Genomic DNA, 121,896 nt, shown 5'->3' with positions numbered 1-121,896 from the left:
CTCTCCTTTTAGGACAATCCCCCCCCCCCCCCCAATCCCAGGTATCAGTCTGGTGGACCTTTGCTGGTTTGAGGAAGGACACAGGCTCCCACCCCAGTTTGTGCCGAGTGAGTCGATTTCAGCAAGGATGGTGGTGACAATGCTGCAATTGTCCTCAGCACCCTTAAGTGAGTGAGAGAAATTTTTATCAATCATAATGTCATTTGCAGCTCACCATGCTTAGAAACAAACACAGAAAGAAAAGGAGGGAAAGAACTTGCATTTAAGTAATTTTCATGACTTCAGGATATCCCACTTCACAGCCAACCAAGTGCTTTTTTAACCTGTCCTAATATCTCCGTCTGTGGCTCAGGGTTCATTTTTGTCTGATTACATTGCTGTGAATTGCCTTGGGATGTTTTATTACATTAAAGGCGCCATATAAATGTAAATTTATGTTGTTTTTAAAAGTGTGTTAGCCAGGGAAACTTAGCAGCCAGTTTGTGCACAGCAAGGTCCCACAAACAACAATGAGATAAATGGCCAGTTCATGTGTTTTCATTACGGTGGTTGAGGAATAAATATTGGCCAAGGCACCAGTAGAATTTCCCTGCTCTTCAAACAGTGCCATGGGATCTTTTATGTCTACCTTAAGAGGGTAGGCGGGGCCTCAGTTTAATATCTCATTCCAAAGGCAGCATCGCTGACAGTGTAGCACTCCTTTAGTACTGCACTGAAGTGTCAGTCTAGATTTTGCACTCAAGTCTCTGGACTTGAGCTTGAACCTACAACCTTGAAACTTGGAGACACGTGTTCCCCACTGAGCCAAGGTAGCCACCCTTGCATCATCATATTTCAGGGTTTGGACAAATTGGCATTGTGCGGAGATAAAAAGCCCTCGCATAATACCAACTGCTGCAAAGGTTGTAATAGACAAATGTGAAAATGCTGCGAACACGAGTTAAAAAACACATCCATGCAGAAATTAGCACAATTTATAATGAAATCCAGTAATAAAAAGTTATACAGATTGGATAAAACACTGAACAGAGCCAAAGCATGACAGTAGACATAAAAACAGTACAAGTGTGTTACTTTTATTGAACACATTATATCTTGGCCAAGTCTAGAAACAGTCCCAGAATTTAACAGTCATCTTGCTGGAGGAACAGTCCCAACAGCGCCATTTTCAGTAAGGCAGCTCTACCTATACAATCTTTCATAGAACTCAAAAGGTGCAGATGTGTTGAAATGGCTCAGACGATTTTACAGCGTCATTTAAAAATAAAAACTCACATTTTTACGAACCTGCAGTGGGTCAGGCTAATCTCAACAAATTCTCCTTTTTGCATACTGAACACCTTTTCCGGCTTTAGTCAGAGAGAAGGGGACACAATCATTGAACATTCCTTCAATCCTGATAGTTTGTTGACGACAAGTTTGAGGCCTTAAGTCGCAGTTTGTCGCAGTTTAAGCCATATGTTTGCGTTTGGTTGGTCTGCTTTACAGACTTCAAAAAGGCAGGGGGAACAAAAAGAAAAAGAACATTAGTGCCTTGAGTATTTTGCAAGACACGGACACATTTCCATTGAAACTGAATACTCTTCCTTGTTGTAGCCTCTTTCCACCCAGCCACCATCCACCCCTCCCCCCGCCCAAAAAAACGATTTGCATTTCTATAGCACCTTTCACAACTTCAAGGCATCCTAAAGCACTTTACAGCCAAAGTACTGTTGGAAGTGTAGTCGGCCATGGTTTAATGTCTCATCCGAAAGACGGCAACACCGGCAGTGCAGCACTCCCCCAGTACTGGCACTGGAGTGCCAAGGGTGACAGGCGGTCTTAGCCTCGCGTGCTACCAAGCCTTTACATTTTTAGACTAACTGATCTCCTGTGGCGTTGCTCGGTGAGTCAGAGATCACACTGCTGTGGGGCGAGAACACAGGGCCACTCAAAGGTGCTGGAAATAAGTTTGTGCAGGATGCGCTCAGACAGTGAAGTGTGTTTTAGATTCCTGAAAAAAATGAAGCTAATTAAGTCTGTTGATGTGATGAACACACATTCCAATATAGATGTATCACTAGGGGCCTGTAGTACAGTTCTGATTACATGAGCCAGTCCATTATTGAGTGTTTCCAAATCAAACTCATTTGGATTATAGAGAATGACGGGAGCACAAGGATATACAATTTCTGGGTTTGCGGGAAGCAGCTATTACAATAAATGTACTGCTTTGGTTGGGATATGGTGTGACAGGCTTTTGTGTTGAAACACTTCAGCTTCATATCAAACCAAATAAAGCCGAGCCTGGAAATGGCCATTTTGTTTTCTCCTTCCTTCACAACCTTCAAGCGTTTTACAAGATCATGAAGCTCCTAAGTCTTTTCCTTTAAAGACGCACCATGGCTTGCTTTCTAAAAACTTTTGCCGTTAGGCAAGGCAGTTTCTCCCCTTGCTCATGGTGGGACACTGAACCACAGAGGTGAGGAAGGTTTGATGCTCGGGTCTGTGCTCAGTTGGCTGATCCCAGCCATGATGTCTGAGTTGACTTCAGTGCCTCCCCCGAGTGAGGCAAGGGGGGGGGGATAAATCAGCGAAGATGCCCACTGCCAATCACAGTCCAGCAATGCCTGGCCTAAATGGATGGACTCCGGATGGGAACAAGGATCTGGCCGAGGCTTTGGATGCCCATGTTGGCCAGCATTCAATATGCAGGCTCATACATAAAAAGTGGCTACCTCGGTAAGGTACCGAATCGTTAAGATACTAAAGGAATCGTACTCTAGCAAGGGTAAGCTGCCTGGAGTGGCTGGATGAGGGGAAGGAAATTAGAGAATGATTCAACAGCAAACCAACCAAACGTTATAAAGTCTTAAACTGTAAGTGCTTGCATTCACAGTGTTTCTTGTGCTAACCATACCAGGTCCTGGTTATTCAGCAGGTCTAGAGATTTCTTCATTTTGTCCCTCTCTCGCAAGTTTCCCTGTTCAGGTGGATTTGAAAACTGGGTCTCGAGCAGATTCAGGGATACAATTTCAAGCTTCCATACCAAGATGATGCAACTCTTGGAACAGTTTTAACAAACCCCTTCATTCCAGCACTACAGACAAGGAACACCAATTACTGTCTCAGATCTACAGTACTTTCAAAATACAAAACTTTCAAAATCAGTAACATGTGATTCTCAATCCAGAAGTCAAAAGCATTTCTATCTTGTACTTTTAAAGTAATAAAATGGCAGAACAATCATCACTGCACAAAAAAAAAGTTTTAAGAGAAGAGCGTTTCACACATTAGAGATCAGTGTTGAAGAGCGAAATGCAGAGGCCGCTGCCTACAAGCATCCACAGTAAGGGATTCCAACAGTTAGGAACCAGGCCAAACCAGGAAACCAAAATCAGTGGGTCAGTTAGAGTTTTGAGGGAGTTAGGGAAGATAATTACAAGTCCTTATATAAAAAAGGATATCATTAAGAGTCCCTTAAAGTCGCGTTAAACGTCATCACGTGTGCGCATTCCCCAACGAGGCCCTTAGTTCCCACCAGCTTGTAGGAATGCAACCGGTTGCCAGTCGGAAATTGCTGATGAACACATTGGAGGCAACAGACCCCAGATTTTACTGGTTATCACCCAGAATTTCTGACCTGCAAAGTGAGGAAATTCTTAGAAGACACGGGGGCTTTTAAGGTGACTACAGGAGTTAACGTCTTCACATGTACATAGTGACTTCATTAACAATTAGTCGTCTTTTGTGATTTTAACTTTTTAAAAATCTAAACCACACATTAGATTAAAAATTGGGAGTATCTGGCATCGGTCTTGACATAGCGCAAAAAAGCCTAAAAATAATGTGCACAGGTTGGCAACTCTTCAGACAAACAAGCCTGCGAGATTTGATTTAAAATATTAGTCAGATCACATGACTCAACTGCATGCAGCATCTGTGAAAATGATTCTCTACCACTGAATCATCAGAGTCGTGAAATGATGGTAAAGAAATCAGAAAAAGGAGAAACAGACAACTTTCTGATCCTGTGCATACTAAAACCAGCAAACCTCAGAGTAAGATCTTGTGAGCAGCTTCAATGGTCTAGTGGTGGTATTGTTAGAATACACTAACAATTCAGGTGATCCATCCCCCCAGACTCACCAACTCCTTGTTAATCCTTCTGCAAAGTCCATAGGACTTGTCAAGATGCCCCACCCCCACACCCCCACCCTTGTGTCAGGAATTTCTTTAAACTTTGAAGCTGCTCACTTTACTTTACTTCCCTGGTTCCTGTAATTTCTTTAACTAGTGCAATTTCACCGACGCTCTACACTGAACTTTGCTAAGAATTTTTTTGTTACTTTTTTTTTAAATGGTTAGGGATTCAAGCGTTTTTTAAACCCTCATGTCAAAACTCAATGTTAAATTTAGAGTCACTGCTACTACATTTCAAATGGTTGCTTTTCAAAGTCAATATTTCAATGTTGATACTGTTCCCGTAAATCAGCTATGAGAAATGCTTCGCGCGCAGGGGTTAACATTCTTACCAAACTATTCCAGCACGACAGCCAGGACTATTTCAATGCTAGAAATTGTACTTTGCATTTTTTTTTTTTTTAAATTAAACTTTTGCCGTCCCGCACCACAATTCATAATTCAAGCTCGCCAAGTTCCGCATATTTTTTCTGGCTTGGCTTTGACATTTTAAAGTGATAGAATGTACTGATCGTTTATGGATCAATTGGTCACACCCGTTCAGGTCTATCATGGGGAAGAGGCACCATTTGACTTCAAAGCTTCTGGCACAGGGAGTTTCCTGCAGACAGGGAGTGTTTGCACACCAGTGGGTAGTTTAACAACCCCCCCTCCCCCCACCCACCCGCCCGCCCCTCCAATCTCCTCAATCAGATGCCCATGTCTCAACATAACGCAGGAGAAAGATCCATAAACAAGGAGCAATCTTTTCCGCCCCCCCAAAAAAAACATGTTTCTTCACAACTTAACTGAATGTTTCTCGAACTGCATCTGGGATTATTAAGCCGGACAGGAGCAACTATGGGGCCAAAACAGCCTCATTACCAAGATAGCCACAACTCACTAAGCACAAATCTCTTCTACAAGAGTTTGTATTTTTCTGAACTACGTCCGACTGAGGTTAATACTTTTCTGTTATCACTGCTCTTTTCAGGACAGTGCAAAATCAAGTTTTTTGAACCAAAGCTGTTAAAACAAGAAAAAAAAACGGTCGATTAACAATTTCTACAAATTATGCCCTAAAAATATTAAAGCCGCTCGGTTGGTCCAAAGGCTGGACCAATTAACATCTTAGTGTTCTAAAGGACACCACATTAGGAAGTTTATAGTGTTGTGGTGTTTATGGAAAGACGCTACTCAGATCTGTGGTTCCCATGGTCACCAGGGAGCACGTACCGCAAACAGACTAATTTGTAGTTACTGAATCTTGCACTGGAGACATTCCAGTTGAAACAGTTATTCCTTTATCATCAAACTGGATGTTTATGGTTTACTGTAAGGACTAAGCATTAAAGCATCACAATGTTTTTTTAAATTTCAGTGTCTACACTTGTGGCAACTTTGATGGAAAATAACCATATCTGGTCCGAATTTTTTTTAAATTTTTTTTTTAAAGTTTCACATTTATTCTCGACAACAAATTGCAGCTTCTGACAATATGCTGGGTGGTTTCATGGGGGATTAGGCTTCCGTCAGCGATTTCACTGTCTGAAACATGCCTTTGCCATGCTGGGATCACGGTGTGTGTTTTGCAAGCTGGTGAGCAGAATGTACATACAGGAGGAAGGGGGAGAACTCAGAAGGAACAGAATTATTGCAACGCTGAACAACTAGGACTGTAAGAAGTGTGTTAGTACACAATGAAAGGAACATGTCACCATTCCGTTACTTAAATCACTGGATTGTTGGGGGGTTGGGGGTGGGGGAAAGGAAGAATAGGTCAAACAAGCAGAGTTAAAAAAAAAAGGAAGAGTTAAATAAATATAGATAGCAAAAATTTTACTCTGTAGTTTAGAGGCTGTTCTCAGTTGCGAGAGTGTTTAGTATTCTCGTGGCTGACAACTCCACTGCATGAAAGGGAACTGCGCCACTCTAGCCTATCTGATAGAAATGTTATAGGGAGTGCCGAATAAGCTCTTCACTTCCCTGCCACTCATTCACAACATTGGGGCTACACTGTGAACCCTCAGCACACAATTCAGGACTACCCATCATATACCTCCAACCATCTTTGGAGGTACTGCAAAATAATTGGAATACAAGTCAAGCTTTTATGTATTCTTTAAATAAAGGCAAGACATACATACACAACTTTGCTGAGGGCTTTTAGCCAAAATGTCACATTAAATTAAGAATTACACAATGGGGTTGGTTCAGTCCGGCAAAAACTGCACCAGTCTTGATCCCTGGAAAGAGGGTGTTCAGCTACATAGAGTGGCGCACACGCACAGTTCTGTCTGGCTCCTCCTCCCCTCTTTCCCCCACTCCCCCAAAAAAGGGTGTGTGGAGCACAGCATTGAAAATAATGAAAGTAGATAACCACTGATTTTCCAATGGAACCTTTTAGACTTCCAAACAGTGCGTTCAGTACAGACCCTCTTCACAATCACCAAATGGACAGTGCTCAGACCAAATGGTGCTGCGGTGATTGAAAAGATGAATGGCAACTTGCTTTTAAAAATAAATAGAAGCAAAGCACTGGGGGGGGGGTGGGGGCAGCACAGTCGCCCTGAGGATCGGAGCAACCGTGACGAGTGCAACAGGGCGGGAGGGCGCAAACTCGTTCTCCAGTCTCCTTGGCTCCAAGTCCGAGGACACCAAGGAGAAAGCTGCAGCAGCTTCCGACAGGGAGGATCAAATGTAAAACTTTATTTAATGCTGGATGGCAGTTCCTGCCTCCTAAACGAGGCCAGCAAAGTGATAGATCAGTAGCTGACTTCTCCTCTGAACACAAATGCAAGTTAAGGTCGATTGAACAAGAGGGATAGGTTGCCTCAGAGCAAAAGGTGTAGCTTTTAAGAACAAAAAAAAAGCATTGCTTATACGCATGAAACAGTTTAATAGATCTTTTACAGGAAGGCAAGGGAGAGGGGAACGAACGAGAATTTTACACTGGACTGGCTCCATGATTTTACTCAGTAACCGAATCACATGAATTCGGAGGAGGAAGAAAGGATGTTAATCATGTGTTAGTGGAGCAATGACAGGAGAATCAACAGTCTGAAGGCGCAGTTCAGGCAATGACATCACTTTTACTCACCCTTGTGGGGAAATGGTTACACATGTTCCTGTTTTAGTAATGCAAATAGAAGTCCAGCTACTGCAGATAGAAGTCTTAATCAACTTGGCAATTCCTCTTCAAAAATAAAAGTAGGCGAGGCTAGGAAAATATTAACTATATTAGAGGACGCATGATTGACGAGGATTTTTTGATAACCTTCTAGCATGTACGATAAAGTGCATCGGTACAGTGTATCTCAAAATGTTCAAGTTGCAAGGGATATATGGCCAAGCTTTCGAATGGCACATGACTTCTATTTAAAAATGACTTAATCTTCTGTTAAGGGAATGATCAGTTTGGTCAGAAGAAAAACAAAAATATTTCCCGCGAAGTGCATTTAGCTAACAGTCTTATTAACAGCATGGTTTGCACCAGCGCCACTTAAACAAAGTGAGCAACTATTTGGAAAATTCACATACTGGTGAACAAATCTGTATTATACATAAATACTGTTAAGTCACTTAAATACTATGGGTGCTCTTTTACACATTCACAAAATAATCAGCTCAAATAGAAGGGGAACTTTCTTTGCAGGGAGGAGGGAATAAATCAAATATCTAAGGCACATGGTTCTGCGTGTTTACAATCTATGGAACGTTTTATGATAATCTACATCTTAAGCATGATCAACAATGCTCAGTCTTGTCACAGCATGCAAACACCCTCAGTCACTCAAGTCTTAAGCTCATTTTAAGATTCTGTTTGGACTTTTTTCCCCCACACACAGCAAGTACTTTCTCACTTTAAGGAAGTGAAGGATTTGAAGCCAACCTGCGTTCCTGAAACCGCTACCCTCTGACCCGTAAAATGCCCAAAACATTACCAGCAAACATCAGCGGAATACTTTCAAGACTCCTTACCGGCTAAATAAGCAAATATTTGCTTCATAGTCACTCTTCCTTATGACTTCACTTTATCATATATATATATATTTATATGTCTGAAAAAAATATAATCAGTCAGATTACGCTAAATATTAAACTCTAGCTAGATAAGCTAGCACACACTGTAGTAGTGAACATGGCCATGGCGGTATGGGAGGAGGAGAGTAGATGTTCCGATCGATGCAAGGATGAGGACATAATTATTTTTTTAATTATACTTTGCAATCCCATATTCCATCACAGTTAGTGTGTTTTACGTGCAGGTCAGTTCCATTTTAAGAGCTTGTTAATGGACCAACAGTGCTAAAATGATCTGGACACATATACCAACATGAAAGGCAACTTTCAAATCACCCCAGTCGTTCCTCGACGGGGAGAGAGACTGCAAACTCTGTTGTTGCCTCGGCAAGACAAGTTGAACTGGAAAGGTCTGTTTCAGTGTTATATAAAGGCGTCTTCGTTCCTTCATGGCATATTGTATACAGGTGGGATAAAAGTCATATCTTCAGGCAACGGGTACAGGTCAGTGGCTTAAATAACACTGCCAAATGTTGAGGGTTAGTATGCATGCAAGCCATTTCAATTAACATGATGCGCTTCCTTCTGACCCCAGCGGAAATCTTCACAAGGTCCCTGCATACGTTCCATCCAATTTTCGCATGGGTGTTTCAGATCGATTGTTTGAGGAAGCTTCCTCTTGATCAAAAGTGTGGCCCGTGTTGGGCGTGTCGGGGGCCAAAGCATTCGTGCCAGCAGCTTCTCTTATTACCGACTCCACCATTTCGTTCTGTTCACTCGACTGGTTGGAGTTGGGGGACTCCACGTCTATGCTTACGGGGTTTGTTCGTTCTCCGAGTACAGTCCCAGGGTCGCTCCTCTTCTCGGCTTGACTACATTGCTCAAAAGCTGGCCCAGTTCGGTAGAGCTCTGGGTCCAAGCTGCCTCCGCCACCCGCGTCGCCGATAACGGTGCGGTACACTTCCATCCCGTCGGGCAGCATCGATTTGATCTTGGGAAGCCAGCGCTTGCGAACCCGTCGAGCGTTGGTGCACATGTCGGCAGCAATCACATTCATCTCACTTTCTTTGAAGTTGGGAGCAAAATTCTGACAATATACTGTGAAGACAGATTAAAGCAAAAATTAACCATTGAGCAAAACATTACCATCTATTAAAGGATTCCGCCTGCAGAAAACCAGTAGCATTTAATACAATGTTGAGTACTGATGCTTGCAGGGACCAAAAGTTATGATTAAGTAACCAATTTAATAAGTGGATAGGATTCACTTTGAAAAGATGAAAATTGCTTCAATTCTTGGAGAAAAAAAACATGCACTTTTTACAACCTCATGATGTCCCAAAGCAACTTACAACCAATGAAGTACTGATTGAAGGGTAGTCACTGTTGTAATATAGGAAATGCAGCAGTCAATTTGCGCACAGCAAGCTCCCACAGATAGCAATGCGGCAGCTACCAGATAATCTGTTTGTGATGTTCGTTAAGGGATAAATATTGTTGAGGACACTGGGGAGAACTTCCCTGCTCTTCAAAATAGTACCATGGGATCTCTTGCGTCTACCTGACAGGGCAGGTGAGGCCTCGATTTAGTGCCTCATCCAAAAGACAGCACCTCAGACAGTGCAGGACTCCCTCAGTATGGCACTGAAGTGTCGGCCTCGTTTATGTGCTCAAATCTGTGGAGCGGGCTTGTACTCACAACTTACTGACTTAGAGGCGAACGTGCTACCAACTGAGCCAATGTGATTGGCGGGTACAGTAGCTTCAGTCTAAAATACTTCTCTATAAAGACCAGAAACAAATGCATTTCTTCAAACTCTTCGAAGATCTTCACATCTTTGAACAGGCACAAGGCGCTCTGATGCGAAACAACTGGAACCTTGATGTACACAACCCGTCAAGTTAGCAAGAAATCCTCCGTTTGTTAGCTGCACTTTCAAGTGTCAACAAGCTAAAGTTCGGGGAGTTAACTTATGAAAATCTGGGTCTATAAATATGCCGTTGGCTTAAAAAAATATATACATTGATGTGATAATTCGAGCAGCCAGTCCCATACGTTTGCATTCCACGTCGCTGTATAGCACAGCAGAATTCAACAAACCTACAGGGACCAGCTTGTGCGAGCAATAATAAAGGAACGTGGCACACAGAAGCCAAACCTCCAAAACAGGATTCTAAAACCTGATGCTGAAGAGCTAAAGTAGAAGTGCTTTCTAATCCTCCCTGGGATGGGGGGGATTGTTCTATGAGGAGATTGAGTAGACTAGGCCTATATTCTCTAGAGTTTAGAAGAATGAGAGGTGATCTCATTGAAACATACAAAATTCTTACAGGGCTTGACAGGGTAGATGCAGGGAGGATGTTTCCCCTGGCTGCGGAGTCTAGAACCAGAGGTCACAGTCTCAGAATAAGGGGGTCGGCCATTTAGGACTGAGCTGAGGAGAAATTTCTTCACTCGGAGGTTGGTGAATCTCTGGAATTCTCTACCCCAGAGGATTGTGGAGGCTCAGTCTTTGAATATATTCAAGACAGAGATCAATAGATTTTTGGATATTAAGGGAATCAAGCAATTATGGGGACAGTGCAGGAAAGTGGAGTTGAGGTAGAAGATCAGCCATGATCGCATTGAATGGCGGAGCAGGCTCGAGGAGCCAAATGGCCTCCACCTGCTCCTAATTCTTATGTAATAGTTGCCAGGAAGTACCAGAGTGACTACTTTATTTCTTGCTCTCTTCTGGTTGAGAAAGCACTCAAGTCTTCCTCGAGATCATTTTGTATCAAACTTGAACTTGGCTTTCTCCATTTCGTCAATCTGTCACTTTCAATCACCTGACTTTGGACAGTGATAACTTGCCACAATAAACAAGGTTATAAAGGGGCTTTCCCCCCTCATATGGATTTTGGCTTCATTGATGGAATGAGTCTCTTGGTCACTTTCCAATCACTTCTAATTTTGTGCCTTTAATCTTCACTGACCTACATTGGTTCCCAGTTCCCAAACAGGGATTTACTCATGTTTAAATCCCTCCCAGGCTTCACCCTTTCCCACCTTTACAACCTTCTTCAGACCTGCAGTCCGTTCCCCAAATTCTTCGTTCCTCTGACTCTGGCTCATGCCTCCTCCACTTGCCCCATCAATGGCAATTGTGCCTTCAGCAACCCAAATCAACTAACTGGAATTCCCTCCCTAAACTCCTTCACCTCTTCATCGCCCTCTCCTCATTCAAGTCTCTCCTTAAAGCCCATCTCTTTGGCAAACCTGCCGAATTTCGCTTTTTTTGCCTTCCAATTGTGCTCACACAGCTGTGAAGTACTTGGGACAGTTTTCTACATTAAAGGATGCTATTTAAATGCAAGTTATTATTGTATGTTTTCATGTTCATGGTGCCAAAGATCATTTAGCTGTGCTGTGGACATGTCGAGCATGCTGAGGGGGGGAAAAAACAAAAACATTACATTTTCTCAGCCAATAGTACTTCTGCCCATGGAAAAGAGTTATTGGCACCAATTATGTCAGGTTGCTAGGCTCCTTTGAATTGTCATTCTGAAGTCATAAGAACATAAGAAAAAGGAGGAGTCGGCCAGACGACCCCTCGAGCCTACTCCGCCATTTAATAAGATCATGGCTGATCAGATCATGGACTCAGCTCCACTTCCCTGCCCGCTCCCCATAACCCCTTATCGGTTAAGAAACGGTCTATTTCTGTCTTAAATTTATTCAATGTCCCAGCTTCCACAGCTCTCTGAGGCAGCGACTTCCACAGATTTACAACCCTAAGAAATTTCTCCTCATCTGTTTTAAATGGGCAGCTCCTTATTCTAAGATCATGCCCTCTAGTTCTAGTCTCCCCCATCAGTGGAAACACTCTCTCTGCATCCACCTTGTCAAGCCCTCTCAAAAATCTTATACGTTTCGATAAGATCACCTCTCATTCTTCTGAATTCCAATGAGCAGAGACCCAACCTACTCAACCTTTCCTCATTAAGTCAACCCCCTTATCCTTTGGAGAAGGTATTAAATAGTGGTCGAGTTCGCAACAATAGGGGATGGGAGAGGGGAACCACAATATCCTGAAAAGCTACCCAATATGACATTTTTCTCCAAGATCCTAATGCATTCTCATTGATTATCCTACAACTTCAGACACGTACAGCATTTGTACTCCATCTATGATAAGAATGAATCATTTACAACTCACATTTTACTGCATTCAAGACCCGGCTATCAAGAGGCTTTCTACTGGGGTCACTCGTGGAAGAACGAATCCCAGTGCCGCAGCTATTTGCCAAAGTGTTGCTGAAAAGATAATGAAAAGCATCATTATTCTTGATGGACACAGAGTACGTTAAGCTGAGCAAAAGAGGCGATTGAAACCCGACTAGCACACTGCATGATCAAGCATCTGCCACTCACCGGTCAAAGAACGAGGCAAGCAGGCGGCGGAGGAGGACCTTGTGTTTGACCCCTGCACACAGGTGACAGTTCATCAGCTGGCCTCGTGTGATATAAACTCCAGAACCTGCAAAAGGACAAAGGCACTAAACGTCTGTGCACTATAGCTTTGCTTGTGCTATATTGGTTTCAGAAATGGACAGTAAAAAGTCATCTAATAGACATGTGGAAACAAGTCATCCTCGACTCCAAGGGACTGCCCAAGAGGAGAGATTGGATGGTAGAGTATCGTTGGGTGTTTCATATGGCTTTTCTTGAGAAATAATGACCATCTCCTTCATTTAAAAAAAAAAATGAGGAGCTGGTGTACATATTAATAACTGGAAAATGTTTGTATGGTGGAGTACTCTCTAAATTCCTGCCAGGGCCCGATGACCTGTCATACTTGGGTGTAGCCAGAAATGGGGTAGCAGGCCCACTTACATTTAAAGCTAGCCACCAAGTCAGGTTACAAGGTTTGCCAGACTAACAGCTACAAACTCTTCTTAAGATAGGAAATAATGTGTTTATTTTTAAATTACAATCCAAAACGTTATACAAGAACAGAAGAAATAGGAACATGAGGAGGCCATTTGGCCCTGCAATAAGATCATGGCTGATCTTCTACCTCAACTCCACTTCCCTCACTATTCCCATAGCATCCAAAAATCTAGCGATCTCGGTCTTGAATATACTCAACGATTGAGCCTCCACAGCCCTCTGGGGTAGAGAATTCCAAAGATTCCCAACCCCAAGTGAAGAAATTTCTTCTCATCTCAGTCCTAAATGGCCGACCCCTTATCCTGAGACTGTGACCCCTAGTTCTAGACGCCCCAGCCTGGAGGAAACATCCTCCTTGCATCTACCCTTGTCAAGCCTCTGAAGAATTTTATACATTTCAATGAGATCACACCTCATTCTTCTAAACTCCAGTGAATATACACGTAGTCTACTCAATCTCTCAGGACAATCCCTTCATCCCAGGAATCAGTCTAGTAAGTGGATAGTAGAATCGCAGATTTTTCATTTTTAACTGCTTACCAGAAAATCCTCTAACATTTGCTAATCTATGTGCACTGCATGTGCAGGTGTCTATGACATTTGCTAATCCCAATTCAAATGCTCAGATGTATAATTTTATTGCCACCTCTCCATCCATCCAGATTCAAAAAGTATTAACTTTATTTGAAGTATCATGACTATATAAGTACTCAAAGTCTGATTTTTTTTTTTAAATAACTAAACTTCGGTACATCTCTTTCTCCCCCCCCCACCAGCAAATGTGCTTTACACTGTCTAATCGCTTGCTTGACGCAGAATCCATCAATCTATCACGATCGCTGAAGGGATTAGTTGAGCACTGAAATCTTAAAAGGTTTGAATAATTAGAGCATACAACTAGCCATGAATACATTTAATCTACATACATACAATGTTCTATTCATTAGAAAACCTCTCATTTGTTCCATTCAGAAGCTTTAGATCAACAATAGTTGTGCAAGGTTGCGACAGAAAGGGGACACTGCAAAAATGCAACATATTTTCAACTTTGCACATTGGTGCACTGATACAAAATCTTGTCATGAAAAAAGATTATTCAATAGTAATTGATGCTGATGTTCATGTGCAGAGTTTATGAATATTTAAGTAGATCCATCAGCTAACAACATACTTAGAAAATGTGCGATACAGCACAGAATTTCTTGTTAACAATCTGGTACCAATACATTCCATCTACTGGTTCTTAATTTATTTTATGTCAGCATCATAATGGTTCCATAATCTCCTTATTTTGTGCGAATTGAACCACTCGAAGCTAGGAGTTTAGGTGCAAGATGGGAACCTAAGATTCAAATATCAATGAGAATCCATTTTTTTCTGTGGAGGGTTGAGAGTCACCCTCGAGTGGTTCAATTCGCACAAAATAAGGAGATTATGGAACCATTATGATGCTGGCATAAAATAAATTAAGAACCAGTAGATGGAATGTATTGGTACCAGATTGTTAACAAGAAATTCTGTGCTGTATCGCACATTTTCTAAGTATGTTGTTAGCTGATGGATCTACTTAAATATTCATAAACTCTGCACATGAACATCATAAAATTACATTCAGAATTGCTCAATATTATATCAACAGCTCATTTAAAAAAAAAATCACTCAGGATGTGGGCATCGCTGCCAAGGCCAACAATCGCCCATCCCTAGTTACTCGAGAAGGTGGTGGTGGAGAGACTTTTTCTCGGACTGCTTCAGTCTCTTTGGTGAAGGTTCTCCTAACAGTGCTGTTGAATTCCAGGATTTGGAATGAGCAACGTGAAGGAAGGGTGGCAATATATCACCAAGTCAGGATGGTGTGTGATTTGGAGAGTGCAATGTATGCACATGTGAGTATGCTCACAGGTTGGCTGAGCTGTTGAGTTGGGAGTGGCTTAGCCAGTCACGTGATGTTCACAAGACTCAATAAAACTGCAGCCAATTGGGTTCAGGGGGTCCACGATGAGGCAGGTGGTTATGAGCCTGGTGGATGAACTGGTAATGTGCAGTGTGATTGTCAAACCGCTGCTAATAAACTAACTAGTTCTTAATAGCAATGTGTTGCTATGAATTCTTATGCAAAGAGCCCATGAAGCAAATACATTACAGAGGGGAACTTGGAAGTGGTGGTGTTTCCATGCACCTGCTGTGCTTGTCCTGCTAGATGGTGGAGGTCGTGGGTTTTGGAAGAGCTATCTAAGAAGCCTTGGTGAGTTGTTGCAGTGCATTGTGTAGACTGTACACGCTGCAGTCAAGGTGCGCCAATGGTGTAGGGAGTGGATGTTTAAGATAGTAGATGAGCTGCAGAACAAGTGGACGGTTTTGTCCTGGATGGTGTTGAGCTTCGAGTGTTGTTTCTGCTGCACCCGTCCAAACAAGTGGAGAGTATTCCATCACCCTTATAACTTGTGTCTTGTAGGTGGTGGAGAGTCAAGTGGTGAGCCACGAGTTAATGGCCCGGAATTTGCGGTTGTAATGACGGCGGAATGGTCAGCGTTTGCCGTCATTACGACTGTGAAACTGACAGCAACTTCTGGCGTTTGCACATGTGCAGTTAAATGCGGAAATCCAGAATTGAAATCACTGAACAAGAACTTCAGCTTTTATGCTGTAATATTGCTGTTAACAAACCCCGAAAAAGTTAAGTCTTGTTCAATGAGGTGTAACTGGATTTTTAATGGCATACTGAGTCATAACTACAGCAACCGCTCTGGCCCTGAAAAACTAATTTAATATTTGTGGAATGTCCAATTTTTTCATGATAAAAAATTCCATGGTTTTTAATTTTTAAAAATTAAGTTTGTTTAGGATATTTCAGTTTCTACCATCATTCTGTGTGCATGTCTAACACTATGATTAAAATCTGTAAAATGATTAAAAAGTGAAGGTTAACCATTGCATTTTACTTCCTGGTTTGCTGTCTGTGAGAATTCTTCAATGTGATTGGTTGCTTAGCTAGCTGATGACATCACTGTTGCTGGATGCTGGAGATCCCCTGGACATGGCACCAAAATTAAATTAACGTCGGGAGAGGTGAAATTGCCACAGAGCTTGCTAGATCTTTGTGGTCAGCTTTCATCGAGATCGGGGCGAGCGCCATCACTTCACCGCTGACCGCAAAATCCGAGCCAATATAAGTGACATTTGCATACGGACGGATGTTAAATGTATCACTATGATTTGGTCCATATGTTAAACGTTATCATTTTTTTTTTTAAACTGCTCAAAGACCTCTCTCTTTAGGTCTTAAAAACAAAGCGCAAGTTTTGCTTCATTGATTTTGTGGATTTGCAGTGAGTCACTGGTGCATTTCCTCTTTATGTAAACTATCAGTGTATTCTCAATAGCCAACAGGTCACAAATATGATTGTTTTTTATTCTCCCAACACCAATCATTGCTGAAATAACAGCCCCCTTTTAAAAAGTGAAAAATGTTGGCATTGAACATTTGCGCCCATGCTGCAAGTGAGGCAGACAACAGGGTCATGGGATAGTCAAGAGGGACCCGGTTACTACCAAACTGTAACTGAAAACTGCAGAGCAAACTCCAAACCTCGGAACCAATGCACGTCGCTCCTGCATGCATTAAACCCTAGAATGGCAAGAGTTTGTCGACCCTCCCTTCTATCCCAAAAACAAATTGCAAAATGCTGCTGGCCAGCCTGGTTTATGTTGCTTGCTCAGCATTATTCTATTTTGTTGTGTTCTCGCTTCTGCTTTTTGTTTCTCTCTGAAGGAATTCAATGATAACAAATGGAAGGGGTTTGATCTAATAAATGCCGCAGCATTACCACCTGAAAGGGCATGGCACAGGTCTAGTCTAGCTGGTGTTAAACGTTACCCAATTTTCACTAATAATCTGTAGACTATTACACTTCTAAATTACCAAAATGCACGGAGATCTAAAACTAATGTTGTGCTCAAGATATTGGGCCCAAGTTTCCACATGATTCGCGCTTGATTTTTTAGGAGCAACTGGTGGAGAACGGACTATTTTAGAAATCGCAATTCTCCACATTTTTTTTTCTGCAGTTCTAGTCAGGTAGAACAGTTCTACTTTAGAACAGAATTTTTTCTTCAAAAGGGGGCGTGTCCGGCCACTGACGCCTGATTTGAAAGTTTCCACAGTGAAAATGTACTCCAAACTAAAGTAGAATGGAGCCAGTGAAGATTTTTGTAGAACTCTACACATTAAAAAATCAGGCGCAGGTTACAAATTAGGCGTCCAGAACGAGGTGGGGGGGAGGGGAAGGGAACTCATTAAATTCGACAATAAATCCTTATTTATACTTCTACAAATAAATCCAACCTGAATAAACATTTATAAGCCAAGAAAAGATTAAATAAACCATCTTCCTACCTGTGTGAAAGTGCTTCAGCCAGGGAGAATTCTGCAGCCGTTCGAGCTGCTGAGCGGGAGGGGGAGAGAGAGAGAGAGGGAGGGAGGGAGGGGAGCAGGAGGGGGGGGGGGGGGGGGGGGAGGGTCGGGGGAAGCGGGCCTCGGGTCGGGGCGGGGGGAGCGGGTCTCGGGAGCGGGTGTCGGGGGAGCGGGTGTCGGGTCTGGTCGGCGGGTCTGGTCGGCGGGGGGGGGGGGGAGCGGGTGTCGGGTCTTGTCGGGGGCGGGGAGCAGGAGCTGGCCGTGGGAGGAGCCTCATTCACGCAGCCCCAGTGAGGCCATTCAGCCAGGGCTAGGGGCTGCATGCTTCGGGCCCCTCCCACACAGTTCAGCACCTGGAGCTACTGCACTTGCGTGCCGACTGTAGCGCGCATGTGCAGAGGTCCCGGCGCTGTGCCGGGACCTGGCTCCGCCCCCCCCACAGCTCGTGCTGGCTGCGCCGAGTGCCACAGGACCTGTAAGTAGGTGGAGAATACCGAGGATTTTTTTTAGGCGCGAAAAACGGGCGCCCAGCTCGGAGGGGCGCCCGTTTTTTTTCTTGTGGAAACTTGGGCCCATTGATCCTAAAGTGACAGCTGGGTGCCATAAAATGCTTTAGTATCTAGCTGTCACTTTAAACAACATCTTGAACAAACAATATTACATGCTACAGCATGAATTTGAAATGTGTCATTATCAAACCCGATTTTTGTGCAATACCCTCCAGACTCAAATACTGAGATGCACTAAACCAAATCTATAACGGGTGAACACCATCACGCAGCACTGTGGAATCAAGGAGGCACAAAAGATTGCGGTAACTCTGGCTTCAAGATGCACATTGTGTCCATTAAACCGTAATAGATGAATACAAACTACTATGAAAAGGCAAGAGCTGTGAAGTATAAATGACTGCACATCTTTGCAACATTCAATTCACTGGAGGAAACTATCATTTTTTTTTTTTAAGAAAGACCTTTTGGTGTTCTCATTTGGGACGGAACTCAATTTCAAACTAAAACATTTTCACATGCTTTTTGAACACTTGATAGAGCCCAGAAACAAAATCGAAAGGAATAAGCATTTGCAACTGACAACTGAGGCACAGCATATGGTGTATGTATTGCACTCGTGTGGTACATGGTCGTCTAACTCAGCTCAGACAGACTCTGGGAGAAATAGGGACTGGAGGTTATGCGCTTCCCACCGGGAGGGAAGATAAATCTCTCGAGCCATTCGTTGGCCAAAACGGCAGAATTACGAAGATAAAACTAAAACAGTTAGAGACAATTAAAGTCAAAGATTATTTATAACTTTGCAATATTTGTACTTGGATGCCATCAGTTGTTGATTTAGTTGTAGGAACCTTACACTGAAACAACAGTGACGGGATTTGTTAAGATGGACACTTCAATGCACATTGCAGATATTTTAGAAAAAGCCAAGTGTCTGGAAAGAGGTTTGAAACAACAACTTGCATTTATACAGAATCTTTAATATAGTAAAAGCATCCCAAGGCACTTCACAAGAGTAGACAAAATTCAACACCGAGCCACATAAGGAGATATTTGGGCAGGTGACCAAAAGCTTGGTCAAAGAGGTAGATTTTAAGGAACGTCTTACAAGAAGAGAGAAAGACAGAGAGGCGGTGAGGTTTCGAGAGGGAATTCTAGAGTTTGGGGCCTTGGCGGCTGGAGGCACGGCTGCCAATGGAAGAGCGATTAAAATCAGGGAATGGCAAGAGGCCAGAATTGAAGGAGCGAAGAGATCTCAGAGCTGGAGGAGTTTACAGAGATAGGGAGGGGTGAGGCCATGGAGGGATTTGAATACAAGGATGAGAATATTTAAATCAAGGCATTGCCAGTCCAGAATGTCTCTGTCTACAAGTAGAAAAACCAAGTGAAAGTTCTATATGGATAAGTTGGCAGGTAATGCTGGAGTGCAGCTGGCTAAGGAGCACAGAGATCAACGTTGCAGGATTATGACGTGTACAGAGGTGGGCCAATAAGTTACAACTTCAAAGAACCAATTGTTTGAGAAAGTCAATTTTGTCCTGCTGGGCACAAAAATGTAGAAAGTCTGCATTTAAAATGCCAGAAGTCTAATTAGTTAATAAAACGGTTAACTGAAAGACTGATCACCCACGGCTCCAGATCGGACTACTCGAATGGATGTTGGCTTGGCATGTTTATTCTTAGGGCTACATTATCTCCACTGACGTAGCGCACATAGCAGAGGCTAGTAGCACCAAAACTTAATTATTGTTCATCAGGTGATATAGCAGTCTACTGAATGCAAACGAGCCAAAGGTGGGCAGAGGAAACCTTACAAGGAAACCCTCAAAGCCTCCCTGAAAAAGTGCAACATCCCCACTGACACCTGGGAGTCCCTGACCAAAGACCGCCTTAAGTGGAGGAATTGCATCTGGGAGGGTGCTGAGCACCGAGTCTCATCGCCGAGAGCATGCAGAAATCAAGTGCAGGCAGCGGAAAGGGCGTGCGGCAAACCAGTCCCACCCACCCTTTCCCTCAACGACTATCTGTCCCACCTGTGACAGAGTCTGTGGTTCTCATATTGGACTGTTCAGCCACTTAAGGACTCATTTTAAAGAGTGGAAGCAAGTTTTCCTCGATTCCGGGGGACTGCCTATGATTGATGATTCTCCTGAAGTGCCCGAGAGCCCCAAGTGTTCTAAAATTACTGGTGTTTCTCAGGCTACTGCTCTTCCCCATCATTAAAAAAGGTATTGAATACCTGCTTAAAAGCTACGAGCTAAAGGCAGCATGGGAGCAAACATTTTGCCTACAATCAAAACTTCCTCTCGATGTGACATACATATGAACATACAGAAAAGGACAGGAAAAGACCAGCTGGTCCATCAAGCCTGTCCCAAACAGTCGTGATGCAACAAAGCATCACGACTCTGTGTACTCTTCCACTCATCATGTAATCTGGGAGAAGAAAAACAAAGAAAAAACCCTAGTCCAATTAATGGGGAAAAATATCTAGAGAAATTCCTCTCCGATCCCCAAAAGGGCATCAAAATGAGTTCCCGGAGACCATGAAGTACATACCCCAACGTCCCACCTACTTAGTGTACAGTGATATTAGCCACAATAAGAAACTTGTCTAGAATTGTAGAATAGTACAGCACAGGAGGCCATTCGGCCCATCGAGTCTGTGCCGGCTCTTTCGAAGAGTAATTCAGTTAGTCCCACTCCTCCGCTCTTTTCCCATATCCCTGCAATTTCTTTCCTCCTTCAAGTATTAATCCAATTCCTTTTGAAGGCTACTGAATCTGCATCCACCACCCTATTAGAAATCTTAACCACTCATTGCGTAAAAAAGTTTTTCGTCATGTCGCCTCTGGTTCTTTTACCAATCACCTTAAATCTGCGCCCTTTGGTTACTGACCCTTCAGCCACTGGAAACAGTTTCTTTATTTACGCTATCGAAACCCTGCACGATTTTAAAGATCTCTATCAAATCTCCTCTTAGCCTTCTCTGCTCTAAGGAGAATAACCTCACCTTCTCCAGTCTATCCACGTAACTGCAATCCCTCATCCCTGAAACCATTCTAGTAAATATCTTCTGTACTCTCTCCAAAGCCTTCACGCCCTTCCTAAAGTGCGGTGCCCAGAATCGGACACAATACTCCAGCTGGGACCGAACCAGTGTTTTATATAGGTTTAGCATAACTTCCTGGCTTTTGTGCTCTATGCCTTCTATTTATAAAGCCCAGGATCTCATGCGCTTTATTAACTGCTTTGTTAACCTGTCCCGTCACCTTCAAAGGTTTGTGCACAAACACTCCCAGGTGTCTCTCTTCCTGCACCTGCTTTAAAATTGTAACATTTACCTTGTACTGTCTCTCCTCAACCTGCCTACCAAAATGCATCACCTCTCACTTTTCTGTGTTGAATTTCATCGGCCATGTGTTCGCCCATTCCATCAGCCTGCATGTCCTCCTGAAGTCTTCACCGTTTACTACACTTCCAAGTTTCGTGCCATCTGCAAATTTGGAAATTGTGCCCTGCACCTCCAGGCCATTAATGTATATCGAGAAACAGCAATGTCCCTAGTACTGGTTTATATCCTTTTTGAATCGTTGCAGGGAATCTGCACTCTCTACACGAGCAAGTAACTTGCTCCAAGTGACGACCACCCTCCGAGTAAATAAAAACCTGCCGAAGTCTACCCCAGTCCTATGCTTACAGCTCACAGGCTGCTTAGGTGGATAGCAAGACTCAGGGGCCATATATAAAGTTTGAATCAATGTTCTCATAAATTTGCATATATCCCAAGCTCCTGGTATGAACAGATCTGTGTGTTCTCAGCCAATAGCACCAAGAAAAGCATTTTCCCAACTTCCAGACCTATAAAATTCAAACAAGGTAATTCCAGAAAATAACAGAAATGCAAGAAAGACGGAATTGTTTGGGCTTCGTGAGCCACATCATCAGGATTCGGGGCAGCACATCACGGGTCCTGGTTTGGACAGCTTCCCCGATTAGAGGAACACAGCTAGGGCGATGGTGATAGCAGCATTCTAACTGGGTGCAATGACAGTCAATTGAGCCAAGGTAGGAGGAGAAAAAGAGGGCAGAAAAGCAAAAAGGGGAGCAAGATAAAGATTAGTCAAGGTTCCTTGCTTCTCAATTGCCATCCCTGCTGAATAATATGTGGACATTGTCACAGCTGAGCCTAATCCTATCTGTGCTCAATCATTGGTTGCCAAGTAAGGGAATCAAGGGATATGGAGACAGTGCAGGAAAGTGGATTTGAGGTAGATGATCAGCCATGATCTTATTGAATGGCGGAGCAGGCTCGAATGGCTGAATGGCCTACTCCTAATTCTTATGTTCTTAACTCACTTCATGAATTGGGCTAAATATTTTATTGCACTTCAGAAATGTTCTACAGTACAGCATTTAAAACCAAGTTAACTAAGGTGCAGAAAAAGGAGCCAAAAACTTGACCACCACTAACCCAGAGCTATAATTTTATAGCACATATATATCACATCAGTGGCTTATTCTAGAATTGGGCTGCTTTTAATCATTAGGGAATGATCACCATTTCCCCCCCCCCCTCCTAAAACGGGATTTGCCCCCACTGCACTGCACTTGGATTGAACAAAAAAAAATATGAAACGGTTTTCGATTCAGCTCAGACCTATCCTGGCTGCCCTTGCAACCATTCTCCAGGGTTTCCATTTCTCAGCTCTTCTGCCCAATTGGACCACGCTGAAGTTCCATGCATCATCGGCAAGGAGTAAATGCACTCAATAATCAAAATCAAGGAACTCAAAAGGTGGCATCAATAAAGCATGCAGGAGGCTCAGTGATTTACTAAAACAAGTAACTGAGGCGTAAAGAACCTCTCTGCAGTCAGGAGACTCAGTCCTTTGCTACTGTTTATTTTGCAGTAATTCATTGAGCCTTGTACCTCTATCACAAGTGACTGATCTCAAAGATTTTAAATGATGTTTACCTGAGACAAGTTCTAGTTTCTCGCCAGGATCACCCTCCGAGTACAGCTTTGGATGACATCGGTAGCCAATCTGACTGATGAGACTAGCGGGAAGTGCGACCAGATCACGGCGAACTAGCACACAGGAGCGATTTTCTACTGTCATGTGGCTTGCCAACTGCCCAACTTTCTCTTGTGCTAAAAATACAAAAAGAAGCAAGCAGAAACAATTAAAAGTACAGTAATGTACAATAATACTGCAGACATGACATTCAAATGACCCAAAAATTGGAGTGGCTGGAGGGGGGGGAAATCTGGGTTTACGCTTAGTCATCTTAGGATTCAAGAAAATGTGGGCAATTTTTAACAACTCAATAAAACAAAGCAGCTGTTTCTCTTCAACTAAATCCTGTGTGAAAATATCTGTGGTTAAATCTACACTGTGTAAATTGTGACTGACGTTCAGTCGGAAGTCTTTTTAGTCTTAGTTTGATGTTGGCACGCGTTACACAGCTTCATGAACTGTGTTCACCTCCTGTGATTCACAAGGAACATCCTTACAATTATGAAGCTGAAAGTTTAGTAAAATTCAGTCTGTCCAAATTTTGCTCAAAAGTATTTCAAAACTTAGCATTGGCAGAAAATGTCAGTTTTAAGAAAAATAGATTTAAAACAAGTGTGTCAGGAACAGAGACAGTTCCTTTTAAGTCAATAATCTATTTGACAATATTCACCGACCAGGAATTCACCAAAGCTTTCACATTGTGCCAATCTTGTGTGGAATTACTCTAGAATTAAAGATTTTTGAAAATGTTGAATTATTCCAAAGCAATTATTTGGAAAATTTTGAAAAAGCGCCGACAGAAGTCATATGTACTGTGTAAAGCTATCTGATGGTGATAAGATCAATAGATGTTTACAACACAGAAGGCCGCCAGTCGGTCAAATATTTCTATGCCAACTCTTTGCAAGAACAATCCAAAACGAATCCCACTGCCCTGCGCTCTTCCCGTAGCCTGTATCTTCCTCTGCTTCAAATACTTATTCCTTAAAAGATGCAATGGTCACTCTCAAACACTCCAGCATTCCTTGCTTCAACAATCCTCTGCATAAAGAAATTTATCCTAACTTCAACTCCCCAACCAGAGGAAATACTTTCCCTACTAACAACTTGCATTTACATAGTGCCTTTAATGCAGTAAAATGTCCCCAGGTGCCTCACAGTAGTGTTAACAGACAGAATTTGACACCGAGCCACAGAGACATTAGGACAGGTGACCAAAGAGGCAGGTATTAAAGGGGAGAGAGGGGGAGAGAGGCGGCGAGGTTTAGGGAGGGAATTCCAGAGCTTAGGGCCTTAGCAGTTGAAGGCTGCTAATGTTCGGGCGAAGAAAATCGGGGATGTACAAGAATTGGAGGAACGCAGAGTTCTCGGAGGGTTGTAGACCTGCAGTAGGTTAGAGAGATAGGGAGGGGCAAGGTCATGAAGGGATTTGAACACAAGACTGAGAATTTTAAATTCAAGGTGTTGCTGGATCGGGCTGCCAATGTAAGTCAGCAGGCACAGGGGTGATGGGTGAACGAGACTTATTGCGAGTTAGGACAAGGGCAGCCGAGTTTTATGGAGGCCGGCCAGGAAAGCATTTGAAGAGTCGAGTCTGGCGGTAGCAAAAGCATGGATGAGAGTTTCAGCAGATGAGCTGAGATAGGGGCAGAGACGGGCGATATGGAATCGGAGCTGGGCCTTGGTGATGGAGAATATATGGGGTCGGAATCTCAGCTCAGGGTCAAATAGAACGTAAAGGTTGCCAACAGTCTGACTCTTAAGTGCCCTCTGAAGTGGTCTAGCAAGCTACTCTATCAGGGTAACTAGGGATGGGTAATAAATGCCAGACTTGTCAGCAACATCCACAACAGGAGAATGAATCAAAAATCAGGTGATAATGAATGAACATTTTTGCCTTAATATTTCTTCAAGTTCTGATAATGCTCAAACTTGAAATATATTCACAAAGCGTATCTTCTTTAGTGTTCCTTTGCTTTTAAAATTCGATACCAAAAGGGGTTCAGATAATACACATAAACCACTTTAACTTTACACGCAAGGTTTATATGGTCATATAAACCTCTTCAAAAGATTACTTTCCTGTAAATGACCAATCTGTATTGTCACCTAGATGGACAGACAAGGACAGCAGGTACATGGGAACACCCATCACCTCCACGTTCCCCTCCAAGTCACACACCATCCTGACTTGGAAATATATCGGCCGTTGCTTCATTGTCGCTGGGTCAAAATCCTGGAACTCCCTCACTAACAGCACTGTGGGAGCACCTTCACCACACAAACTGCAGCGGTTCAAGGCGGCAGCTCAGCGCCACCTTCTCAAGGGCAATAAATGCTGGTTTTGCAAGCGGCGCCCGCATCCCATGAATGAATCTTTTAAAAATGATCCTCCCCATTCACAGCAAGCCACACAGTATTTCTTTGGAACAGCGATGAGTAAATGTGGACAAGCAGTGTGATCTTCAATTGAAATGTGAGGAGAGATTGAGTGAAAACACTGATGGAAATACTGCAGGCGAGAGCTGGCATTCAGTGCTACAGCATGTTGATGGGACTGCTGTATCATTAGAGGAGTACAAAATACCTTTGCGATAATGATCCCCAACACCACTAAGATCCTGACTGGGTCATTGGTGGACATGTTGAGCAGTGGTTAGATACTTGCCTGAGCAGTGAAGGTCATTCTTCACAACTTGTGTGCTCCTCCCAAACGCTGGTTATGAGACACCAGCAGAGATCGGAGTGAGGCTTGCCTGCCTGCTCACCTTAATCTCAAAAGAACATTTGTCGAGAATGGAGGACGACAATCAAATTGAGAATAATCTATGTGAAGGTATACAATACTGGACAAACTAAACTAAAAACGGAAATGAGTACTTTGTTCAATATCAGAAGAACAATTTTCCATTGCAAGTCTGGTGCTTTACCTTGTAAACATTATGCCTTTCATTTTCAGTGCTTAAATGAAAGCAAATTGATTTGAATAAAATTTTTATACAAAAAGAAATTGAGACAATAGCCAGAGGACTAAAATATTGAAACTGTAATGTAGCACCTTTTACAGAAATCAACAAGACATGTCCTACAGGTATTGTTCCTAGTTTTTATAGCAACAGAGTGGAGATGGGAATAAGTAATGCAGATCAAAATGACCTCCTTCTGAGTAACCTCCCTAGGTTCTCAAGGTTCTGACCAATGCAAGATACTTTTGAACATATATCTCTCATTTGGCCTTCTATTTCACTTAAGGGCTCCTGGGGGTGACCTAATAGAGGTATTTAAAATTATGAAAGTGTTCAATAAGGCAGATGTACAGAAAATGCTTCTGCTTGTAGGGAATCCAAAGCTAGAGATCATAAATATAAGATAGTCACTAATACATCCATTAAGAAAGTCAGGATAAACTTCTTTACCCAGAGAATGGTTATAATTTGGAACTTGCTACCACAAGGAGTAGTTGAGGCAAATAGGATTACACCAGTCCTTGCCAACATTTATGCTCCACTCCAGCCTCCTCCAGTCTTTCCTCATCTAAATCTATCAGCATAACCCTCCATTCCCTTCTCCCCCATATGCTTGTCTAGCCGCCCCTTAAATGCATCTATACTATTCGCTTCAATCACTCCTTGGTAGCGAGTTCCACGGTCTCACCACTCTTTGGGTAAATGTTTCTTCTGAATTCCCTATTGGATTTCTTGGTGACTATCTTATATTGATGTCCTCTAGTTATGTTCTTCCCCACAAGTGGAAACATTCCCTCTGTAACCACTATCAAAACCTTTCATAACTTTAAAGATCTCTACTGGAGAGCAGGCCATCCTAGACTGGGTCTTGTGTAATGAGAGAAGAGTGACCATAATATGGTAGAATTCTTCATTAAGATGGAGTGTGACAGTTAATTCAGAGACTCGGGTGCTGAACTTAAAGAAAGGTAACTTCGATGGTATGAGACGTGAATTGGCTAGGATAGACTGATGAATGATACTTAAAGGGTTGACGGTAGATAGGCAATGGCAGACATTTAAAGATCACATGGATGAATTACAACAATTGTACATCCCTGTCTGGCATAAAAATAAAACGGGGAAGGTGGCCCAACCGTGACTAACAAGGGAAATTAGGAATAGTGTTAAATCCAAGGAAGAGGCATATAAATGGGCCAGAAAAAGCAGCAAACCTGCGAACTGGGAGAAATGTAGAATTCAGCAGAGGAGAACTCACTAAGGAAGACACGAATAACCTCCCGAAAATACTAGGGGACCGAGGGTCTAGCAAGAAGGAGGAACTGAGGGAAATCTTTGTCAGTCAGGAAATGGTGTTAGGGAAATTGATGGGATTGAAGGCCGATACATCCCCAGGGCCTGATAGTCTACATCCCAGAGTACTTAAGGAAGTGGCCCTAGAAACAGTAGATGCATTGGTGGTCATTTTCCAACATTCCATGAACTCTGGATCAGTTCCTATGGATTGGAGGGTAGCTAATGTAACACCACTTTTTAAAAAAGGAGGGAGAGAGAAAACAGGGAATTATAGACCGGTTAGCCTGACATCGGTACTGAAATCAATTATTAAAGATGTAATAGCAGCGCATTTGGAAAGCAGTGACAGGATCGGTCCAAGTCAGCATGGATTTATGAAAGGGAAATCACAATTGACAAATCTTCTAGAATTTTTTGAGTATGTAACTAGTGGAGTGGATAAGGGAGAACCAGTGGATGTGGTGTATTTGGACTTTCAAAAGGCTTTTGACAAGGTCCCACACAAGCAATTAGTGTGCAAAATTAAAGCAAATGGGATTGGGGGTAATGTATTGACGTGGATAGTGTACTCTTAAGTGTGGCCTCACCAAGGTTCGATACAGGTTTAGTATAATTTCCCTACTTTTCAATTCTATACCTCTAGAAATAAAGCCTAGTGCTTTTTTACGATAACTATCTGTTTGTCCTTATGGCACAACACCTTTTTCTAACGAATTATTAAATATGTGCAGTAACGCCTCTGCTATCTCTTCCCTATATTCTTTTAAAATGCATTGATGCAATCCAGCTGGACCAGGGGTTTTATCCTCCGAGTTTGATTAGTTTTTTAATATATCTCTTCTTTTTATTTTAAATACACTTATCTCATCATCTAATGTCATGTCCGCCTGTTCTATCGCCCTGGTAAATAGGGAAGCAAAATAATTATTTAATATTTCTGCCATCTCTCTATTGTTACCTGTGGTATTATCCTGTCTATCTCCTAATGGCCTTATTCCTATCCCAATCTTCCTTTTTTATTGATGTGGCTGTAAAATATTTTACTATTTTGTTTTATGTTCCTTGGTAATTTAATTTCATAGTTCCTCTTTGCCTTCCTAATAGGTTTTTGACCTCTCCTAATTTCTTTGTTTTCTCCCTTACCATGCGGTCTATGCACTTAATGTATGCTTCTTTCCTTACCCACAATTGTTCCCTTATGGCTTTATTCATCCATGGAGTCTTGTTAGTGCTTAGTTTGTTTTTGCCTTTTAGTGGAATATATTGTTCCTGCACTCTGTTGAACACTCTTTTAAATGTTTCCCATTGCCGTTGTACATCGTTGTTTGCCAATATCGTTGCCCATTTTATTTTCCCAAGTTCTATTCTCAGCCTCTTAAAACCAGTTTTTCTCCAATCTATTACCCTGGTTTTCATCATACATATGTCCTTCTCAATTATCATCTTAAAGTGTATTATATTATGGTCACTATTGCCTAGATGTTCCCTTGCTTTTACTTCTCTTATCTGCTCTGGTTCATTCCCCATATTCTTATGATATTGAACAAAGTACTCATTTCCATTTTTAGTTTTGTTCATCCAGTATTGTATACCTTCACAGATTGTTCTCAATTTGATTTTCCTCCTTCATTCACTAAATATATTCAAAAGGGAGTTAGATGAAGTCCTTACTACTAGGGGGATCAAGGGGTATGGCGAGAAAGCAGGAAGGGGGTACTGAAGTTGCATGTTCAGCCATGAACTCATTGAATGGCGGTGCAGGCTAGAAGGGCCGAATGGCCTACTCCTGCACCTATTTTTCTATGTTTCTATGTTTCTATTCTCGACAAATGCCATTTTGAGATTAAGGTGAGCAGGCAGGCAAGCCTCACTCCGATCTATGCTGATGTTTCATAATCAGCATTTGGGAGGAACACACAAGTTGTGAAGAGTGATGTCCACCCCTCCAGAAAATATCTAACCACTGCTCAACATGTCCACCAATGACCCAATCAGGATCTTAGTGGCGTTGGGGATCATTATCACAAAGTTTTTTTTTTGTACTCCTCTAATGATACAACAGTCCATCAACATGCTCTACTACCAAACTGCTGTCATTTTATTCCTCTCAACGATCCCAGTGCTAGGTCATTTGATCTTTACATGAATTTAGGGTTGAAAATAGGAATTTTAGCAAAAACAATTGTATTCTTTGGTGCTCAATGTAAGACATGCGAATATTGAAGAATTGTGTCATCTAGTGTCAGAACCAAATATTACCAAGTGGGGCTTTGCAAAGACCAGATGTGGAATAAAGCAATTTATCACAGCAATCATCATAGTCTTACTGTGGACCTCACTTGTCCGCTTACTACATCACCCATAATTATGGCCTCTCTGAACAAGTTGAGACAAACTCAATTCATACATATAAAATGCAAGCACCATTAGCCATTCTTACACTAAGACCAGCCCTATATGAAAGTACAAATCATTCTGCAAGAGTACACTCCTTTGAGTGTTCATGGCAGTTACAAACGCATTCCTGGGTAGGGAAAACAGACCTTCTCGATTTGTTCCCCCTTGCACAGATCGAGACGATCTACATTAAAGCAGACTACAGTGTCATCAAAATAAATGAGGCAAAGCAGGAGTTTTCAGAAAACTGCACACACATACAGATTCTGCATAATTCCAATTTGAATACAAGCTCATGACTATTTCGAACTGTAGAGTGGAAAGAAAATTGGTTTATGAATGAGCAACGAGGAATTAATGCAGTTTTTTGAACTGAGACTTATCTAATGACAGAAGGTTTATCATAAATCAGAGTACAATCAGATAAGAGTTGAAGAACCATTAAAATCCTTCCAGCAAGAATCCCTGAGCACCTACAGTTTGATACAAATAAATTTGACATGTATATAAATCTATTTGAAAGGATGCACCACGAAGCCCAGAAATGAGCTTTTTTCATTTTTAAGAAAAATATTTTTGTGCCCTGAATTTAGGCTCTTCGAATATCAGCTCATTTAGAAATTCCTTTGTCCACTAAAAATAACAGAGAAATGAATTTCATACAATGGTTATACACCAACATTCGAATAGTCCAATTTTAAGACAGAGGTGTTAAGGTCAGGGATGTGAATATTGCAGAATCAACATTTTTCCACTTCTGGCACTAACAGAGCATATTTGTGCTGTTTGTGTACTCTATACGGTAACAATCCATCTACAGCGAGTCTTGCGTACAAAACATGAAATACAGAGGTGAGCATTTCACAAACTGCTTATTTGCAGTTTCTCTGAAGAAACCTCCAGAGGTTTTGACTGTAACAGAAAGAAAATAAACCTTTACTGGTGTTTAATGGGTAAGTATTACTCCATTTAATTAAACCAATGGGTGTAGAGGGTACCCATGGTGACACATGAAACCTTGAATTCCTCAACATAATTATTAACAAAACAAGGCTTTTCATTCTGTTAATTAACCTTGTCAGATTAGAAACTTTAAAAATGTGGCTTTGCAATCACTGAAGTGACTAAGTTCAAAAGTTCCCAGGATATAGGAACCTACACTGGAATTTGGAAATTTAATAACCACTGACTCAAGTCAACATTTTAAACCTCAAGTTAGGAAAAAACTCAAAACTGGTTACACTGAAGCGAATAGAAGTGGTTTGACAAGCTTCTTTGTCCTTTAACCAAGGGATAAGGAGATAGTATGGGAAAGTGAGGTCGAAGATCAGCCATGATCTTATTGAATGGCGGAGCAGGCTCAAAGAGTTGAATGGCCTACTCCTGCTCCTATTTCTTATGTTCGTAAAAGGAGTAGATCTGAAGTGGTCCCATTGCATTTTGGGCTTTCAAAGCTATTCTCCATTCTGTACAATAATTACCATACAATTATAAATCAATGTATAACTTTTATTCAAATACAGTGGTCCACTGACATTTTAGAGGTATTTTGAAGCCTCCATTGGGCTCCCTTGGCGGATAATGGAAACAGATGGTCAAGATTTGCCAAAATGTGTTCTTTTGCATGGCATACAATATCTTGGGGAGATGGGAGGGGGAAGACGAGCATAATATTCAACCGGGGGGGGGGGGAAAGAGACAAAGCCCAAACAAAAGAAACAACTTGTATTTATATAATGCCTTTAACGTAGTGAAACATTCCAAGGAGCTTCACAGGAGTTTTATAACACAAACAATTTGACACCAAGCCACATAACGAGAAATTAGGGCAGGTGACTAAAAGCTTGTTCAAAGAGGTAGGTTTTAAGAAGCGTCTTAAAGGAGGAAAGAGAGGTAGAGAGGTGGATAGGTTTAGGAAGGGAATTCCAGAGCTTGGGGCCTAGGCAACTGAAGGCATGGTCGCCAATGCTAGAGCGATTATAATCAGCAGACTGTGCAGTGAGGTAACAGCTTATACAAGACTTTGACCAATGATCATTCCGGCATTTCAGTTAGAAGGCAACTAATTGAAGTGTGAATAATGGCGGTTCTATTGTGTAACACCCACTCTTTGTCCAGTAAGGCAGAGCTATTCTTTTCTCACTGCTGCCATCTTTTTCCGTATTACTGCCAACTGTAGCATTGCTGTTAAAATAATCAGTGATTCCGGTGCGGACACAATGGGCCGAAATAGCCTCCTTCCGTGCTGTAAATTTCTGATTCTATGATGGCATTGGCATTACAAAGGAAAAGGCAATGCAGCAACACCCATTTGTTGCCTCCAATGAGTTGGCAAGTAGTAAGGCAGGTGATTATAAATGGAAAACATAGGAGGAGAACCAATTAAGACGAATGATGTGACATTAAGAGAGGATTGCGGCATAAACATAGGTGTAACTAACGATATGAAACCAAGTTAAATAGATCAGAACATTTCATTTACTGGATCATTGGGCACCGTGGGGAAGGGATAAAAAAAAAAAACGAGGTCAAGTAGAAACATCAGCTTACTGACCTTTAAACGGAGCAATTGACCTGAAGTTAGTTCTAATACAGAAATGCCAGTTATTGTGCCCATAGTAAAAACACAGCGTGAAGAAATGTGGCCCAAAAGTACACACAAGAATAGATTTATTATTAAATTATTGTACCAGCCAGGTACTAAAGCATACTTCAACTTAAAAAAAGCAGAATGAGACTGATGCTCGTATACAGTCAGCCATGCAACCCACTAATGAGGTGATATTTGTGCAGAGCTATGCTATTAATTGCTCAACAGAAAGAAAAACAATGGTTTGATCATTAAATCTGTTGGAATAAAGTAGGCACGTTATAGTTTAATGATAAACATCAGAATGTACGAGGCAAATAAACAGCTCACAGGTGATAAAACAAAAATGCAGAGGCCAAAGATGAACGATTTTGATCAGCAAAAGTTGTTAATGCCAAGTACATGCCACCTAAGGTTTAGAAATCTGTTAAACTACCAAGTATTGTTAATACAGCAATACCGGTTGCAATTCTTCCTAACGTCAGATTCCAATATTGTACCAGGCCGACTCCCTTGTGGTTTAAATGTTTTGACAAAAGTGCCCTAAATTCTATGACGACGGAACAATGGATTAATCAAAGGCCCATTGAATCCACTCTTAACAAGAGCGCAGAAGTTGCTGGGAAAATGAGAGGGAGAGAGAGAGGGGGAGCGAGAGTTTAACGCACATATGCTCTAGTTAGCGTGTTAAAAAAAACAGCAATGTGCAACGAGGAAAATAAATCTCTGAATTGGGAATCACCATGAATTATTGAGATGATTTGTGCTGCTCCGCCTTGGCCTCACGAAAATGGGAGCTTGCCCTCAACCTCCACAAGTTTCAAGAAATTACTGCATTTTCGCCGTCAATATAAAATTAAACTCACTGCAGAATGTTAGGGCTGCTATTTCACAGCATCAGGACCCCCATTAATGGGGTGATTTATGGTCCTGACGTGCCACTCAATCATGGAGGCCCAGAAAAGGAACTGAAACTGTGCAGTCTCACTTCTGCAGGTAGTAAACTGTTCCTATATTTTTTTTTAATTTTAAAAATGTGTTCTTACTTTTCTTTTGTCTCTTTTTCCCTCACGCTCAATCCAATCTTTCTATCCCCCTCTATTTCTCTTTCTGTATCTAATTTGACTGTCACCCTATATCCTTCTCCGCCATTCGCTCGGTTTCTTTCTCTATCCTACGTCTTTCGATGAGACAATAAACCGAGGTCCCGTCTGTTCCTTCAGCTGGACATAAAAGGTCCCGCGGCACTATTTAGAAGAGGAGCAGGGGAGTTATCCTCGTGTCCTGGCTAATATTTATCCCTCAATCAACATCACTAAAATATATTATCTGATCATTATCACATTGTTGTTTGTGGGAGCTTGCTGTGCGCAAATTGGCTGCCACTTTTCCCACATTACAACAGTAACTCCACTCCAAAACTACTTCATTGACGTAAAGCGCTTTGAGATGTCCGGTGGTCGTAATGGCGCTATATAAATGCAAGACTTCCTTCCTTCCTTAAATCTCATTGGTTAAGGAGATAAAGACGGTTGGTCCCATTATTCACCAAGGTGTCAGATGCTCTCTTGGCCTCTCAACTCACACTTCCAGCTCAAGAGGGAGGGTGCTACGCTCCATCAAATTCTGGGCCAGTATATAAAAAAAATCAATTTAAAAAGGGTTACTAAAAATGGCTCATAAAAATCTTCTCGTTTGAATCATTTTTCCACATATAGTTGCTTTTGATATTAACTCTAACCTGGACATGGCTATCCAAATTTGCTGGGATTACAGCCGCAGCACTATGGAGATGAAAAATGTATGCCCGACAACATGGGACTTTTAGCCGTCATATCCAATACCCAATTCTCAGCACTGAGCATTGCATCAAAGTGAAATAAAAAAATGTTTGAATGGTATATTTTCCTCCCAGCACATCATCTGCATTAATTTCCATCTCATTCCAGTAATGTAGAAATGCAAATTCTAGAACAACAGGTAAGATTTAAACTTTTGTTTTCAAATCAGAAACAAACAAATAAGGCTCCCAAATACAACACAAGAGTCAACTGAGAGGTGTGAACAACCACAAGTTAAATTTCCAGGAGGAAAAAAATCCTTACTGTTCTAATCTTGCAGACATTAACCTAACCACGATCAGGCTGCCCTGTAGGGTATTGATTGGCTACTCTCATTTCACAAAGTAAAAACAGTGCCTTATATTCGAGAGATTATAGTGGTAAACATGTTTCACTATTGGGATTATTTTGTAATGTACAACACTCATTTTCCACACTGCATTCTGGCTCAGTGTTTCCAGCAATTTCTGCTCTACTTCCACCTATTTCAAAGTTTTCAGGAGGAACAAGACCTGTCGTTTTAAAGAAATGGTCAGACTGTGCGTTCAAACAACATAGAATTAAGTGGTGCCTTGCTTAAAAAACAGGGACTGTTTCTACTAGAAGAGATTATGAAGTGATTTGATAGAGGTGTTTAGAGTTATGAAGGGTAAATAGAAGCAGACAGGTTTCAGGGGTTGAGCGATCAGGAGGACAAAGATTAGATGTAAAAGCTTTAGGCTAGAGAGGAGTTTTTTCCCTACATAAACAGTTGTGGGGTTGTGGAATGCACTACCAGAGTTACTGGTTGAAGCAGAGATCATATCATCTTTTAAGAATAGGTTAAATAAGTGGTTGAAGCAAAGGGGAATATGGATTGAACACAGTTCCATGTTATGATCTATGCAATTTCTATATAACTGAAAGGGAAAAAGCCGCAATATATTTATAGTTTGTTTTATTAGGCTGGGCAACTTGTATATTGGCCAAAAATGTAATCCAAATAATGAGGTTGTCTGTATTTTAAGAAGCGGAACTTGCATTTAGCCAGGAAGTAGCACAGATGACTTAGATATTAGAATATTCAATTAACTTTTGTTTCAATAATTGATAGTAAACTTCAGGTGCTGATTTTATAAACAGCTTTACACAAATGATTTCTGTTCATAGAAATTTATAAATAACTCCAAAATTCACAGCACACTGGTAATTCCTATTACATTAACTTTGCTATAGAGAGCTGTTGGCCACACTCTTTAAACCTGAAAAGTCATCGTATTTAACTACTTGCCTCACTAACTCAGGCTTTTCTAAGCTTTCACTTGACTGTTTAGTTCAATCATAAAGAATTCCCAACAGTATGGCACTACACAGGAAACTGACAAAATTGCATATAGTTCATATTTAGTGTTTGTTAAAGGCTACTGGTATAATTTAATGTTTGTAAATGGATAAAAAATTGGCTTTAGGGTGAGGTGCAGCTGGTATTTATGAGGGATGCAATATCGGGATGGGGAGGCTGAATGGAACAGCTCAGGGATTGGTGTTGGAATCCTTACTATTCCTAATTTACATTAGAACCTTGAGTTTAGAAGCTTAATACAAACTGGTCAGATTTGCAGACAATTTTGAACTATGAGTGGGGTAGGTGGGAAGAGTTGTATCTGAGAAGGCAGTGGGAGACCTATAATTGTTACCTATGAATGAAAAATGGACACATGTACGCTCTAAATTATGTTCAGATAGCCATGGGTGACAGAGAGATCCAAGAGTGTTAGTAGACCATGAGCTCAACATGTACAATCACTGCAAAACAGCCACTAAGAAATAAAACTGTTTGCTGAATTTTTTTTTACACAAAGCAGTAGTGTGTAGGTTCAAGGAAGTTATGCTTATACATAGATAGTATAGGCCACAACTTGAGTATTATGTCACTGAAAGAAAAGAAAGACTTGCAATTATATGGCGTCTTTCAAGACCACTGGATCTCTCAAAGCGTTTTACAGCCAATGAAGCACTTTTGGAATGCAGTCACTGTTGTAATGTAGGAAATGCGGCAGCCAATTTGCGCACAGCAAGCTCCCACAAATAGCAATGTGATAATGACCAGATAATCTGTTTATTTGTTATGTTGATTGAGGGATAAATATTGGCCAGGACACTGGGGATAACTCTCCTGCTTGTCTTCGAAATAGTGCCATGGGATCTTTGACGTCCATCTGAGGGCAGACGGGGCCTCGGTTTAACATCTCATCTGAGACACAAGTCGAGTCCTGGAAGTGGTAGAGAAGATTCACAACACTGATCCCAATTAGCAGAGAGCTGAGTTATAAGGAATGGTTGGAAAACCTTAGGCTTTCAGCCTTGGAGAATGACAGGCGACCGTGAAGATAATAAACAGCAAAAAGTTGAAAGCCACAACACTACTTCAAATTAAATTGTGACAGCCGGCTTAAATGATTGAAAGGCAAATTTAAGATTGATATCAGGAAATTCCTGAGTGATTGACATGTGGAATGGACTTCTGCATATAACTGTGAAGGCAAAATCCTGGAATCATTCAAGGAATAGCTGGATGATGATAATGGTAGAGTAGAAAACTGGAAAGATAATCTAGGATGGGCCAAATGCCCTTCCTCATCTGTATGCATCATATGATCATGAGAATTTCAACCAATGTAGAAGACAATAAAAGGCTTATCAAAGCATTTTGTTCCAATGCTTTAATTCCGTCACTATATCCAAACAAATCTTGTCATCTCCTCCCCCCCCCCCCCCCACCCACACACATTCCCAATGTTTTGCCCTTCATTGCCTACTCTGTAAACCACTCCAAATAAATCACTGAATAAAAGGGATTTGTCCTTCAAATTTACCTTTCCATTTTCATCCTACTTTTCTGGCTTGGGTTCATTTGTATACTTCAATGAGGTTTTCCACTGCATAACTGTTGTCTTTCTGGACTGAAAAACTGAGTTTTCTAATGTTTCACAGCTCTTTCCCTTACACTTGGGTTCAGTCTTGTCCTTCTCTACCCTTTTCCAATACATATGTTGCATTTTTATAATATTGTTGTCTGGTGTTATGGCCAAAATTGAAAAATTATTCCAAGTGTGGTCTGACCAAGTGCACTGTAAAACCTCAGCATAACCTCTGTAGACTTTAACTGCTTTGGCCCATCAGATTAACAATAAAAGCAACATATCTATTACTCCCACATCCCTTTCCAAGTCTCACTTTCCAAATTGAATTTCATCAATAGTATGTTTTTAAACACCGATCAATGTTAAATTCAATTCTGCTCAGTTACATATTACATAGAATTTACAGGACAGAAACAGGCCCTTCGGCCCAACTGGTCCATGCCGGTGTTTATGCTCCACACAAGCCTCCTCCCACCCTACTTCATCGAACCCTATCAACATATCCTTCAAGGATTTTTTTTGTAAATGTTTAGCTGTATCCTCTGTCTCTATTGCTCTCCCTATTTTAGTGTTGCCACCAACTTAGTTAGTTTTAGTGATTTATGTAGATTAACACTAGAGGTTAAAAGCACTGACTCTAGTTAACACTCCTGCTGCAGTCATATTCCAGCTGCTTTTTAAAATTAAATTAGCTTCTTGTCCAGTTGCACATTCTACCCTAGATTTCTATGGCTTTCAGTTTAATTGTGTCTTTCATGTCGAATGGCTTTCTAAAAGTCCAAAGAAATATATTAGTGAGTACTATCTATCTGTAATGTTCTCAAGGAAGTTGAGGTGGTCTGTCAATCAGAATCTTCCCCTTTGAAATCCATGTTGACAAGTTATTGGATTGTGTAGGCCCCCAGAATGGATCCAATTACATTACTGATACTAAACTAATGGTGCTGCAGTTGTTTGGGTTAGATATGATGTCGTTTTAAAAACACACACTGTTTTCCTGCTTTCAGTCATGTAAACGATTCTATATTCAATCTGGGAGTTTCCACAATTGCAACGACACTGCCTGAATTGCTGAAGACCATATTCCATACTCTGCGCACAGCCATCTTTTTCAATGGACTCTTGTTGCAGCAGTGGTATTCGTAGTAGGGCTCAGGGATCACTTTCAGCTCTCTTCCCTCTCACCTGTAGCTCCATGTGTTCCTAGAACTCCATTCTCAGCCCACCAATTTAGGAAGTTGCTGAAGCCAAATTCAGGGAAGGAAGGAAGGCAGGAGATAGTGTGAATGAACAAGTGTCCAGGAAAAAAAAAAGCACAGTTAGCAGTGGATCGACACAAGTCAGCATCTCTTACCAGGGTATCCTGTTGATGTCTTGATATACATCTGTCCATACTGATCTTCTGCCATAGTCTCATATGCTTCATCCTCATCATCTTCCTCCTCGTTATGGTATGAAGTTGGACTGTCTGTGGTCTGATTACTGCTTCCGCCTGGGCTTGTGCGCTCTGCCTGAGCGTAGGTTACCGGCTGCACAAAAGTCGTGGCACCCCAGGATCCAGGATAGGAAACTCTGGGTAACTTCAGAGGAGTTGCACAGTTTAGGGTACCGACACTCTCGCGCTGGCCAGCCTCCAATGAGCGCTTGCTTGCCAGGGCGTGAATGCCAGGCGCAGTCAGATCTTGCTCGCAGTGTTCACTCTTCACTCGAGAGAGCAGTGGAATGGGTAACGCCGGAGACACAACCGTCAGGGCGGCGGGCGGCTGCAGGGGGCACGGACTCTGCGGCTCCGAGCCCGTGTCTTCAATGGAGGTGGTTTGAGAGTCGCAGTGCGGGGAACTCACTTTGAACATCAGTTCAGTACCTTTCTCGACAATGCGCTGTATTTGCAGGAAGCCTGCTGTGTACATCACCACCAGCTGCTCGCTGGCTGCCATGGTGAGCTTGCCGGTGTAACAAAAGGAAAGGATCTGCTGAAAGCAGGCAGGCGGCACCGTGGCGGGCAGCTCAAATGCATTTTTGCTGTTGCCACTGAACAAGTCCCGGAAATAGAGGCTGTTGGCAGCCAGCACGGCACGGTGCGCCTTGAAGGCTTGACCTTTGACCACGATGGAGACATCACAAAATAACCCCATTAACCGCTGCTCGTTCAGGCATCCCAGGACATTGTTCCCAAAATTCGGAATCTCAAGATGGAGGATCTGAGCCATGGTTAAGGTGAAGTGCTGGTCCTTGCAAGAGTCACAGTGACAACATCGAAGCACAGCTGCAAATAACAATAAAAAGGGGGGATAAAAATCAACAGGTCAGTGCTGGCTCTACTCCATATCTTAATGACAAGCAACCACAACTACAAAAAAACCATCAAAAATCTTGCACATTTGTTTCCAAACTAAACCAACTGAAAAATGTGCCAGCACAAATTACCTGTTTTATTTAAAATAAACAGGACCAAATCCCCGCTTTAGCCAGCTCAGTCTGTACAAGTCAAGTCCCTGTACTGCTGTGCACTGAATGTAAATGAACAGGAGGGACAGCGATTAACATTCAGGCTACACACTTGAATGAATGGAGCTTTTGACTGACGGCCCTAAATGCCTACCAGATTAGAAACGAGACTTCCAAACACAGTACTGTGATCCTGTTGCTAAAGTGAAGTTTTGCATTGGTACAAGCGGTAGTTTGATGACTCACTGCAAAGATGGCAGTAAGCACTGTGTGCTTTGTCTCACCGTTTAGCAATGCCTGGGAAACGGAGATTGTTTTGAATTATGTATGTATCGAAGAGCTCCCACTGCAGTTTAGTCAATAGAGCCATTCACAATGCTAAAACATTTCAATCATTCCAAGTATTCGGCCCAGTTAGAGCTACAGGTTGTTGCATTAAATGCTGTTAAAACTTACAGCCGTTACAGTAGCTGATGTACCCACCTATCAACGAGGATTAATGCCAATACTGAGCCTTTTCTGTAGTAATGCAGATACAGTATGGGGCCGGACTAAATATTCCAAAACACGCAAGTCTACAGCAGTCATGTGTCATAATAGACAGCAAGCTCTGTGCAGGAAATGTGCCAATAATTCAAACTATTCAGTGACTATGCAGTACTGTAAAGGTAATGAAATCATTTAGACTGTTTTAAAGTGGTGAAAGCAACACTGGAATTTAGAGATTACAAATATTAATTTTACTTTTAAATAAATGATTCATAGAATCTTACAGCACAGAGGGAGGCCATTCAGCCTTCGTGTCTGTGCTTTGAGAGCTAGCCAATTAGACGGACTCTCTCTCCTGCTCTTTCCCCGTAGTCCTGCATTTTTTTCCCTTTTCAAGTATATATCCAAGTTACTATTGAATCTGCTTCCACCACCTTTTCTGGCAGTGCATTACAGATCAGAACAAGTCAGTGCGTAAAACAAAATTCATCATCTCCCCTCTGGTTCATTTGTCGGCTATCTTAAATCGGTGTTCTCTGGTTACCGAGCAGTGGAAACAGTTTCTCCTTATTTACTCTATCAAAACCGGTCATAATTTTGAACAACTCTGTTAAGTCCGAACTCGCACCAAGTCCCATTCACCCATCACCAATGTAATTTATTTTGCCGCCACCCAGCCCATTCAAAATATGTGGTTTTGGTATAGAAAAGCCGGCAAGCCAGCTGCACAGGATCACTGGAGCGCTGTGCAGCTTACAGCGAACATTGCCCATCACCCCTGTGCTCGCTGACCTACATTGGCTCCCAGTTAAACAACACCTCCATTTTAAAATTCTCATCCTTATTTTCAAATCCCTCCATGGCCTCGCCCTTCCCTATCGTTGTAATCTCCGTCAGCCTCACAACACGCCGAGATATCTGCACTCCTCTAATTCTGGCCTCTTGAGCATCCCTGATTTCAATCACTCCACCAATGGTGGCCATAGTTTAAGCCTGGGTCCTAAGCTCTGGAATTCCCTGCCTAAACCTCTCTACCTCTCTCTCTTCCTTTAAGACGCTCCTTAAAACCTATCTCTTTGACCAAGCTTTTGGTCATCTGCGCTAATTTCTATTTGTGCAGCTCAGTGTCAAATTTTTTATCTCAATACTCCTCTCGATTTTACTAATAAAACAAAAAAATAGGTTTAAAGCATCAACACTACACATATTAATACCAGAAATGGATGTAAAAACAGCTATTAGCATTGTAACCATATCAATGTGCATAGCGCAATAAGGAGCACTCATCACCTTGTGCACTAACATTAAGTTGGGGTGAAACATTGCAGATTTAATTGTAATATTGGAGGGAGGGGAACTAAGCAACCATGAAACAGAGCCCAGAGTGTAAATTCAGTGGTCTACAGCTGCAAGAACCTGGGAAAGAATGATTTTGAACAGGAAAGATAGATTTGCATTTAAACAGCACCTTTCATAACCTCAGGACGTTCCAAAGCGCCTTACAGCAAATGACGTACTTTTGAAGTGTAGTCACTGTTGTAATGTAGGAAATGAAGCAGCCAATTTGCACACAGCAAACTCCCACAAACAGCAATGTGATAATGACCAGATAATCTGTTTTCATAATGTTGCTTGAGTGATGCATGTTAGCCAGGATATCAGGAGAAGTCTTTTGCTCTTCTTCGAGATCTTTTATTTGCACCCGAGAGAGCAGACGGGGCTTCGGTTTAATGTGTCATCCGAAAGCCAGCATCGCTGACAGTGTAGCACTCCCTCAGTGCCGCACTGTAGCGTCAGTCTAGATTTTCATGCTCATGTCCCTGGAGTGGGACTTGAACCCTCAATCTTCTGACTCAGAAGTGAGTGTGCTACCGACTGAGCCAAGTGGGTGGGGCGCTTGATTTGTCGTACATTCCTTCTGCTGTTTGCGTTTTGCTTCCCTGTGCTCCCGGCGAAAAGACTCGAGATGTTTGGTGCCTTCTCGGATGTTTCTCCTCCACTTTGAGCGGTCTTGGGCGAGGGATTCCCAAGAGTCGGTGGGGATGCTATATTTTTTTCAAGGAGGCTTTGAGGGTGTCCTTGAAGTGTTTTCTCTGCCCTCCTGGGGCTCACCTACCATGACGTAGCTCAGAGTAGAGTGCTCGTTTCGGGAGTCTAGTATCGGGCATGCGGACAATGCAGATACTCAATGCGGACAACATTAAGTGGCGGAGCTTTCAAAGCTTAGCAGCAGGTGGTATTATCTAGTAATCAGCCAAATGATACGCAGACATCCATTCAGAGAGGTCAGAAATAGGGTGGCCTCCCTTTTCTATTAGTTTACTTACACATTAAATTGCTTTCCCTTCCATTATCCAAAGGAGTGATCGAACAAGCCATTTCTACACATCTATGCCTTGTAACCAACTGCTAAGTGCTGTGTAAAAGCAGTCTGTGAAGACTCAATCTTATGGTTTTCTTCCACTTTCAGGAGAGAAGTACAGGCCTCTCCTCAGTTTGTCTCCAGCAAAAGGTAAAGAACTCAGATGCTGGGGAATGGAGGTTGCAAACTAGCATTCTCTATGCTGGCACAATGCATGCATTCAACCAGCAAGCTCAGTTGTTAAGAAATAAATTGTGCCTTATCCAAAGCATCAAACGTAATTTGCGATAGGAAACCCGGAACAGTAGCACTATAAAAAAACAAGAGGAATTTTTAATTCCTGGTTAGATTTGTACGGGTATGGAGAACAATTTTACATAACTAAAAATGGGTTGAATTGAAAACCAAACCATTTCACTAAGGAACTTTGGGACTGGGTAAAGCAGGTTGTAGATGGGAAGGCGAGAAACACTATCAGGTCACAAGACAAAAATTATCCCAATGATGGAGAGTCGAAAGGGTGCCTTGGTCATCTAAAACCAATATCATGCAGTCCAAATCTTAAAGGTTTTACAATTATGGTTCTGTAATGGTCCATAAAACAGAGTTTTATACAATAGTTCTCCAGATCCTAATTATGTTTGCCTTTACATTAACTTTAGCTTCTTTTACTTCCAAATAGCCAACTCTTTTTAACCTAGAGCAAGTTGAGGTCACCTGATCTTCACACAGCAACAAAACAGATCTGTATTATATTATAGTTAATTTTTAATGAGATGGAAACCAGTGATACTTGTCGACATGAATAATCAAGAGATGAAACTAACGAGACCACATGACAAAGCTTCAGATTCAAATTTAGCCTCAATAAAACCAAATCTGTGAAGCATTTGCAGTTAGTTATTTTGGTCTCGTTTCTTAATGATTTCTGCCTCTACCACATAAGAATCCAGTACAAAAATAAAATGAATGTCTTCACACAATTTTAATAAGCACTGCAAAGAAAAAAAAAATGATTGCCTGCTTTCAGTACAACTGAATGAAAAATTAGTCATCCTGAATATTTCTAGCAGGATAATTATCATACTGTATGATCATAATCACACACTTGACAGCGACCAAGGCGATCTATCGCAGTTTCGTTTAAAAGCCAATGAACTCGGTGAACATGCTGTCCACTCACCTTCGCCTGCTCTTCTGTCACATTCTTCTCCCCTCCTCACCCCACCCCAAACCTAAACAGCCTCTACCCATGTACTGTCTGGTTCATTCGACCAGTATGGTATGAAATTTTGCAACAAAAAAAAAATCCCATTATTGCTTGTTCATCAATAAAAAAAAAAATCAATTCTTTCTTAACCTAATCCAGTACATCTTGCATGACTCATGAGACTGGTTTCCTAAAGTTAGCTCGAAAATGAGTCAATACCATAAAAAGTCAATTAGTGACTAGCTTCAGTGAATCAGATTCTGTCACTTTCATTGCTTCATTACCATTTATGGTGGCACAGCTTGGTATTTTATACGCAAATCAGTCCCTGAGTCAGCATTACTCGACATGAGAATATCAGGACAGAGTGCCCATTTATTCTGCATTGAATGTTGTGAAAACAGAGTTTAGCTGGGACATGTGCCATGTACTCATTTCCCCCTTTGTGCTCCATTGCAGATTACTTTTTTTCTGCCAGTTTGCAGATTTACTACTGAAGACATGTTACAAATACCATTTCCCCTTCAATGCCTTTTCTTTTCTCAAACTATGCAGTGGTCAGCAATGCTGGGAACAAGACTCACATGAGCTGGCTGAACTAAGGTTCAGTTCTAATCTACATTAAGAGCATCACCAAGTAGAACACAGAACAGCCCAAAAAAAAAAAACACCTCAGCATGCTGAATTAATAAAAAAATTACAAGCTTTCCAGCTGTGCTAATTATATTCATTATACTGACGCAGAAATTTATAATCATGGCGTTAATGATTAGTGAATGATGATTTAAATTATAGAAACATAGAAATTTACAGCGCAGAAGGAGGCCATTTCGGCCCATCGTGTCCGCGCTGGCTGACAAAGAGCCGCAGCAGCCCTAAAGGTTACATATAAACCTATGAATAATGACGGAAAGGCAAAGAGCACCCAGCCCAACCAGTCCGCCTCATACAACTGCGACACCCCTTATACTGAAACATTCTACACTCCACCCCAACTGGAGCCATGTGATCTCCTGGGAGAGGCAAAAACCAGATAAAAACCCAGGCCAATTTAGGGAGAAAAAAAATCTGGGAAAATTCCTCTCTGACCCATCCAGGCGATCAAAAATAGTCCAGGAGATCACCCTGGCCGTATTCTATTCCCTGCAGTACTTACCATTATATCTGTGCCATCCAACAAAAGGTCATCCAGTTTAATCCCAATTACCAGCTCTAGGTCCGTAACCCTGCAGGCTACGGCACTTCAAGTGCCCATCCAACCATCTCTTAAAACTGGCGAGGGTTTCTGCATCCACCACTCTTCCAGGCAGCGAGTTCCAGATCCCCACAACCCTCTGCGTAAAGAAGCCCCCCCTCAAATCCCCTCTAAACCTTCCACCAACCACCTTAAAACTATGCCGCCTCATAATAGACCCCTCCACCAATGGCAATAGACTCTTACTATCCACTATGTCCAGGCCCCTCAATATTTTGTGCACCTCAATGAGGTCTCCTCTCAACCTCCTCTGTTCCAATGAGAACAAACCCAGCCAATGCAATCTATCCTCATAACTAAGATTCTCCATTCCAGGCAGCATCCTAGTAAATCTCCTCTGCACCCTCTCTAGTGCAATCACATCCTTCCTATAATACGGCAACCAGAACTGCACACAGCTGTGGCCTAACCAAAGTATTATACAATTTAAGCATAACCTCCCTGCTCTTATATTCTATGCCTAGGCCAATAAAGGCAAGCATTCCGTATGCCTTCTTAACCACCTTATCCAGCTGGCCTGCTACTTTCAGGGATCTGTGGACAAGCACTCGAAGGTCCCTTTGTTCATCTACACTATTAAATGGCCTACCGCTTAATGTGTATACCCTTTCCTTATTAGCCCTCCCAAAGTGCATCACCTCACACTTCTCTGAATTAAATTCCATTTGGAATTCGCTGCCTCAGAGAGCTGTGGAAGCTGGGACATTGAATAAATTTAAGACAGAAATAGATAGTTTCTTAAACGATAAGGGATTAAGGGGTTATGAGGAGCGGGCAGGGAAGTAGACCGGAGTCCATGATCGGATCAGCCATGATCTTATTGAATGGCGGAGCAGACTCGAGGGGCCGTATGGCCTACTCCTGCTCCTATTTCTTATGTCCTTATGTCATGTTCATTGCATTTCTTTGTCACTGATTCTGGACAACCTTTACCTTGGCAAGAAGAAAACGCAGCAGACTAATAGGAATCTAACTGGGTACCACACACACTTTCACTCTGGTGCCAGCCTCCATTCAATAGGTGCATGTTGCCTTTTAATCGCCTCTCCTTTCAGCACAACACCCTTGCATCAGGCGGTAAGGGCATGGAGGCAGATCATTGCAAGGTGTAGCTGTTTTATACTGTTTTATAAAAGCCATCATGCACTAGATTTGATGCCATTCCATTGTCACACAGATGGAACTTGCCAAGACTCCATGAAGTAAGTGTATAAATAAAAAGCTACTGGGGAGGGGGTGAAGAATTCACACCATTATTTGAACTTTAAGTATAGATCAGTAATTGTACTCCATGCTACTCAAGCTGTGGAGGAGCCAGAACTTCTTCCAGTTAAACAATCGTGAAGACCAAAAAGGTAGAAAAATATTTCTAGACAATAGAACCAGCCAGGCCACAATGTTTTTTCTCTGCCCCTTAATTAGGATGTAGTTACAGCACTGTGCGGGGTTCTGGACACTCCACTGGAGGAAGGACAGAAAATCAATGTGAATGGTGCAGCACAGACCCAGTAAGAGTTACCAGGGATGAGGAGTCACAATTATGAACCTTGAAGAAAAAAAACTGGAGAAGTTTGGGATATTTTCACTGAAGTTGAAAAGGTTTAAAGGATGGGCTGAGAGGGGTCTTCAAGATTATGAAGGATTATAGAATCATATAGAATGGTTACAGCACTGAAGGCGGTCATTCGGGCCCATCAAGCCCATGCTGACTCTCAGCTACTCCCACTCCCCCCACCCTTTCCCTGTAGCCATGCAATTTTTTTTTCTTTCAGATACTTATCCAACTCCCTTTTGAAAGAGAAAACTGAGTCTGCCTCCACCACCCTTACCGGCTGTGCATTCCCGACCTTAACCATTTACAACCAAAAAAAAGTTTTTTCTTGCGTAGCCTTGTCCTTCTGCCAATCACCTTAAATCTGTGTCCTTTGGTTCTCGGCCCTTCTGCCAATGGGAACAGTTTCTCTCTATCCAGACCCTTAATGATTTTGAACACCTCTATCAAATCTCCTCTCAATCTTCTCTGCTCCAAGGAGAACAACCCCAGCTTCTCCAGTCTATCTACACAACTGATGTCTCTTATCCCTGGAATCATCCTCATAAATCTTTTCTGCACCTTCTTGAAGGCCTTCGCATCCTTCCTAAAGTGCGGTGCCCAGAATTGGACACAGTACTCCAGTTGAGCATGGACCTGCGAGGAAGCAGCAAGAATGTAAACCGGAAGCGAGAGGCTGAGCACTGCACGAACCTACAAGGAGACGCCGAGGAGCAACGAGAATAATAGGAGACAGCAGCATAGAGAGAAAAAACCCAGGAGTGATGTCACAGGATTGCTAGTAACTGATTGGTTGGTAAAGGTCACGCCGTGGTTTTTTTTTCCTTCAAGTTAGGATCTGGGATTAAATAGCTGGTTAAGGATAAAGCCAGAGCTAGCAGAGTAGTAACTGTTAATATGATAATAAATTAGCAACTGTTAATATATATTAATAACTTGAATTAGATACATCTTGGTCTTAAGTTTCTGAAGAGTAGTTAATAATCTATTAAATAAGAGGCATGACAAGGCAGCTCAGTCTCGTAGATCCACATCCTGCGTCATGTGGGAAATCTAAGATGCTTCTTCCCGTGTCCTGGACAAACACATGTGCAAGAAGTGTGATCAGCTGGAGGAACTCGAGCTCCAGGTTTCGGAGCTTAAGCGGTAGCTGTCGTCACCACAAGTAGTGCAGGAGTCCCCTTAATGCATGTCGCTCCCCAATCAGTATTCGGTTAAGAATACTAGTGAGGGCGATGGTTCCTCTGGGGAGTACAGCCAGAGCCAAATCCATGGCACCACGGGTGGCTCAGTTGTACAGGAGGGAGGAGGAAGAAAGAGTGGGAGAGCAATAGTGGTAGGGGATTCGATAGTCAGGGGAGCAGACAGGCGTTTCTGTGGCCGCAGACATGACTCTACGATGGTATATTGCCTTCTTGGTGCCAGGGTCAAGGGTGTCACTGAGCAGCTGCAAAGCATTCTGAGGGGGGAGGGTGAACAGCCAGAAGTCGTGGTCCGTATTGGTACCAACGACGTAGGCAGAAAGAGGCACGAGGTCCTGCAGGCAGATTTGAGTGAGTGAGGAAAGAGATTAAAAAGCAGGACCTCAAAAAGGTAGAAATCTCCGGATTACTCCCGGTGCCACGCGCAAGTGAGTATTGTTGTGTATCTGTAAAGCATGCACTCCCATGTTCCTCCATCAGGGAGTGCATCCCCTGAAGTCCCAATGGATCCCAGCATCCCTTGGGAGCACTGTATATAAGCCAGTCCCCAAGGCCTGTTCCTCACTCTGGAGTGTCTTAATAAAGACTGAGGTCACTGTTACTTTAACCTCCCTGTGTGCTGTCTCATCTGTGTTCGGAACACAATAACTGGCGACGAGTATACAAATCCAACGCAAAGATGCAGCAAACTGTGGGCATCCTGGAGAAGTTCTCAGAGGGTGAGGACTGGGAAGCCTATGTCGAACAGCTAGACCAGTACTTTGTAGCCAACGAGCTGGATGGAGAAGGAAGCGCTGCAAAAAGGAGAGCGGTCCTCCTCACAGTCTGCGGGGCACCGACCTACAGCCTCATGAAGAATCTTCTGGCTCTGGTGAAACCCACAGATAAGTCGGATGAGGAGCTGTGTACATTCGTTCGGGAGCATCTTAACCCGAGGGAGAGCTTGCTGACGGCGAGGTATCAGTTCTACACGTGCCAGCGATCTGAAGATCAGGAAGTAGCGAGCTACATCGCCGAGCTAAGGCGACTTGCAGGACAATGTGAGTTTGATGGCTACCTGGAGCAAATGTTCAGATAATCTTTTGTACTGGACATTGGCCACGAGACCAACCTACGAAAACTTTTGACTATAGAGACACCGACCCTCAGCAAGGTCATTGTGACAGCACAGGCGATTATGTCCACCAGTGATAACACCAAACAAATCTCAGCACACAAGTGCTAGCAATGTTCATAAATTAACTGGAACAGTGTGTGCGAGCAGAAATGTACAGGGCAGAAACCACGAGACTGCAACTGCCAGCAGGCCTCAGGTGACCCAGATGACTCAGAGTCCGTAACAAAGGATATTGCAAGGCAATTCACACCTTGTTGGCGCTGTGGAGACTTCCATTCAGCCTATTCATGCCGCTTCAAAGGGTATGTTTGCAAGAGCTGCGGAACAATGGGGCACCTCCAACGAGCTTGCAGACGAGTTGCAAGCTCTGCAAAACCTGCTAACCACCACATGGCAGAGGAAGATCGGTCCATGGTGGATCAAAGCAATTTCGAGCTTGAGAGAGAGGAGGCAGATGCTGAAGTACACAGGGTGCACACATTTTCAACGAAATGTCCACCTATAATGCTAAATGTAAAATTGAATGGCTTACCCATAAGCCATGGAACTGGACACTGGCGCTAGCCAATCCATCATGAGTAAAAAGATGTTTGAGAGACTGTGGGGCAACAAGGCATTCAAACCAGCACTGAGCCCCATCCACGCAAAACTGAGAACATACACCAAAGAGCTCATCACTGCCCTGGGCAGCGCCATGGTCAAGGTCACCTACGAGGGCACAGTGCACGAACTGCCACTCTGGATTGTCCCGGGCGATGGCCCCACACTGCTTGGAAGGAGCTGGCTGGGCAAAATCCGCTGGAACTGGGATGACATCCGAGCGCTATCACATGACGATAAGGCCTCATGTACCCAGATTCTTAACAAATTTCCTTCCCTTTTTGAGCCTGGCATTGGAAACTTTTCCGGGGTGAAGGTGCGGATCCACTTGGTCCCAGAGACATGACCCATTCACCACAAGGCGCGAGCGGTACCTCACATGAGGGAGAGTGGAAATCGAGCTGGACAGGCTGCAACACGAGAGCATCATCTCCCCAGTGGAATTCAGCGAGTGGGCCTGCCCGATTGTTCCAGCACTCAAAAGTGATGGCACGGTCAGGATTTGCGGCGATTATAAAGTAACTATTAATCGTTTCTCGCTACATGACCAATACCCGCTACTAAGGCAGACGACCTATTTGCGACGCTGGCAGGAGGCAAGACGTTCACCAAGCTCGGCCTGACTTCGGCCTACATGATGCAGGAACTGGAGGAGTCTTCCAGAGAAACATGGAGAGCCTACTCAAGTCGGTACCACGCTTGGTGGTTTTTCAGGACGACATATTGGTCACAGGTCAGGACACCATTGAGCACCTACAAAACCTGGAGGAGGTCCTCCATCGACTGGATCTCGTAGGGCTGCGGCTGAAGAGGTCGAAATGCGTCTTAATGGCAACAGAAGGGGAGTTTTTGGGGAGAAAGATTGCGGCTGACGGCATTCATAGAAACATAGAAAATAGGTGCAGAAGTAGGCCATTCAGCCCTTCGAGCCTGCACCGCCATTCAATGAGTTCATGGCTGAACATGCAACTTCAGTACCCCATTCCTGCTTTCTCGCCATACCCCTTGATCCCCCTAGTAGTAAGGACTTCATCTAACTCCTTTTTGAATATATTTAGTGAATTGGCCTCAACAACTTTCTGTGGTAGAGAATTCCACAGGTTCACCACTCTCTGGGTGAAGAAGTTTCTCCTCATCTCGGTCCTAAATGGCTTACCCCTTATCCTTAGACTGTGACCCCTCGTTCTGGACTTCCAACATTGTGAACATTCTTCCTGCATCTAACCTGTCTGAACCCATCAGAATTTTAAACGTTTCTATTAGATCCCCTCTCATTCTTCTAAACTCCAGTGTATACAAGCCCAGTTGATCGTCTTTCTTGATATGTCAGTCCCGCCATCCCGGGAATCAGTCTGGTGAACCTTCACTGCACTCCCTCAATAGCAAGAATGTCCTTCCTCAAGTTAGGAGACCAAAACTGTACACAATACTTCAGGTGGAGCCTCACCAAGGCCCTGTACAACTGTAGTAACACATCCCTGCCCCTGTACTCAAATTCCCTCGCTATGAAGGCCAACATGCCATTTGCCTTCTTAACCGCCTGCTGCACCTGCATGCCAACCTTCAATGACTGATGTACCATGACACCCAGGTCTCGTTGCACCTCACCTTTTCCTAATCTGTCACCATTCAGATAATAGTCTGTCTCTCTGTTTTTACAACCAAAGTGGATAACCTTACATTTATCCACATTATACTGCATCTGCCATGCATTTGTCCACTCACCTAACCTATCCAAGTCACTCTGCAGTCTCATAGCATCCTCCTCGCAGCTCACACTGCCACCCAACTTAGTGTCATCCGCAAATTTGGACATACAACATTTAATCCCCTCGTCTAAATCATTAATGTAAACAGCTGGGGCCCCAGCACAGAACCTTGCGGTACCCCACTAGTCACTGCCTGCCATTCTGAAAAGTACCCATTTACTCCTACTCTTTGCTTCCTGTCTGCCAACCAGTTCTCAATCCACGTCAGCACACTACCCCCAATCCCATGTGCTTTAACTTTGCACATTAATCTCTTGTGTGGGACCTTGTCGAAAGCCTTTTGAAAGTCCAAATACACTACATCAACTGGTTCTCCCTTGTCCACTCTACTGGAAACATCCTCAAAAAATTCCAGAAGATTTGTCAAGCATGATTTCCCTTTCACAAATCCATGCTGACTTGGACCTATCATGTCACCTCTTTCCAAATGCGCTGCTATGACATCCTTAATAATTGATTCTATCATTTTACCCACCACCGATGTCAGGCTGACCGGTCTATAATTCCCCGTTTTCTCTCTTCCCTCCTTTTTTAAAAAGTGGGGTTACATTGGCTACCCTCCACTCCATAGGAACTGATCTAGAGTATATGGAATGTTGGAAAATGACTGTCAATGCATCCACTATTTCCAAGGCCACCTCCTTAAGTACTCTGGGATGCAGATCATCAGGCCCTGGGGATTTATCGGCCTTCAATCCCATCAATTTCCCCAACACAATTTCCTGACTAATAAGGACTTCCCCAAGTTCCTCCTTCTTACTAGACCCTCTGACCCCTTTTATATCCGGAAGTTTGTTTATGTCCTCCTTAGTGAATACCGAACCAAAGTACTTGTTCAATTGGTCTGCCATTTTTTTGTTCCCAGTTATGACTTCCCCTGATTCTGACTGCAGGGGACCTACGTTTGTCTTTACTAACCTTTTTCTCTTTACATATCTATAGAAGCTTTTGCAGTCCATTTTATTGTTCCCTGCAAGCTTCCTCTCGTACTCTATTTTCCCTGCCCTAATCAAACCCTTTGTCCCCCTCTGCTGAGTTCTAAATTTCTCCCAATCCCCGGGTTCGCTGCTATTTCTGGCCAATTTGTATGCCACTTCCTTGGCTTTAATCCTATCCCTGATTTCCCTTGATAGCCACGGTTGAGCCATCTTCCCTTTTTTATTTTTACGCCAGACAGGGATGTACAATTGTTGTAGTTCATCCATGCAATCTCTAAATGTCTGCCATTGCCCATCCACTGTCAACCCCTTAAGTATCATTCGCCAATCTATCCTAGCCAATTCACGCCTCATACTTTCAAAGTTACCCTTCTTTAAGTTCTGGACCATGGTCTCTGAATTAACTGTTTCCTTCTCTATCCTAATGTAGAATTCCACCATATTATGGTCACTGCACTCTTCCCCAAGAGGCCTCGCACAACGAGATTGCTAATTAATCCCCTCTCATTACACAACACCCAATCTAAGATGGCCTCCCCCCTAGTTGGTTCCTCGACATATTGGGCTAATAAACCATCCCTTATGCACTCCAGGAAATCCTCCTCCACCGTATTTTTTCCAGTTTGGTTAGCCCAATCTATATGCATATTAAAGTCACCCATGATAACTGCTGCACCTTTATTGCATGCACCGCTAATTTCCTGTTTGATGCCCTCCCCAACATCACTACTACTGTTTGGAGGTCTGTACACAACTCCCACTAGCATTTTCTGCGCTTTGGTATTCCGTAGCTCCACACATACCGATTCCACATCATCCAAGCTAATGTCTTTCCTTACAATTGCATTAATTTCCTCACTCCCATATTCCACCATCAGGGAGTGCATCCCCTGAAGTTCCAAGGGATCCCAGCATCCCTTGGAAGCACTGTATATAAGCCAGCCCCTGAGGCCTGTTCCTCACTCTGGAATGTCTTCATAAAGACTGAGGTCACTGTTACTTTAACTTCCCTGTGTGCAGTCTCATCGGTGTTAGGAACACAATAAGTATAGAAATAAGAGAATATACCAGATGAATGTGTGGCTGGAGAGATGGTGCAGGAGGGAGAGTTTCAGATGCCTGGGACATTAGAACCGGTTCTGGGAGAAATGGGATCTGTACAGGCCGGACGGGTTGCACCTCAACAGGGCCAGAATCAATATCCTCACAGGGAGGTTTGATAGTGCTGTTGAGGAGGCTTTAACCTAATTTGCCAGGGGGATGGGCACCAGAATGCAATATTAGAAAGGGAAAATAAAGTGCTCAAGGGATTGAGAGGGGAAGAGAGCACGAAAGGAAGAAATAGTAAGGTATTAGGTAGGGTCCAACTAAGAATATAGGATGGTCTAAGATGGGTTTACAGTGTATGTATGTGAACGCATGAAGGTAAGTGAGCTGCAGGCACAAATAGCCACATGGCAATATGATGTTGTGGGCAATAACGAAGCCCTGGCTCAAAGGGCAGGAGTGGGTATTAAATATTCCTGGTTAGATGGTGTTCTGGAAATATTAGAAAGGGTAAGATAGAGATGGTGTGACAATATTGGTTAGGGAGAATGTTAGTGCTGGAGAGGGAGGATGTCCTCGAGGGGTCAAGGACAAAATCTATATGGCTAGAGTTAAGAAATAATAGGTGTCATTACACTACTAGGTGTATTCTATAGATCACCAAATAGTGGAAAAGATATGAGGAGCATATGTGCAGAGAAATTACAGAGAAGTGCAAGAACTAGAGGGTAGTAATAATGGGGGACTTCAACTATCCTAATATAGACTGGGATCGTAATAGTGTAAAGGGCAGAGAAGGGGAAAAATTCCTGGAGTGTGTTCAGGAAAACTTTCTTGATCAGTATGTTTTGGCATGACGAGAGAGGAGGCGTGGTGGATCTGGTTCTAGGGAAAGAGGTGGGTCAAGTGTCAGTAGGTGAACATTTAGGGAACAGTGATCATAGCATCATAAGGTTTAGATCAGCTATGGAAAAGGACGGAGCAATCTAGAGTAAAAACGGGAGGTAAGCTAATTTTAGTGGGATGAGAATAGATCTGGCCCAGGTAAATTGGAATCAAAGATTGGCAAGCAAAACTGTAGTGGAATACTGAGCTGCCTTTAAAGAGGAAATAGCTTGGGTACATTCCCACAAGGGGGAAAGATAGGGCAACTAAAGCCAGAACTCCCCAGATGACGAAACAGATAGAGAATATGAAGCAGAAAAAGAGTACGTATGACAGATGTCAAGTTGCAAATACATCTAAGAATCAGGCTATATATAAAGGTCAGAGAAGTGAAAAAGAAAATAAGAGGGGCAAAGAGAGGGTAGGGTGTGAAAATAGATTGGCAACCAACATAAAAGGTAGTCCAAAAGTCTTCTGTAGGTATATAAATAATAAAAGGGTAAGTAAGGGGAGGAGTGGGGCCGATTAGGAACCAAAAAGGAGACCAATGTATGGAGGCAGAGGGTATAACTGAATTACTAAATGAGTACTTTGCATCTGTCTTCACCAAGGAAGAGGATGCTGCCATAGACAGTGAAGGAGGAAGTAGTTGAGACACTTGATAGGATAAAAATTGATGGAGGTATCAGAAAGGCTGGCTGTACTTAAAAGTAGATAAATCACCAGGAGCGGATGGGATGCATCCTAGGATGCTGAGAGAATTGAGGGTGAAAATCGCAGAGGTACTGGCCATAATATTCCAACCCTCCATAGATACCATCATAGGCAGTCCCTTGAAATCGAGGAAGACTTGCTTCCACTCTAAAAGTGAGCTCTTGGGTGACTGAACAGTCCAATACGGGAATTACAGTCTGTCATAGGTGGAACAGACAGTCGTTGAAGGAAAGGGTGGGTGGAACTGGTTTGCCACACACTCCTTCCGCTGCCTGCGCTTGGTTTCTGCATACTCTCGGCGATGAGACTCGAGGTGCTCAGTGCCCTCCCGGATGCACTTCCTCCACTTAGGGCAGTCTTTGGCCAGGGACTCCCAGGTGTCAGTGGGGATGTTGCATTTTATCAAGGAGGCTTTGAGGGTATCCTTGAAACGTTTCCTCCACCCACCTTGGGCTCGCTTGCCGTGTAGGAGTTCCAAGTAGAGCGCTTGCTTTGGGAGTCTTGTGTCAGGCATGCGAACAATGTGGCTAACGTTGGTGCGTCTGTCCTCCCAGGGGATTTGCAGGATCTTGCAGACAGCGTTGGTGGTATTTCTCCAACGATTTGAGGTGTTTACTGTATATGGTCCACGTCTCTGTGCCATACAGGAGGGCCGGTATCACTACAGCCCTGTAAACCAAGAGCTTGGTGGCAGATTTGAGGGCCTGATCTTCGAACACTCTTTCCTCAGGCTGGCGCACTGGATACATAGATACAGTGTGGTGCCAGAAGACTGGAGAACTGCAAATGCTGCACTATTGTTCAAAATAGGGCGTAAATATAAACCCAGCAACTACAGGCCAGTCAGTTTAACCTCGGTAGTGGGGAAGCTTTTAGAAACAGTAATCAGGGACAAAATTAACAGTCACTTCGATAGGGGTGGATTAGTTAATGAAAGCCAGCATGAATTTGTTAAAGGCAAATTGTGTTTAATCAACTTTATCGAGTTTTTTGATGAGGCAAAAGAGAGGGTTGATGAGGGCAATGCGGTTGACATAGTGTACATGGATTTCCAAAAGGCGTTCGACAAAGTGCCACTAATAGGCTTGCCAGCAATTGATTACGATGGGCTAACTAGTGTTAGATTGTTTTCATTAGTTGTTGATGAGATGGTAGAGAAGTCACAAATCTAAGAAGAAGGGGAGGATATCAGGTTTTGGATTTCTGTGTCATTTTCCCACGGAAAGGTTTTGAAAAAAAAAAGTTTTAAAATATTGAGTTTAACAAAAAAGGTCCAAGACAAAAGGTGAAAAAATATGCTAATAGCACTCATTTTCCCCTCCCCATCTCCACCCAAAAATGTGCAAACAATAAGCAATTCATTAGCTTGTCTTGGTAATTGAAAAACATCTCTCACACATTGCGCTGGGAAGTCTCTGGTCCCACCTGTCTTATGAACGGAGGGTGATTTTTTAAAAAAACAGAAAGAGAGAAATGGGCAGTCAGCCAGATCCAGCAAATAATGCAAAGTGAATCAGGCTTTTAACAGAAACAACCCACTGATGTGAGGAAGCAGTTCATTTTTTTCGATTATTACGCAAAAACAAGTAGTATTCATTAAGTTAAGCGAGTCCAATCATCACTGCTGCTCTGTACATTAACCTAATAAAATAACACAACTTAAACTATTTATATATGGCCTCGCCTCACCGGGTATTCTCTTAATTTTGCCTTTGAAAAGATTAGAAGGACCTGCAGGGGCAAACATGAAAGGCTCGAATATCCGGTTCCATTATTCTACTATTCTATCACACCCATGGATTATGCTATTGTATAATTAGATATCAGGCAGTGCAGATGCTCAGCGCCACTATACCTGACAGAATATCTACGGCAAGACCCTAGCTTGCAGAAGGAGGCTAGAAAAAAATAATCCTTTACTCTCAGGATGGTTGAAATGCAGAATCCTCCATCAGGAAACATTGTTAAAGCAGAGTTCAGAAGTATTTTCAAAAGAGAATGAGATAGTTGCGTCAGATAGAGGAATATTAAAGAGTACAGGGAGTGACCAGGTGAGTGGGATTAGACCAGCTAATGTGGAGAAAAATATCAGTGTTTCTGTGCTGGAACATTCAGATTCCGTTACTGCTTGCCATCTGTTCCTTCTCCGTGAAGCGCCTTAGGATGTTTTACTACACTAAAGGGACTATTTATTGGAGTGGTTGTTGTTACACGATGTTACAGCTTTGGAAGGTTTTTTTTACTGTGAAAGTACAAAATGGTGCAAAATTCCTTGCAAATGTGGTCTCAAAGCTCTACTTTGCCAAAGGCTTAAAACATGCACAGCGAGAACTTGCCTAACCATAAATTAGCAAAATGACTGTTGATAATCCCATGACTGAACATGGTTAAGAGGTATGACACATTGAAGTGTTCTAATCCACTGTTCTCCCACTGCTGGGGCCTGGGTTGAATCCAGCTCAGAGAAGAAATGTTCCTCTCTCCAAGAGTTCTGAATGAGCAGTTTCAACATATTTCCCAATGGGTGCCATTCCAAAGCACTAAACTGACAACAATTCAGTGCAAAATGAGCGCTTTGACAGAAAGGATGGCAAGTATAGGAAATGCAGTGACCTAATGTTACCGCATACGTGGTTAGGATGGAGGCACACTGACAATAGAATAGAAGCAGCTCTTCCTGCATCTAGTCTTAATATCCCTGGGTCTTCCAGTACTTTAACAAAGAAGAAAGACTCGCATTTATATAGCGTCTTTCACGACCACCGGACATCCCAAAGCGCTTTATAGCCAAAGAAGTTCTTTTGAAGTGTTGCCATTGTTGTAATGTGGGAAGCATTTAAGCTGAGGCAGGGCACACAGTGCAAATGTTTCATTCCACAGCACAGAATTCACCCTACAGTGTCCAATTCTACTCACTTAAAAAATAAAATTCCACAAAAAAGTAATATACAAGGGTTTTCATCTGTTTTTACTGCACAAGTTTAAGATCCAGATGAGAAATGCTTATAAGTAGGCAGGAACATTAACAGGATTCTGGAGAAACTTCTAACCTTTGCAACCACAGCAGTGAACATGTTTAATGGGATCATTAATAAGTCGGAAACTATTGCTGGATAATTTACTTCCAGTTGTCACAAGGCTGTAACGATTTGAAATAACACGAGTGTACATGTGTAAATATGCCAATGCTTATTTAAACCTTGTTGTAAGCTTCCCACAAGCTTAGTTTCCCCACAGACAATCCAACTAAAATGGTTTGTCAGCTGAAAAACCTGTTCCTTGGTCATTTTTTTTTGCGGTAAGCACGAGCCAAAAGACTTGCACAATGACAGATTTGATCAAAATCTGCAACAACTGTAATTTATAAATTCTGCAAGACTGCCCTTCAGAAAAGGTAATTCTTTTTCCAAGAGTGCTGGGCATGACCAGATTATTTTCTTTTTAAAAAGTTCACTCAAAGCCAAAAGAAGCTCAGGGGTAAAAATAAATATTATTGGAATAACAATGATCCTCTTTAGAAGCACAAGGGGAGTTTCATTATGTTCCATTTCCAAAGCTATGTCATGAAGCAGCACTGTAATAGAATTCGCGATTGAAATATACTAGTTGGTCTCAATTTTCTTTAAAACATATACTTAATATATTTTATATATTACTAATAGATCTCCAGTGACATTCCTTGCAGTGAGACATAGAATTTGCTGTTTTTTAACAACAGAGGTGTTTAATCAATGTCGGACATAACACTGATTTACAGGCACTGAATAAGTTAAACTCCATTTTTATTAAATCGTATTTGAAGATTTTTTTTTCAAAACAGTGCTTTGGGGATTGAATTCCATAAATCAGTCCATTATTCAGTGAAAATTAGAAATGCCTTTATTTTTTATATATGTATTCCATCATTTATGTATTTAACTTTTATTCTATAGCATTTTTAAAGCTGACAATGCATTGCAAGTGTGCTTGCAGGATATACCAATAGGAGGTAAATATTTTAGCAGTATGGGAGGCGGGTGGGGGGGGCAGGGGAAAGAGTGAAGAGGGAATGGGGTTTAGCTGAACTAGCGGGTAGTCCTGCACTTTGGCAGCACTGGGGAATAATCCTGAGGTTTAGCAGAAGTAGGATGTGGGTTGTGGGGGTTGACATACTGCAGTGGGCCTAGTGGCATTTGGCAGCAAACCTGAGGTTCGGCACAACTGGTAAATTCCTGGTGTATGGTAGCATTGGGCTTCTCGAAGTAGGGCACTGGGTTGTGGGGGGGGGGGGGGGGTGGTCTGAATCCCATGTCTGCCAACACTGCTGTGAGATTTTCTAAAGGGATTGCCATAAACACTCAATATGAATTTTCAACGCTTTAATCATCGCCTGTGCTTTGTTGAAAGTTGGTCATGAGAATGTTTATATTTTCCTGTAGCTGAGGGGGAGAAAGACAGACACAGAAATGCTCGCCCAGGAGCCAATCATAAAAGACCAAATTCAGGTTTGGCATAACTGGACGTTGAACGAGAGGTTTGGTGTACGGAAAAATATTCTACCAGTACTGAATAGTATTGATAGATCCTGGAAAATGATACTCAACATATGCTCAGACTAACAACCCAAATTCAGCTCACAGATCTGGGTAAAGATATCAAGTCCAAGCCCATGCATTTTGGAGAGGTTAAGACCTTCAAGTAAAAACTTTAATGAAGACAGAAACACATCATAAAAGGATAGTTCAATGGATAAATATAATCATTGCAAAATAAGTCATATGTTTGAATCCTTACGTTGGACATTAGAAATTTATTTTGCTGAGAAGAGAATAAAAAGTTTTCAGACTAAAAATTTTCAAAAGCATTTTCAATAATGTGTGGAAAAGACTATGCAACACCACCAGTGGTCAGGTTGTGCAATTAAAGATTTATTGAGGGGATTTCCATTATAAAGGTGGACATATGAATGTATAATAGATGTTGACACAAAAGTGACAAAACTTGCATTTATATGGCGCCTTTCACGACCACCGGACTTCCCAAAGCAGTTTACAGCCAATGAAGTACTTTTGAAGTGTGGGAAACGCAGCAGCCAATTTGCACACAGCAAGATCCCACAAACAGCACTGTGATGATCTGTTTTAGTGATGTTAATTGAGGGATAAATATTGGCCAGAACACCAGGGTAACTCCCCTGCTCTTCTTCGAAATAGTGCCATAGGATCTTTTACATCTGCCTGAGGGGGGTGCAGATGGGACCTCGGTTTAACATCTCATCCGAAAGGTGGCTATTCCAACAGTGCAGCACTCCCTCAGTACTGCACCGGAGTGTCAATCTAGATTTTTGCACTTGTCCCAGGGTGCTACCAACTGAGTCAACAGCAAGTAATATTTTAGACACAGGAAGTGCATGTAGAAGCAGGATTTTTAATAAAAATACCAGTCAATACCCTGTGGCATTGCACATGGAGTGAAAAACAGGTGGTTTGGAGTATAACTAGAAGAGTTTAGACCAAACGAAGTGCTACAGCGCTACCACTGGTCGGAGGGTGCAACTGCAGGTTTATCTAGGAAGTTTCCATTAGAAATGTGGACATAGGAATTTCATAATGGAAAAAGTTGACACAGGAAGTACGGATACACAAGATTTAAAAAATAATATAGATGCTATATATATTTCCTGTGATTCCACTATGTGAACAATGTTTATCACGTTCATTATGTCATTCCTGGTTAAACAAGACCAGTAACGGGAGATTTTTCAGTCACCCTGTTTCCACAGACTAATCTTGGGGTAGAAATCCAATGAGCAGCAGTTACCATGGAAAAAAGTCATGTCAATTACCAGGAACAAAACAACCATTATCGAATAAATTGAAATCTACCAAATCCCCACACCTGCAATTTACTGTAACTGGCCCAGAGTCCTGTCAAAGAGCTACTCAGGTCAGTCACATGCTTACCAGAAACTCCGTGAAAATGGCTAAAAACTGGCATGTAACTACTACTGACCAGTGAGATTGCTACAAAGTTGCCAACATTTGATCACCATTGCCCACTAAGATTCCGAAAAGAATGAGACTAATTGGAAAGATCACGATTCCCATTGAGACACAGCATCATTTTTAAAACTATTATAGATAATGGCCTGGAGTTTCCGCTCGGTTGCGCTGTTTTTTTCGGCGCAATTCACCCAAAATCGGCCAAACCAGTGCGAAAAGTTATGGAATTTTAAGCGCAAATTACGTTCAGCGCAACCCGCGTTGCCACGATCCTTTGCGCTAGATTTTTTAAATTGCATTAGAAGTCAGCACCACCCACAAAATGATCAATGCCCTCAGTTCAAATTAGTCACCATTACAAGTTTCCGCTAACTGCGTTCATTTGCGGGCTTGCAAGACTCAAAAAAATAAGCTTTTTTTGGTGCAAGGACACCAATAGGTAAGTTTTAAAACCTTTTGAAATTAACTTTTTTTTAAAAAAAGTTTACTAAGAAACTGACCACTGTTCACCAATATAACTAGCAAATGGTTCTGTATAATTTTTTGTGTCATTTCCAGTTATTTAAAATTGGTTTACTCACAGATGATGGACTAGACAGATTAAAATGCGATAAACCCATTTTCAGCTGTATTAATCCAAACTGCACCAAGTTACCACTCTTAAATATATTGAGGTATATTTTTTAAAGCAAAATCTTTATAAAAAAAATTACCTTCTAAAATGCTGCCCGATTGCACTGGTTCATGGCAGACTTTACATTCAACGATATGCAAATGAGTTTGAGCTGAAACACAAGAAAAAACACTTCTGAAAATGAGCACAGTTTGGGGCGTAATTTGCCCCTCGATCACCGAATGCACCCAGAGTGGAAACTCTACCCCAATACGTTCTACATCCACAGACGAGACACACACTAATAAAGCCTAGCTGTATGATGCAGCCTTCTATTGAATCATCCAGAAGCTGGAATCTGACACGACTCATTTCTAGGAAGAGGAAAAGTAGATGCCAAAAGGCACAAACCTCCCAGTGTGCTTCTGCTTTTCATTCTCGACGATTCACACGACGTTGAAGCTTCAATGAGGGCAGGATATTTTTCAACAGCGCTGTTAGTCAGTCCTCTTCAACCTCCCTGCATCTTTACCTTGAAACTTTTGCTTCTCACTACCCCTCTCAACACCCCACCCCCCAGCAAAACACACTAATGAATCGTGGTTTTAGATACCAACTCAAAAATGCAAGCATGTGCAATCAAAATGAATACTAAAAATCAAGTCTTAGCAGCACGGATAGCAGGTGAAGACAGTTCTATAAAAATATCCTACTAATAATTCATCACTAAGCAGATACAAATAGCCAAAATGCGGAAAATACTCCATACACTTCAGTTCTGGTCATCATGTTACAGGCTATCTGCTAAGCCTCAGTTTACACCTCTGTCACACTTACCTGGGCCGTGTAGGTAAGCTGCAATACCATCACTTCACTACAGCAAACACTGGCCAGAAACAGATGCATAGCACCTTAATACAGCCCATGCATGCACTGTGACTTTGCACTTCAAAAGACATTTGAATGGCGAGAGTGCAGAGTAAAAGTAACCTGTTCGCACATATTAAATTTTACTATACAGATGTACAGGGCTGAGGGCTCTGGTAACTAGTTTTACAGCAGCATCAATGTGCATCTCAACATGCACTGATTGTGGTCAATGGTTGGCTCCTGCTGTCAGATTCAATACTCTACTAATGGAAATGCCTATTCAGTGGGTCTCTTTAAAAGCTCTGCAGCCGAAGCAGAATGCAATTCAGCCATTTTCACGCTGAATTTGCACCACCACAGACACAAATCTGGCATGAAAAATCATAGGATGACAACAGGATTAACTGTCATTTTGGTCATCAGTGTGCCGACATTCTTTGATGAGGTCCGTGCTCTGACCACCCTGCCCCAACCTCAAGGGTGCAATTCTGCTTTTTCCATTCCCCATACCAGCTATCCTGTGCCCCATGTGCACTTGTGTCAATCCAGACAGCATTTGGGACCCATGCCCACTTGAAATTAATCGAGACTGGCCTTGCTCATTTAGGTAGGGCCCTTAAACAACAGATAACATTGACCACAGTCCCATCAGTCCGAGCTGGAATCTAAAAACGCAGGTGCTCGAGGTGAAAGGACCTTGTGATAACTGACACTGCATTTTGGATTATAACTTTCAACTAACCAGGTACAAATACTGCAACCAACACAAGCTCAGTCATCTATTTTGTGTGTCATTGTTGTTAAGTATGTTACAAAATGTGCACTTGGCAAAAAAAATTTCACACATACAGTGTGATAATTAAATTAAGTGTAAACTCACTGCTACTAAAATAATTTAGACTGCAATGATTTGACAGCACTGTTACAAAACATCTCAAATGAGGAGAAAAGGGAAAATGAACCAATTTACTCTATTGATATTCATATTTGGGAGTCTAATCGACAATGAAAGCATCGCATTTTGATCAATGTTCCAGTCAAGGAGCTTCTCCAGCAACCAGATAAAACAAACATTCCCAGTAACAAGTGCAAAAATATTTATGTCTGCTGCAAGGCGTCAATGAGATTTAACCGTACTGTGTTGTTTGCAGCAGGAAACCCAATGGTGCAAGAGAGAGAAAAAGTTTCCACATTCAGGTATTCTGCAAACCAACAATTCCAACACACACGGTGAAACACACAACCACAAAACCCAGAATTTCCTCCAACATTTATTGCGACATCAAAAGATTTTTTTATGTGCTGTAAATCCTGCTGATTCAGAAAAGAAAAATGACGGTCATTCATGAAGCACAAAGAGACTGTAAATTAACTGTACGGTATTAAACAGGCACATTTCGATTTGCTCAGCAGTGTCACATTTGGATGGTTTTGAGCCAAGGATGAAATTAAGCTCGATAATCCTTCTCTGCTTTTAAGTGCTCCATATTTCTTACCAGGGGAAGGCCTGATTCAGTGGGTGAGACTTAAATTTCACTGGCTGTCAGATTAATATTTCTAACATGTGACAGTCAAATACAATAACTCTCGCGTGTGAATCAATTAATGATCAGCAGCAGCACAAAATGATCCTGAATTCATTTAAAAATGTGTGCCAGGTTCTATCAAGACACACACACACACTCCAGCGCAGACTGATGGGCTGAAAATTTCCCGTGCCTGCAAAAATTTTACACAAAATTAATGTGGGTAAAGGTTGTGGTTCACAACACAAAACCAGCAGCCTCACTCAGAGAAAAGAGTCTCGGCCCATTGTAGATGTTTTGTTTCCAACCAGAAGATAAGGATTTCATCACAAATATTTCACTGCCCCAGTGTCCACTATACCTCAGAGGCCTGAAGTTCCACGTATTAAGATTTGTGGAAAGACTACCATAACTCAGTCACCAAATGAGATGAGTTGCAGAGCTCTCTCCACTCTTTATTTCAGATGTGCAGATGTCCAGTGGCGATGCATGCTTTATGAACTATCAAAGCCGATATGGTAATGCAAATAGAGAGGAATAGGTAAGTGCCCAGAATTTATGGAAACAGTACGTATGCAAATCAGCTTTTATTAAAATTCCACTGACATGAACTGCCCATCCTGCCAGGATGGGTCACCAGCCAATGTCTCCGCCCACCTCCCAACAGGCCACAGGAACCAAGAGCAAATTAACTTGACCTTAAACACACCGACTCCAATACATACACAGCCTCACCAACCCAAAGTAGCTGCCTGCAATCAGAATATACAATAGCTTCATAAAACATGCACATTAATATAAAATTCTGGAAAAGCAATTTTTTTTTAAAAACGGGCATCAAAAGCATTTGATGAAAACACTGCCTTAGCATAGAACTCAGCCCTACAGACAAAAGTGGTCAGAGGTCCAGTGCCGGGTCTATGCTGAATCAGTGGATCCCGCTGGATCAGCAACAGAGGTACTGCAATTGTTCTCTTAGCTTGAGTTACGTGGGTGGGCAGGAAGAATAATGAACAGGAAAAATAAAAACAGCAAGGCTCCTGTTCCGAAAGGCTACCCAGTGATAACTGGTGCAAAGGAGTGTGTTCATTCCCATGTATGCAAGGCAAAGACATAACTGAGCTCTGCTGTGACACCCCACGTCCAAATCGCCTGCTGACAACTATTTAGCCAAGGTATTGGGCAGCCAGCAATACACCAACGAGAGTCAGTGTCTTCAGGGTTGGAAAGAGGAGAGATTTCCCTGGATCTCTACCCAGGATTGGCATGGCGCAGCAAAAAAATTGCAGCGCACGGCTATAATGGAACCCACATAAGAACATAAGAAATAGGAACAGGAATAGGCCAAAGAGTCCCTCAAGCCTGCTCCGCCATTCAATAAGATCATGGCTGATCTGATCATGGACTTCCCCGCCCGCTCCCCATAACCCCATATCCCCTTATCATTTAAGAAACTGTCTATTTCAGTCTTAAATTTATTCAATGTCCCAGCTTCTACAGCTCTCTGAGGCAGCGAATTCCACAGATTTACAATCCTCAGAAGAAATTTCTCTGCATCTCTTTTAAATGGGCGGCCCCTTATTCTAAGATCATGCACTCTAGTTCTAGTCTCCCCCATCAGTGGAAACATCCTCTCTGCATCCACCTTGTCAAGCCCCCTCACAATCTTATATGTTTCAATAAGATCACCTCTCATTCTTCTGAATTTCAATGAGTAGAGGCCCAACCTACTCTACCTTTCCTCATAAGTCAATCCCCTCATCCCTGGAATCAACCTTGTGAACCTTTTCTAAACTACCTCCAAAGCAAGTATATCCTTTCATAAATATGGAAACCAAAACTGCACGCAGTGTTCCAGGTGTGGCCTCACCAATACCCTGTATAACTGTAGCAAGACTTCCCTGCTTTTATACGCCATCCCCTTTGCAATAAAGGCCAAGATACCATTGGCCTTCCTGATCACTTGCTGTACCTGCATACTATCCTTTTGCGTTTCATGCACAAGTATTCCCAGGTCCTGCTGTACTGTGGCACTTTGCAATCTTTCTCCATTTAAATAATAACTTGCTCTTTCATTTTTTTTTGCCAAAGTGCATGACCTCACACTTTGACATTCAACTCCATCTACCAAATTTTTGCCCACTCATTTAGCCTATGTCCTTTTGCAGATTTTGTGTGTCCTCCTCACAGATTGCTTTTCCTTCCATCTTTGTATCAGCAAACTTGGCTACGTTACACTTAGTCCCTTCTTCCAAGTCGTTAATATAGATTTTAAATAGTTGGGGTCCCAGCACTCATTCCTGCGGCACCCCACTAGTTACTGGTTGCCAACCAGAGAATGAACCATTTATCCCGACTCTCTGTTTTCTGTTAGTTAGCCAATCCTCTATCCATGCTAATATATTACCCCCAACCCCGTGAACTTTTATCTTGTGCAGTAACCTTTTATTTGGTACCTTGTCAAATGTCTTCTGGAAGACCAAATACATCATATCTACTGGTTCCCCTTTATCCACCTTGTTCATTACATCCTCGAAGAACTCCAGTAAATTTGTCAAACATGACTTCCCCTTCATAAATCCATGCTGACTCTGCCTGACCGAATTTTGCTTTTCCAAATGTCCTGCTAATGCTTCTTTAATAATGGACTCCAACATTTTCCCAACCACAGATGTTAGGCTAACGGGTCTATAATTTCCTGCTTTTTGTCTGCCTCCTTTGAGTCAATGCAGGTTCCTTTACAGGCAGGCTGGCCCAATTTTCTGCATCCTGGAGCATAGCAGGAAAATCTGCCTCAACATCTTCAGAATATATCAGTTGATTTGTGACAGACAAAAATGCTTTTAACTTAGACCAACCAGCAGATGCATACCTCTGCCACTTAGGATTTATCTAGCCTAATTTCACTAAACGATTTTCCATAATCCATTGCTCATGTATTCCTCCATTATACATGCATACTGTACCCAAAACTATCCATTTCACAGCACCACACTAAAATGAGATCTCAATTTTTTTTAAAAGCCTTCAAGTGACAGTGGATTTATCAGTTTGACAGGAGAGTGATCATTTCAACGCTCCAACCTCCAGTAATGCTGAACATTACAAATCTTTCTTTTACCCAGACTGAACTATGGAAATTTCTGCAAGAGATCTGGAGGGATGCCAACTTTATTATGCCAGGCAAGTCACAGAGAACCCCATACCAGACTAAAGTGGAGGGGGAAGTGGGTAAACAAAGCAGATACATTAGATAGTAGGTGCAGGCAAATTGTGAACACCGTGGTAATTATAACGGCAGCAAGTGAAATTCAAAAGAAAAATAATGCAAAGTTAAACGAATTTAAAATCAGTAAATAAAGATGATATTCCAATGGGTGGCAGGTTTCTTCATCCAGCAACTGGAAGCCTAAAGGTTGAAAACAGTGTAAACAAGTAGGGTCCCGAGGACGGGTCTTGAACATATGTCAATTGACTGACTTCTGTTTCTCAAAAGATTCTGCTTGAGCAACCTGCTCAGTATTTCCAGCTTTTTCTGCTTTAGGATTGTATGAAAATTCAGCTAAAGGCATCTGAAGGATCTAAGTACAGAATAATATACAGAACATTGTTCCATTGTGTTTATGGGGCTGTTGGTGGAAAATCCATCTGTTTAGCAGTATATAATTTGCAGCTCAGATTTTTCAACACTCACTCCCAAACAGGTGAGGAGTTAGAGTCTGAACATCACTATACGGAGGTGAATTTTATCAGTACCTGGGGGGGGGGGGGGGGGCTTTATAAACTCTTTCATTTGGAGCAGGGAGAAGAGGAAAAAGGACACATGATGCAGCAAGCACCTTGAACAAAGTGGAAAAAGGTTGCAGCCAGTTACTCGGTGATGAAGGATCTTTACATTAAACGGGTTGATCTCCTATGGTGCAACGAGCAGGAAGGGACTGAGGGTCAAAATCTGAGGGCTGCTAAACTGCGTTGAAAGTCGGGAAAGATGAACGGGCAAGTCCAGGTCCTACAATAGGGCAAAAGGAAAAGGAGCAATGAAGACCAGGGCTCCGCGGATAATAGCAGGAAGGGAGGGACATGGTCTGGTTTTATTCTGCGGCGCATTGATTTCTGCAGTCCTCAGCTGACAGAGGGGATAACGAAGGACTGAAGATAGTTAGGAGGCCATGGGGAGGCATGTCAGGGTTGACGGGACGAGAGGGAGGGGCTGGGAATAGAGGCTATTTGATGTAGACATTGGATGGGTTAAGTACATTTTCTCTGGACTGTTTAATTTTTAATGTGAGTTAAATTTTATTTTTATGAGCGAGTGAAAAACAGCCATAGAATTACAACTGGAAATAGGCCATTCGGCCCATGTTGGTGTTTCTCCTGCACACAAGCAATCATCCTAATCCCATGTCCCCATATCCCTTTAATTCCCCTTTCACTCAACCACATATCTAACCTATTCTCCAATGCTCACATGATTTCTGTTTCCATTATCAACTCCAGTAATGCATTCCACAGCTTCTCAAAAAAAAAGTTTCCCCTGCACTCGGTCTTAAATCTTGAGCATTTGATCTATGCCGCCGTTGGAGGGGGCCCAGTCGCCGTTGGAGGGGGCCCGATTGCTGTGGGAGGCTCACCTGGCTCGCAGGGCGTCGTCGAGGATCGGGTGGGGCAGCTGAGCCGACATCGAAGGAGCAGATCGCCAGAGAAGGTCGCTGAAGGAGGGAAGAGGTCCGGGTCCAGTTCACTGCTGCAGCAGGAGGCTCGGTCGTCGTCGTCAAAGAGTGATGTGGGATTTAGGAGGAACATTCGCAAACGAGGTAGGCCCGAATTTGTGGATTATAGGAATAATTATAGGAATAAGGATTTAAGGTAAAATTTAAGAGAATGTACCCCCGATTAGGGTCTATTAAGGTTAGGGAAGGTTTAGACAGTGGGAGGGGAGGAGGCAGGCAGCGGAAGGAGCGTGTGGTAAATCAGTGCCACCCCCCCCTTCCCCCGACGAATACCTGTCCCACTTGTAACAGGGTCTGTGGCTCTCGTGTTGCACTGTTCAGCCACCAAAGAACTCACTTTAGGAGCGGAAGCAAGTCTTCCTCGATTTCGAGGGACTGCATATGATGATGATGATGATGATGATGTTGTTGTTGTTGCCTTGTTCTAGACCATTCAACCGCAGTCTGTTCCATCCCCTCAATTGAATTTGTAATACAGATTGAGGGCGAGGAAGTAGTGTCACAAACGAGTGTACTATGCTTAAACAAAGGGGACTACAGTGGGATGAGGGCAGAGTTGGCTAAAGTAGACTGGGAACACAGACTAAACGGTGGCACAATTGAGGAACAGTGGAAGACTTTTAAGGAGCTCTTTCATAGTGCTCAACAAAAATATATTCCAGTGAAAAAGAAGAGCGGTAAGAGAAGGGATAACCACCCGTGGATAACCAAGGAAATAAAGGAGAGTATCAAATTAAAACCCAATGCGTATAAGGTGGCCAAGGTTAGTGGGAAACTAGAAGATTGGGAAAATTTAAACGACAGCAAAGAATGACTAAGAAAGCAATAAAGAAAGGAAAGATAGATTACAAAAGTAAACTTATGCAAAACATAAAAACGGATAGTAAAAGCTTTTACCGATATATAAAACGGAAAAGAGTGACTAAAGTAAATGTTGGTCCCTTAGAAGATGAGAAGGGGGATTTAATAATGGGAAATGTGGAAATGGCTGAGACCATAAACAATTATTTTGCTTCGGTCTTCACAGTGGAAGACACAAAAACCATGCCAAATATTGCTGGTCGTGGGAATGTGGGAAGGGAGGACCTTGAGATAATCACTATTACTAGCGGGGTAGTGCTGGACAGGCGAATGGGACTCAAGGTAGACAAGTCCCCTGGTCCTGATGAAATGCATCCCAGGGTATTAAAAGAGATGGCGGAAGTTATAGCAGATGCATGTGTTATGATCTACCAAAATTCTCTGGACTCTGGGGAGGTACCAGCGGATTGGAGAGCAGCTAATGTAACACCTCTGTTTAAAAAAGGGGGCAGACAAAAGGCAGGTAACTATAGGCCGGTTAGTTTAACATCTGTAGTGGGGAAATGCTTGAAGCTATCATTAAGGAAGAAATAGCGGGACATCTAGATAGGAATAGTGCAATCAAGCAGATGCAACATGGATTCATGAAGGGGAAATCTTTAACTAATTTACTGGGATTCTTTGAGGATATAATGAGCATGGTGGATAGAGGTGTACCGATGGATGTGGTGTATTTAGATTTCCAAAAGGCATTCGATAAGGTGCCACACAAAAGGTTACTGCAGAAGATAAAGGTACGCAGAGTCAGAGGAAATGTATTAGCATGGAACGAGAATTGGCTGGCTAACAGAAAGCAGAGAGTCAGGTAAATGGGTCCTTTTCGGGTTGGAAATCGGTGGTTAGTGGTGTGCCACAGGGATCGGTGCTGGGACCACAACTGTTTACAATATACATAGATGACCTGGAAGAGGGGACAGAGTATAGTGTAACAAAATTTGCAGATGACACAAAGATTAGTGGGAAAGTGGGTTGTGTAGATCACACAGAGAGGCTGCAAAGAGATTTAGATAGGTTAAGCAAATGGGCTACGGTTTGGCAGATGGAATACAATGTCAGAAAATGTGAGGTCATCCACCTTGGAAAAAAAAACAGTAAAAGGGAATATTATTGGAATGGGGAGAAATTACAACATGCTGCAGTGCAGAGGGACCCGAGGGTCCTTGTGCATGAAACTCTTTTTGGATCCCAAAAAGTTAGTTTGCAGGTGCAGCAGGTAATCAGGAAGGCGAATGGAATGTTGGCCTTCATTGCGAGAGGGATGGAGTACAACAGCACGGAGGTCCTGCTGCAACTGTACAAGGTATTGGTGAGGCCGCACCTGTAGTACTGCGTGCAGTTTTGGTCACCTTACTTAAGGAAGGATATACTAGCTTTGGAGGGGGTACAGAGACGATTCACTAGGCCGATTCCGAAGATGAGGGGGTTACCTTATGATGATAGATTGAGTAGACTGGGTCTTTACTCGTTGGAGTTCAGAAGGATGAGGGGTAATCTTATAGAAACATTTAAAATAATGAAAGGGATAGACAAGATGGAGGCAGAGAGGTTGTTTCCACTGGTCGGGGAGACTCGAACTAGGGGGCACAGCCTCAAAATACGGGGAGCCAATTTAAAACCAAGTTGAGAAGGAATTTCTTCTCCCAGAGGGTTGTGAATCTGTGGAATTCTCTGCTGAAAGAAGCAGTTGAGGCTAGCTCATTGAATGTATTCAAATCACAGATAGATAGATTTTTAACCAATAAGGGAATTAAGGGTTATGGGGAGCGGACAGGTAAGTGGAGCCGAGTCCACGGACAGATCAACCATGATCTTTTTGAATGTCGGAGCAGGCTCGAGGGGCTAGATGGCCTACTCCTGTTCCTAATTCTTATGTTCTTATGTAATTTTAAACAGCTCTATTAAATCACTCCGTCATCTCCTGTTCCAACAAAAGATAACCATGACAGCTGTGTCTAAATTTTTTTTTGCTGCAATATGATTGCGCAGAAATTTTGGAGGATGCAGAAAGAATTTGTGCAATATGATTATCTGTTTTTATATTCTGTCTTAACTAATGTGGGAGAAGAAAGCTGAGAACTTCGCAACAGACACTACAGTTATGATCATGGCAAAAAACGGCTTATATAAATCGGAGTGCTCTGCTCAGAGACCAGAAACCTCCATGTAGAATCATAGAATCTTACAGCACAGAAGCAGGCCATTTGGCCCATCACATCTGTGCTAACTCTTTGGAAGAACTGTCCAATTTAGTCCCACAATCCAGCTTATTCCCCATAACCCTGAAAATTAGTCCTCTTCAAGTACATGTCCAACTGCTTTTTGAAAGTTCCTATGGAATCCGATTCCACCACTCTTTCAGATAGTGCATTCCAGATCAGAACAACCTTCTGTGTGAAGAAATTTCTCATTTCCCCTCTTAGTTCTTTTGCCAATGATTTTAAATCTATGACCTCTAGTTACCGACCCACTTGCCAGAGTAAATAGTTTCTCCCTACCTGCCCTATCAAAATTCCTTATAATTTTGAATACCCCTATTCGGGGAGAGTGATGCCATTTATTAATGCCTCCGCTCCTGAAACAAAATTCTCAATATTAAGGAGGTAAGTGGAAGCTGGCGACAGCTCAAGGAACCTGCAAAATTGCACGTCTACGATGATACTCGTGGCTTTCTAGAGGTTGCTAGTTTTATGCTAGAGTGCCACTGACAGTGGGACAATCTCACACCTTAAAGTGCCTACAATCCATCCCAGACTAACGAGGCGCAAGTTCCCTTCTCATGCTGCTGTAGTCAGTCAATTAAATGATTCCGGTTCTCAATGCAGTGCCAGTGGCCACAAGTCCATAGCACAGAGCTGCCGATGAATTGCCAATTTTACAGTCCGTAAAGACAGCTGCTGTGGGAAATGAAGATGTCAGTGCTGCAGGAGGGGGCCGTCTTCCGAGGTTGGGGTTATTCATTGTTTTGGGGGGGGGGGGGGGGGGGAGGGGTGGTGTCAGTGCAGAATGCGCTTTTTATTGTGCTTGATACATATACTAGGAATTTATCTTAATGGACAATACTAAGCTTGATGAGGATAAAGAACACTAAATCTTTCAGGCAGTAAGCTCATAATAAACTGATCAAATTACCTATGCAATGAAATCACAGAGCGGTTTAATACCTTCCGAGAATGCTAAATTCTACTACTTCCAGCTGCCAGTTTACTTTATAAAAGTAGAGCAGGCTAATGACGTGACAAAGCACTGAAAAATTACAAACTATAATTGCGTCCCAGTCTATATTTAAAAAAATAATTTCACGCCGACAGTGAGCCTTATATATAGCAACAGCCACTCAATTACATTACTGCCTTTTAATTCACTATTCTATCCATCATTTATTTGCCAGTTTGGAAGCATTAAAAAATTGCTCGGCAATTTGATAAACTTATTTTAGAAAAATAGCAAAGGCACACAGTGGCCATTGGCTAGTTGAGTCTGAAGCTGTAAAAAAAAAGGCCCACATAAAAAAGGGTTAATGTGGTTATGTTAATTAGATATGCACAAACATCACCCAGAGCAACCGTGGCCAGTTCCAAAGATTTCCCTTTGTAGAAAGTGAAGTTTGCGAAACAGAATTTTCATATCACCTCTGGTTTCCTTCAATTGTCCTGTACATTAGGAAGGCAAACAGTTTTATTTATACAGCTCATCACATCTCAAAAAGTTTCATAATGTATTCACTTGAAGTGCAGTGGCTGCCAGGTAGCAGCCATTTTGTGATCTTACAAACAGCAGCGAGATGAATGTTATTTTTGCAATTGATTAAGAGTGTGTTGGCCAGAGCACTGTCTGTTGTTCTTCAAATAATGCCATAGGATTTTTTTTAAATATAATCATTCATCTGAAACAGTAAAACAAGCAGAGGAAACTTCTTTTCATTGAGACGGTGTCTACTTAGTCAACAAAGCACTCCTCCAGTATTTCACAGCAGTATCAGCCCAGATTGTGTGCTCAATTCCTGGTGCGAGGCTTCAACTAGGGTTGATAAAAGAAATGACACATATTTCAATTAAGTAATGCCAGTGCATTTCTTGGGCCACCATTTTGTGTTAGTGCTCAGCAAGGTCCTTCTGCCACAAGCTTTTACCAAAGCAATCTTTTAGGTATGTCAGTTTTGGGCATCTTTACTGCAAATCCCAACCATTGCAACAGCTTCTTTCAAACAACAACATAAACTGTCCTTATATCCTGTCCAGCTTCTGCATTAGTAATTCTGTCCCCAATAGGACGTGCCAACATCAATGCTCAAAAGGTATCCAGTATTCTCCCAGTAATTTCTATCAAGTTCTGGCTTCTAGACGCAAACATTCTCAGGCAGGGTTTTCCCAGGAATTTTATATTGGTGGTAACAGAAACTCCATTCCAAATTTTGGGGATGGGGTAACCAATCTACACCCCGCAGTTGATGGCTAGCCAGTAATTTTGCTACTTGTACTCATTTTGTACATTTGATTTCTCCTGCGTGAATTTTGCAGGTCTGTAGATTTACATAAGATATATGGTACAGAAACAGGCCATTCTGCAAAACCAGTCCATGCCAGCGTTTATACTCCACTCGAGCCTCCTCCGGTCTTTCCTCATCTAAATCTATCTGCATAACTCTCTATTCCCTTCTCCCCCCCATATGCTTGTCCAGCCTCCCCTTAAATGCATCGATACTATTCACTTCAACCACTCCCTATGATAGCGAGTTCTACATTCTCACCACTCTCTGGGTAAAGAAGTTCCTTCGGAATTCCCTATTGAATTTCTTGGTGACTATCTAGTTATGCTCTTCCCCACAAGTGGAAATATTGTCTCTCTATTCACTCGATCAAAACCTTTCATAATTTTAAAGACCTCTCTTAGGTCACCCCTCAGACTTCATTAAGGAGAAGAGAGACCAGCCTGTTCATCCTTTCCTGATAGAAATGCGAGGGTATACCTGTTATCATCCTTGTAAATCTTCTCTGCATCCTCTCCAGTGCCTCTATCATTTTTATAATATTACAACCAGAACTGTACGAAGTACGTCAAGTGTGGTCTAACCAAGGTTCGATACAGATTTAGCATAACTTCCCTACTTTTCAATTCTATACTTCTAGAAATAAACCCTAGTGCTTGGTTTGCTTTTTTTTTTAAAAATGGCCTTGCTAACCTGTGTTACAACTTTTAGCGATGTGTATTTGTACTCCAAGATGCCTTTGTTGCTCTACCCCACTTAAGACTCTCATCCTCCAAGTAATAAGTGACCTCCCTATTCTTCCTACCAAAATGCAATACCTCATATTTATATCGGTGTTGCACTTCATTTGCCAATTAAATGCCCGTTCTGCAAGTTTATTAATGTCCTCCTGTAATTTGTTGCTGTCCTCCTCAGTATTGGGTGTTATCCACAAATTTAGAAATAGTGTTTTTGATTCCAAAGTCTAAATCATTAATATAAATTGTGAACAACAGTAGTCCCAGCACTGATCCTTGTGGGATACCACTGTGAATAGTTACCTTTTACCCCTACTCTCTGCTTTAATAAGGTTTGATAAGGTGTTCTCTGCACTACTCAGTCAATGGTAGATCTTGGTGATTATCTGTGAATCAGGGCGCAGCATTAAGATTTACTTTGTTTTTCTCACAATTGTTGGTAAGATTCAACCAGTGTGGGACTGGGTCACAAGTAGGTCAGATCAGTAGAGTTGGCAGAAGAACATTAGTGAACTAATTGAGTTTATTATGACAATCCGGCAGTTTTCATGCTAGCCCACAAATTACCACATTTATTAAATTGCTAGTCCAGTGCCGTAACCACAACGCCAAGGTGCTCTTGGGTACTAATGAAGATGTGGAACACAAGGGATGAGTTGAAGGTTGAAGATTACGTAGTGATGCACAGGAGGAGGAGGATGCACAAGTAGGTGAACAAAATTCATTTTAAAGGCTTACAGAAAAAAGACTTAGAATCATAGAAAGACATGCATTTATACATATAAAGATGTTCAAAATTGAGGAGTTTGCCACTGCTCGGTAACCAGAGGACACAGAATTAAAGTAATTGGTAAAGGAATCAGAGGGGAGATGAAGATAATTTTTTTTTATGCAGCGAGTTATGATGATCTGGAGTACACTTCCTGAAAGGGCAGTGGAAGCAGATTCAATAGTGACTTTCAAAAGGGAATTGGATATATACCAGACAAGGAAACATTTGCAGGTCTAATGGTGGGGGGGGGGGGGGGGGGGGGGGGCGGGACTAATTAGATAGCTCTTTGAAAAGAGTCGGCACAGACCTGATGGGCTCCCTCTGTGCTGTACGGTTTTATATAGCACCTTTTGAGACATCAGGATGTCCCAAGCACTTAACAAGTGATATTGGGACAGCTTAACTGCTTGAAATAGTGTGATAATGTCTTGGTTAGGCACAGCACTTGTGTGGCATGTCAAAACATGGGTTGCATCAACTCCACAAATTTATGCAAGAATCTAAGTGTCTGCCCTAAACATTTTACCCGACATCCACACGGAAATCTCTTTTTTTAAATTGCTAATGCTCTGCTTTCTGATTGGTTGGAGAACACTGGAGATTACCCACATCCTAATGAAAAACTGGAACCAAATCTAGCAATGCATCATACAAAGCAGTGTATATGGTGTGCAATTTGGAAAATGTAAGTAAGGTTCCATAGCCCCTCCCTGCCATTACAGGGACACGCTTCCACGCCAAGATCCTGAAGTTCCACTCAACTGATTAAATCTGGCCTAGGCAGGATGCCCATGCCAAACGTCTGATGGCTGAAAAATTCTACAAATCTTATTCAGGACGTCAAAGTTTAAAAAATGAAGCACACAGCTCAACCCAACACTGCCAAGCAGGTCTATAGTTAAAATCACAACATAAACTGCTACAAGATGCAGAACTGATTTCAATAATTGAGATGCACCATCATGAGAAATTCCAGAAGCCAAGCATCTTAAAACTTAATGGCCTAGAAATCCCGGTCTGCTGCTTCTTGCGGGCGATCAGCAAAAGTTTTAAAAAGGTGCGCACTTACCTGAACCTGCTGCGCCCATGAGGGTTCCCGGTCCCGAGACCTCCACTCACTGCGCATCGCAGCATGTGCACGTCAAGACATCCGCAGGGCTGGAGCTGCAGTCACATGGCTCTGGGCAGCCAATCCAGGTAAAGCATTTTCTGATTCATAATAATGGGAACTCCGTAAGTTGGAGTTCCCATTATGTGAATGAGAAACCCCCAACACCCAAAACACAAAAAAAAACACATTTTTATTAATTTAAATTTAAATTATTTCTGTATTATAAAAAATATCTATTTTCCGATTTTTGGGGGGTTTAAAATGAACTTACCATAGTGGGGAGGGTTTTTAAAACAATAAAATGTGTTTTTAAATTTTATTTCATTATGTTTGTGTATTTTAAAACTCTTACACCTGTAAAAGCAGGCTATGTGCAAGAGTTTTCAGGACATCCGCTCGGCAAGATATGGGTAAATACCGCAATCTTGCCCATGGGAATGTCCTGGAAGAAGAGATATGGAGGATCTGTCAAGCTCCAGCTTGGAAAAGCCGGTTTTCAGCGCATGCGCATTGTGCGCTGAAAACCGGCTTTTGCAATGCCTTCCCTGGTCCGTACACATTCCATACGGACCCGGGGGGCCGGAATTTCTGGGCCCATATATTCACAGAAACTTACAGCACAGAAGGCCCGTTGTGCCTGTACTGGCTCTTTGAAGAAGCAGTGGTGCTCAATCCCACATCCTCGCTTTTTGTCCGTAACCCTGTAAGTTGCTCATCCTCGAGTACCTGTCCAACTCCGTTTAAAATTATTTATGGAATCAGCTTCCACCACTTTTTCAGGTAGAGTGTCCCAGATCCCGACAACTCAAGTGAAAAATTTCTTCTCATCTCCCCTCTAGATCTTTTTCCAGTGATTTTGAATCCACGACCTCTAGTTATTGACCCACTCGTCACAGGGAATAGTTTTTTTCTTATTTATTCGAACAAAACCGATCAACTTGAAAATCTCCATCAGGTCGCCTCTTAACCTCTTAAGAGTCCTAACTTTTCCAATCTCTCCTCCCAACTGGAATTGTTTTGCTAATTTGCCGTGAGAAAACAAAAAAAACAGAAGTGCATTCAGAGAATCTCAGTATAAAGCCAATGAAAAGGTAGAATACTTGGCAAGCTTTCACCTTTGAAATAGCACAGGGGCAGGCCAAAACACATCCAGCTTTAAATCCAATATAAATGCAGAGCCGCCTACTTTAAACAATTTAAAATTAATGGATGGCATTGTACCAACAGCAGATAAATGTAGCAATGTGGAATTGAGTTCCTGATATCCACAACCTCTCTCACCCTTCCTGCCCCCCACCCACCCAAAATTAAATGTGGCAAGATTCTGATCAGAGGGAAGCAAGGAGTAGAGGAAGGCAGGGCCGAAAAGAAAGACGTGCATTTATATAGCGCCTTTCACGATCACTGGATGTCTCAAAGCGCTTTACAGCCAATGAAGTACTTTTTGGAGTGCTGCCACTGTTGTAATGTGGGAAACGCGGCAGCCAATTTGCGCACAAGCAAGCTCCCACACACAGCAATGTGATAATGACCAGATAACTCCCCTGCTCTTCTTCAAAATAGTGCCATGGGATCTCTTACGTCCACGAGGGCAGATGGGGCCTCGGTTTAACATCTCATCTGAAAGACGGCATCTCCGACAGTGCAGCACTCCCTCAGCCCTGCATTGGAGTGTCAGCCTAGGTTTGTAAGTTCAAGTCTCTGGAGTGGGACTTGAATGCATAACCTTCTGGCTCAGAGGCAAGTGCGCTACCCACTGGCTGACACTGAAAAGGGAAAAGAGACGACGAGACAAGCCAACCCGATTTATCCTTGCAGATATATCTCCAATGATCTAGTGGAATCACCTAGTTGATACCATCTCCAGTCATCTGCTCTCGAATCTGACACTTAAGAGCACCAAGAAGCAATTATATACAGGTTAAAGTTAGCAAATCATTACTAATTGAGATCAGGGAGGAACTCGAAAGTTAGTCATCTGTGATGGCACACAGCTATAAAAGTAGCTGACCTTTCAAAACAGACTTCTCTGAAAGATATTTGGTGGAATCCACTGACTCCCATATTCATTAAAGGTCAGGTGGGATTACGAGACAACGATAAGCCTGTCTCATTTTCCTCTATACACCATGCAAACAGGGATAAGACGACATGTTGCAGGAGCACAGCTGTACCTTCCTGTAATTGGAGCCCAGCCAAAATGCCAGACCCAAGAGGAGCGGGCATATTCTTCCACCTTTTGTTCATTAAAGCCTTTTAATTTGTAAAACAAGCCACAGTTGTGTATATGGAATAAACAATAGGGTACATTAAGTTGACAGAGACTAGTGACACTGTGGTACAATGCTGACGGACTGCTTCATTGTTCGAGGACCCAGCTCCGTTCCGTTCGCAGGTGACCCTGAGCTTCATAGAATCACAGAAATTTACAGCACAGGAGGCGGCCATTCGGCCCATTGTGTCATTGCCGGCTGACAAAAAGCCAACCAGCCTAATGCCACTTTCCAGCTCTTAGCCTTGTAAGTTACGGCACTTCAAGTGCACATCCAAGTACTTTTTAAAATGTGGTGAGTGTTTCTGCCTCGACTACCCTTTCAGGCAGTGAGTTCCAGACCCCCACCACCCTCTGGGTGAAAACATTTCCTCTCAAATCGTTCCTACCGATTACTTTAAATCTATGTCCCCTGGCTATTGACCCCCCTAAGGGAAATGGGTCTTTCCTATCCACTCTATCCAGGCCCCTCAATTTTATACACCTCAATAAGGTCTCCCCTTAGCCTCCTCTGTTCCAAAGAAAGCAGACCCAGCCTCTCCAATCTTTCCTCATAGCCAAGATTCTCCAGTCCAAGCAACATCTTCACAAATCTCCTCTGTACCCTCACATCTTTCCAGTAACGTGGTGACCAAAACATAACCTCCCTGCTCTTATATTCTATGCATCAGCTAATAAAGGCAAGTACCTCGAATGCCTACTTAACCACTTTATCTATCTGTTCTGCTACCTTTAGGGATCTGTGGACCTGCACTCCAAGATCCCTTTGTTTCTCTACACTTCAGCATCCTATCATTTATTGTGTTTTCCCTTGACTTGTTAGCCCCCTCCCCAAAGGCATTACCTCACACCTCTCCAGAGTGAATTTCATTTGCCACTGTTCTGCCCACCTGACCAGTTCATTGAACTTCCGTCACATGCCATTTTAATTCTCCGTCCCACTCCCACTCTGTCCTCGGCCTCCTACACTGTTCCAATGAAACTCAACGGAAGCTCGAGGAACAGCACCTCATCTTTCGATTAGGCACTTTACACCCATCTGGACTCCACATCAAGATGAACATCATCAAATGATAACTACTGCTCCCATTTATTTGGACAGCAGGTACTGGTAATGATTCTGCTGCTCATTTAATCTCTCCTGCCTTCCACCCGATCACAGACCTTCCCTTTTGTTCTTTCCCCCACCCCCCACCCCCTCTCTTTCCCTGTAACTGCTTAAAACATCTGTAATATTTACCAGTTCTGACGAAGGGTCACAGACACGTTAACTGGTTTTCTCTTCACAGATGCTGCCTGGCCAGCTGAGTGTTTCCAGCATATTTTTAAAAAATATTTTAGATTTACAGCATCCCCGCAGTATTTTGCCTTTTATAAAGCAATGAAATTGTGTGGAGATGACCCCATAAGAGACTCATGAAGAAAAGTACTGAAACCTAATCTCATACCAAAACAAAGTAATGAAACTCTTACAAACTATTGAGATTGAAGGATAGAATATTCTGAACATCTTCTATTACTATCTGTAGGTGATCGGGCCAACACGCAATGTTACAGCAAGATTCAGACACCTGATCCCCACCTTGGTGGTCAACTGAGCAAAACTCAAATCATTTAAATTACCATTCATCTCTCGCTGTCTCTGTATTTGGTTGGACACCGTGTAATTGGGGCTATTTAACTGAAACCATAACATGAAATCTATAACCCAAGGCAGTATTTGTCAATCCCCTTTGTGCCTCACCTAGCAGATCCCTGCCATTTTAACAGGAGGCAAGTCAATCAAATGGAAAAATTGGCATGATAAAGGGATTATTCTTATTCATAACCAATTTCACTGGGAAATGTTATACTCCTTTATTCAGCAGCTACCACATCAAGCAAAAAGCTTCCACTTTCTGCAATTATATCTGTAATTTAGATCCAATTCGAAACTAATAATCCTCAATACATTTTGAAATGTTTGTGGACACTGCAGTCACAAGTCACGTAGCTCCGAGATCTGGAAAAAAAACTCTGTTCCCAAATATCAGCATATTGGGCTCAGAGAAGCTGCATTGCTGCGTTAATAATCTGGCAACGAATTTCAAGCTTGCTCCATGTTCATAGCAGTACATCAATAGCAACATTTAATATATACACACCTCCCAGTGGTGTTCCTCAAGTGTATGCGGTTTTAGAACGACAGGGACATTATTTGCTGCTCCACCTGCCCAGTATAACAAGAGTGGAATAGAGAGATCCAAAGAGATTAGGCTGACAAGTGGCAGATGTTGTTTAATGTGAACCAACATGAGGTGGTGAGACTGGATAGAAGAGATGAGCAGCAGGATTACAAGGTGGTAAGAACACAAGAACATAAGAAATAGAAAAGTCTAAATGTATTTAATTCACAAATATAACCTGAGTAATTGAGTAACCTTATCTATGAAAGTTGTGCACCGAGCACACATCTATCATAGAAACATAGAAAATAGGTGCAGGAGTAGGCCATTCGGCCCTTTGAGCCTGCACCGCCATTCAATAAGATCATGGCTGATCATTCCCTCAGTACCCCTTTCCTGCTTTCTCTCTATACCCCTTGATCCCCTTAGCCGTAAGGGCCATATCTAACTCCCTCTTGAATATATCCAATGAACTGGCATCAACAACACTCTGCGGTAGGGAATTCCACAGGCTAACAACTCTCAGAGTGAAAAAGTTTCTCCTCATCTCAGTCCTAAATGGCCTAAGCCCTTAACCTAAAACTATGTCCCCTGGTTCTGGACTTCCAACATCAGGAACATTCTTCCCGCATCTAAACTGTCCAGTCCCGTCAGAATCTTATACGTTTCTATGAGATCCCCTCTCATCCTTCTAAACTCCAGTGAATAAAGGCCCAGTTGATCCAGCCTCTCCTCATATGACAGTCCAGAAATCTCTGGAATTAGTCTGGTGAACCTTCGCTGCACTCCCTCAATAGCAAGAACATCCTTCCTCAGATTACGAGACAAAAACTGAACACAATATTCCAGGTGAGGCCTCACTAAGGCCCTGTACAACTGCAGTAAGACCTCCCTGCTCCTATACTCAAATCCCCTAGCTATGAAGGCCAACATACCATTTGCCTTCTTCACCGCCTGTTGTACCTGCATGCCAACCTTCAATGACTGATGAACCATGACACCCAGGTCTCGTTGCACCTCTCCTTTTCCTAATCTGCCACCATTCAGATAATATTCTGCCTTCGTGTTTTTGCCCCCAAAATGGATAACCTCACAATTATCCACATTATACTGCATCTGCCATGCATTTGCCCACTCACCTAACCTGTCCAAGTCACCTTGCAGCCTCTTAGCGTCTCCCTCACAGCTCACACCGCCACCCAGTTTAGTGTCATCTGCAAACTTGGAGATACTATACTCAATTCCTTCATCCAAATCGTTAATGCATATTGTAAAGAGCTGGGGTCCCAGCACTGAGCCCTGCGGCACTCCACTAGTTACTGCCTGCCATTCTGAAAAGGACCAATTTATCCCAACTCTCTGCTTCCTGTCTGCCGACCAGTTCTCTATCCATATCAGTACATTACCCCCAATACCATGCGCTTTGACTTTGCACACCAATCTCTTGTGCGGGACCTTGTCAAAAGACTTTTGAAAGTCCAAATACACCACATCCACTGGTTCTCCCTTGTCCACTCTACTAGTTACATCCTCAAAAAATTCCAGAAGATTCGTCAAGCATGATTTCCCTTTCATAAATCCATGCTGACTTGGACCAATCCTGTCCCTGCTTTCCAAATGCACTGCTATTTCATCCTTAATGATTGATTCCAACATTTTCCCCACTACTGATGTCAGGCTAACCGGTCTATAATTACCCGTTTTCTCTCTCCCTCCTTTTTTTAAAAAAAGTGGTGGTACATTAGCTACCCTCCAATCCATGGGAACTGATCCAGAGTCGATAAACTGTTGGAAAATGATCACCAATGCATCCACTATTTCCAGGGCCACTTCCTTAAGTACTCTGGGATGCAGACTATCAGGCCCCAGGGATCTATCAGCCTTCAATCCCATCAATTTCCCTAACACAATTTCTTGCCTAATAAGGATATCCTTCAGTTCCTCCTTCTCACTAGACCCACTGTCCCCTAGTACATTCGGAAGGTTATTAGTGTCTTCCTTCGTGAAGACAGAACCGAAGTATTTGTTCAATTGGTCTGCCATTTCTTTGTTCCCCATTATAAATTCACCTGAATCCGACTGCAAGAGACCTACATTTGTCTTCACTAATCTTTTTCTCTTCACATATTTATAGAAGCTTTTGCAGTCAGTTTTTATGTTCCCTGCAAGCTTCCTTTCGTACTCTATTTTCCCCCTCTTAATTAAACCCTTTGTCCTCCTCTGCTGAATTCTAAATTTCTCAGTCCTCAGGTTTGTTACTTTTTCTAGCCAATTTATATGCCTCTTCCTTGGTTTTAACACGATCCTTAATTTCCCTTGTTAGCCACGGTTGAGCCACCTTCCCAGTTTTATTTTTACTCCAGACAGACAGGGATGTACAATTGCTGAAGTTCATCCATGTGATCTTTAAATGTTTGCCATTGCTTATCCACCATCAACCCTTTAAGTATCACTCACCAGTCTATTCTAGCCAATTCACGCCTCATACCATCGAGGTTACCTTTCCTTAAGTTCAGGACCCTAGTTTCCGAATTAACCATGTCACTCTCCATCTTAATAAAGAATTCTACCATATTATGGTCACTCTTCCCCAAGGGGCCTCGCACAAGATTGCTAATTGGTCCCTTCTCATTACACATCACACCCAGTCTAGGATGGCCAGCTCTCTCGTTGGTTCCTCGACATATTGGTCAAAAAAACCATTCCTAATACACTCCAGGAAATCCTCCTCCACCACATTACTACCAGTTTGGTTAGCCCAATCAATATGTAGATTAAAGTCGCCCATGATAACTGTTGTACCTACCTTTATTGCACACATCCCTTATTTCTTGTTTGATGCTGTCCCCAACCTCACTACTACTGTTTGGTGGTCTGTTCACAACTCCCACTAGTGTTTTCTGCCCTTTGGTATTCTGCAGCTCCACCCATACCGATTCCACATCATCCAGGCTAATGTCCCTCCTTACTATTGCATTAATTTCCTCTTTAACCAGTAACGCCACCCCGCCTCATTTTCCTCTGTGCCTATCCTTCCTAAATGTTGAATACCCCTGGATGTTGAGTTCCCAGCCTTGGTCACCCTGGAGCCATGTCTCGGTCACCCTGGAGCCATGTCTCCGTGATGCCATAAAAAGATTGTTTTGTATATAAGAAAAGGCATTGGTCTGAAGCCTGACATTTACATAACATAAGAAATAGGAGCAGGAGTAGGCCATTCGGCTCCTCGAGCCTGCTCCGCCGTTCAAGACGACCATGGCTGATTTTCTACTACCTCAACTCCACTTTCCTGCACTATCCCCATATCCCTGGATCCCATCAATATCCAAAAATCTATTGATCTCTGCCTTGAATATACTCAACGACTGAGCCTCCACAACCCTCTGGGGTAGAGAATTCCAATGATTCACCACCCTCTGAAGAAATTTCTCCTCATCTCAGTGCTAAATGGCCGACCCTTTATTCTGATTATGTGACCCCTGGTTCTAGACTCCACAGCCAGGGGGAACATCCTCCCTGCATCTACCCTGTCAAGTCCTGTAAGAATGTTGTACATTTCAATGAGATCACCTCTCATTCTTCTAAACTCTGAGTAGACTAGGTCTATATTCTCTAATCAATCTCTTTCCCCCCCCCCCCCCCCACCCCATCCCAGAGTTTCTGGTGAACCTTCATTGCACTCCCTTCTATAGCAAGTATACCCTTCCTTCGGTAAGGAGACCAAAACAGTACACAATTCTCCAGGGCCCTATATAACTGCAGTGAAACATCTTTATTCTTGTACTCAAATACTCTTGTAATAAAGGCCAACATACTATTTGCTTTCTTAATTGCTTGCTGTACCTGCATGTTAACTTTGTGATCCGTGTACAAGGACACCCAGGTCTCTCTGAACACCAACATTTCCCAATTTCTCAGTTAATAGCTGAGGCCCAAGCACTGATCCTTGCGATACCCCACTAGTTAAGAGTCTGCCAACCTGAAAACAGCCTGTTTATTCCTACTCTCGGTTTTCTGTCTGTTAACCAATCCATGCTAGTATATTACTCCCAATCCCATGAGCCCTAATTTTGTTTAATAACCTCTTGCGTGGCACCTTATCAAATGTCTTCTGAAAATCCAAATACATCACATCCACTGTTTCCCCTCATCTATTCTGCTAGTTACAACTTCAAAAAATTCTTAACAGATTTGTCAACCATGATTTCCCTTTCACAAATTCGTGTTGACTCTGCCCAATTCTATAATTATTTTTTAAGTGCCCTGTTACCATGTCCTTAATAATAGATACTAGCATTTACCCGACTACTGATGTCAGGCTAACTGGTCTAGATTTCCCCGTTTTCTCTCTCCCTCCTTTATTAAATGGTGGGGTTACATTTGCCACTTTCCAAACCGCGGAAACCATTCTAGAATCTATGGAATTTTGGAAGATAACAACCAATGCATCCACTATCTCTATAGCCTCTACTTTCAAAACCCTAGGATGTAGGCCATCAGGTCCAGGGGATTTATCGGCTTTAATTTCTCCAGTACAGAGTACTATTTTTTTACTAATACTAATTTCATTCAGTTCCTCATTTTCGCTAGGCCCTTGGTTCTCCACTATTTCCTGAAGCCTTTTAGTGACTTCTTCCGTGAAGACAGACACAAAGTATTGTTTAATTTCTCTGCCATTTTCTTATTTCCCATTATAACTTCGCCTGTCTCAGGTTTACTTTCTCTAATCTTTTTCTTTTTACATACCCATAGCAGCTTTTACAGTCCGTTTTATGTCTCTCGCTAGTTTATTCTCATTTTATTTTCCCTTTCTTTATCAATTTCTTCACCCTCCTTTGCTGAATTCTTTAAAATCCTCCCAATCCTCAGGCTTACTGCTCTTTTTGGCAACATTATAAACCACTTTCTTTGATCTAATAATATCTTTTAACTTCTCATTAGCTACAGTTGGACCACTTTTCCTGTGGGGTTTTTGTGCTTTAAAAGGAATGTATATTTGTTGTCAATTATGTATTTATTCTTTAAATGCTAGCCATTGCTTGTCTACCGTAATACCTTTTAATGTAGTTTCCCAATCTCCCTTAGCCAACTCACCCCTCATACCTAGTTAGACGACAGGATCACATGGCAAAATGGACCGAAAGTCTTTTCCAGTTTTGTGCATTCTTATGTTCTTGGGTTGCTTATATCATACAAGGCACAATATCATTTATAATTTATATCTTGCCGCTGGCATTTTTATGTAAGACTGATCTCAAGTGTGAAGGGGATTTGCTATGAAAGATCAGCAAAGCTCAAATTGCAGAGAGTAGAAGAGTGGTGGTTGAGGGAGAGAGGGAAAGGGACTGTGGAATATTAAATAACCCCAGTTTTCCAGTGAAAGTAATTTTGTTCCAAGCATATATTTCCCAGGGGCTTCCAGACCATGTGAAGATCTGGCCAGAGATGGAATGGGTCAGTCATGGACAAGAGTGCAGGGAGAACAGGAAACGATTTGCAATTGAAAATGTGCACTCAAAAGACACGTCCTTACATTATAACAGTGACTACACTTCAAAAGTACTTCACTGGCGACATCCTAATGACATAAAAAGGGCTATTATAAATGCAAGTTTATTCTTTCTTCGCGAAGGATAATTGCACAGCACTGAAAAATCCCTAGCATATAAATACAAGATTTCCAACCGATGGAATCGCGCATGTGCTAATGAACGCTGAGGTCAAGCCCAATGTTACACATGTATATTTGATTCAGATTTCAAACGAGAAAAAAAAAAATCTCACTAAAACTAAAAATACCAAGTAAAAAAATGACAATTCAAGCAAAAGTAGTAAAAAAACAATCGGGTCAGCAAAACAAAGAGCCTTTAAGGAATGCAATCGCCAGTGTGTTGTGTCAGCCAGTCTGCATGTGTGAGTAGATCCAACTTCAAACTAGAAAAATCAATCAGCTCAAAATCTAACAGATGATCAGTTCACAGAAGCAACAGTGCAGCCAAGCCCCGGGCCATGCAACTAACTCGGAATTAAGGGGAAATACAAGACTGCCAGCCCCAAGGAAGGGTTAAAACTCAGATAGAGAGGTAGGCCTCTAGAGGGAAACCATGCAAAGATTTGGATCATCAAAGAAGCAGCTTTGCAAGCAAGTTGAAAGATTTCGGTATGGATTAATGTCGAAGCTATTTGTTGCAAGTATTATTTAGATGGGTATGTACTCCCCTGGGTGAGAGACTAAAGATGGCTGCCGAAACAAGCTTGAAAATTTACTTTAGTGATAGGATTGGTTATGTTTTAGTTGCTGATTTGGGCAAATTGATTGTTTGGTGTGATGGGGGACTTCCTGGCACAGACTGCAGTTTTCCGACACGATTACATTTGAGAGTGAAGTGAACAGAGTCATAGCTGAGTCAGTCAGAAAACAACAATGCACAATCCTGGAGGTAACGACACCATACGTACACATGGACCGAGAGGGACGTGCTACATATATATATATTTTTTTTTAGATGCAATGCCCTACAAATGTACACTATACACAAGGCTTGAATGACATGTAAAAGTCACAGTGCTGTACAGTGAGCAGCTTTGCCTACAGTAGAATGGGTGCAGTCACTGGCACCGTGCCATCAAGCTCCATGCTCAGCGTTGTCCCGTTCAACGCTTACATGAAGAAAAACTCTCAAAACAAATGACAGAATTATTCATGAACGGGGCACTTTTTCTAAATTATAAACTTAGGCAAAGGTCCAAAACACTACCACAGCTAAAAGGAATCGAGGAAAAGAGATAAATCAAGTAGCAGAGGTTAGGTGACACCAAGATGAAGTTTTTAAAGCCTGTAGGTTGCGTAAGGAAGGAAAGATTGAAGGGGGGGGGGGGGGGGGAAGAAATTATATACGATAGAGATCCTGAAAGCAGAGTAGGAGATAAGTGTGCCAAGCCTTGATTTCAACATACTGCTTTACAAATGTTATTCTTCTTCAGAATATTGCCATAGGATCTTTTATGCCCATCAGAGAGCAGATGGGGTCTCGGTTTAACATCTCATCAGAAAGGTGGCACCTCCGACAGTGCAGCATTCCCTCAGTAGTGCGCTGGAGTGTCAGCCTAGATTTTTGTGCTCAAGTCTCTGGAGTGGGACCTGAATCCACAACCTTCTGACTCAGAGGCGAGAGTGCTACCCACTGAGCCACAACTGACAGGGTCATGTTTAAATTACAGTAAATAGTGCAAACTCAATTCTGAAGTTATTCTGAGTGCAGTAGTAGGAATGATGATAAACCAGCATTGAATGGCATCAGGATGAAGAGCTTTTATATATGGCCTAGTGCTTTCATCTTAAATAAATGGCTCTTAAACCAATGCTTTTGTGTGAAGCTCTCAATTCAATATCTCAAATTGTTCCTACTAGTGGCAGATCAGTAAACACCAGTCCATCACCCTAGTGATGGGCAGCTCAAAATACTGTCTCTAGATGCATCCCAAACTTGGAATGAAAAAGGCTATAATTTAATTGTACAGCTCGTCATTTTTCAGATCAAGTAGATACATGCTCAGTATGTTTCACTCTAATCCCGATGACATGCAGATAACTTCGACAATTCGTAACCACAGCCCAGCTACAGTCTACTCCTGATGATTCCAAGTTGTTTTTGCAACTGTCTGAATTAAGCAACACAAGGAGAGTAGGAATCCATTGCTTAAAAAATTGAATCATCAGATAATTTAAACAAAAACTTTGAATTAAGAGTAGACTGCACCCCAACTGTCTAGTGGGGCAAATTAAATAGATTGAAGACGGGGAGAGGTAGCACATTAAGCTGGGTCCTGAAATAAAGTTCAGGCCTGTAATCTATCAAATGTATGCATTTAATATTTCACATTTCAGATTAAAAGGTGTCATTAGGTGCCAAATTCAATGTTTTACTAAAGTGCGATATTTGAACCACACCAAAAAATTATCAAATATTCTAATAAAGCACAACTTCAATTGTGCATATGTAATGACCACACACACCGAGTTCTATAAAACCACCTTATGATTCACATTCCATCAAAGATAACCAGTAATGTTCTCAAAGTCACTCACTGGGCTTTGTAGATGCACAAGCATAGAACAGGCCTGAAAATGAACACTAGTCTGCTGGCCAAAACCAATAGATTTATCATGAGCCATTAAGTCTAGGCCAGTGCGCCAATGAATGCTATATTACAACAGTGACTACACTTCAAAAGTACTTCATTGGCTGTAAAGCATGTTGGGACGTCCTGAGGTCATGAAAGGCGCTTATGTAAATAGAAGTTCCTCCTTTCTGCAGTTAAGCTTTCAGCCCCGACACCTGGAACACAGCACAACACCCATACATTTCCATCATGCATTCTGTATGTATGAATGGAGACAAAAAGCTGGCAATATCACACATGCTTGTTTGCTATCAAGTCATTACATATCTAAATGGAACAATCGCAGCAATAGAATTAGAACAGCAAATCAGTTGTGCAACTTCCAACAGACATGATCTACCTCTGTGCCGCTGAATGACAAGACATTCTCAGATCATTCTGTACAGTACACAGCTCCTTCTCTAATATTGAATACATTTGTTTTCAAAAAAAGTAGAGTCTCTAAAATAGCAAGACAAAGCACAACTTCTTGAAACACTGCATATATGCAAAATTTACAGAGGAAAAAAACAGAAGTGAAAGTCCCTTGTCATAGAACACTGGTGCCACAGAGCTGACTGAGATTGGCACACCAACACATTTTTCCTGAGCGAAGTGTGCAGCATATAAATTGCAAAATCTTGCAACTGTACTGTACATCAAAAAGGTTTCTTAAAACCATGGAAAATACCACTTCCTGCCCCAGCCTTAATCACAATTAGAAGCTTCTTTTGTAACAGCTACGAACTGATCAAAGCTCTCCCTCAAAAATAAACCAATTCCATCATCAAGTTTTAATATTGCACCATACAGTGGCTTGAATCAGGTATCCACGTGTAATCGCCGCCAACCTCCAAACTGTCAGCAGCTTTGTGAAGGGAATTAGCTTTCAAAACAGTATACAGATTGCCTGTGGACAGGTACATGACTGCCAAAAATATTCATAAAGAACAGAGTCTGTAAATTACAACTTTTTCAGCCACCATTTATTCAGAATTTCCAATTCAGCTGGATCCAGCTTACACCACTACACCAACTATCCAAATTTTGATATCGCAAATATCACCCTATGTATACAACTGCACCTCCAGTGTGAACATAAGAAATAGGAGTAGTATGCGATACAGCCCTCAAGCCTGCTCTGCCATTCAAAAAGATCATGGCTGATCTGATCTTGGCCTCAACTCCACTTCCCTGCTCGCTCCCCATAACCCTCGAATCCCCTATAGTTCAAGAATTAGATATTAGGCAGGGTGACTAAAAGCTTGGTTTTAAGGAGGGTCTTAAAACAAAGAGAAAGGAATTGCAGAGCTTATGGTCTAGATGGCTGAAAGCACAGCAGCATTGGTGGGCAAAGTAAGTGGGCAGTGCACAAGAGCTTAGAGGAGGAGGAACGCAGAGTTCTTGAAGGGTTATAGGGCTGGAGGTGGTTGCAGAGACAGGGAGGGGTGAGGCCATGGAAGGATTTGAACATACAGATGAGATTTTTAAATGTGACACGTTGGTGGACCTGAAACCAATGTAGGTCATGGGTAAGAGTGTCTTGGGAGGCAGGTTAGGATACAGACAGCATAGTTATGGATGAGTTCAAGTTTATGGAGGGTAGTGGATGGGGGGCCGGCCAGGAGAGCTACACTAATATCGACAACATCCCTGAACTCAAAGCAGATACAGATGAGGACAGCCCATTTTAGTTCATTCACCTTGATTATATAGGACTACATAGGATATACAGCACAGAAACAGGCCATTTGGCCCCTAAATCGGGATTATAATTTTTTACTTTGAGTCAATTGCAGAAAGAGATTAAATGGGTCATCAAGGAAGTACTGCAGTTTTTGTATGCAGTGCAAGGTCATCTCAAAATAACCAAGCTTGCTTGCGGTGGATCTTATGGGAAAAGGATTTTACTTTTTTTTTAAATATATAATTCAGAAACAAAAAAAGTGACGGGTCAAAGTCCACAGCAAAAGGTATATCACCAAATGACAACATGCTGATGCCAACCTTGATGCCAAACGCAGCATGCTTTCCTCCACCATCTCAGCAAAATTCCAGCCCTGCACGAGGTAGAAAAGGCCATCAGTCAGCTCCAGAATAACAAGGTATTAGGAGCAGATGGAATCCCCACCAAGGTATGGCGGGGAAGCTCTATTGGCACGAATACATGACCTCATCTCCCTTATCTGGGAGGAGGAGAGCATGCCCGGAGATCTAAGATATGCTGTAATCATGACCAAATTCAAAAAAGGGGACAAGTCCGACTGCGGCAACTACAGAGGAATCTCCCTGCTGTCGGCCACTGTGAAAGTCATCGCTAGAATCCTCCTGAACCATTTTCTCCCTATGGCTGAAGAGCTCCTCCCAGAGTCATAATGCGAATTCCGTCCACTAAGCGGTACAACGGACATGATCTTCACCGCGCGACAACTACAAGAGAAATGCAGGGAACAGCACCAACCCTTGTACATGGCCTTCTTTGTCCTCACAAAGGCCTTCAACCTTGTTTAATACCTTGTAGGTTACAGAAGGAAAGATTGATTGATGGAGGGAAGGGACTCCACTTGTTTGGTCTTGGGAAAGAACAAATTAGTGTAGGAGACTATTCACTGGACATTGATTTTAACATTCGTGTGATCCCTTTAGCTTTAGTCTTAGAGGACAGCCATTAAATGTCAATAATGTGTGATCAGTGTTTCCATTTTTTTTTTAAAAACATGCAGATTACCCCAACCGTTTTTTTGCTGTAAAATGACCTACAAAACTGCGATTGTAAGCATTAATGGTCTCACCAAATGGACAGTTCCGCTTGCTCATCAATTCCATCCTTGATCTACACTGGCTTCCTGTCCACCAATGCATTAAATTTAAAATCTTCATCTTCAAATCTGCCCATAACCTGGCCCCATTCTATTTCTGCAGTCTCCTCGTGCCTTCCCCCACCCATTGGTCCTTTGCATTAGCATTTTGTAATACAATCAATCTCTGATCCACAGCGTTTACCAGGCAAGGTTAGGGTTTCTGTCACGGTAAATGTGGAATGTTGTGCTATTTCTCGTATCAGAGCTTATGAGATGCCACTTCGATTAAACCCTTCTGATTCAATCTTGCCAATACAATAGTCAGCATTCATCATCATTTTGTGGACTCTTGTAAAATTGACTTCCCCCCTGCCCAAAAATAGGAACACATATATCAGGGTTATGCAGATTACAAAACTAAGGAGGTCAGTGTTGCCAAAATGGTCATGGATCAAGAGACTGGAGAAATGTTAAAATGTTCTTCCTCTATATACAGTAACATTTATATTGCATACAGGATGGGTGCCTTTAGCAAAAGACATAAATCATAAGTTACATCAAGCACTTACATGCCAAGTCTAAACAGCAAGCAAGTTCTAGAAAAAAAATATATTTCACCAAGACTGAATACGGAAGGAAGGCTGCTGCAAAATGACAGTCACAGATGTACATTACAGCATAGAGACAGTGGCTGATGTACATGTCACAAAATGGTAGAAAACAACAGGCAAGGATGTTAGACACCTACATTCGGTATGGACTTCCTATTCCATCAATTTACTTCCCCAATAGGAACTTGCAATCACCATGCAGGGTAAAGCACCAAGAAGCACATCTGGCCACCATAAAATATAAGAAAAGATAGGAAAAAACCATCAACACCCACCTCGCTCAGAGACAATTCAACTCAAACAACTGAGTATGGCGAGGCCCACCCCAAACCATGCAAATTCTTGGGAAAGGCGTTGAGCCCCTAAAGCAATCAAACAAGGCTCCAGTGGACCTATAGCCCATTACTGATCAACACAACTATAACAATTTACCATCTAGATCAGGCTTCTTCACTCAAGATCCCTTTCGAAGGACTGCAGCCAATCCATGCCCTCTATTTTTTTAGCAATCTGTACAAACGTGATAAAATGATAATGAAGTTGCTGACTAATCACTGTAATCAATCTCAACAACAACAACTTGTATGTATATAGCACCTTTAACGAAGTGAAACGTCCCAAGGTGCTTCACATGAGTATTATGAGATAAAAATTTGACACCGAGCCACATAAGTAGAAGTTAGCCCAGGTGACCAAAAGCTTGGTCAAAGAGGTATGTTTTAAGGAGCATCTTGAAGGAGGAAAGAGAGGTAGAGAGGGGAAGAGGTTTAGGCAGTGAGTTCCAAAGCTTGGGGCCTAGGCAACCGAAGGCATGGCCACCAATGGTTGAATGATTATAATCAGGAATGCTTAAGAGGGCAGAATTAGAGGAGCGCAGACATCACGGGGGGTTGTGGGGCTGGAGGAGATTACAGAGATAGGGAGGGGCAAGGCCATGGAGGGATTTGAAAATAAAGGATGAGAATTTTGAAATTACTTAGGCGGAAGCCAATGTAGGTCAGCGAGCAGAGGAGTGATGGGTGAGGGGGAAATGGTGCGAGTGAATCTCTTATCAATTAGTCTCCAACAGACCCAGACATGTGCAGGGAAAATCCCACTGTTGGAGCGCTTTGGGAACCATAGGTCCAAAGTCACCTGTTCCTCCCAAGCATGCTACTTACTGTATGTCATGTCTCAAATTACTCATATCGTATCCCAAAATATTATTTGCTGAAAGAAATCCATCTAATTTGCATTTGAATGAAATAACAACTACTTCCAAATAAACTCCTGGAAATCAATTATAAAAAGAATAGCACACACAAATGTATTCTTTTTCAAAAACTAAAGCCATAAGCAAAATATGAATAAGATACCATTTTTACAATAGACATGTCCCTTGAAAGTCTGTCATAAAAAACAAATAATTACTAACTAGAATTGAAAAGTACAGAAGTTATGTTAAACTTGTGTAGAACCTTGGTTAGACCAGAATTGACTATTGTGCACAGTTCTGGTCTCCATATTGTAGAAAGGATATAGAGGAAGAAGGTGCAAAAAAACATTCACAAGGAGAATACCAGAACTGAGAGGATATATTAATCAGGAAAGGCTAAACAAGCTGGGGCTCTTTTCTCTGGAAAAGGAGATGGCTGTGGGATGGCCTGATAGAGGTCTTTAAAATTATGAAGGGGTTTAATAGGGTAGACATAGAGAAGATGTTTCCACTTATGGAAAGACCAAAACTAGGAACTATAAAGAAAGTCACCAATAAATTCAAAAGGGAATTCAGGAGAAACTTCTTTACCTAAACAACCTGCATTTATATAGTGCCTTCAACATAGTAAAATGTCCAAAGGTGCTAAAGAGTGATAAGAATGTGGAATTCGCTACCACAAGAAGTGGTTGAGATGAACAGCATAGATATATTTAAGGGGAAGCTAACTAACTACACGAGAGAAAGGAATAGGATATGAAAGAAAGACTTGCATTTACATAGCACCTTTCACAACCACCAGACATAAAGAGCTTCACAGCCAATGAAATACTTTTTGAAGTGTATTTACTGTTTAATGTGGGAGTCACGGCAGCCAATTTGTGCACAGCAAGGCTCCCACAAACAGCAGTGTGATAATGATCAGATAACCTGTTTTTATGCTGCTAGGGTTAGATAAAGAAGGGTGAGAGGAGGCTCGAGTGAAGCATAAATGCTGGCATATTGGGCCGAATGGCCTGTTTCAGTGCCATAAATTCTATGTAAAACTAATTTCCTGGAAACAACATTTTTTTTTTTAAGATTAAAACCTTAGTTATGATTCTTCAGCCATTTTACTGAGTGGGTGGGGGATACTTGCATTGTCAATGTCAAAAGAGTTAACTCTGCAAACTGTGCTGTTCAATTTAGTTTTAGCACTGATTAGCAGCTCATTTTAAAAACAAGATTAAAAGCACACTTTCAGAGCATCACTCAGTCGGTCTTGCTCTGCCAGTGCCCTCCCTGCCAGCCCCGCCGTCTCCTCTCTAAAAACAGATTCAATTGTTTGGGAGACGGAGACATTTGCAAAGATATGACCAAATAGATGAAATGAACTTGATAAAATGAGAATAAAACAGAGCGAGAGGAAAAAAGGACAACTGTCTGAATGTTAAATCTTAAATACATTTCCTGGTTAACTAATAGCCAATTATGAATCTTCCCTCCACGATGCAATATACTAGAAGTTTAGCTGCTTACAGAAGTAGTTATTGGACGGATCACGCTGTGCGTTAAAAACATTAATTAACAGCAAATGGTATTTTCAGCCCACAGACTGAAACCATGCTGTTAATTTCACATTGATTTGGGAAGTTGTGAAATGACTCAGGAAGGCACACATTGTGCTCTTTACATATTATCATAGCTGCTGCCCAGACCTGCACATTTTACTTAACCTTCTATTCCAGGTCATTCAAATGAAAGATGTTCTAAACTGCGAGCTTAATCGGCGGGGAAATAGCTATCGCACAAACTGTCACTTGAACGTCAACAAACTCAGATGACTCCCTACTGTTTGAAGCACAGGGTGAATTAAAGGGGCGAGACCATTTAAAACTGCTACACGGGGCAGAGATGTTGTTTCCAGCCTGTCAGACTCTTGCTGTAAAGTAACCTCACTGATAATATACCAGATTTAAACGCTGATTTTTAAAACTAGCTCTGTTGTAAAGGTGCTTACTATGCAAAGGTTTGGAGAATCAACCAGCAGGTTTTTTTTTTAAATAGTTGAATTTAGCCATTTTAACTTCTCCATAAAACCCTAAAGACACTTATTGCTAGAAGCTGGATCTTACTTCATAGGTCCCAATGGCTGGTGTCTAAATCTGATACAGTGGGGCCCGTAAACTAGCCACAAATTTAAAATACAACACCATTGGCCTTTTAAAATCACAATCTGCTCATGCCAACACTTTTGATATTAACGTGCAGATTCTTGCAAAATGATGATGTCTGCACTTATATAAAGAGGGGGAAAAAAACATCAAATTTAACTTGCGATGTTGGTTGAGGGATAAATATTGGCCAGGACACTGGGGAGAACTCCCCTGCTCTTCTTCAAAAGAGTGCTATGGGATCTTTTACATACACCCAAGGGGCAGACATCGGTTTAATGTCTCATCCAAAAGACGGCACCTCCGACATTGCAGCGCTCCCTCAGTACTGGCTGGAGTGTCAACGTAGGGAGGGAACAAAATAAGTCAACCAGTGACTGCCATAGAGTGACTGACACCTGTATCCATTGAGCGAGAATAGGATTGGATTTGACTTGCTATGATCGTCACCATGGCCAAATCGCTTACACATAAAAAGGTGCTGAGAGTTACTGCTAGGCATACCAACTTTCAAGAAAGGAAAGGAGAAAATGGCATTGTGTGGGGAAGATGGAGGGGAAAAGATTGCACTCTGATACAGAGATAAGATCACAGAGCTACGTTTTTGCAAATGAGACACTGTAAAGCAAGAAGCTAGAATGGTGCTTGATACAGATAATCTCAGCTAATACCACTTCCACAAGGATACATTCACTGTAGGGAAATTGGAATTGCCAACCCATCAGGCTCAATCACACATACGAACATTAGATCTGGCTCTGCTAAAAATACACAGCTTAAAATCAATACTGCATAATCTTCCCACACCTCAGGCTCAGGAAAGATTTGCACTTCTTCAGAGAAAGCCACAACCAGTGCAGCATGCTCCTACTGTACAGAAACTTAAGACTTTGTGAATCTATCACCAACTCTTTCCACGGGCTCTGAGACCAACTCGAAATACATCACGAGTCATTTCAGCAGAGTACATTTGGTTTCTCTGTAGGAGGTGTAAAGCTACATTCTGATGGAGTTAACAACTGGCCTGGGTAACAGCCAGTAGGCATGGAATTGCGAGTTACCTCCCAATCTGCCACGGTCCTGGGCCTCCGCCAGAGAGCTGCATGATGATGGAGAACATATGCAGCTTTCTCATCACATAGAAAACCACTTTTACGACTGTGTACAGCGGCTAGGTAAAGGTTCATCTACCATAACATGTGAAAGGTACCTCGGAGGATTTTGAAAATTCAATAAAGTCACTTGGAGACTAAGCAGCACAATTGCTCTCTAGACACTGGAATATTAAGGTGATACATATTCTATTTCCACAGCTCATTGATACACCACATCATTTTATTGAACTGTTTTAAATTTACAAATTTGGAAAGGCTACACCATTGGTATCTAATCTATCCTAAGGCTATACAACTTCAAGATACAACCGCAGGGTTCTCCTCTATTACAGGATACCTATTCACAATCCATTACTGCTGACTTAAGAGTTTTAAAAAAACACAAGCAATGATGAGCAAGCATTTGGGAAGCGCAAGGGGCCAGTGCTCAAAATGTTCATGTTGGACAAGCTAGAGCCTGCTGGGCTGAGAAAGTAGTCAACTGCCCTCTAAACAGTATTGCACGTACTAGGGATGAGAATACATTCTTAGGGAAGCAGTCATGTCATCTTCTAGTACTCAAGGTGTAACCAAAATATGTAGAAAAAGCCTAATCGGACTTTTACAGGGGGAAGGCTCAAAAAACAAGGAAATACTGGAATTCCAGATTTGGACCTTGGACCCGTTAGGTAAGTATCACTACCTCAGGATTTTTTTTGCTACTTTACAATTATATTCCTTTCCCCATATGCAATGTTTTAGACAATTCGTATGAAAACTGCATTGAATTGATCCAGTGTGTGAATTTACGGCATTTTCGCAACATTGGGCTATAAAGGCATTACAGCCAGATCAAGATGGCAACCATGCCAAAACGATGCTTCAATGTCAGAGGAAGGGAACGAAGCCACCTCACAAAACGTGTTGAGTGCCCTGTGAAACATTGGGTTTTGCAGAATGAAACAGCTGCTGAAGGTGCAACTTATATAGCGAGATTGAATAATTGAACATAGGAATGGAGAGATAAAAAATGACCACGGTCGTTCTAGTTCACCCTCCACCATCCTGGTAATCGCATGATACAATGATAATGGAGGTGTTGACTAATCACTGCAATCAATCTCTATCAATTAGTCTCCAACAGACCCACACACGTTCAGGAAAAATCCCACTGTTGGAGCGCTTTGGAAACCAGAGGTCCAAAATCACCTGTTTTCCCAAGCATGCTACTTACTGCACACCATATCTCAAATTACTCATACATTGTATCCCAAAATATTATTTGTTGAAAGAGATCCATCTAATTTGCATTTGAACGAATCAATACCAGCTGCTTCCACTATCTCTCATACATTTAGCAGTCGCCCACTGAAATAATGTTTCATTGTCAGCAAAATCAGTACAGGGTACTGGAATCTGTATGGTATATTAGGAAACTCATGGATTACTTTTAAACCTTTAATAATCCATGTGTTTCACAGTTTACCCAAAACTCCAATGCTAAAAGGAGGAACAGGTACATCACATTGCATGTAAAGTAGGCTATATTTCACAGTGCAGTGTACCTGTGAATTTTTGCCCCACACATCAGAAATAGCTTCGCTTTGCTCTGAAGGGACAGAGCACATAGATAACTATTTGCAGAAGGATTCAGATCAGTTGAGCATACAAATGGCAAGACAAAGTATGCAATGAAGGAATTGAATTTGCAAAGGGAGACTCAGAAAAAGGGGAACAGTGGACTCAGCACTTTCAAAGTCGAGGCAAAAAGACGGAAACGTAATTAGAAAGACAAAAAGAATGTTGGGATACACAGCTGGAACAGTGGAGTACATGTCTAGAGGTTACACTGATGTAACCTGGCCAGAGCATACTCGGGAGTGATGTGTACAATTTTGGTTACTATTTCTTCAAAAGTACCATGCATGCACTGGAGAGAATAGCAACAAGAATAGTGCCAAGCTGTGAGACTGCTTGAAAAGGCAAATGGAATGTTGGCACTTATTGCAAGGAGGGTGGAGGCGAGTATGAAAGCAGGGAAGTCCTGCTACAACTGCACAGGGCGTTGGTGACACCACACAGTATTTAAAGGAGGGATATACTTGCATTGGAGGCAGTTCAGAGAAGGTTCACAAAGTTGATTCCTGAGATGAAGGGGTTGTCTTATGAAGATAGGTTGAGCAGGTTGTGCCTGTACTCATTGGAGTTTAGAAGAATGAGGTGTGATCTTAAATGAAATATGAGATTCTGAGGGGTCTTGACAGGGTAGATGCAGAGAGGATGTTTCCCCTTGTGGGGAATCTAGAACTAGGGGGCATAGTTTTAGAATAAGGGGTCGCCCATTTAAAACAGAAATGAGGAGGAATTTCTTCTCTCAGAGGGTAGTGAATCTTTGGAATTCTCTACCCCAGAAAGCTGTGGAGACTGGGTCAATGAAACATAGAAAATAGGTGCAGGAGTAGGCCATTCAATGAGTTCATGGCTGAACATGCAACTTCAGTACCCCATTCCTGCTTTCTCACCATACCCCTTGATCCCCCTAGTAGTAAGGACTACATCTAACTCCTTTTTGAATATATTTAGTGAATTGGCCTCAACAACTTTGTGGTAGAGAATATGATAAGGGAGTCAAGGGTTATGGAGAGCAGGCAGGGAAGTGGAGATGAGGCCAAGATCAGATCAGCCATGATCTTACTGAATGGCGGAGCAGGCTCGAGGGGCCAAATGGCCTACTCCTGCTCCTATTTCTTATGTTTGTATACGTTCCGGGATGTGGGCGGCACTGGCAAGGCCACCAGTTATTGCCCATCCCTAATTGCCCTCAAGAAGTTGGTGGTGAGCCGCCGCCTTGAACCGTTGCAGACCATATGGTGAAGATACTCCCATAGTGCTGTTACGGAGGGAGTTCCAGGATTTTGACCCAGCAACAATGAAGGACGGTGATGTAGTTCCAACTTCGGATGGTGTGCAACTTGGATGGGAACTTAGTGATGGTATTCCCATGCGCCTGCTGCCCTTGTCCTTCTAGGTGCTCGAGGTCATGGGTTTGGGAGCTGCCGCCGAAGAAGTCTTGGCGAGTTGCTGCAGTGCATCTTGTAGATGGTACACACTGAAGCCACGGTGCGCCGGTGGTGGAGGGAGTGAATGTTGAATGTCGTGGATGGGATGCCAATCAAGCAGGCTGCTTTGTCCTAGATGGTGTTGAGCTTCGAGTGTTGTTGGAGCTGCACTCGCCCAGGCAAGTGGAGTATTCCATCACAACTCCTGACTTGTGCCTTGTAGATGGTGAAAAGGCTTTGGGGAGTCAGGAGGTGAGACATTCACCACAGAATACCCAGCCTCTGACCTGCTCGTGTTGCCAGTGTGTGTGTGGCCGGCGCAGTTTCTGGTCAATGGTGACTCTCTTTTCTAACCCCCCCTCCCCCCAGAATGTTGATGGTGGGGGATTCGGCGATGGTAATGCCGTTGAGTATCAAGGGGAGGTGATTAGACTCTCACTTGTTGGAGATGGCAATTGCCTGGCATGTGTGTGGCGCGAATGTTACTTGCTAGTTTTTAGTCAAAGCCTGAATGTTGTCCAGGTCTTGCTGCATGCTGGCATGGACTGCTTTATTTTCTGAGGAGTTGCGAATGGAACTGAACACTGCAATCATCAGCGATCATCCCTACTTCTGACCTTATGATAGAGGAAAGGTCATTGATGAAACAGTTGAAGATGGTTGGGCTTAGGACACTGCCCGGAGGAATTCCTGGGGCTGGGATGATTGACCAACAACCACAACCATCTTCCTTTGTATTAGGTATGACTCCAGCCAGTGGTGAGTTTTCACCCTGATTCCCATTGACTTCAATTTTACTAAGGCTCCTTGATGCCACACTCAGTCAAATGCTGCCTTGATGTCAAGGGCAGTCACTCTCACCTCACCTCTGGAATTCAGCTCTTTTGTCCATGTTTGGACCAAGGCTTTAATGAGGTCTGGAGCCGAGTGGTTCTGGTAGAACCCAAATTGAGCATCGGTGAGCAAGTTATTGGTGAGTAAGTGCCGCTTGATAGCCCTGTCAATGACATCTTCCATCACTTTGCTGATAATTGAGAGTAGACTGATGCGGGGCGGTAATTGGCCGGATTGGATTTGTCCTGCTTTTTGTGGACAGGACAAACCTGGGCAGTTTTCCCAAATTGTCGGATAGATGACAGTGTTGCAGCTGTACTGAACAGCTTGGCTAGAGGTGCGGCTAGTTCTGGAGCACAGGTCTTCAGCACACAGCCGGGATGCTGTCTGGGTCCATAGCCTTTGCAGTATCCAGTGCACTCAGCCACTTCTTGATATCACGTGGAATGAATCAAATTGGTTCAAGACTGGCTTCTGTGATGGTGGGGACACAGGAGGAGGCCGATATGGATCATACTCTCGGCACTTCGGGCTGAAGATGGTTGCCAACGCTTCTGCCTTGTCTTTTGCACTTGCGTGCATTGAGGCCTGGGGATATTCATGGAGCCGCCTCCTCCCCTTAGTTTTTAATTGTCCACCACCATTCACGACTAGATGTGGCAGGACTGCAGAGCATTGATCTGATCCATTGATTGTGGGATCGCTTAGCTCTGGTTATAGCATGCTGCTTCCACTGTTTAGCATGCATGTAGTCAGTCCTGTGTTGCAGCTTCCCCAGGTTGGCAATACATTTTTGGGTACGCCTGGTGCTGCTCCTGGCATGCTCTTCTGCACTCACTGAACCAGGGTTGATGGTAATATTAGAGGGAGAGATATGCCAGGCCATGAGGTTACAGATTGTGGTGGAATACAATTCTGCTGCTATTGATGGATGCTCAGTTTTGAGCTGCTAGATCTGTATTGAATCTATCGCATTTAGCAGAGTGGTAGTGCCACACAGTATGATGGAGGGCTTCTTCAGTATGAAGACAGAACTTCATCTCCACAATGACTGTCCAGTGATGCGGTCATGGATAGCTGCAACAGAAAGAATGGTGAGGACAAGGTCAAGTAAGTTTTCCCTCGTGATGGTTCTCTCACCATCTGCTGCAGGCCCAGTCTGGCAGATATGCCCTTCAGGACTCGGCCAGCTCAGTCAGTAATGGTACTACCGAGCCACTCTTGATGATGGACATTGAAGGCCCCCACCCAGAGTACATTCTTGCTACCCTTAGTGCTATTTCCAAGTGATGTTCAACATGGAGGAGTACTGATTCATCAGCTGAGGGCGATTGGTGGTAATCAGCAAGAAGTTTCCTTGCCCATGTTTGACTTGAAGCCATGGGACATCATAGGGTCCGGAATTAATGTTGAGGACTCCCAGGGTCACAACTTCCCGACTGTGTACCACTGTGCAGCCACCTCGGTTGGGTCTGTCCTGTCGGGACAGGACATACACAGGGATGGTGACGGAGGAGTCTGGGACATTGGCTGAAAGGTTATGTCTATGTCAGGCTGTTGCTTGACTAATCTGTGGGACAGCTCTCCCAATTTTGGCACAAGTCCCCAGATGTTAGTGAGGAGGACTTTGCAGGGTCAACAGGACTGGATGGGCCATCGTCGCATCTGAAGCCTGTGCCAAGATCAATGCCAGGTGGTCCGTCCTGTTTTATTCTTATTATAGTTTATTACAACTGAGTGGCTCGCTGGGCTATTTCAGAGGGCAGTTAAGAGTCAATCACATTGCTGTGGGTTTGGAGTCACATATAAGCCAGACTGGGTAAGGGCGGCAGATTTCCTTCCCTAAAAGGACATTAGTGAACCAGATGGGTTTTTACAACAATCCGGTAGTTTCATGGTCACCATTACTGACACTAGCTTTTTATTCCAGATTCCACAGCTGCCGTAGTGGGATTTGAACTCACATCTCTGGATTACTAGTCCCGTAACTTAGCCACTATGCTACCGTTCCTGATGGAAGGGGTTGGGGGAGAAAGACAGCCTCATACCTATATAATTCTTTAAAAGTCTGTGCATGCACACACTTCCAGCTCACAAGCCTTGCTCCACGCCAGCATTTTATGTAAATATTTATAATGGAAAAAACCCATAGAAACATGTCAGCATTTAAAATGGAACTGAATAAATCAAATTGCTATTTGAAAGATTTTCATACGCCATTTTTTTCCCCTCAGCAACTGAAATTTGTAAATACTCAAAATAAGGTTTTGAAGAAGATTTTTAAAAATTCAAATGTGTATTTTACAATAACGGTGAGTTTACCCGCTGTCTTGTGTGTTTTAATGCCCTCCTGAAATTTTTTTATTTTAAGGCTTCAGTCAGTCTCAAAAGCCTTGGCCTGCGGTGGATTCTTTTTTTTTAAATTTCCAAACAGTTCTGACCACATCAGTGCATTTTGAATACGTGCAGTTTGCTGGATTTCCTAACAAGTTTCCAAATCTTTACTTCGGGCAAGTGAAGATACCTGTACTTAATTAAATTAAAAATGCAAGGGATAGACAAGATCGAGGCAGAGAGGTTGTTTCCACTGGTCGGGGAGACTAGAACTAGGGGGCACAGCCTTAAAACAGAGTTGAGAAGGAATTTCTTCTCCCAGAGGGTTGTAAATCTGTGGAATTCTCTGCCCAAGGAAGCAGTTAAGGCTAGCTCATTGAATGTATTCAAGTCACAGATAGATAGATTTTTAACCAATAAGGGAATTAAGGGTTATGGGGAGCGGGCGGGTAAGTGGAGCTGAGTCCACGGCCAGATCAGCCATGATCTTGTTGAATGGCGGAGCAGGCTCGAGGAGCTAGATGGCCTACTCCTGTTCCTAATTCTTATTTCTGTTGTGAACTGCTTAGTCAGACAACACCTGCAATCAGCCACATTTGGGATTGCAGTTCCTTTGTTAAATTTTTTTTTTTAAATGTGTTCATCGTGCATTTTTTATTTTAAAGTCACTAGCCTCTTTATTGTAGTTGAATCTTCAGCTGACAAAATGTCACCTGAATCATTTTTGAGGCTTACGGAAATTTGATACAAAACCTTGGAAACTATAAACAAACAAATGTGTGTGTTTTGAGATCATTTGTGTGTCTATAGAAATATTTTTTATTTAAAACCATCTAGGTCAACAAAAAAGGTAGAAGAGCCAGACTTTAGCACCATTCAAATGCAGTTGGATTCTAGGCTGCATGAGGTTGAGCATCCATTTTGGACTGAGATGAGGAGAAACTTCTTCACTCAGTGTGGTGGAGGTTCAGTCTTTGAGTATATTCAAGACAGAGATCGATAGATTCTTGGATATTAAGGGAATCAAGGGATATGGGGATAGTGCAGGAAAGTGGAGTTGAGGTAGAAGATCAGCCGTGATCTCACTGAATGGTGGAGCAGGCTTGAGGGGCCAAATGGCCGACTCCTGCTCCTAATTCGTATGTTCTTATCCAAACAATGGGCCAAATGGCCTTTTCTTAAAATCTTGTGTTTTAATAGGATTTCAAATTAGTTTTTTTTTTAAGGCAGTCCCATTCATTATCACCTAGATACATGTTTTTAAGCAAACAACTGGTTGATTTATATTGCCTTTACAACAAGCCATCTCGTCAATGCAACTTCCTCACCATCCCCAAAATCAGGAAGTCTGGCAACTGAACATAACTGCACAATTGTGTTTTCGCAGCATAATTACCATCTTTCTATGCACATGCAAAATTGATAGCCCAGTTAACACACTGCCAAGGAACATTCACTGCTGTGACCTCCAGTTGTACTTTTTAGTTCCACTAGAAGTATTGGACCCAAACCTATGGCATCATGCCCACAGCAGCATTACATACAAAACTGGAGATATAATATCGGTAAATTGAAACGAACATGATTCACAAGCAAATTTTGATACTGTGTTATAGCAGGGGTATCCAAGGTTTGCTCTTGGTCGGTTATTTAAGGTGTGCACCATGGAAGCCTTGGAGGTCACGCCTGCAGATTAAATCCAGGTTCCATTCATTTGCACATCTCAAACTGCTTATATATCAACATCGCAATGTTCGGATTAAGGATTCACCCACCAGAGGGGAAACATTAAGGACAACTCTCTCCAAGCCACAAATATTCAGAAGAAGACAAGCCAGGAAGCAGAAAATATAAGCAAAAGCTTTTGAGGTCCGGATTGTCACGGCTCGCATGGCACATGTGGCCCACTGCACCCATACAACAATAAATTATAGCACCTTTAACTTCGTAAAACATCCCATGGCGCTACACAGGAGCGCTTCAAAACAAAATTTGACCCCAAGTCATACAAGGAGATATTAGGGCAGAAAGAGGTAGGTTTTAAGGAGCATCTTAAAAGGAGGAATGAGAGATAGAGAGAACATTACAAAATAGCTTGAGAATTCAGGTTAAATCATGTTACATCTTTATAATACATTTATTTACAGGTAAGTTCACCCAATACATTCAACTCTTTAAAAAAAAAGATGGAACTGACCTATCTCCAGCGAGGGAAAATTGCCAATTCAATATGCTGTGCCCCATACAAATCAGATAACCAGTATACTGAAAGGCACAGTAATCTACTGGCAAAAGGTAAAAGTCAAATCAAGACGTGCTTCATTTTATGTTAACAATAGGACATGAAAGTTTACTTTTGCATTTCGTCAGTCAAAATAAGCCAGGTACCATAACAATCTTTACAATAAATCATGTCTAGGTGTCACTTTTTATAGTCACCTTACCATTTAGACATTACAGAAATCGAGTTTGAGTGTAAAATACATGCATTGGAATGTACAGATGATTTCAACCATATCTGCAAAATATGGAAAGCTTTCTACCACAATAAAAAAATATATTTGTTGTGATTCAAAGTACACTTCCTGTATATGGAACTGTCAGCGAGCATTGCGATGTTCGGTTCCGCGCGATAAAAACAAAATTATGTAATACGTGCACGGCGGTATCAGAGGCAAGTGTAGCTGTCAGTTCCAAAATATTAGATGGAGGATTGCAACATTTAACAATTTAAAAACTTGCCTCGTCTTTTAGCAATTGATAAGATCATGAGCAATCGGCTCGTGCCCAGGATCGCCTGCCCCGCTGGAGCAGAAAACATTTTTTTTTTGGTGGGGAGGGAGGGGAAGAGACAGTTTCTGGAGTGTGGGAAGCAAAAAAAAAAGTAAGGAGGGAGGCTTAGACAAACGAGACCCATCAGCAATCGGAGTGGACATGCAAAAACAAGGGTTTGCAGAGGATATATGGGAGGGGGGCAGGGGGTAGGGTATGCAGGTTGGGGGGGGGGGGGCGGGGTGGGTTGTTGAGATTTAAAAACAGAAAACTGGGCACGCAGAACGATATATGGGGGTTGCTCAATATACGGTGGGGGTATTGAGTATGTAAAATCGGACAGATAATGGAATACATGCAGAAACAGGGGTTTGCACAACAAATATGGGGGGGTGCAGAATATATAGGGGGGGGTGCAGAATATATAGGGGTGGGGTGGGGGTTGTTGAGATTTTAAAACAGGAAATTGCTGTGCAGAAACAAGGGGTTTGCAAAGCAATATTCAGGGGGGTGCAGAATATATGGGGATTGGGGGGTTGTTGAGTATTTTTGTTGTGCAGAAACAAGGAGTTTGCATAACAATATTCAGGGGAGGGGGCTGCAGAATATTTACAAACAGCAAACTTTTACAGAAGTTTTTTTTTTTGGGGGGGGGGGTGGATTTACAAACTTCCAGGAGCTTGCAGACTAGTTCCTCGCGCGCGCCCGCCCGCCCCCAAGGGGGAAGAGAGCAGTCCCGGTCCACGCGTCGCTAGGTGACCGCCCGCCCGCTCGGGCAACGGCCGGCCTTTGCTCACCTCTACACCCCCCCCCCACCACAGCGGCCACAGCCGCCCGCCCCGGGCATCCAAAACCAAATCCCCTTTCGCATTAATGATCTTCTTGTTGTTTTACCTGTTCTTTGTCTCCATAGAGCGACCGAGCGTTAGTGTCTCTGCCCTGGCTCGCTCTCTCAGTGCCGGAGAAACAAGCGCAGCTTACCACCGCACCGGAAACCGCGCCGCGCTTAGCAACGGACGTGACGTGTCGACGCTGGCCCACGCGCGCGTCTCCCGGCAACAGGCCCCGCCCAGCGGTAAACAAAAAAAAAACCCAGCCACATGCTGCTGCTGCTGCCCCACTTCCCATCCCATTCCCTGCCCCGCTTCCCATTCCATTTCCCTGTCCCACTTCAGGATTATTCCTATCCCATTCCCTGACCACTTCAGGATTATTTCCACCCCATTTCCCTGCCCCGCTTCCCATCCCATTCCCTGCCCCGCTTCCCATCCCATTCCCTGCCCCGCTTCCCATCCCATTCCCTGTCCCACTTCAGGCGATTCCTATTCCCATTCCCTGTCCCACTTCAGGATTATTCCAATCCCATTCCCTGCCTCACTTCAGGATTATTCCCATCCCAGTCCCTGCCCCACTTCAGGATTATTCCCATCCCAGTCCCTGTCCCACTTCAGGATTATCTCTATCATATTCCCTGTCCCACTTCAGGATTATTCCCGTCCCATTCCCTGCCTCACTTCAGGATTATTCCCATCCCAGTCCCTGCCCCACTTCAGGATTATTCCCATCCCAGTCCCTGTCCCACTTCAGGATTATCTCTATCACATTCCCTGTCCCACTTCAGGATTATTCCCGTCCCACTTCCTGCCCCACTTCAGGCGATTCCTATCCCATTCCCTGTCCCACTTCAGGATTATTCCCATCCCATTCCCTGTCCCACTTCAGGATTATCTCTATCGCATTCCCTGCCCCACTTCAGGCGATTCCTATTCCATTCCCTGTCCCACTTCAGGATTATCTCTATCCCATTCCCTGTCCCACTTCAGGATTATTCCTATCCCATTCCCATCCAATTCCCTGCCCCACTTCAGGCGATTCCTATCCCATTCCCTTTCCCACTTCAGGATTATTCCTATCCCATTCCCGTCCCATTCCATGCCCCACTTCAGGCGATTCTTGTCCCATTCCCTGCCCCACTTCACATTTATTCCTATCCCTTTCCCAGTCAAGATTGTGAGGGAATACTCTCCACTTGCCTGGACGAGTGCAACTCCAACAACACTCAAGAATCTCAACACGATCCAGGATAAAGCAGCCCGCTTGATCGGCACCCCATCCACCACCTTACACATTCACTCCCTCCACCACCGGCGCACCGTGGCTGCAGTGTGTACCATCTACAAGATACACTGCAGCAACTCGCCAAGGCTCCTCGGCAGCACCTCCCAAACCTGCAGCCTCTACCACCCAGAAGGACAAGGGCAGCAGGCACGTGGGAGCAGGACCACCTCCACATTCCCCTCCAAGTCGCACACTATCCTGACTTGGAAATATATCGCCGATTGTTCATCGACACTGGGTGAAAATCCTGGAACTCCCTCCCTAACAGCATCGTGGGAGCACCTTCACCACATGGACTGCCGCGGTTCAAGAAGGCGGCTCACCACCACCTTCATAAGGGCAATTAGGGATGGACAATAAATGCTGGCCTTGCCAGCAATGACCACATCCCATGAACGTATAAAAAAAAAATGACCTGTCTCATTTCAGATGATACTTATCCCATTCACTGCCCCACTTCACCCCTATCTCGTTCCCTCCCCATCACCACATTTCAGATAAGAAGGAGAGACTGCAATTGTCATGTATTTAACTGTCATTATAACCCATGTATAAACTGACCTAAGTTGTACACCAAGAGAAAATTGACCACTAGGTGGTGAACTTGTGGGAGACACTCCTAATCTGGACTTTCAGGTATAAAAGGGGAAGCTCCACCCACCTTCATCACTTGAGTGCTGACTAATAAAGGTTACTGGTCACAGAGTGACCTTCTCTCAAGTATGGGCCTCGTGTGCATTTATACTGTATAGTAAGGACATATTAGCAATTAACGAAATGCAATCTGGAATTTAGAAAAAAACAAAGTGCTGGAAGTACACAAAAAGACTAAAAGACAAAATGTTTTAGGTAATTGTGAATGAGCAGGGAGATTTTGAGGGGTCCAAGTTCAGACATAGGAATGCGGGCCTTTGTCTCAAGAGGGGTAGAATATGAAGGGTTATGTTTAAAAGAAGAAAGAAAGACTTGCATTTATATATCGCCTTTCACAACCACTAGGCATCCCAAAGTGCTTTACAGCCAATGAATAACTTCTTGAAGTGTAGTCACTGTTGTAATGTCAGAAATGCAGCAGCCAATTCAAACACAGCAAGACCCCACAAACAGCACTGTGATAATCTGAGTTTTTTGTGATGTTGATTGAGGGACAAATATTGGCCAGGACACCAGGGATAACTCCCCTGCTCTTCTTCAAAATAGTGCCACGAGACCTTTTACATCCACCCGAGAGGGCAGACATCAGTTTAACATCTCATCTGAAAGATGGCACCTCCGACAACGCAGCACTCCCTCAGTATTGCACTGGAGTGTCAGCTCGGATTTTTGTGCTGAAGTCTTTGGACTGGGACCTGAACCCACAACCTTCTGACTCAGAGGCGAGAGTGCTTCCCACTGAGCCACGGCTGACACTTATGTTCCATTGCAGCTGTACAGAGCTCTGGTTAGGCCCCATCTCAAGTACTGCATTCAGTTCTGGGCACACCACAGGAAGGATAAATTGGCTTTGGAGGGGGTGCAGTGCAGTGTAGATTCACCAGAATGATATTGGGCTAAAATGGTTAAATTATGAGGACAGGTTACATAGACTAGGCTTGTATTCCCTTGAACATTGAAGATTAAGGGGTGGTCGAATTGAGGTCTTTAAGGTGGTCAAAGGAGTTGATAGGGTAGATAAAGCAACTATTTCTGCTGGTGGGGGAAGTCCAGACAAGGGGGCATAAGCTTAAAGTTACAGCGGGGCTATTCGGGGGTGATGTCAGGAAGTACTTCTTTATACAAACAGTAGTGCAAATCGGTAACTCCATCCCCTAAAAACCTGTTGAGGAGGCTAATTCAATTGAAAATGTCAAAACTGAGATTGATAGATTTTTGTTAGCTAAGGGTATCAAGGGATATGGATCAAAGATGGGTAAATGGAGTTGAGATACAGATCAGCCAGGATCTAGTTCAATGGCAGACAAGCTTGGTGGGCTGAACGGCCTACTCCTGTCCTTATGTGCTCCTCATCAGACTGAAGGCTAAGAGATGATGGGTACACACTTAAAACATTATAACCCATCTTTCCTTCTTCACATAAGAACACAAGACCATAAGAAATAGGAGCAGGAGGAGGCCATACGGCCCCTCAAGCCTGCTCCGCCATTTAATACAATCATGGCTGATCCGATCATGGACTCAGATCCACTTCACTGCCCACTCCCCATAACCTCTTAATCCCTTAGCAGTTAAGAAGCTGTCTATCTCTGTCTTAAAGTTATTCAATGTCCCGGCTTCCACAGCTCTCTGAGGCAGCGAATTCCACAGATTTACAACCCTCTGAGAGAAGAAATACCTCCTCATCTTAGTTTTAAATGGGCAGCTCCTAATTCTAAAATTAGGCCCCCTAGTTCTAGTCTCCCCTATGTGGAAACATTCTCTCTGCACTCACCCTGTCAAGCCCCCTCATAATCTTATGCGTTTCGATAAGATCACCTCTCATTTTTCTGAATTCCAATGAGTAGAGGCCCAAACTCCTCAACCTTTCCTCATAAATCAACCCCCTCATCTCCGGAATCAACCTAGTGAACCTTCTTTGAACTGCTTCCAAAGCAAGTATGTCCTTTCGTAAATATGGAAACCAAAACTGTACGCAGTATTCCAGGTGTGGCCTCACCTTTTATGTATGAATAAAGAGTCTGACCAGATACTGTGAGCTCAAAGTAAAGTGTGACCGTAGTCTTTTATTGCAGGTCTCCAGAGTGCCTCTCCAGCCTGTGAGGCCTCCTTAGGTACAGGTGCTCCCAAGGGATTGTGGGGCCCTTTGGGAGTCCAGGGGATGAGTACTCTGGTGGTTACATAAGGTAGTTACAAGTTTACATATATAACAACACTCTCTCCCCCCCTCGCCCCCCCAAAAAGTCAATAGTGTAACTATTTACAAGGTGAGTCGATCTGGGGTCTTTCTTTCCCTGGTTGATTGTCTCTGTGCAACTGTTGTTTTTGGTAAGTCGTTTGTTGGGCCCTCGCTGGGCTGCTGTGCAGCTGGCCTTGCTGGGCTGCCTGGTGTGGTGAGTCCTGCTGGGTTGCTGTGGGTGATGGGTCCTGCTTCGTGGTCAACCGCTGTGTCCGTTGCCACTGCTGTGCATGTTGGGGGGTCAAAAAAGGTAGGGTCTCATATGGATTGCTCTGGATAGTCCGTGAACTGTGAGTCCATTTCAAAGTTTGACCCAAAACACCCCAGTCCCCTCTTTGGCTACAAAAGTGCCGGGAAGCCACTTGAGACCTTGTCCATAGTTCAACACAAATACAGGATCATTAATTTCAATTTCGCGTGACACATTCGTGCTATCATGGTATGTACTTTGTTGAAGCTGCCTGCTCTCTACCTGTTCGTGTAGATCAGGGTGGACTAACAAGAGCCTTGTCTTAAGTGCCCTTTTCAAGAGCAGTTCCGCGGGTGGAATCCCAGTGAGCGAGTGGGGTCTCGTGCGGTAATTAAGCAGGACTCGGGATAGGCGAGTCTGCAGTGAGCCTTCAGTTATCCTCTTCAAGCTCTGCTTGATTGTTTGCACTGCTCTCTCTGCCTGACCGTTGGATGCTGGTTTGAACGGGGCAGATGTAACATGTTTGATCCCATTGCGGGTCATGAACTCTTTGAATTCGGCACTGGTGAAACATGGCCCATTGTCGCTCACAAGGACATCAGGCAGGCCATGCGTGACAAACATGGCCCATGGGCTTTCAGTAGTGGCAGCGGACGTGCTTGCTGACATTATCTCACATTCAATCCATTTGGAGTACGCATCTACAACCACGAGGAACATTTTACCCAAGAACGGGCCTGCATAGTCGACATGGACCCTAGACCATGGTTTGGAGGGCCAAGACCATAAACTTAGTGGCACCTCCCTGGGTGCATTGCTTAACTGGGAACATGTGTTACATTTGTGCACACAGGACTCTAAGTCCGCATTGATACCGGGCCACCACACGTGGGATCTGGCTATCGCTTTCATCATTACAATGCCTGGGTGAGTACTGTGGAGATCACTAATAAAAGTGTCCCTGCCATTTTTGGGTACCACTACCCGATTACCCCACAGAAGGCAGTCTGCCTGTATAGACATTTCATCTTTGCGCTGCCGGTACGGCTTTATCTCTTCCTGCATTTCTAACGGGACACTGGACCAGCTCCCGTGTGAAGCACACAGTTTTTTTTACTAAGGACAGTAAGGGGTCCTGGTTCTAAACTGTTGGGCGGTAACAGGCGATTGCTCACTCTCGAATGCTTCCATTACCATGACTAAATCTGCAGGCTGTGCCATTTCCAGCCCCGTGGTGGGCAATGGCAGCCTACTGAGAGCATCAGTATAGTTTTTTGTGCCTAGCCTATGGCGGATGGCGTAGTTGTATGCGGACAACGTGAACGCCCATCTCTGGATGCGGGCCAATGCATTCGTATTTATCCCCTTACTTTCAGAAAAGAGGGATATCAGTGGCTTATGGTCAGTTTCTAATTCAAATTTGAGCCCAAACAAATATTGATGCATTTTCTTTACCCCATAAACACACGCTAACGCTTCTTTTTCAATCATGCTGTAGGCCCTCTCAGCCTTAGACAGACTTCTGGGTGTATAAGCAACCAGTTGCAATTTCCCAGAATCATTAGCTTGTTGCAATACACACCCGACCCCGTACGACGACGCATCACATGCTAGTACCAAACGCTTACATGGATCATACAACACAAGCAATTTGTTTGGGCATAACAGTTTTCTAGCTTTTACAAAGGCATTTTCTTGGCTTTTACCCCAAACCCATTCATCCCCTTTACGCAGTAAGGCGTGCAAGTGGTTCTAACAGTGTGCTGAGACCCGGTAAGAAGTTACCAAAGTAGTTCAGGAGTTCTAGAAACGACCGCAGCTCCGTCACGTTCTGTGGCTTCGGTGCGTTCTCGATTGCCTCCATCTTCGAATCGGTGGGCCTGATGCCATCCACCGCGATTCTTCTCCCCAGGAACTCCACTTCAGGCACCAGGAAAACGCACTTTGATCGTTTTAACCTGAACCCCACGCAGTTGAGCCGACTAAGAACCTCCTCCAGGTTCTGCAGATGCTCGACTGTGTCCCGACCTGTAACCAAGATGTCGACCTGGAAGACCAAGGTGCGCAGGACCGACTTCAGTAAGCTTTCCATATTTCTCTGGAATATCGCCGCGGCTGATCGAATCTCAAACGGGCATCTGTTGTAAAAGAAGAGACCTTTGTGCGTGTTGATGCAGGTGAGGCCCTTCGATGATTCCTCCAGTTCCTGCGTCAAGTCTAGCTTCGTGAACGTCTTTCCTCCTGCCAGTGTCGCAAAAAGATCATCTGCCTTTGGTAGTGGGTATTGATCCTGCAGGGAGAAACGATTGATAGTTACTTTGGAATCACCACAGATTCTGATGGTGCCGTCTCCCTTGAGGACTGGAACAATCGGACTGGCCCAGTCGTTGAATTCGATCAGCGAAATTATTTCCTTGAGTTGCAGCCTGTCTAGCTCGATCTCCACCCTCTCTCTCATCATGTATGGTACTGCTCTCGCCTTGTGATGGATGGGTCGCACCCCCCGGAATTAGGTGGATCTGCACTTTTGCTCCTTGGAACTTCCCGATGCCTGGTTCGAACAGCAAGGGGAACTTGTTTAAGACCTGGGCACACGAAGTGTCGTCAACGGGCAAGAGCACTCGAACGTCGTCCCAGTTCCAGCGTATCTTTCCCAGCCAGCTCCTGCCGAGAAGCGTGGGACAATCGCCCGGTACCACCCAGCGTGGTAATTTTTGCACCGCTCCACCGTAGGAAACCTTAACGGTAGCACTGACGATTACAGGAATCAGTTCCTTTGTGTAAGTTCTCAGTTTGGTGCGAATGGGAGTCAGGACTGGCCTTGAGGCCTTGCTGAATCACAATTTATCGAAAGTCTTTTTGCTCATAATGGACTGGCCTGTGCCAGTGTCCAGCTCCATTGACACCGGGAGTCCGTTTAATTCAACCTTCAGCATTATCGGGGGACACTTTGTGGTAAATGTCTACACCCCATATACCTCTGCCTCCTCGGTCTCTGGTTCATCGTGATCCACCGTGGATCTGTCTTCCTCTGCAACATGGTGGTTTGCAGGATTAGCAGGGTTTGCAGCTCGCCTGCACATATGGTGGAGATGCCCCATTGTTCCACAGCCCTTGCAAATGTATCCTTTGAAGTGGCATGAATGGAAACGATGATCACCCCTGCAGCGCCAACAAGGTGTTAATGGCCTAGCATCCATCACCTTTGTTGGTGGACTCTGAGACATCTGCGGGCATGCAGCTGCAGGCATGTGGGGCCTGCCCTGTACGTTGCGATTCAAAAATAACATTACTTTGTTCACAGTACTTGTAGCAGCACTCGTGTGCTGAAAAATTTGCTTGGTACTGTCACTGGTGGCAATGAATGCCTGGGCTATCGCTATGGCTTTACTCAAGGTTGGGGTCTCTACAGTCAAAAGTTTGTGAAGTATCACTTCATGGCCAATGCCAAGTACGAAGAAGTCCCTGAGCATGTGGTCCAAATGTCCTTCAAATTCGCAATGTCCTGCAAGGCGTCTTAGCTCGGCAACATAGCTCGGCACTTCCTGGCCTTCAGACCTTTTGTACGTGTATCACCGGTACCTCGCCATCAGAATGCTTTCCTTCAGTTTCAGATGCTCCCCGACCAGTGTGCACAAATCATCGTACGGTTTCTCTGTGGGTTTAACTGGAGCTAGCAGATTTTTCATGAGGCCATATGTTGGTGGCCGCAAACGGTGAGGAGAATCGCCCTTTGTTTGGCAGCGTTCACTTCTCCTTCCAGGTCGTTGGCCACGAAGTATTGGTCGAGGCACTCCACAAAGGTTTCCTAATCATCTCCCTCCGAAAATTTCTCCAGGATGCCCACTGTTCTCTGCATCATTGTGTTCGTCATCTGTATCTCGTCGCTAGTTGTTATGTATGAAAAAAGAGTCTGACCAGATACTGTGAACTCAAAGTAAAGTGTGACCTTAGACTTTTATTGCAGGCCTCCAGAGTGCCTCTCCAGCCTGTGAGGCCTCCTTAAGTACAAGTGCTCCCAAGGGATTGTGGGACCCCTTGGGACTCCAGGGGATGAGTGGTTGTACAAGGTATTTACAGGTTTACATATATAACATCACCAATACCCTATATAACTGTAGCAAGACTTCCCTGCTTTCATACTCCATCCCCTTTGCAGTAAAGGCCAAGATTCCATTGGCCTTCCTGATCATTTGCTGCACCTGCGTACTAGCCTTTTGTGTTTCATGCACAAATACCCCCAGGTCCCGCTGTACTGCAGCACTTTGCAATTTTTCTCCAATTAAATAATAATTTGCTCTTTGATTTTTTTTCTTCCAAAGTGCATGACCTCACACTTTCCAACATTATACTCCATCTGCCAAATTTTTGCCCACTCACTTAGCCTGTCTATGTCCTTTTGCAGATATTTTGTGTCCTCCTCACACATAGCTTTTCCTCCCATCTTTGTATCGTCAGCAAACTTGGCTACGTTACACTCGGTCCCTTCTTCCAAGTGGTTAATATAGATTGTAAATAGTTGGGGTCCCAGTACTGATCCCTGTGGCACCCCACTAGTTACTGATTGCCAACTCGAGAATGAACCATTTATCCCGACTCTCTGTTTTCTGTTCGTTAGCCAGTCCTCTATCCATGCTAACTTATTACCCCCAACCCTATGAACTTTTATCCTGTGCAGTAACCTTTTATGTGGCACCTTGTCAAATGCCTTCTAGAAGTCCAAATACACCACATCCACTAGTTCCCCTTTATCCACTCTGTCCGTTACATCCTCAAAGAATTCCAGCAAATTTGTCAAACATGACTTGCCCTTCATAAATCCATGCTGACTCTGCCTGACCGAATTATGCTTTTCCAAATGTCCTGCTACTGCTTCTTTAATAATGGACTCCAACATTTTCCCAACCACAGATGTTAGGCTAACAGGCCTATAGTTTCCTTCTTTTTGTCTGCCTCCTTTTTTAAATAGGGGTGTTACATTTGCAGTTTTCCAATCTGCTGGGACCTCCCCAGAATCTAAGTAATTTTGGTAAATTACAACCAATTCATCCATTATCACTGCCGTTACTTCTCTTAAGACCCTAGGATGCAAGCCATCAGGTCAAGGGGATTTATCTGTCTTTAGTCCCATTATCTTACTGAGTATCACCTCCTTAGTGATTGTGATTGTGTTAAGTTCCTCCCCCCCAGTAGCCCCTTGACTATCCACTGTTGGGATATTGTTCGTGTCCTCTACCGTATTTGTTCAGAGTTTCTGTCATCTCCATGTTCCCCATTACTAATTCCCCGGTCTCGTCCTCTAAGGGACCAACATTTACTTTAGCCACTCTTTTCCTTTTTATATATCTATAGAAACTCTTGCTATCTGTTTTATATTTCGTACTAGTTTACTTTCATAGTCTATCTTCCCTTTCTTAATCATTTTGTTGGTCATTCTTTGCTGGCTTTTAAAAGCTTCCCAATCTTCTGTCCTCCCACTAGTTTTGGCCACTTTGTATGTCCTTGTTTTTAATTGGATACCGTCTTTTATTTCTTTAGTTAGCTACGGATGGCTATCTTTTCTCTTACACCCTTTCCTCCTCACTGGAATATATTTATCTTGAGAGTTGTGAAATATCTCCTTAAATGTACACCACTGTTCGTCAACCGTCCTACACTTTAATCTATTTTCCCAGTCCACTTTTCACAGATGCCTTTTTTAAAAAATAGATCATAACAATGGCACTAGGGCAACAGAACAAACAAATTTACAGGTGTTCCCCTTTTTAATGGGCACAGCTAATAAAAGAACTTCAACATAAATTTGGGCTGAAAATTTAGTAAGGCCCACTTTGAGGCGGTGACGGCACCGGGGAGCTACCTTTAGCACCGGGCGATGTCTACCGCCTCAAAGTGGGATACTCAGTTGTATCGCCCGAAGAGGAGAGTCGAGCGCTAAAGGAAGCGTCCCACACTCCTCTTCGGGCGCTAACGGAGCAATAGCGCAGGAGGCCCACTCAATTTTTTGGCGTTCGGAAGCCGGCATCCTATCACCGGAAGCTGATAAAAAAATATCCTGGTGAAAATTTCAATAAACCTCACCCATACGTCCCCACCACTGCAACAAATAAATAGAAGTTGTAAAACTGCCATTTCAGCACTGACCTTACACTCTAGATGATATCGCCACGGGATTGTCGCTGGACCGACTGCTTTCCCCGGCCGGTCTCAGCGCCAGTCAATAGCGCAGGGGAAAGAGTCAAATATATTTGTTTTGTTTGGTAACATTCCTGTGAAGTGCCTTGGAACGTTAAAAGCGCTATATAAATACAGGTTGTTGTTGTTGTTGTTGTAAACTGTTCATGGGCTATGGGGCCACTTTTCATATTCCACACTTTGTTGCATTCTGATGCTTTAAAAACAACCAGGATGCTCAAGCTATGGCCCCCACAATTCTATTGGTTCCAACAAAGGAACTTTTAAAAAATGACCCGTGATAATGTACGGAAAAGAACCTGAGGGTAAGGGGCAATGTCTTGTTTAGAAAAATTAGAAAATCATGAAGTGACACCATCGGCAATTGGTTAAGAATCTGGTGCAAAAAGAGGGATGTACCAGTTTAAAAATTCATTCTCGGGATGTGGGCATCATTGGCAAGGCCGGCAATTATTGCCCATCCCCAGATACTGAGTGACGTGCCAGGCCACTTCAGAGTGCAGTTAAGAGTCAACTTTTTGAATGAGTCAAGGGTAATGGGGAACGGGTGGGGAAGTGGAGCTGAGCCCAGGATCAGATCAGCCATGATCTTATTGAATGGTGGAGCAGGCTCAAGAGGCCAAATGGCCTACCCCTGCTCCTATTTCTTATGTTCTTATGTTCAACCACGTCGGTGTGTAACTGGAGTCACAAAATGCCCAGACCAGCTAACGATGGCAGGTTTCCAGCCCTGAAGGACATCCATGAACCAATTGGGTTTTCATGATGATCTGCTACCTTCCTGGGCACTTTTACAAATACCAGCTTTTCCATTTCCAGATTTTTGCCTTTTAAATCTAAATAAAAATTCTCAAAATTGTGATGGTGGGATTTGAATTGAAGTCCAATATCACAATGGGAATAGCAGCATAGTGCTTATGTTACTTCCACCGTACATTGCGCACATCGAGTCCCATCGCCGAGAACAAGCACATTCCAAGTAGACAGCGGAAGGAGCGTGCGTCAACCCAGACTCCCCACCCACCCTTTCCTTCAACCACCATCTGCCCCACCTCTGACAGAGACTGTGGGTCCCACATTGGACCCCTCAGTTACCTGAGAACTCACTTTTAGAGTGGAAGCAAGTCATCCTCGACTCCGAGGAACTGCCTATGATGATGTTACTTCCACCACGACCGCTGGGGAATTTAAATTCAGTTAATTAAATAAATCTGGAATTAAAAAGCGAGTATCAGTAATGGTGACCATGAAATTACCGGATGGTCATAAAAACCCATCTGGTTCACTAATGTCCTTTAGGGAATCGAATACAGTCAGAGTGATCTCCTGGACTAGTTTTGATCACCTGGATGAGTCGGAGAGGAATTTTCCCAGATTTTTTTTCTCCAAATTGGCTTGCGTTTTTATCTGGTTTTTGCTTCTCCCAGGAGATCACAAGGCTCTGGTTGGGATTGAGTGTAGAATGTTTCAGTGCAAGGGGTGTTGCAGTCTTGTGGGGCGGACTGGTTAGGCTGGATGTGCTCTTTATCTTTCCGGCATTGTTCATAGGTTTATATGTAATCTTTAGGGCTGCTGACCGAGGGCCGAGTGGCTCGTTGTTGGCCAGCGCGGACATGATGGGCCGAAATGGCCTCCTTCTGCGCTGTAAATTTCTATGTTTCTAATCTGCCATCCTTACCAGGTCTGGCCGATATGTGACTCCAGACCCACAGCAATGTGGTTGACTCTTAACTGCCCTTAAGTGGCCTAGCAAGCCACTCAGCCACCTTCTTAAGGGGAATTAGGGCTGGACAATAAATGCCTTCGACGTCCACATTCCATAAATGAAAAAAAAAACAAAATCAGCTATATTACTCTATCCACTTGTAGGTGCAAGTGGAGGCACTGTTTTAAGGAAGGGAATGGGGACAAGACTTGGCAAAAAAGCCTCCTAAAACTGCCAAAATCCTCTGAAAAAGCTACCAAATATTTAACATCTGCCACAAATGCATTTGGAGAGGACTAACAAGGCAAGGGAATACACAATAAATGGTCGGACACTGAGAAGTGTAAAGAAGCAAAGTGACCTTGGACTGCATGTCCACAGATCCCTGAAGGTAGCAGGCCAGGTAGATAAGGTGGTTTAGAAGGCATATGGGATACTTGCCTTTATTAGCCGAGGCATAGAATGCAAGAGCAGGGAGATTATGTTTAAACTGTATAAAACACTAGTTAGGCCACAGCTGGAGTACTGCGTGCAGATCTGGTCACCACATTACAGAAAAGATGTGATTGCACAAATGTGAGGGTACAGAGGAGATTACGAGGATGTTGCCTGGACTGGAGAATTATAGCTATGAGGAAAGATTGGCTAGGCTGGAGTTGTTTTCTTTGGCACAGAGGAAGCTGAGGGGAGATCTTATTGAGGTATATAAAATTATGAGGGGCCGAGATAGAGTGGATAGGAAGGACCAGAGGGGTCACCAACCAGGGGGCATTGATTTAAAGCAATTGGTAGGAGGTTTAGAGGGGATTTGAGGGGAATTTTATTCACCCAGAGGGTGGTGGGGGTCTGGAACTCACTGCCTGAAAGGGTGAAAGAGGCAGAAACCCTCAACACAAATTAAAAAGGACTTGGATAGTCACTTGAAGTGCCGTAACCTACAGGGCTACCGACCAAGAGCTGGAAAGTGGGATTAAGCTGGATAGCTCTTTGTCGGCCGGTATGGACACAATGGGCCGGAATGCTGTAAATTTCTGATTCTACCCAAATCATTAGCAAAACAATAAACCCATTTTTTTTTTTAAAAAGCTGCTTTGAATGGAAATATTTTTAATATCTTATTGTGATTTAGAGATTTTCTCCATAGCCCTGATGTTCCTATCATATAATATATCACAAAGTGATTAACACGTTGATGAATGGGAAAGATGACATGGAACTGAACCTTAAATTATTACAATTAAAATGTTATGACTATAAATGTAAGAAAATGACCCTGATTGTAAACCGGGACGTTTAACATTGCCTGACCATAAAGGGTTGTGTACAATGGAAAAAAATGTGTTTTTAAGTGAATTTTTATTGGTTTGGAGTTAGTCAAAGGTCTGTTCTACAATATGTTGTATCTAATTTGCTACCATCAGCTCAATCCAGACATAGTTCAGGTGTTAAAATAGAGATTAATCGGGGTATTCATTTGTTCCAGTCGGAAACAGATCTACCCTCGTTGCTTAATATTTACTTCCAGCAATCTCAAAATAGCCCCTGCAAATAAGAAGTTGTTTAGTATAAGAAGAATCAAGGGCCAAAAACGCTGTGCTTATTAGCAGCGTTGGAAATAGCAGCTACCGGGAAAATGTGTCACTTCAGAGCTGCTTTGTGTGGTATGAATGTTGCATTCTTCAATATTCTGCCATGCAGCTGAGCGTTTATGAGGATTGGCAGCTCCAAGAACTGACATATGCTGATCTCACAGAGAACGGCTTCACATGGATTCAGCTTGAGGCGCCTCCTTCATTTTAAGCCAGTTAATTAAGTAAGACTGGTGGAATTGTATCTGAGCGCAGGTACTGTCAGATCGTTGCTTTTTCACGCATTTCTGAGGAAATTGCAAGTGGGAAGTGGGAACTTTATTTATACATTTTGTGCAACTTGTATTTTGAAAACACATTTTCTCTTAGTTTGGCAAAAAGTAATTACATTAATTCAGCGCAGTAGAAACCACCGAATGAAGGCAGCAATTAGGCAAGCTCTTTTTATTCAAAAGCAAAATAGTGCGGATGCTGGAAATCTGAAATAAAAGACAGAAGGTGCTGGAAATGCTCAACAGGTCAGGCAGCGTCTGTGGAGAGAGAAACAGAGTTAACGTTTCGGGTCGATGACCCTTCGTCAGAACTGGAAGAAGTTAGAGATGCAACAGATTTTTAAGCAACTGTAGAGACAGGGAAAGCAGGGCGGGGGGGGGTGGGGGGCGGAGAGAAAAGAACAAAAGGGAAGGTCTGTGACAGGGTGGATGGTATGGGAGAGATTAAGGGCTCAAGTTTCGGCTCGAGTTGCTCCTATTTTTTTGGAGCAACTAGTTTAGAATGGAGTATCTTAGAAATTGCAATTCTCGGCATTTAGTTTGCTCCAGTTCTAGTGAGTTAGAACAGTTTCATTTCAGAACAGATTTTTTTTTCAAAAGGGGGCGTGTCCGGCCACTTACGCCTGTTTTGCAAGTTTAGGCAGCGAAAACTTACTCCAAACTCACTTCGAATGGAGTAAGTGTAGATTTTTGTACGCTCAGAAAAACCTTGCCTACACTTATAAATCAGGCATAAGGAACGAGAGCTGGGGGGGAGGGAAGTTTATAAACATGAAACACATCACATTTAGAAACAAAGAGCCATCATCAATAATAAAGAATAAATAAATCAATAAATCAACCAATAAATCAATCAAAAATATTTAATTTAAAAAAATTTTTTAAAAAATAAATAAAAAATTAAGTTTCTACTCACCGACTGTAGCACCGTAAGCCCTCCAACAGCGTACTGGGACAGGGCCCCCCAGTGTCTCTCTCTGTGTCTCTGTCAGTGTCTCTCTCTCTCTGTGTTTCTGACAGCGAGGGGTGGGGGGAGAGAGGGGGGGAAGGAGAGGAGGGACGGAGGAGAGGAGAGGGAGGGAGGAGAGGAGAGGAGAGGAGAGGGAGGGAGGAGAGGAGAGGAGAGGAGAGGGAGGGAGGGGAGGGGAG

General features: G+C 42.9%; 1 protein-coding gene and 1 long non-coding RNA gene across 5 annotated transcripts; both read right to left on the bottom strand.

The window, feature by feature from the left end:
- Positions 1 to 1,055: 1,055 nt before the first annotated feature.
- Positions 1,056 to 4,149, bottom strand: LOC139232870 (uncharacterized). The gene is made up of 2 exons (XR_011588087.1): positions 2,900 to 4,149; positions 1,056 to 1,489 (listed from the first exon to the last, which is right to left on the bottom strand). It is a non-coding gene; the product is annotated as an uncharacterized lncRNA (long non-coding RNA).
- Positions 4,150 to 4,870: 721 nt separating this feature from the next.
- LOC139233160 (nucleus accumbens-associated protein 2-like) lies at positions 4,871 to 106,780 on the bottom strand. Of its 4 annotated transcripts, XM_070863748.1 has the most exons (8): positions 106,680 to 106,780; positions 105,211 to 105,298; positions 61,340 to 61,411; positions 38,412 to 39,323; positions 23,022 to 23,198; positions 12,599 to 12,704; positions 12,384 to 12,481; positions 4,871 to 9,282 (listed from the first exon to the last, which is right to left on the bottom strand). In XM_070863748.1, the coding sequence occupies exons 4-8, from the start codon at positions 39,265 to 39,267 to the stop codon at positions 8,789 to 8,791; spliced, it is 1,731 nt and encodes a 576-aa protein (XP_070719849.1). In that variant the 5' UTR covers positions 39,268 to 39,323; positions 61,340 to 61,411; positions 105,211 to 105,298; positions 106,680 to 106,780; the 3' UTR covers positions 4,871 to 8,788. The 4 variants fall into 4 exon arrangements, with proteins under 4 accessions (XP_070719849.1, XP_070719850.1, XP_070719848.1 ...); XM_070863749.1 differs by lacking the exon at positions 61,340 to 61,411; XM_070863747.1 differs by lacking the exons at positions 61,340 to 61,411; positions 105,211 to 105,298.
- Between the last annotated feature and the right edge of the window lie 15,116 nt (positions 106,781 to 121,896).

This window comes from Pristiophorus japonicus, chromosome 20 (assembly GCF_044704955.1).
Source record: "Pristiophorus japonicus isolate sPriJap1 chromosome 20, sPriJap1.hap1, whole genome shotgun sequence".
NCBI lineage: Eukaryota > Metazoa > Chordata > Chondrichthyes > Pristiophoridae > Pristiophorus > Pristiophorus japonicus.
Note: the sequence above shows the minus strand (reverse complement) of the source record. Positions and strands in the feature narration are given on the sequence as shown.

Coding starts and splice junctions, on each gene's coding strand:
- LOC139233160 (XM_070863746.1), bottom strand. Junction 23,199..38,411: donor GACATCAACAGGATACCCTG/GTAAGAGATGCT, acceptor TTGTATTTTTAG/CACAAGAGAAAGTTGGGCAG. Junction 12,482..12,598: donor CTTGCCTCGTTCTTTGACCG/GTGAGTGGCAGA, acceptor TTATCTTTTCAG/CAACACTTTGGCAAATAGCT.